General features: G+C 42.7%; 4 protein-coding genes, 2 long non-coding RNA genes and 1 other non-coding gene across 7 annotated transcripts; 5 read left to right on the top strand and 2 right to left on the bottom strand.

The window, feature by feature from the left end:
* The first annotated feature begins 5,335 nt into the window (after positions 1 to 5,335).
* ABCG1 (ATP binding cassette subfamily G member 1) lies at positions 5,336 to 61,420 on the top strand. The gene is made up of 15 exons (XM_005030470.5): positions 5,336 to 5,527; positions 8,352 to 8,595; positions 38,218 to 38,335; positions 39,245 to 39,377; positions 40,693 to 40,743; positions 44,811 to 44,956; positions 45,661 to 45,784; positions 46,792 to 46,906; positions 47,611 to 47,759; positions 47,944 to 48,045; positions 49,955 to 50,123; positions 50,894 to 50,994; positions 51,457 to 51,615; positions 52,987 to 53,105; positions 54,709 to 61,420. Exons 1-15 carry the CDS (start codon positions 5,486 to 5,488, stop codon positions 54,935 to 54,937), a joined length of 2,001 nt encoding a protein of 666 aa, XP_005030527.1. The 5' UTR covers positions 5,336 to 5,485; the 3' UTR covers positions 54,938 to 61,420.
* On the top strand, positions 38,696 to 38,768 carry TRNAF-GAA (transfer RNA phenylalanine (anticodon GAA)). The gene has a single exon. It is a non-coding gene; the product is annotated as a tRNA-Phe (tRNA).
* Positions 61,421 to 66,694: 5,274 nt separating the features above from the next.
* LOC101799083 (trefoil factor 1) lies at positions 66,695 to 70,724 on the bottom strand. The gene is made up of 4 exons (XM_005030468.6): positions 70,567 to 70,724; positions 69,387 to 69,533; positions 67,547 to 67,696; positions 66,695 to 66,900 (listed from the first exon to the last, which is right to left on the bottom strand). Exons 1-4 carry the CDS (start codon positions 70,646 to 70,648, stop codon positions 66,893 to 66,895), a joined length of 387 nt encoding a protein of 128 aa, XP_005030525.1. The 5' UTR covers positions 70,649 to 70,724; the 3' UTR covers positions 66,695 to 66,892.
* On the top strand, positions 67,703 to 79,326 carry LOC119715578 (uncharacterized). The gene is made up of 2 exons (XR_011805094.1): positions 67,703 to 69,276; positions 78,440 to 79,326. It is a non-coding gene; the product is annotated as an uncharacterized lncRNA (long non-coding RNA).
* A 3,012-nt stretch (positions 79,327 to 82,338) lies between these two features.
* Positions 82,339 to 84,617, top strand: LOC110354580 (uncharacterized). The gene is made up of 3 exons (XR_002406695.4): positions 82,339 to 82,544; positions 83,132 to 83,303; positions 84,470 to 84,617. It is a non-coding gene; the product is annotated as an uncharacterized lncRNA (long non-coding RNA).
* Positions 84,618 to 93,405: 8,788 nt separating this feature from the next.
* TMPRSS3 (transmembrane serine protease 3) lies at positions 93,406 to 111,213 on the bottom strand. The gene is made up of 13 exons (XM_021279182.4): positions 111,006 to 111,213; positions 109,794 to 109,935; positions 107,889 to 107,999; positions 106,949 to 107,065; positions 106,283 to 106,406; positions 104,940 to 105,065; positions 103,908 to 103,951; positions 103,014 to 103,179; positions 101,334 to 101,503; positions 99,816 to 99,911; positions 98,576 to 98,718; positions 97,405 to 97,557; positions 93,406 to 95,071 (listed from the first exon to the last, which is right to left on the bottom strand). The coding sequence occupies exons 1-13, from the start codon at positions 111,021 to 111,023 to the stop codon at positions 95,051 to 95,053; spliced, it is 1,431 nt and encodes a 476-aa protein (XP_021134857.4). The 5' UTR covers positions 111,024 to 111,213; the 3' UTR covers positions 93,406 to 95,050.
* A 1,630-nt stretch (positions 111,214 to 112,843) lies between these two features.
* On the top strand, positions 112,844 to 133,410 carry UBASH3A (ubiquitin associated and SH3 domain containing A). Its single transcript, XM_013109266.5, has 14 exons — positions 112,844 to 113,052; positions 115,927 to 115,980; positions 117,652 to 117,838; positions 119,730 to 119,928; positions 121,304 to 121,473; positions 122,342 to 122,550; positions 123,448 to 123,574; positions 125,496 to 125,604; positions 126,967 to 127,089; positions 127,775 to 127,867; positions 129,032 to 129,176; positions 131,376 to 131,482; positions 131,983 to 132,089; positions 132,993 to 133,410. The coding sequence occupies exons 1-14, from the start codon at positions 112,940 to 112,942 to the stop codon at positions 133,128 to 133,130; spliced, it is 1,881 nt and encodes a 626-aa protein (XP_012964720.1). The 5' UTR covers positions 112,844 to 112,939; the 3' UTR covers positions 133,131 to 133,410.
* The last annotated feature ends 9,062 nt before the right edge of the window (positions 133,411 to 142,472 follow it).

Here is a 142,472-nt window from a genome sequence, read left to right as displayed (position 1 = left end):
AGTACTGTCACTTGCTCCTCCCTAGTGCTCAAACCCTGAGGCTACCTATGGTCTGTGCTGCCTGACCCTAAAGGTAGGCAATTCCACCTCTTATCCCATTTCCTTTCTGAGGAGAACTAGCACGTGGGGCAGCACTGTAGGGTTGCAAAGATATGTCTGGGAACTTTTTCCCTAGAGGTATTTAGCCCTTATCTGCTTCCAGCACGATGTGTGGGAGACATTTTGCTATTTCTCCTCTCATGAAAACTACAGGAGTGTACTATGTTGACATCAACTGAAAGCACTGAGTTCATATAAATTATGCTCAGTCTCTGACAAGATAACTATTTGTTTGAGCAGGAAGAATGACGATGTGCTTTCTTGTTCCCTCCTAGCATGTCTTGGGATGAAATAGCTGTGGTAACTGAGGGCTACTTAGATGCAGAGTAATGGATCACCGTCTTCTGCAGGGCTGAGCTAATCCGTTGCTCTCAGTGTTACTTTTTTTCCAGTGTTCACCTCCGTTTGCTTGAAAGAAAAAGCTCAGACAAACAAAAGCAAGTGCTGAATGCCCTACTGATTCCATCAGCACAATAGACTGTAGAAACAGACACAGAAATGAATTTCAACTGGAAATGTTAAGAAATAAGCTGGTGTTCTGCTCTTGAATCTGTTGCCCTTGAATTTCAGAAGAAGGATGTTGGAGTACTCAGATAAAAAAACAGGAATAAAACCTCACGTACAACAAACATGTGAAGTTTCATTTGTTATTCCTGGAAATATTAGGTGAAGACAAAAGAGGACTAAGAACACAGCATCCATCTCTACAGCACTGGCCATGGATATTCCAGGTTAGGTGTCTGGAGCCTTTCCCAGTTGACTGGGAAGCCAAGATGGATCTGGAAGCCAATTAATCCCAAATCAAGGCAAATATTTAAGAAGGAAAGACGGAATTTTCCTTTGGGGATGCCATTTCTCTCCACTGACTGAAAGAGTCTGCATGACTAGCTTAGATACCAATTTTCTAGGCAGCTAAAATTAGAGACAAATCCCACCCATTATACAGAGTATACCTAACATGAAAGGAATGACTGATTATGTTCTTCAATATTAAACAGATCTGAAGGAAGATCTGTTTAAACTGACTGACTGCATTCTTCCCAAATAGCATTATGTGAGTATTTCCAGTATAGATAGGGAAGTATTAATGTCATTTACAAAAAGACATGAGAAAAAAATGAGAGGGTTTATGACGATGTTCCACTAAATAGGAAAGATAAACAACAGAAAGGGAAAAGAAAAAATGTGGTCTAGGTCATGGCTTTACTCTGTTTTTGTAAGATCCTTCTTCCAGCTCACTTCCAAAAAAGTACTGGAACTTTTTAGTTGGATACTTGCTGTAGAGCTCCCAATAATTTCTTAGCGTTACAGGAAAACTTATTATGTCACTGGTGTTTTGCTTGATTTATCATCTGAAAGTAATATATGTGTTGATGTCTTCCAAGTCTTATCACACGGAAACTTAAATAGAAAATTATCTCTTTAGTTCATATAACTCCCTTCCAGTGTGACTTTTTTTTTCCCCCTCTTTTAGACTATATTTTGCATCCCAGGTTCACTGACAGTATAGTGAAGACTCCCAGTTCCTAGCTTCCAGAAATCCAGACCCTCAGCCTTTCTCAGAATTGGACGATAAGCTTTTTCTCAACTTCATCTTCAGGTTGCTCAAACCTACTGATATTCTTTCCACTCGTATTTCACTAGACCTACCAAAATATTTGGGGCAGGGCACAGGACGAGAGGAAGCATAATTCATAAATCATCCAAAACAATGCATATTTTGAAGTGGCAAAGTGACACTCTGTCTGGGATAAACTGTTGTTATTGGGTTTTAATTTGGGTCAATAGTTGTGTTAGCATTTTACATTGGGATATGTTTCTTTGTGCTCTCAGATCCTTTGATTTTTAGGTACATTTAGAAACAGTTCTAAAAGGAAAATCCCAAATGTTTTTTCTCCAACACATATTAAAACAAACAAAAATCTGAAAAAGTTCTCAAAAACTCCCTAAGTCTTTTCCTCAGAGTTCCTTACACTCTGGCCAAACCACTTAAAATCAACAGGTTGCAAATTGTTAAAGTCAAGGAATTTTTTAAAAATGAAAACATGTGAAATATCTTGCCTTTTGCATTTTACACTTTCTTTTTCTCCTCTGCCTATTCCACATTTCTCGGTTGAACTTTTCCTACATGTTGTATCTTAGCAGCTACATCCATGCTGGCCGCTGTGTTCCCCCAGGCTGTACTGCTTCGCCATGTGAACTAGTTCTTGCACAGAGATACCAGAGCTATCTATAATACACTGAAAATACTCCTGTGAATGTGCTGTAGATCTGCCCTCTCCTGCTGCTCATATGCTTCCACTTTGGCCTGCCCTTCCCAGCTCATTTCTTCTTGTGCTGTCCTTTTTCTTTCCTGTGGGTTGCACCAAACCAACGCCTGTAATGCTTACCCTGCTGTAAAGCCTGGAAGCTACTACTGTTTCCTCGTCTATTTTAGGAGTGAGAGTTTTGTCCCTGCCTGCTTGTCCTCACCTTCATCTGTAGCTGCTTTTTTTTTTTTTTTTTTTTTTTTTTTTTTGTCCTGGATTTTTTTACTCTCTCTCTCCCTCTCTCTCAATGTGTGTCTTTTTTCTTCTCAGAGTTGTATGCTTGGTATTTTTTGTCTGCAGGGACCAGGGGATCACCTGTAAAGTTAATGGAAGAGTTAATGAGGGAATGTAGGAATGCAGGAGACTGCTATTTTTAGCAGTCTTATGTAATCTTTTTTTTTTTCCCCGTGTGATATCAAAATAGATACCAAATTTAGTTGGTAAGTAGAATTTAGTTTCTGTGAAACCTGTTTTTACGTCTCAGTGTTTTACAAGTAGCTCTGTTAGATACTGATCCAGCAGCCACTGTGAAAAAATAATTCCCTGCGATGGGATTGTGTACTCGTGCCCAGGCTAAAGCCCTGTGGGCAGTAACAGGAGTGGTGCTTGACTAAAGGCTGCAGGTCTGAGTCCTACGTTGTTTTCATCCTATGCCTCACCTGAGGAGGGTTTGTGTCTCCTTGCTACCTCATATGAAATAATGCGACCTGCCTGTCCATGTTGGGGTGGCCCAGGTGGCAGCATGGCCAGTCCCAAAGCTGGCAAGCTACACGTGCCTTTCTCTGCGGGACCCTTTTGTGAAAGGCACAGTTCAGTCCTTAGTACCATAAGCTGCTTACAGCCTGAGCTAAAACTTTTGTTTGTGCAGCAGATTTCAGCACTGTCAACTGTGCTTTACTGTAACGTTGCGTTACAGCCTTCTTTCTTTTTATCTTGCTTCTTCCCAAGCCTTTAAGAAGTTGAAACAGATGAGAAACAGAGGAGAGCAAGCATTGCGCTGGGTCTGTATCGCATGTGCAGTAAGATGAGGATATTTCATGCACCTTTTCTTCGTCTCCCTCTACTTGGCAGTTAAAACATCTGACGTTTTTAAGCAGTTCGTTTAACCCCATAAGTGCCTTAAATGTAGTATTTCACAGCCCTTTTCAGGTATTGTGGGAGATAATTCAGCTTAAGGGAAAATAGAGGAAATAAAGTTTGAATAAATTTTAGATGCTATGGATATGTGTTCCCAATCAAGTAAAGTAAAACCTTGGACCCTCGCTGGAATAATAGTTCATAATTTCTCTTTATTTCAAAAATTAGTGTTAATTTTATTTCTTCTCAAACACAGTTCAGGTCTCCGGTGAAGACTTCTGGACGGGCCTATCTGTGTTTTGTCTGGTACTCCACAACAGGTAGAGATTTTTTCCCCACTACATGAGTAACAAGTAAATGATTTTCTGCAATATCTGGTGATTGAATCCAAGGTGAAGAGCAGTGAGTCTCAATGCTCTACTCCTCGGCAACAAGATGTAGTGGATGTAAGAGATCACGGCTGTTCAAGGGGAAACCTGGTGTAGTTCATGTTAAGAGACATCTACTGAAGTTTATTAGCACATTCAGGAGTGACAACTATATGTCAGGAAGTCCTTGAGCCCAGAATGTCTGTGGGTTGGCAGAGTATCAAGGAGACATCTGACACACACTAGCCTTGTGCTTGTGCTCTTCTTTGATCATCCATCTCCTGGCCCTGCCGCGCTGGGTGGCCTGTGCTAGGCATCTATCTCCTCACAGCTCAAGAAGGATAAAATACTTTCCAGTCTTTCAGGGGCTTTGTGAGATTATTACCTCGCTATCTGTACAATGCTACGTGAGTGCCAAGCATTATGGCAAGCTCCCTTTAGCAGACTCCTCAGGGGTAATGAATTCATGTATAAAATGTTCTGTAGATGTTTTGAATCTATTTCTCAGATCCCTGGTATGATTTATCTACCCATATATTCCTTCTAATGCTCCCTGAGGAAAGGGAATCCCTTAGCATATGGAAAACAGGCCCAGTGGGCACACTTCAGAGGCCCTGGAGAAGGTTGGTTGATGTTTCAGCATTCAGCTTCTTGGCATGGTGAAGTACCTGGGCAGAGCTTCCTGCCGCTGGGTAGCGAGGCTAATTAAACTGACTTGAAATCTAGCTATGGATCTATACTCATCGCAGGAGTGCCAATGCAACTCTTAACAGCATCCATTGCACTTAATGGGCAAGAGAAGGCTCAGGGACAACCTTATCACACTCTACAAGTACCTTAAAGGAGGCTGTAGCGAGGTGGGGTTGGTCTATTCTCCCACGTGCCTGGTGACAGGACGAGGGGGAATGGGCTAAAGTTGTGCCAGGGGAAGTTTAGGTTGGATATTAGGAAGAACTTCTTTACTGAAAGGCTTGTTAGGCACTGGAATAGGCTGCCTAGGGAAGTGGTTGAGTCACCATCCCTGGAAGTCTTTAAAAGACATTTAGATGTAGAGCTTAGAGGTATGGTTTAGTGGAGGACTTGATAGTGTTAGGTCAGAGGTTGGACAAGGTAATCTTGGAGGTCTCTTCCAACCTAGATGGTTCTGTGATACGTTGTTCTGGCCCCACCGTTGCTGCAAGGTAGGTCTTAGACTTGAGGAGAAAACGATGAGAGAAAACTTGGTGACAACCTTCTGTTTTCTCAGAGCCTGCACCCAAACAGCTTGCTCAGTTTACAAATCACACAGAAGTCCTAGGGCCGAGAGAGGAGATTTTTGTCATCCCCGGTCCCTCCGGGAGCTCACGAGCAAGCCACCTTGCCCACGGCAGGGCCACCCCCTGCCCCGCCACATGGCGGCCGCCCCGCTCCCCCATCCCCTCAGCGCGATGGCGGCGGGCGGGGCCGCGTTCAACGCGGCGGGGCGGCCCCCATCTCGGCGGAGCCGCCCTCCCTCCGTCCTTCCCTCCCTCCCTCCATCCTCTCCGCCGCCGAGCCGGCCGGGGAGGCGACACCCGAGGGCTCGGCACGGTGCTGGCGAAGCGGGAGCCGCCGCCAGCAGCAGCAACAGCAGCAGCAGCAGCAGCGGGGCACATGGCATGCCTGATGGCGGCTTTCTCCCTGGGCACCGCTCTGGTAAGGGCGCCCTGCTCGCCCTTCCTTCGCGGCCGGGACGAGGAGGGAAAGGAGGGGTCCGTGGGGCTCCGTGAGGGCAGGGTGGGCGGCTGGGGGTGCCCGGAGGTGCCCGGTGATGGTTCCCGGTGCCCGGTGGCGGTGCTTGACCGGCAGTAACCTCCCGGCTTGAGCTGCTGCTGGGATTAGGGGGTTGTGGCAGCACGCTCCCTGCCCCGCCGCCGGTGCTTTCTCGAAACGGATTTACCAGGGGGGACCGTAACCTCTATTTCTGGCGTAAAAAAGCTTGGGTGAAAGGCAGGCAGGCTGCGGGAGGAGGAAGGGATGGCGCGGGGAAGTTGCTTGGGGGAAAGGGCGCAGGGCGTGAGGGAGCATCGCGGTGTGGGGTAAACAGCAGCAGGCAGTTCAGCCCCTCACGGCAAGCCGGGGAATGAAACTGTGTGAAATCGGCCGAGGTGTAAGCCCCATAGGTGTGTTTGAGGTGGACACCGGTGCGAAAGACACGGCTGCACGCATACATCAGTGGAGAAGCACACGGCTTGTGCTCGTAGATCCGTGGAATCCCTCAGGCGCTCTCTGGTGCCACTTTATACAGGCTGGCGGCTGTACCAGCCACCAGAACTGCCCACCTGGTGGGGAATTTCAAGCAAAGACCCCACAGGATTTCAGTCACCCAGCTGGCAGGGGACATCCTCACCCCAGTGAGGGGACCCCGGTGAGGCTGGCGTCTGACCCAGGGCTGTGTCACGGTCTGCTGAGGAGAGGCGTTTCAGTCCGACGGGTGACTGAAATGCTTTGCTTATGTCCCAGGAACAAAAGTCTCTGGCCTCCTACTCATGGCTGATTAAGTCATACTGCAAGGAGCTTGTCCAGAGGATGTTTCTTTTTGAAACCATCTAAACTGGAGAAACCCCGACTGTCCCTTGAGTAGCGATGGTGGCCTGCTCATTGCTAGTTTTCGGATATTCCCTCTGGCACGTGAAGCTGCTCGGTAGTTTCTGTGAACCAATGACTTTGAGAGTGTCAAAGTAAGCCTTGAAAACATTCAGGAACATTATCAAATCACCTGATGTTAATTTTTTAAGGGAAGAAGGAGGTCCCCGTTCCTTAACTGTTCAGGTCTAAGGTGTTTCACATTACGCTTGTTATGTTCAAATTACGTGCTATTACAGTCATCTGTTTAAGAAATTGGGAGTAAGTGTTACTGGATACTTGACCTCTGAGCAACTTGAGAGCATGGTTAAAATCTCTTGCTTGAGAAAATATGGCAAGCAGAGCAGATTTTCACATCCAGAGCTACGTGCTTGTGCAGGAAGAACTGGAAGACGCTTGGTAACCAGTGGTTTTGAAGGACTGTATTTTAGGGTTTTTCATCAGAAGTAACTGGCCTGAAAAGCACATACACAGGGAGACCACTCCCCATGACAGAGGATGATTTTGGAGGCAGTGTGACTTAGTTGCACTGGAGAGTGAGTTGGGAGAAACAGTGTCACGACCTACAGCTCCTTATTTGAGAGTGTTCAAGGCTGGTGCCTTGGAAAGAGGTGCAGCAGATCTGCTTTTCAGTGGGTATCTTTTGGAGACATGTAGGTTGTTGGATACGGGTGACAGGATGGAAAGCCTGGCATATGTTACCTACAGAATTTGTTTCTGATGCAGATCTGCATTAAAAATATAAGATTTTATTATAGACAACTGTACAGATGTTAGGCGCTGCTTATGGCATACTCCAAACAACAGATGACAAAGGATGTCCTCCAAACTCTTTAAAATTCTGTTTAGCTGAAGAAGATTCACGGGTGTTTTCATTTAGGCCTTGGACGTATCCTGTCAATACTGATCCAAAGTGCCCGTGCAGGTAAAAGGAATCGAAAAAGTTCCGATTTTGTGTGCGTAAATAAAAAAAAAGGGAAAGGCAGACAGCAAGCTGCTGTCACAGTCAGGAGAGGAGGGGAAAGAGCCTCCATCCAAAAAAAGCCAAGTGGAATTGCACAGGGTACTACACTGGGCAAAACATGGTAGGAGGCATGGCTGTGAGCAGAGAGCATTGACCTTGCAGTGTCAGCAGTGCTGTACTGAGCAGGGTTTAGTATGTTTATGTAGCTGATAAGATTTCCATTAGGGAATAGCAAGGAAGGATTTTGGATGGAAATCGCTGTGCTTTCCTAACAAACCTCTAGGAGAGAAGTTGTACTGCTGCAGGTCTCAGTCTCCAGAACTATTGTTGCCGGAGCAGATAAAGCAGAAAACAGTACATTTCAAAATTTGCAGAAGTGTAACTTGTGCGATTTCACGTTTACGGAAGTATCTTCTGATCTAAAGGCGTAAGAGCTCTTGGACTTTTTGAGAGGCTGTCTTTTGACATGTCTGCGTAAACAATTGTTCAGCTAGCTCCCTTCCCCCTTCAGCTCTGTCCTAATACAAGCCCTGGAATCAGGGCAACTAGAGCCTAATTCTTGGAGGGAATGAGAAACTGAATACACCGTGACTGTACTTAGAAATTGTATTCTTCTGCTGTATTATTCTGGTGCAAGAGCCATTCTGTTCTGAAGTTAGATACTGATGTGCTGTATATACCCACTGAGAGGAAAGTGGTGCGAAAGGAACTGCTTTTTGTGTGTGACAAGCTCTTTTACCTCTCCTATCAAGACACTGGCAGAACAAACAAAAGATTACTTTTCCCTCTTTCACCTTTCAACACATTTCTGTGCTGGATTCTGTGCTTGGAATTTATTTTATATAATAACTTCTCATGCAGAAGGTTTTGAAATGTGTTCCTAAGGGGAAGTCTGTGAACTTTGTCCTTTCTCCAACTTTTTCCCTCTAGAACGCCAGCAGTTCTGCCTGCACGATGGCCGAGCCGAAGTCAGTGTGCGTTTCGGTGGATGAGGTGGTCTCCAATGGCACAGATAACCAAGATGTTCGACTGATGAATGGACACTTAAAAAAGGTGGACAATACTCTGACAGAAGCTCATCGTTTCTCCTACCTGCCACGCAGACCAGCTGTAAACATTGAATTTAAAGAACTCTCATATTCCATCCAAGAAGGGCCATGGTGGAGGAAGAAAGGTGAGGAAAATGTAATGCTTTAACACCTTATAGCTGAAAAGAGTATAAAGAAGCTGCCCCGGGGCTAATTGAAAGGCTAGGTGCAGGATTTGTCCCTGCTCTGGAAGCAGACACCACTTCCTTCTGAGGAACGTGGAGAGTCCCCCAAGCAGACAGCTGGGAACTTCCCAGGAGCCTGACACTTGTGCTCCAAGAAACTGTAGATGCAGTAATTCGTACAACTGTTTATTTTTGCCTCCCAATTCTGAAGTATCTGAAGCACATACAGTGCTCCTGTGCTGCCAAGTATGTGTCCTGTGATCCTGCGTGTTTACAATTTGTTGTTTGAGTGCTGGGGGAGGACAGGTTGAGCATGCAGTAGTTTAAAGATAGGGGTCGGGGAAAAGGGTATGCTTTTTTTAACTTTTACAATACGTTGTTTTGTCAAATGGCTGTTTTTGTTCAGTACCCTTGCAGAACAGCAAGCATCTCCGAATTTCAGAAGGCATTTGAAACCAAGATAGTTATTCTCTTAAAATGCTGTGTTTTAAAGTCAGTGCTGTGGGCTATTGGCATGTCAGCACATCCGTGTCTCTTGGTTTTCTCAGATGGGTGTCTTTAAGTTTACCATTTCTTTTAACTGATGAAATGACTGCCTATTGCTAGGTCTAAATCCTGAGATTTAGTCAAGGACCAGCATGCTTTTTTGCTAGTTACTTTGCTAATACACAACAAACTGTTCACAGCCTGCAACACAGGGCCCACCAAAATGATGTGGATATTGGATGCGTGTCAAGGGAAGTCAAACATTACCACTTTATTTTCACAATACAATCTCACTTATAGCTCTGAAACATTGCTTCTGGTGCTGATTTATTGATGGGAGTTAGGAGGGCATATTCAGCTCTGTTCCTTATATACTCTTGGTCTATTCCAGTTCCGAAAGGTGGGTGTAACATGGCTCTGCCCTTTTTCATCTGCTTTGTATTCATTCTTTTTATACTTTCATTTGCATTGTGTAGCCATGTGTTTTCTGGAGAATTTCTTGTGTGTCTTTGTGTGACTAGTTGTCTCTCTGAAAGAAAAAATAGGTCATGCAGTAAATTCGTGCTAGCAAAAAGAAGGAAGTCCAAAAGAAAATACTGAAATCTTGAGGAGAATTTTGTGTGCTAAATGACATAATTGCTCTTTCTGGAGGAATTCTCTCTTAGTAGTGTAAATTGGTACGGCTGTGTGCTTTAGTTATTTTTAAGATATAAGACCCTGCCAACATGCTGGCTGAGCCATATTTGATACCTGGACTTGCTTTGAATCTATAAATCCGCTGGCTTAAAGGTTCCACTTGAAATTGTTTCGCAAAGTACATTGCTGCTGTCTGGAAATGTTGTCATTATCATAACACCGAGGCTTGAATAGTCTAGAAATGTGTGGTATGAAAAACACTGAGCTGTGGCCGTGCAACTGCTGCCATATCAGGACAGCTTATGCATGCAGTTAATCATTTGTTGAAGGATGTGCAGTCTTGTGGCTTTAATTTTTTTTTAACATCAAAACTATATGTGTACACACCTGCCTTCTTTAAACTATTTAGTAAGATTGCATCTAGCTCTGCTGTCCAGAGGAGAACAACTCAGTTTGGCAATGACTTTTGTACAAAATTATTTTTCGTCTTTCTGGAGTAAGCTCAAATTTTGAAGTTTTGTTTTGTTTTGTTTTGTTTTTTCCCCAAGAAATAGAACTATGCTGAAGTGTCTCATGTTGGACTTGACAATTTGAGTGTTTTAACTGGTCTGTTTCTCACTGGCCAAAAATGATGAAAGGGTTCCAGATCAGAAACCCACTACACTCGGATTTGCAAGAGGAGATGGCCTCGCAGTGGCTTACAACTACACAATGGGCAGCTCTGAAGACACTGCAGCCAAACTCCTGGTGGTAGAGCCAGCTGATACATAACAAGGGTCAGTGGCCACGTGCTGCAGTTTGGGCGGGTTACAGTGGAAAACAGCTTTTTACCAGGAGAGTGGTGCAGCGCTGGGACAGGTCACCCTGGTGGTGTGGTTTCTCCTTGCTGCGGGGTTTAGAAGAGTGGACTTGGCACAACCACAGCTGGCCTGAGTTATTGGTGGTGATCATCTTGCTTTGAGCAGCAGGCTAGATTAGGGCACCTCCAGAGGTCCCTTCCAAGCAATGCTTTTATGATTCAGCCTATAGAAACCTACCAGAAACAAACTCCCCTCCCAGCCATGTTCCCTCTCCAGAGGTTGACCCTGATACATAGGTTTTAGTAGAGAAGGTTTTCCAGTAGAGAAACAAAACTGAATACCAAACTGCCTAAGTAGTCCCAAAGGAAGGTTGGGACCAAAATATTAGATGCCTTGAATCATTTTAGCAGTTGTGTGAATAGAACTGTTTGTGTGTAATTTTGGTTATCTCTGTTTAAAATGAGTAGGCTTGTAGATAAACACACTACATGTAGAACTATTCTGAACACCTCTTACTGGTTTCTCCTCCAATGGGAAACTGGGACTTTGCAATGGGTTTTAATCTGTGTATGTTCAGGCAAAAGGTCATATTTTACCTCTAACCAGAGGTGGCTGATTTAGCTCTATACTTCTTGGGGCTTCCCTGCACTAAAAGTCTTTCTCATTGCTGTGAAGTCAAATGTTTAATTTTATTTTTTTTTTTTTTATGAGTAGCAGCGAACATGCTCCTGAAGGTACAAAGTCCAGTATTGGCAATCCAACTAATTAAGAAAAAAACAAAAACAAACCAACAACACAGTAAATTTGCACGTGCAAGATGGAAAAAAAAAAATGGAAGATGTGTCTCAGTTCATTCTGTTCTTTGGTGCTGTTCATGGCAATAAGGGGTAAGGGATGCTGTTCTGAAAATGTGCCTAATGGTGTTTCTATTCTGAAATGGAGCTGGAAAAATTCTGCTATTCCTTCATCTTTCCCCACAGCCGTAATGAATTAGTTAAAACCTTTTAGTGAGTGTTGGATCACAAAGGGAGAAATATAGTTTCCTTGTGAAGACAATTTGTGCCAGTGTGCTAGAGAGGAATTGAACTAAAAAGCAACAACAGAAAAACGTACTCCCTTCAGTGAGGATGTTATTGTAAAGTAATGTTAAGGTTAGGCTCTAAATTAACAAAAGGAGGAATAATTAGTAATGCTGCCATTGTGTTCTGTACTTTGCTGCATTGTTCAGACAGTGAAACTCATGGTTTGTAACATCATTTACTTTTTATTAGCAGCACAAAGAAGGTAAGCTTGAATTGCTTGTCAACAACAAATAAGCTAAATTAGCCATAGTAGACTTCAAATTAGAATTTTTCATTGATTTGTGTCTCAGCCTTAACACACCTAATTTATCTATTAAATATCATTTAACTTTTAAGTATTAAATCTCTGTAAAAACAAGGAAGGGCGTTTCATTCTCAGAATTATCTGAGAAGTGCTGCTTGCTACCATCAAGCCTGGTCCGCTCTTTTTATCAAATGGAGTTTTTATCAAATTCATAGTGAGGATTTGTATGACTCTGGGTCTGATTCATTCGTGGTGTAATTCCTCTTGAAGTCAGTGGTATTAACAGGAATGAACCTGGCAGATGAGTCCTTGATCAAAGAAACTCTGTCTGACCCGGTCAGGTCAGCAGGACTCCTTATCAATAAGGGAATTTGGAAGAGGTTACAGAAGTGAAATTTTTCAGAAGGTCTCACGTAACTTTGGCATTTCCTTCATAAAGCTTTAAGGGAATTACTCAGCTGGCAGAACAAACTTTTTCTTCAGTTTTGAAGGAAAGAGATTGGTAAAAACGCATTTCAGTGTTTGATTCCAGTCTGTGTTCCAGCATGTGCCAGAAGTCTCGTGCAGGTCAGCAGGACGCAAGATTTTCTTAAGAAACCTCCAGGACTGCAGGAGCAGGTAGACAGCGTGTCAAGGTTAAGATGAACTGGCAAAGCCAGAAAAAAAAAAAAAAAAAAGGAAAATTCAGCACAGAAACAAACTATGCCTTCTCCTTTCTGGAGAAGCTGGATGAGGGAGCCAGCTGACTCAGCCAGGGGAAGAGAGAGAACAGGAGAGTCCTCTGTTAGATCAAGTGTGGGCTCCTTAATTGAGGAAAAGCAACATCCACAGAGCTTCAGAACAAACCTTGGCCAAGATTTCACTGCCTTATCACACAGCCATTTATCTGAGGGTTGAAAAAGAGACTGAAAGTGGCTCTTATCGTGGCTTGCGAACTGTCTGCTAGAGCTGTATCTTCAAATGACATTGAAAATGTCATTTAAAATTCAAACAACAGGAACATGCATTGGGTTTAGCAGTTTATAAAAAATAAAAAAAAGTAATGTGTAGGTTTTAAAGCTAGGACTGCCTGAAAACTATACCAGGGGGTTTTGTAGAAGTCTGTGCCTTAGCTTTTTGCTGTTGTTGTTTTATAAGCACCATAAAGAGATCTGAATAGAGTGACTGATGGAGGAGTGAAATTATGGATGGTCCCAAATACGAGGAAGTCTCAAAAAGTACTTTGGGGTCTTCTGTCTTGATATAACTCTTTCCCTTCATTTAGTTTGGTTCTGTGTACACACACCCCCAAGGACGTTTATCCTTTTGTTTCCAGGTGTCTGCCGTGAGGTAGGATCCCAGGGAAATACCGCTCCTACCTAACGAGTGCATCTGGGATGAAAACACTAATAAATTGCCTTTTAAAACTCCGCCACAATTTGGGGACTGATTTTTTTTTTTTTTTCCTAGCGCTTGTCAGTATTCGTGGTTAATTAGGCAAGAGTGTAGTTGGAGATTTCTCCATTGTTATTTTGAGGGCTGCAGTGACTCACCCGTGCCGCCTGGGGATGGAAGTGGCGGTCGGATTTGATCTGGAGTAACCTCTGGGGGAAGGGGCCCTGCTCTTCTTACCGGGAGGATTAGCGGCCACGCAGAAGTTCAGGCTCAGCAGAAAACGCCCAAATGTTATGTGGGGTTTGCTGTAAGAGCTCAGGCCCCCGGGGAAGGCGAGGGGTCGTAGAGGTCCTGTCTTTTCTTAGGAGATTTTGGGTTCGTAAGGTGAGGATTCAGCGCGTGAAACGTGCAGGCGAGGTCTGACGGCGTAAAGGAGGGGGATGCAGGACTAGGACTGTTCACTTTGGATGGCCCCATAGTGTCTGAGGGGGAAATAGGGAATATTTGGCAGGTTGCTTGGTATTCGTAAAGGGCTGGAAGCATCCATCACCGCCCGAGGCGGTGTCATCAGAGCAGCCCAGAGGTCTGCGTGCTGTGTGAATGCTGATCTCTGAACGAGGTGGAAACATAGCCCCCTGTCGAGCCCTCAACACGGGTTTGAGCAGGCTGGCTTTTGCTGCTCTGTTACGAATTCCTTATTTCTGGTATGTGTGCTGGGACAGCCCCCATTCCCTTTATTTTTATTTTTTAGCTGTCTGTTTTTTACGTTGCTGCATCTTTCCCGTCACTCCTCACCCCGAAGCCCCGAACGGAAAAGGAAAAGGGGGTCGGCGGGAGGTGAGGGGGGGGGTGGGGGGTGGGATTTGCCCTAAATTATTTGCTAATCCTTGCCAGAGGAGTCGGAAAAAGCCTGTCCTCATCCCCAGCAGGTGCACTGCGGTAGAGGGCTGGCTGGCGGTTACTGGCGGTCAGTGCACTGCAGTAACCCGCGGCGGCGATGCTCCGCGCCGGCGAGCCGGCCCTGGTTGTGGTTGGCTGCTCCGCGAGCTGTTGCTAAGAGGAGAGGAGAAATAGATGAGCAGGAAAGAGCCCCCCGGAATTAAATAAATAAAGAGCCCGCCGCCGGAGAGGGAGTTCTCGCTCCTCGCCATCCGCCGACAGATGGGTCGCGTTGTTTCGCACAGGAGCGTGGTCTCAGCCCGGAGAGCAGAGGGTGTGCAAATTCAGAGCCGCCTGCCAGGAGGAGTAAACAAGTTAAGCTGGTTGAAACGAGCTGCAGTACTAGTAAAAGCTCCTCAGCCGAGCGTTTTGTGGCTTCTTTTTCAGTCACTTAAAACGTTAGAGGGACTAATGACAACAAAACGTGACTTCTCACAAGATTTCTAAATTCGTGTTTCAACCTTGGAAAACCCATGCAGCTTCTCTCTTACCTCTTAAGCTGTGTCAAGACAGTAAAAATAACCTAAGAAGTCACTGTCACTGGAACGGTTCACAGTGCTTTATTGAGAGATAAATAACAACTCCTAGCATCCTCTGCATGGGTTGTGTAAAATAGAGGCTGCTAGGGACAAATCCTGCTCAGCCCCTTTGTCTGACTGTCAGTTTCCCAGCCGAGAATGAAATTCCTGTAGCAGTAGTTCTGCTGAAACAGAGAATGGCTTATTTTCCTTCATACGGAGCCCGTTGTTATTACTGTGGGATTATTTTTTTTTTTGTATGCAGAGCTTTTTTTTTTTTTTTTTTTTTTGGAAATGTGTCTGAGATTGACTCAGGGAGCCGTGGTCGCTGAGCTTTTGTGTGAGTGGAACATATTTCTCTTCTTTCCCTTTGCCATATTGTTGGTAAAACAATGCCAACAAGACTGAGAACTCGTGGCTGAGGAAGGAAGGTTCAGAGAGGGACCAGTTAAAACATTTTGGGAATAATATCCCAGGGAAGGGGTGATGGCAGTGGCAATGAGCTGTTGGGAGGCTGAGCTGCCGTCTCCACCGTTTCCATCTCACCGTGAGCATGTGCTGGGGGCTGGCTGTAACGCACCCTGACAGCTCCCCACTGCGACCTTCTGTATGCCGAGTGGAATTTGATGAAGTGCTTTGCTGTCCTCTGCCCATACGCAGTCATCTCATGCTCGAGGTGTTGAGGAGGTAGTGATTGCACGTACCGTCTTCAGAGGTGGTGTGTAGCTGTGCCACGTGGGTAACCAGAGACTCGTAACATCATTGGAAAAGACCTCAAAGATCATCAAGTCCACCACTAAACTACATCCCTAAGCACTACATGTACACGAGGCATTTTCACTTCTGTATTTACATGTCGTTTTAGAAAGTACCCTCTGGAAGCCCATGGGGTCTAAACTTACATGCGTACCAAGGCATAAGTACCAAGTCTTTTGTTCTCAAGGGATTTGAGATCTCAGAGTTCAGCTCTATTCTCTAAGAAACTAATTCCTTCACACTTCCCTGTAGCATTGTTCTTCAGTGTAAACTGGCTGGTTTGGGGAGGGCAGAGCTCAGGGAACATGATACCACTGAAAAATGTAGCAGACCCTGAGTGGGTATGCCCTGCTGCAGTGTAATTCATAGCCATACCTGCAAAACTGATGGCAACTTTTGTCCTCTTTGAGGAAAAGATGTTTGCTCTTACTATGAGAATTAACACCTCAAGACTTGCTCCAAAATATACGCAAGGAGAATCCCAGCAGAATGAGCTAGCACACAGGAATGAAAGCACTGCAGATTGAAGGGTGGGCGTTCGGTCTCAAAGTGTCCTTCAGGCAGAACTTCGTGCAGTAGCCAAAAAGGCCATGCCTTACCCTGCAGACCTCTGTGACTTTCACCCTCCTGAGGTACGTAAGGATGTGTGTCTAACACTTTTTGGCAAAAATAACATGGGAGTTTGGGTCGGTTTGCTGTTGTACAAAGTCAGAGGATGCCCACCTGGCCCAGTGTCCATTCCCTGACAGCAGGCAGAGGTAAATGCTTCGTGCATGGTGTGAGAACAGGCGGGCATGCAGTGTGCCCCACGTCCCTGCAACTTGCAGCTCAGGTTTCCAGAACCAGGTTTGTTTACCAGCCGTTCGTGGGATTTTCTTTTGTAAAATCATTCACTTGCTCTCTGACCCTGTGCACACTTTTAGTGTGTATGCACCTTGCTGTTTGCCTGCTTTTCCAAATCGTTTAGGAGTAAATGCATAGCCTGATACAAATTCCCTGAGACTCAGGGGGAAACTTTCCCCACAGACTGACCACTGTCTCCTATTCTGGTGTCTCCTCTTGCTTCACCTGCTTTCTTGTTTATTTGAGAGCCGTCCATCTACCTTCTTGTCAGGTTCATTTATTTAACAACTTCAGTAAAAGACCTCACTGAAACTTTCCGTGACATCCATGTAGGATGGCAAAATGGCCTTTCTTTCAAGACATTACTTCCAAAGGACATCACGTGCAATTTACGTAACCAAATCTTGGGTCAGAGGCTTCTGCACAAGTTCTCTCTTTTTGTCTGTTAAAAGCATTGGGGCAGTGACAAGCGGGGATGTTAGGGGTTCAGATTGCCTGCCTGCTGTGCCAGCTAGGCTCTGAACCTAGAAGCCAGCAATTTGTTTAACATCACCACTATGGAGAACAGCAAAAACACCAGCCCTGGCTTAGGCTGTACCATGTGGAAAGTTTATCTTTTAGTAACGTTGTCATCTTCTTGATATAAATGCCTGTATTAATTAGGAAACTGAAAGACTAAGGGTCCTCAAATCCCTCCAGATGTAGTCACTTCTTCACCAACTTTCAAAGACGTGAAAGGAAGGTACAGTTTAATCAAATCTGTGTGGAAGAATTACTGCCCCTTTCAAGCAATTCTTTAACTTGTTCGTCCCCAAAACAATAGTTTAAATATGATGGAAAAGGTCACAGCGCATAGATAGTAAGGCAAGGAACTTCAGTTGTTTCCAGTAAGTATTTGAATCTGAGTAGATTTGAATCTAATGTATTTCATTTGTTCCTTAAGTACACTATCAGGAGGCCTGCTGAAATATCCCATCGGTGATGATACAGATATTTGAAAATGACTCCCTTGTGAGTTGTGTTCTTTAGTACAGACGTTTGAGGTTAATTTGGCCTTTGGATACTTCCTCTCCTAGAAAAGAAGATTGGAGAATGAATATTTGATGGAGAACGTAGGGGGTAGTATAAAATACAGAAAGCCTAGTGTTGTGTAAGTGCCTGTTGAACAAGGGCAGAATAATTCCTTCTAGGAAATTGTATGGCTGGAGACTTAAACTGCAATATGTCTTCAGTCATCCTGCAGAAACCTTTTTAACTACGTTTCCTGATTGGGCTCTCTTGCCGCTGTTAGGCTTGTATTCTCATTCCCAGCTCATTTAGACTTTTTTGATTTTGGTGGAAGAAACAGATGCAATCTGAAGACTTAATTCTCTTCAGAGAGGCTAGGGATGAAGTAGTCCAAGTTGTTAACAGAAAGAAGGACGTGGAATTGCATAACAGTCAGACCGAGTTAACCACTTGTTTGTTGGTTCATCATTCATCCCTTATCTGTTCCAAAGAAAAATAAATGGCAGAGACCTTGGCTTTACGAGACAATTTACCATCTGCCTCTCATCCAGTATCTGCAGCCTACATCTTCTGTGTAAGAATCGCGTTTCTTCCTGCTTTGCATGTTTAGAATAATAACAAATGTTGTTTATAATTGCAGTACATCTGCTGCAGCAGAGAGGAGAAAATGGAACGTGCCATGGTCAGGTTCCTGCGTAGATGAGAGTGAGACCTCTGCTCTGCCTCATGCTGATCTTCAGAGAGCTGTCTTTCATGCGGGGCAGGAGAAGAAAGGAATTTCAAATGAAGTGATGCAGCTAGTCAATACAAAAAAAAAAAAAAACACAGAGAAAAAATCAGAAGGTTTTAATACTCTCATTAATCAGCAGGGTGAATTCTGCCCTTTTGCATATGTTTTGTGCTTAGCGAAGTGCTCAAGTGGATGAGGCCGCACCAACAGAGCATGGCTGGTATAATTTCTTTAGTCATGATCCAGTCACTATCTCAAGTGCTTTGGAAATTAAACACTCTAGTAGCACCAGCATTACAAGGCTAGAATGGGTAAATAAGCACACGATTAAAAGGACGGGGATTGAAGGTAAATACTTAACTTTTGGAGGGAGGACAGATTTTTTACCCGGGTCAAAATGCCACTAAGTTCAGCCAGCTTACTGAATCTGACAGTCAAGGCCTGACTGTGTAAAATAACAATCTGAGGCCCATAAAACTGAAACCTGTGGCTGGCCGTGTGGGAGTGAGCTTCCTTCTCCACTAAAACGTGAATGTCATATGATGGAAGGACAAGCAAAAATGCTGAGGAATGCCTCTGAGCACAGCTGCCCATGAAAAGTTGCTCGTTTGGGTCTTGGTTTCGACCCTGAGCCTTGCAGAATCATTTGAAGGAGAATTTTCCGAAAAGAAGGAATTTGACAGGAAATAAATACTAAGCATACAGATGCTGGAGGGGAGACCTTGCTGAAAACCAGTTGGGTCAGATTGGGTTTGCGATCAGAAGTGCAAGGTCTTTGCAAGAAATTTGCAAGAATTTCTAATTTTGATGGCTGTAAAACAAAACAGTTTTAGCTGTAGACAGATTTTGTGGGGCTTTGGGACCCAAAGGGATTCCTCCTGCCCCAGTCCAGTGGCAGCCTCGGCTCTCTGTTTGCAGGTCCAGCTGGTAATTAGGTATTAATTAGCAAGGCAGGTATTCCATCCTGCAGCTGGTTTTGCGCAGGTCCCCACTCCTTTTCCCCCTGCATGGCACAGTAAGTCCTGCTCCTCTCCAGGGAGAGAGTTTCCCCATTGATGCACCCTGGTGGGTTTTCCACAAGGGTCTGTGGTCCTGTCCTTTTCCTTCAAGAGCCTTAAAAGTGGCTGATTCAGGGGCTGTGTTTGCACAGAGTAGGTTGGTGGGGCTGATACCTCTGCTGGTGCTCTCAGCCTGGCTTTTTGGTTTTGGTGTGCCTGACCTTTTATCACATAGCTGAGCAAAGACAATTTTTAGACTTGCTTGGCCGATTTGATTTTGCTAAGCCTTCTATTTAAACATAAATGGCATCTGCTTAGCCAGTAGCTCCTCTAATTCCAGGGAAAGTTTCCTTGTGATTTAAATCGTCATTGAATTAGGACTCACACCTGAACATTTTTACCCTCCCGTGTGAAAGCATCAGGAAAGTTGAGTAACTGCCAGCAGGCAATAGAGGTGCTGCCATTTGCGATTATAATAAATCAGGGTCTGCTGTCTTTAAGGCTGAGTTATAACAATGTGTGTGAGTTGCTGTATTAAAAATAGCCAGAGGACCTTGACAGACATTCGCAAAGAAAGTTGACTATTTGATTTCTTGCCTGGGAGAATGATGATGTAAATCTCAAGGAAAACCATATTGCCTGAAGTAGTCACAAGTCCATGAACCTTGGGATCACTGTAAGAGTAGGTGTTTGTAGACAATGACTGTGTCTTCTCCACTGGTAGTAAGACATCTGGGGACAGTACAAGAAACATGAAACTCCATAACGTGAGTAATACTACTTATCATATTTACTCTTTACCATCTTTATTATTTATTGGACCAATTGATCTTGGAGGTCTTTTCCAACCTTTATGATTCTGTGATCCCAGCCTCCTGAGTCATGTATTCTCTAAATACCTTGTGTATGAGCCATGAAAACAAACAAACAAAAATAAAGTAAGCCTTCCCATAGCGAGCATAGCTGTGGTATTTTAACACTGTGTTTGAGTCTCATTGACAAGTATTAAGTAAGGAAAACAAACTTCATCAAGCCAAGTGGGCTGGGACAAAAAGTGACACATGTTCAGCTCAGACACTCAAGGAGCACTACCTGAGAAGTACATGGCCAAATGAATCTTAAAATCTCAGCAGTGGCATATTGGATAACCTGAAGAATAGATATGGGTAGTCTGCCAAGGGTGTTGTCTTACAGTAGATCATTCTGGACCGAATTCGTCCCTGTTATAAATTAACTGAAATTAATAACGCTTGATGAAGGAAGAGTATGACCTACTATCTGAAAAGCACTTTTTCCACTCGTTAATGTGGTTCAGTGCTAAAACTGCTTTCTAGAAGAGGCAGAAGCTAACACAGTTCATGTCAAATGCCAGTGCTGAAAGTCTAGCAAGCAGGACTTCTGACTACCAGCGTAACAAAGCAAAGCCCATCTATATCCTACTCCCTCCCATCACCCACAGTGTTAACCTGAGAAAACTGGTCCTGTCTCGTGGCCCAGCTCCTGTCCAGATAACCAGCACCACAAATATCTCCATCATCCAATGTGGGCACGTCTCAGAAGATCAGAACAGCCCCCTTTCAGCGTGCAAAGGGTCATGTATGGCTTCTTCCCCAGATTTCTACATGTTCATGTTAGTAATCTGTGAGCATATTGTATGTGCCTTGTCTTTATTTTTATATGTATGATCTGTTAATATGTTCAATATATTGTAGATACACAGGTGATCTAATATATTTACATGGATATGTGTAAACATAAATGTGTATGTGCACATGTATATTTTAGATATCTATATGCACATACACCCATACACTCCGTCAGGTGTATTTATTTGTGTACAAAATCTGGCCGTGTATCACTATAACAGATACTTTGAAGGTAATATTTTTATTGAGGTATATATTCCTCCTCCTTTTCCTGACAAGGTGGAATAATTATAGAAATACAGTAAGAACCTGATGCTTTTTAATGAAAAGCAAGAGAATATTGGTTGCTTAGAAGTGGCTTGAGTCTGTTGCTACTGGATTAACAGCATAATAAGCTAAAATAGCAGGAAAACTGACTGTAAAATGGAAGCTGTTTTATCCACCTGAATGCCACTGGTTTAAAGAATGGTATAAATGAAAGACAGCATTTTGCTGATGCTTTTCAATAGGGGCTTATTGCATTACATAAGTTGAGTAATTTTCTGCTCTCGGTAATTTCTGCCGTAATCAGATTGCTTGTGCTTTGTTTGTTCTTGCTTTCCTTAGAAGTTATAAGGAAGAATGGGTTGGAGCCCTTGTGTTTATCAATGGTAGGTCCAATTCAGACATGTTTGGGAAATTGTTCCTGTTTACAACTGCCAGCATCATTATCTGAATTTCCCTTTTTATTAATTCAAGCATTATTGCAGCTCCCTTTCTTGCTAGGTGTAACAGAGAGTATGCTTGTGTGTCAGATAAATGGGTTCTACTCCTGTCTGTTTGGCTGCTGGTTTGCTGGTGACAGAAAGCTGGAAGAAGCCTGCATTTTGGGGTACAGAAGGAAAATGTTAGGCTTTCATGCAAACTAATGGCAAAGTGCTTTTTTAGTTCGCAAAAGATAGAGCGGTGCAAGGAATGGGAATGGAGTAGAGGTGAGCTACTGGCTGATTTTCTTGGGGGCTGGAAATGTCCCTTGACTGCCCTAGGGAGGGCAAATAACAGCACGAGGGTGAGCACCTGAGATCTGCAAGTGGAGGGCACTTTCCAGAAATATTTCTGTGCACCCAGTGGGTGTCTGTGTTCCCCTGTGGCTACGTTTGCCTTCTGTGGGCACCTCTGATGTAGGAGGGAAGGGAGAACATCAACTGAGGACGTTGTCTGGTTGTGGTCAGCCCTTGTTATTCTCGCTGTCTTTTTTGCTAGCCACACTGGCACTAATACTCCTCAAGATCTGTGTGAATTGCCCAATGCATTTTAAAAGCTTCTCTCTCCTCTTCCCTCTTTTCCAGATCTCCTAATTTCCCATATTTGTGCCAGTGCTGATACTTAAACACATAGGCAGAAGTGACTCCCAGTGCTTCCAGGATGTTTACAATTGTACACAAGGAAAGGAGATTGAAGATGGAGTCAAGATTAACCTCTCCTTTTGTATCGCAGTATCATTATCTAATTAGATCAGAAGCAAAGCCCTGCAGCTTAGTCAGTATTAGAGCGTAGGCACCCATTTCAGGAGGAAGCCTTTGAGAAGAGCAATCTTCAGCCGTCCACCTACACCATTTTCTTTGTGGATTTGCAAGATGGAAAAAGTGACAGATGTAAACCTCCCCAAAGGCAATTGCATCTTCTCCTTGTGCATTGCCTTTAAAGAGACTTCTTCCCCTCGAATCACTGACTCGTGGACGATCCCCACAGGGGACCCTTGTCTTTGTTGTCTGTGGGTTGCTGCTTCAGGGACAGAACAGCTCCATTAGAGCTCAGCGGGTCAGGCCCTGAAAAGATCATCTGCTGGTTTTGAATATCCCCTGCTATGTTGTTGTTGGCACAGGTAGCCTTCAGCAGGGAGTTGGAGCTGTAGCGCAGATAAGCTGTATGGAGAGGGAATGGGAAAGAGCAGGGAGCTCTTCCCAGTTGCCAGAAGAGGTCCTTCACCTCATCAAGGACTCTGTCATCCAGCAGCTGCTGTACCTTACTGCAGAAAAAGGCCAAGATAGTTCAGACATATGGAGAAACTCCAGCTGGGGCTCTAGCCACATGATTTATAGGTACGATTCTTGGGGTTTATATATGGTGGCATTCATGCATGGGGTTTTGGTTCTTCAACAGTTCCAAAATGACTTTCTGGTTTCTTAATACAGCAGTCGTCCCTCTAGAAGAGCATGAGACTGCTCTTCTGCAGTTTCCCTAGGGATTCTTCCGATGTAACAGACAGTAGGATTTTTGTGGATAATGCCAAACCTGTAGGTTTGATTAAGTTTCGAACTTACCACCCTATGTGAAATTAAGCCTAGCATGAGCTTCACTTTCTTGACCTCTAAGGCTCTTCTTAAAGCAGTGCTTTGGAGTCCTGCAGGAAACCATACTGTACAGCAAACCCTTTCTTTGTAAACTGATGATAAATTGGGACAATTTATCTCAAGTGGAAAGTGTGAAAGAGAAGAACAGAGGAAAGGAGACTTTGTCCTACCTACAGGATCTTCATATTCGATGTCGGTTCACTGAGAACATGGGACCATGAATCTGGCCAACGCATGTAGAGGCTATTGTGATGACCATAACAAAGACTGTAAAATACTGAACTCTTGCAAATATTACAAATGGCAAAGTGGAAAGTCAACTGTTAGGGGCAGACAGCAGTGCTTAAAAGGAGTTTGTTGGGTTTCACTCGGGTCTTCACGGGAGGTGGAGTGGTGACTCAGTTTTAACATGCACATAGAGAGATTTAAAAAAAAAAAAACAAAAAAAAACAAGTGCTAGCATTTTCAAACTGTTGTGATCTGATGGCAGAACAATGCTCAGTGCTTGTGCCATTACCCGAATGTCGCAGCCCCTGCCGGCGTGGTGGGATCTCACCTGGTGGCAGAAAGACAAAGAAATCACAGGTGGTGCCTTCACCGCGTTCACACGGCGATCAAAAGCAGTTACCCAGCGCTGTGAAATGAACACCGACAGTATTGGAGGTGTACTTATTTTTCCATTTGCACTCAGGCTACAGCTGTCATGACTCTCCCTTGTGCTGTCACATACACTAAGAAAAATGTGCCCAGAAAAACCCGGATTTGTGCACCTCCAGCTTGGCACTGAGTGTGTTACCTGCGGAAGGAATGCCTCTAGCCAGGTAAACCGCAGCTGCTCCATCCTGGTGTGTAATGGAGCTGTTCATCTCACATGAGGTTTTGAATTATACTTCAGTATATCAGATATTTTTTAAGACAGAAATTACACGAGCAGTTACGCTTAAGAGACAGCAGACAGCATTTTCCCTTAGGCACTTCGCAGTGGCAAGAGACATGCCTGACAGATTCATCTGAGAAAATGTAGGTTTCTACCACATGCAGGTCCGTGTCCGAGTTAGACATCAACCTCAGCACTCTGTAGAGACCAAAGAGATTTCCCTGGCAGTCAGTGGAGCTGAGGTTAGTGCTCATCTCATCCTCAGTGACCCCAATGGGAGACTCTTTCTCCACCCTGGCGAGGAGGAGCAGCTGGAGTGGGATGACCCCGGCCAGCAGCTAAGCCCCACGCAGCCGGTCCCTCACTGCCCCCCAGTGGGATGGGGGAGAGAATCAGAAAAGCAGAACCTGAAAATGTAAGGATGGTGATGAAAGCAGTTTAACAAGTGAAGCAAAGCAAAATAAGAGGTTTATTCGCTACTTCCCATCGGCACGCAGATGTTCAGCCATTTCCAGTAAAGCAGCACCCAGAACAGTTACTTGGGGTGACAAACGCCATAACCCCAAGCATCCCCCCTTCCTCCTCCTCTCCCCGAGCTTTTCTTGCTGAGCACAGTGCCATATGGTGCAGGAGCTGCCTTTGGTCAGCTGGCCTGGCTGGGGCCCAGCTTCTTGTGCATCCCCAGCTTCATGGCTGCGGGGGGCAGAGAGGGAAAAGGAGAAAAAAAAAAAAACAGAAAGCCTTAATACTGTGCAAGCACTGTTCAGCGATAGCCAAAAGACTGGCGTGTTATCAGCACTGGAATGGCTCACGTGCAAGAGTTTATTTACATTTTGGATGTTTGCAACTGGCTAAGATAAATCCCACCCTGAGATTTGGAGTTCCTGATACATCAGTATTTCTTCCAGGGAAGCTTTCCACCTTCTGATCTTTGAATACTGAAATATTGCTGTGTGTCTAGGTTGTTATGAATCCCCACTTTCAATCCCTCAGCCTTGTGCCAGCTACTCAGCTAGCATGAGCCTGTGCTGCTCTGTTGGTTTTAGTGGAGCTTCGTTAAACGTTTGGTAGCAACTGAGTCCGGTGAGAAGATGTGGTTTTTAGGATCAAAGCGTGTGTTTTGAGGTGACATGGATATTTTTCTAACTGTGTTATCGTTAGTTTCATTTAAAGTGTCACTAGGAGTGAGGACAACCATGTAAGCAGGATGGGCTCTTAATACATTTCTTTTTTTCTAATTGTGCAGGTGTTAACAAGTGGCACAGATACATGACTTACAGAAGTATATTAAGTATAGATAGACAGTTATACAAAAATCACACAGTAAGAGAAAAAATAAATCCCAAGAGACAAGTCAATTTTCATTTTCAGGTAATGTATCCAACTGGCATTTTTCTGAAATGATGTTGTCGGTTTAGTTGGTGGTCAGAAAAAACATGGAAGCATGTCTTGACTTTGGAAAAAACAGTTGCATTTTGGAATATGGTTTACAGGGACATCTGCGAGATGGTTGTGAGAAGACCAGCTTATGTGAGCCTCTCTTCCTAGTGATGCACATAGATCTTCAGGTCATTAACATGGGTGTTAGATTTCTTTTGAAGGGGTTACAATTTGTGGATGAACAAATTGCTTTCACTACCAAATTTTTCCTGTCTTAATAGACCAGTTGGATCAGCCTAAGCCTGTCCTTAGCTTATGTCTTGACTTTTCATTAAACAGTCGAAGAACCTCATTGTGAAGAAGGACAAAAAGTGTCAAAAGTAGTTACAAGTGTTACTGGGAAGCAAACTAATACCAAAATAAGTAAATGGACTCTAAATACAGAGGATCTCCTATGAAAATCCAGCAGGAAATTGTCAATAGCTTCTTTTTGTTGGAAAATGGTACTGCATCTGAGTAGAAACACGTTGTTTCTTCACTGTATTTTTTTGTGACTGGATTTTCATGGAGATTTGTCAGGTCCAGGACTTCGTAGTTAGGAAGAAGAAGAGAGAAAATCTAGTCTCTCCAATGACCGGGACACTTGAAAATGTAAGAGATCCAAACTGGAGTTCTTGATCTGACTCAGGGACTTAGACTTGATTCACCCTTGTGTCAGCGTGTCCCACTGGCCGCTGGAATGATGTTACAGACTTGTAAAAAAAAATAACAACCAACTCAAGACTGAATTTTCTGTTTGCCTCAGGATAAGAAAATGGAAACTTGAATGGAAATCACGCTTTTTTTGTAGTGAGTCTTTGCTTTCTGGCTTGCTTTATCAATCATTTTGTAGATGATTTAGAAAAAAACACAGGGTTTCCAAAATGCCAAATGATTTTGGTGCCTCATCTCAGCATGTCCTGAAACTGTGAATTAATTAGCCTTTTTTTTCAAAACTTCAAATAGTTTTAGTTTGTACATTTGAATTGTCTTAGCATGCTAAGGAAAAGTTAATCAGCTTGATATTTATATTGCAGTCTGAGTGCATCTGTCTAGTGAACATTTCTGTTTTGTGTGTGACATGCTAAAAAGTTTTCCTCTTGAAAACTCTCCTCTTTACATGGGCCATCTGACTGGCAAAATATTTAATTGCTTAGGAAATATGATTAGCAGCAAGAGTCAAGCTTTGTCTATGTTACTCCATAAGCTTCAGCTAATCCATAACATAAAATGTAGGTCAACCGGAGCTTTTTCAAACAGATGGAAATTGAGTAGTTCATGGTGGCTCAATGGATGCCTGTCCCCACAAGGCTGCCAACTTCTCCAGTTCCCAGTTGCAGAAAAAGCAGAAATCAGCCTCCTGAAAACCGCTTATTCCAACTTGTTTTCATTCCAGAAGCAGCCATGCCCTATGTAGTTGGGCTCTCTTTGCAACGTATTCAGCTCTGACATGCCACAGAAGATGCTAATGAGTTCAGCGGTGTTTAGAGGATTTTATAGTTAGTTTGCTGACAACAAAAAGTATTTTAATTCGGGCAACTTCATTAGAGTAAATATTCAAGACCAGAGAGAAAAACACAGTTGTTTTAAGTAAAATGCAAGAACTGGGGCTAACCCAGGGTTTATTTCCATACACCCTTCAGGTCTTCCCTTGTTTTAGCATTGAGGTTCATAGTTTAGATCTGACACTTGATGTGTGCTAGAATGAAGTAAATCTGTTACCCTGTGCTTCTGTTTCATGAAAGCATCGAGGAGAAGAAGGGCAGGATCAGCGTGACTGTTACTAAAAAGAAGGATCTCCCCAAATAACTGCTCCAGCCAGCCATGGGGCTGGCCACCAGGAGATATCCCACCACCACAGCAGCTTCCTCAGTCTCAGCGGTTATTCTGCATGTGACTCCTCTTCTTGTTCACTGAGCTTCTCTCCAGTTTTGGAGGCCAATTGTTGATGTTTCTGTCTGTACACTGCTCCTGAGTGTATGTATTGCAATTAAAGTCTTAATACCTGAGTTTAAAGTTTTCTTTAAAAACACCTCTGATATTTAACCTCTGAGTGTGTTTCAAAAGGTACTCGCTATGCAATTTGCAGAAGACATCCCCTCAGATACCAATTTAACCTAGAGTTTGTGATAAAGCTGTTTGCAATGAACAGCTTCTTAGGAAAAACTTATTTTTGCACATCCAAGCTCTTCAGACTAGACATTACCATCAGACCCAGCATGGAGGAAAGAGGTGCTGTGTAACTTCTGCTCTTTCTTCTGTAGCTCTGAAAAGCTCCAGAGCCTAGTTCTGTAGACCTTACACAAATGTAGGTAGGAGGAGAGAGCCAGAGTTTTACTTCTCCCTTATTTCCTTCTTGCTTTGTGCATGCGTGTGGGTGGGGAGAGGCTGGAAAGAAGATGGGAGAGAACAGAAGTGAAGTGCATGGCTATTCTGAACACCAACATTAGAAGACCCAAAGAAGTCCTCTCTGAGGGAGGAAGGTTTTCTGACTCCCACTACAGAGTGACCCAGCTGCATCTGCACTTTGAAACGGTGGCAGATGGGGCAGTTTGGTTGTTAACAGCTGCTGGGCTATTTTAGAATATCTCCTGCTTGAAGATTTTTTTTTGTAAAGGGAGGGGATGTTGGGGAGAGTTCTGGTTTTATCTGTTTGTAAGACTGTGAATAATACTATTTGTACTTTGAGGTATAAAGGTACTGCAATTATGAGGAAATTGCTTTTTGCCTGACTGGCATACGTAAACAGCTTTCATCTCTAAATGTATGCATCAGGCTCGTGACTTCAGTTTGTCATTTGAGAGAATGTGTCAGCCTTTCATTTCAAATTGTGTTGGCTCTTCTTTTGTAAGGAAAGACCTTTCTTGCGCATTTAAGTAACAGAAACAAAAGAAATTAAGAAACGGCAGCAAAAAGCAATTATCAAACAAGGATTGGGCTATGGATATTGCTTTGAAAAGATATTTCCAATAGATTCAGAAGAAAGACAAAGCTGTGCGTCACTCATACATGTTTTTTTTTCCCCCTTTCATATTTCCTAAGGGTTGAAGATAAATTAGGGTAGCAATTTTCTTTGCCGGCAAAGCACAAGCTATGCCCCAGATCTCCAAATGCTTCAACATGTAAATACTGCTTCTGAAGCCATCATGTCTCATTGCAAGTACAGATTTATTTGCATTCACAGTCGAAGGTTACTTTCGTTCATTGACCCATTTAATTGTCATTCCCTATCCTCAGTTGCAGGCATATGGCTTCGTGTGCATGCCTACGAAAGACAAACAGCTTTAACTCTCTCAAACAGAAATGTTCAGCAAGGAGACAGACAAGAACCAAATCTTGGCGTGGACATATCTGATTAAAATGAGTACCCATATATCATCGTAAGCATCCTGTAGAACTCGGTGGCAGGCTGTAACCTTGTTACAGAGCAGGCTGAAGGGAGCTATGCAAAAATGGTTTGCTTCTCTGAGCTCCCTGGGTATCCGGAGACTGCCTGCTGTCTTCCTCACTAAACCTCATTCTGGCCTTTCTTGGACTTCCTTGTGAGCGGACCAAAAAGGTGTTATAATACCCTGGAAGGACTGCTTAGGAAGAGAAGTAAGGAAGATGTCATGTGTCTTATTCTGCTCTTTATAGAAGCAGACGGATTTGATGTTTGGTCTTAGTGAATAAAACGAGTGGCTCGGAGCAGCTGTTCCGCTGGGATTAGTGTCACTCTGTATGAGGTGTTTCTTTAACAAGAAAGATGTCAGATATTCACCTAGGTCTCCTACTGCATTGATAGGTTTCTTAAATACTTCAGCTCTTCCTGGTCATAGCTGTAAGGAGTGTAGACTTAACGGGGGCTGAAACAAAACCCATTCATCACACAGCAAGGTGGGGAGGTCTGATCGATCACTGAAGGAGCAAAGAAGCATGCCCACGATGCTTCTGCTTCCCATTAAGTTCCTCTGCACTGCTGGGGGAATGGGATGTTCCAAGGAAGTCTGTAAACTGTGTCCACCTGCAAGCTCTTCAGTCTCGGGTTATTTGGTGGTAGGGGTTCTGTGTGCAGGAAACTCCTCGTGTTCACAGCGAAACACCGCCCGGCCAGGAGATGTGATACAGCCAGACAAGGTGAGTGAGGCTGTATAGTCTGTGAAACCTTCAGACCCAAAATTAGAGGGTTGCAGAGCTTGCAGCCTAACAGACTGTCATATCTAATTAGTTACTCTGAAGAAAAACAATATTCAGATACTGAAGTCATGTGATGAGCAGCCTGCATAGTACAGAAAGAGCACGGTGCACACAGTCCTTATTTTGAACTTTCAAAAGGGAGAAATCTTTACTTAGTCAGGGATTTTTTTATTTGACTAAACAATGTGGACTGTCAGATCCAATGTCTTGCATAAGCTTAATATCTAGTCCAGGGATCTGAAAGAACAATAAAATTAAATGGTCTCCTCAGATATTATTATTTTTTTTTAATCTGGACTTTGATTTAAGATTCTCCCTCTGCTGAAATTTGGTTTCTCATCTAGATTGCCGTCTTCTCGTCAACACGGTCTCTTTTATTACACAGCATTGCCTAGGGTAACTAGGGATTTCATGTCCTAAATCTTGGTTTGGGGATTCATAATCTCTCAGGCTCCAATCTACCACATGCTTTACTGATTTTGTACAGGAGGAAGTTAGCTGATGCATTTAGCACATAGGAAGTGTCAGGCACTAGCGCTAGCACTTAGAAATCAAATCATAGGCACCCACACAGGCAGAATTCAAAAGCTGCTTTAAAAGTTGGTTCTCAATGTTTAGCTTTTGTTTAAGATCTGACCTCCCAAAGCTGAAATGGAGTTTTCAGGCTTTGAGGTGTTCTGGTTAAGTGTGAACTGAGTGCTACCAAGAAAGTGATGTATTCTTCAGCTTTTATAGCTCAAAGCAAAAATCTCTTAGAGGTTTGAACTGCCTGCGGTTGTCAGAGTGAGAAATAAGTGCTAAATACTAATGATAAAGTAAAAGCACTGTGGCTGTTACATTTGTACTTCCTGAAGATGGGCAGGATGCCCTCCTTGATCTGTTTGTAGGAAGCATCTTGGAGTGCCAAGCCAACTACAAGATTTTAAATGTGCAATTTGTGTGTTTTATTACTGCAATCGTGCAAGCAAATGGAGTACTATGATCAGACTGACATTTAAGAAATACAGAAAAAGGCTTTGTAACCATGTTGTTTGTGACTGATACTGAAATCAGCCAAGGCTTTGTTGACAAAGGATGAGGCTTGTCGCAGCATCTAGAGATGAAGTGTCCAGTGCAAGCTGTGGCCTGAGCTCTCACTGTACACTATAGGTGAGAGAAAGAGGCTCTCTTAACCCTTCCCTGAACACGAATGCAAAATAGGTGGAATTAATTAGAGAGGTGCCTGTCTCTCTTTATTGGCAGTAAGTGAGCCCTGAACAATTAACTTAGGTTAGGTGTCAAGCTTCTAGGTGCACGTAATGAGGTAAAATGAACTCTATGAGATTGGCCGTAAGCGTGGGCTAAGCTCTCCGTCTGAGTTATGAATAATCAGTCCCGTGATCACTAAGTGGGAAATGGGCTGTGGATCAAGAGCGATACCTTTCAGCTACATTAAGAAATGCAGTTTAGTCTACCACAAAGAGATTTGCTACCCAGTGGATTTTCTTCTTGCTTTTTGGTGAAGCACGAAAGACATACTCCTAGGTTGAATGGAATAGATTCCTCCTTTTTGAGTTGGAAAGGACAAAAGCATTTGATCTGATTACTTCAAGCACTTGCTTGGCTTTTCTGCCTTCCCCATCCTGATGCTTAGGTGCCTGCCTTGCTGTTTCACAGGCATTTACATAACGAAGGTCATTCCTCTGAGGCAGGGCACAAGAACGCATTACAATTGTAAATTCCATTAATTGTGGTAAAGCAGAGCTCAGAGCTTAGACAATGGCAAGTCCCATTGTTCTGCGTCCCCGGGATAGGTGTGAGTGGAATATAAATATACGGATGTATGGATTTTGAAGTGCAAAAATGATTCATAAAAAGGGTTATCCACTACTAATATGCAAACGATGGTTGAGCCTATGAACCTGTGGATTTACATCTAGGTTTCAGTTACCTTAAGCATATTTATTGTTTGTAGTGTGACTTTTCCCCCCAGATTTTACTGAGGTACAGTTTGGGCCAATATATAATTAGGAAAGGTCCTGTTATTGTAGCAGTGTATTTTTTCACTCTGATTCTCAGGAAGGCTCCTGCTATCTCATGTGTTTCCTGGAAGTTAAAAGATCCCTGGTTTTCTTCCCACGTATTGGAGCTTGTAATCGACTTTGACTTAAGCCCGTTTGAGCCCAGTGGGGAGCTTGGGAAAGAAATACCTATTAAAATAATCCCTATCGAAAGGTTTTTCAGGTTCAAGTTATTCAAATAATATCAATTGATACAGATGAATTTCTCATCTGAGAACCTAAACCTTGACAAACTCTATCCTTACCAGGATAGCCCATGCAGCTGAGAGCAAGCCCTCCTTAATTTCCTTGGAGTGGTTTCCAGGTGGATGGGCTTGCTCTTCTCGCTGGTTGTGCCAGCTGGGGAAGTGATAAGAAGGTGGGGAGAGGGCAGAAGGACACTGACCCCCTTCTTGAGCAGCAGCATCCTCTGTTGTTGTGAGCTGCTCCTGAATCTCCATGCTCCGAACAGCCCAAGCCCAGAACCTGGCCACTGCCTTGCGATGGCTTCGAGTCAGTCTGTGCATCTCCTGGCCTATTTACAGCCCTCAAGTTTACATACACAAACCGGGTAGCTGGAGGAGGGTAAATCATCAAGAGCTAATTTACATGTACAATTAGGTTATTTATATGCAAAGAAGAGCAACCTGCATCTCTTTTCATGTTCAAGTGTATGCACGCATTCACCTTTAAAATATGGTCATGACACACTAAGCTGAAGATATTCACTGTCACTGACTTCAGTGCTCTGCAGCTGCAGTCTGCTGGTCTTCTGTAAGCACATACTCACTTATGGGGTTTATTTTCACTTAGGGCAGGGTGATGCAGAAGAAATCAAGCACTGGGAGAATGAGTTACAGCGCATGGGATGCAGCGATTCAGCAGAGCTTCCTCTAACAGCTCCATGGGAATCTCTGCGCTGCCACTATTTGCATACCCTTGCCCTGCAGGGATAAAACTGTTAGATGACGTGGATTGGCATAGCCTCTATCAGGAAACATGTGGATGTTTTGCTGTGATGCATGTAAATGTTTTGCCACTATGTATTGGCTTCCTCTCTGGAGTGGGAACAAGGATTGAGAAACACAGGACGTGAATAACAGTTTGCAAAGGATTGGGAGGGAGTTTTTGTTGCTATATCTATACCCAGGTGTATGGAATAGACTTTTTTCTAGTGTAAAAATGATAAAAAATTATGTCTCATAGATGATGCTCTATTATATCTCCAAATGTCTTTAGTATATATCTGACCTTGGACTGTTTCCTCTGTGTGTGTCTCATCTCGTGCTTCTCTGTAGAGTATCTGCCAGTATTCCCCAGCTGTTCAGTTTTCTGCTGCAAATCTAAAGAATTTGCAAATGAAATATTTGCAAGATATCATGAGGATGTTTTCCTGGATGGAATTCGGCAAGCTCCTTCTCTCATACACATCACTGACTTTCCCTTTAACATGAGATACAGGACCTGTTTTGCCTCTTGTGTTGTTCATCAGTAGCTAATCCAGGCAGTGAGTGGTCTTCAGCCATCAGTGTGTGGGTGTGATGGGCCTGAGGGACAGCAGCAATGTTGTGGTTCTGCTAGGAGCATCTTTCCTAATAGGAGGACTCCTTACTGCTGCCTCAAGGGGAAAGATGTGGATGTGGGGTCTTGATACCACTTTCCCTTATTCAGGTTTTGTGTTGGAGAATCCCCTGGGCTTCACCATAGCATTGTTTTTGTGTGTTTTTATTATTAATTAATTAATTAAGAACAAAATGAAAATTAAACCTGAATTTTAGAATAGCAAAAGGCAGTGGTGTTTCTTCAATGCAACAGGGACAGTATAGAGTGACAAGAAACTTTGGAGGTTTCTGCTCACGATTTAACAAATCGTTGTATTGATGGCAGCGTAAATGAACAGATTCGTGTATGTAAATAGCTGTTTTAAAAGTCTGTTGCTTGTTGAAGGTATTGAAATAAGTCAGGATAGTAATACAGGACTTGCCAGAAGTGTCTTCTGTATTTCCAGCTGGATGTTTCTGAGCAGTAGTAATCGCATCTCATCCAAAAAAGCAGCACAAAAAGACATAGAAATACAGTCCTGGTATTCGAATAAAATAGTGCACTTCTTTTTACTTTGCTGCAGGTAGGAAGTATGGACTGAGCAGGCTGTGATGACTTTGGCTGACTTTTAAGTGCCCAGTGCTGCTTATTTTGTAGCTTGGTTTTCAGTGGTTTCTAATTTTGCCACATTTGAGCTCTCTGAGTTGAAATTTCCCACCTTCCTTATTTGCAACAGTAAATTTTCTGTGAAACCTTTGAGTAATTTCAGGCATCAACAGCTATTTCCTGCCTTCAGAAGAGCGTGTTTTGAAAGAGAACCAGTTCAGGCGTATTGCGAAGGACAAATCCTGCTCTAATTGCAGCAAGCAGGGAAATCCTGCTGGGCCCACTGGGAGCTGAGGCGGGCTCTGTGTGCCTATTGATGGCTGCAGAATTAGGCCAAGATGCCTAGAAACTTCGAGGAGTCTGTGACATTTCTCCAAATACCAGATGAGTATATTACTGGTAATGAAATGCAAATGAATGAAGCATTTTAATCAAAAACCTAGAGGTAGTATTTACCTGAGGATATTCACTGTAAGGGTAGGAGTTCTAGTTACATTTTATTTTTTTTTTACTGATTCAGACACATTCTTAAGCATGTGCTCCTATCCTAAGCATGGGGAGGAGGAGGCTTGCTTCTCTTCAAGATTAATCATAATTTTTGGAAAATGATAGCAACTAAATCTCTCCAGAATTCCTCGTAGAATCCACAAGGAAGCAGATTAAACCATCAACATAACGTCTCCACTGTTGAATCCATTAGCAGAAATTTCGGTGAGTTAAGCAGCAAGAGCTCCCCTGGAGGTCACCCTAAATCAGTTCATCGAACAAGGGGCTGCTGTGGGCTTTGTGCTGCAATCACCCAGTGAGGGAAATCCACCTCTTGAATAGGCATCTGTTCAGGCCAGTCATGTGCTCCTGGCTCTGAATCGGCTCCAGTGTCACGGAGCTTGGTGTTTGCTTTCCGTGGGAAATCCCGACACAGAAATAAACCACGGTCCTTTCTCAGGAGAAGCAGTTGGACTCTGGAATTTAATGTTGGGTGAAATTAAGACCAAAATATTGCGCATTACCTGCATTTTCTGTTTCAGGTTTGATTCCTAATTTTTCATATCCTTTTTTTTTAGTGGATTGGATTGAGGAAGTTGCTAAGCAGTTGTTCTGGGTAGTGATGGTTTGTTAATATTCAATTGAAGTAGTTCTTGAAAACTGGTATTCAAATTCTCATGGGCATAGGACCCTAAATATATTTTAAGGGTGAGGTCACGGTAACTCTGGGAGGGGACATTGGAAAATGAGCTGGACCAGGTAAACCGGGACTGAAGGTGGCCAGAAATTGCTAATATATAGCAAAGGGATATAAAACAGTCCCCGTGCTTTAAGAATACAATCTCCTTCAAATGCATAATCTGTTTCTCGTGAAAGACATGTGGCCCAATATAGAAGTTTTAGGTCAACTGATTCAGTTGCAGATTAGCCTCAATATTCTGAAAGAGAAGGCTGTAGTTTCTTATGGCCTTTAATTCTTGACAAAGGATTATACCGGGCACCACACTACTGCTACAATGTGAAATGTTTGGGGGGGGTTGCTAAATTAACCTTTGTAATAGAAAGGCTTCTTATGCGTGTCCGGTCAAAAGAAGAGAAGGCTTTGAGATGAGAGCAATTTAGAATGCCAATGATTGGGATTTTCATCTAAAATTATTTTTTCTTCTTCTTCTTCTTCTTAACTGTTTCACAAAGGAGTTTCAGAGATGTGTCCCATTCTGATTTAAGCATTGCGTGCAAGATATTTAAAATAGAAACCCCCAACAGATGGGCAGAAACAAGTGCAGGTGACGAGGGGGGAAAATAATATAATTAAAGGTAGACTGATTGTCATTTGTGAAGTATTGTTTGGAAAAGTGACTTTCATGGATGTAATTTTAAACCTCACAGTCGTATTGCGAGAGGGAAGTCTTTAATTTTAGGAAAAGGCGCATATGTTGATACATGTTTTTGGATAATGAGTGTGTGTTTTAGGTTACATCTCCCTCACTGTTCATGGCTGTACACATTCTTTACGGTCCCCTATAAATTTGTGCGATATTTGCTGCCCTGCTCTTAGCCCTCATGATGAGCTACTACAGATGTCCTACAAGAATGCTTTCCCGTGGTAATCTGGGTCAGAACAAGGCCATACAAGAGTAGTGGTTGTAACAGAGGATTATGTGAATGTGAGTTTTGAACTGCTTTGTGGGGCAGACTGAAAACAGAGACAGATACCAGTGAATAGTTTACCCTACACACTACACGTGGGATCCAGTGAAGGAAATCCTGTCCCAGTGGAAGTTAGTAACAGTCCAGCTTTTGACCAACGTGAGCAAGAGATTCCCAGCTGCATATCATCTGTGTGTGGTGGGTGTGTGCATAATGCAAACAAGTGCTGGTAACGTCTGATGCTTGGGCCCCTTACAAATTTAATAGGCTTGGGAGGTAGCTGATTCTCACTGGACTTAAGGGATAGTGTGAAGGACTTTATTTCTGTAGATCCCATTTAGTAAATATTGTCATGTTTGAAAGGTCTGAGCTCTTCCTTGTCCTTTTCCCTCAAATCCCAGTTGCCAAGACGTTGGCATGAGGAATGAGGTTATTAGACCTCGTTAGGGTGCCATGGACTTGTTTCTTTAAACAGATGTTCCTTTTGACAGAGTCTTTTGTGCTTTTGTTCTTAGGACTTGCCCCATCAGCAGGCAATGTGAATACACCACTGTTTTCATACCTGGGATATCTCAGTAGCTTCGAAAGCATTGTTTCATTCAGGTCCAGGACAAAATTTTAGACTGAAGAATTAATGTTTTAATTAAGAAAGATGACACTTGAGAAAACCATTGTTTTGATACATTTGGTCATTTGTTTTTTTGTTATTGGCTATGGTTTATTTTTGTGTCCACTGCTTTCCCCCTGGGCTGGGGAATGCTGAGAGGAAAGTATTGGATTTGGATTTTGGGGATCCCATAGCAGCACAGCGTTCATGTTCTTGATGTAAAAGCTTGCTCTCTGGCATTGCAAGTGTGTGACCAGAGAATAAAGAAGAACATTTAAGGAGAATGCTAAGTGGGGATGAAAGGAAAACAAGAAGTGATGGAGTTAGGAAGAGAGAGATCAGAAGAAGACAATCCATCATTCATTGTCCAGGAGCTTGCAGACAAGGTGATTTTTTACAGCCTTTCAATGTTCCAGCTACAACCTGTGCTAATGATAATCACAGCGCTGGGATTGTTTACCTGTGGAATATAAATGCTTCCTGAGTATGCACCAGTGTGGCAAAAAGGATTGCTGAATCCCAGCACTGCGTGTGAATGCGTCTTCCACCCTTCCATTTTTGACATGACTTAATTACAGAAACATTTTCAACATACAGCAAGATTGTTTTTTGACATCTTACTCATCATTTTTTTTATGATTAGTTTAATTAAAAGCGTTGGTCTTTTAAGTGAAGCAAGCAAGCAAATAAATAAAGGGGAAAACAATTCTGAAAAGTTTAAATGCAGGTCAGGGCTCTCTCCACCCTCCTCACCCACTCATTACCCCATTAATCCTCCAGAAATCACTAAAGGAAAAAGACTTTTTCTAAATCATAAGTGGAGAGGACAAATTTGTGAATCATTATTACAGATCGTAATGAAAATCCAATTAACCAGAGATGTTTGGCAAGCAACAAACTCATTATTACTGCACTTGAGTTTTTTTAGATGTCAGCTAACTAAATGGCAACCTGTTGCTTGTTTTGCTTGCCAAAAAATGTAGTAAGCTTTTATCTGTACAGATTCCCTGTTTCAGTAAAATGCCTCTCCGCTGCAGTGAGAAATTGTGCACCAGGGATCTTGACTTCCAGCACAGGAGAGCTGACGTGTTAGGGTGTAGTATGCCTCAAATTGTGCATCGTGCAAGAAAAACTGGATGTAGCTAACTCTGAATCTCCAGTTCTCATGGGAGTCCAGTTTGTGTATGCCTACAGAAATGTGGAGTTTGGGGCTTTTAAATGAAGGTTGGTTGACAAAGGTCACTTTCAGGAATAAAGTGAGATGTTTGAAGTTTGTGTTGTAGTTTTTCCAGAACAGCTTTGCCTGAGAGCATGATTATTGTGGCTTGATCTTCTAAAGCGTTTTGGTGAGAGGACAGAGTTTTGGTGTTGAAGTTGCTGTGGTTGGAGGATGCTCTGCTCCAAGCCTGTGGAGTTACATTAGCTGTGGAGTATTCTGTTTTGTAACGGAGACACAAGCATCCTAAAATACTCTGAGAAGGCAATTAGAAAATGGCAGCAAGGCTTATCCCTGTCTGAAAATTTTCCTATTGTGAATGAAGAGTGTGTGTGCTTATAAATGAATTCCTGTGATCCCATCATACTACTTGTGTAGTGGGAAGAGGCTGCCACTCTCACCCAGAATTTGGCTTTCAGTAGTTATTGCAATGTGCTGATCCTAATATCAGCCTCTCAGTACATACCCACTAATGCCTAATTGCTGTAATTTTTTAGCAGAATTAAACTTATACTGTCCACCAGACATGAGTATGAGAGGATTCAGTGAACTTTTCTTCCTTCTTCTTTCAGGTTATAAGACCCTTTTGAAAGGAATTTCAGGGAAGTTCAGCAGTGGAGAACTTGTTGCCATTATGGGTCCTTCGGGAGCTGGGAAGTCAACACTCATGAACATTCTGGCAGGATACAGGTCAGTAGCATGAAAATCCCAAGTAAGATAAGGATCAGCTAGCCTGGTGGATGCCTTGGAGACATCAGCAGAAGAAATCTTAGCCAGTGTTTGTGGAAAATAAGTATTTCACAGATTTTTAATTAGATTTTTATTGCTTATATTTTTTCTGTTTTTCCAGAAACTTGTGATTTTTCTATTAACAAGGCAGGTTCAAGAATAAGAAGCAATTTAAAGTCTGGAACACCAGAAAGATTTCTCTTTTCTAGCTGTAAAACAAATTTGGCTCTAATGTTTGTGATATTTTAAAATCACATCTTATAAACATTTGAAAAAAAGGCCCTTTTTAATCAACACCTTCATAATACACCTTCAGGCAGGGCTGAAGTAGCTCAGCTGGGAGAGCGTTAGACTGAAGATCTAAAGGTCCCTGGTTCAATCCCGGGCTTCAGCAGTGTTTTGGGATTTTGGACCTGATGATCTTTTGAAGTCCCTTCCTACCCCTTCAATTCTGTGATTCTGTGATAATGTAGATGTCTTCTAGACCAAACTGCAACATGTGAAATGACTGTGGTTTATCAGCCTGAATCTTCTGGTTTATGGCTAACTATGAGGTGCTTCTGTGTTGTCATTAGGGCATAAGGAACAAGATAGACAAACCTAAATAAATTCACTTCAGTAGCTTCATATTTTTTCAGACGTTCATGCAAGATAGCACACATTTTGTATTGGACTGAAATTGTCAACAAAATCACATGAAGCCTCTTAAGAAAGAGAAAATAATTATGAAATAAATTCATTTCTATCCACTGTATCAGTTTTATTCCATACTAGGCAATAATTATCACCTAGGAGTTCCACATAATGAGGACTGTGACAGCTCAAATGAAGGCAAGATTCACCCCTGGTTGTTTTCTTGGTTCATTTCAGAGAGACAGGCATGAAGGGAGAAATTCTCATCAACGGACAGCCTCGTGACCTGCGCTCTTTTCGCAAAGTCTCCTGCTACATCATGCAAGATGACATGCTCCTTCCTCATCTGACTGTCCAAGAAGCTATGATGGTGATCTTTGTTTTCTGGCTGTAATTTATTTGAGCAGGAGAAAATGGAAAATCTCCAATTGTTCATTGCGCACATGTTCTTAGTAATGCCACTAGCTGTTAGGTCTATTTGATCCTACTCAGTGGAAGTGCTTAGACTTTGATGTTGCCTTGAATTCCATTTCAGGCTCATTCTTCTGTGGGTTGTCTGAGCTTCTGTTTTATTGCCTTCAATTTGTGACTGGTGTTATGATTTAGAAGAAGGCTGTACTAAGTAGATCTCCTAGAGAATGAAGCCTGCAATTCAATGCAGAATGAGTCTTTGTAGGAAGCATCCTTTTTCTTGGGTGGTGGTTAAGTATTCTCTTCCCTTTCTCTCCATCTTCCATGCTCTGACTGAAAAGTTGCTGTTTTGACGTTAAGCATGATTTCTGTGCTACTAAACTCTTACGTGACTAGTCTGTAATAAAAACAGTACAGAATTCCTTCCAAAAAAAACCAGTAAGAATAGAATAATCCCAAGATGTACAGGCAACATAAATTCTTTTTGTTGTTTATCATAGCATCAAGAGATTTATTAATTGACCAATCAATCTAGAAGAGCCTGTTGCTTAGTTTGAGAAATAAGGCTAAGGTTACTCATACTGCATGCCATCATCAATCCACAAATTTCACTGTAGTCTTGGCTGTGCCTTATGTGGCTAATTTCCTCCAGAGGCACTTCTTGAGGAAGGCTTTCTCTTTTGTTTATTTGAACATTGTAGTCAGAATCCCATAGGACCACTTTTTTAGAAGTAGGCCCAGACAGTACTTTCTGTCTAATCAATAAAGGCTCTGACAAAAATATTTATTTAACTTAATAATTACTTTTAATTACAACTTAAAATTAATTTGATAATTATTAACAAATAATCACTTTTTTTTTTTCTGTACTCATTTGTTGACTTCCTAGAGAATGGCATTTTTTTTCAGTTATCCTCATGATATGGAGGAAGCACAGATAAACTGTGATTCCAGCATTGCCTAGGAACTTAGTGGCTATGCAAAGACATGGGTCTCCCATCTTCCTTTCAAGTTATTTAACTTGCAGAACGGCCTTTCTTTCTAATATGATTTTTGTCAGATGCTTGAGCGATTGCTTAGGTAAGGTTATACTGTTACCTAAAGCACAGGCATATATGATGCTTGTGATTTGAACATTATAGCTCAACTTAAACCTTCCCTTCAGGGTTGGAAGAGATCATTTAGATGGGGATGTTTTGACTGAGACTTCCACTCTAACTGGTTGTGATGCTTCAGGCCAGTTTAAAATCGAATTCCATTATGTTGCATTCCAGGTATCTGCTCATCTGAAACTTCAAGAGAAAGATGAAGGAAGAAGAGAAATGGTATGTACACTATCCATCAAACTGAGGATTTTGGGGGTTGTCAAAGAGGTCTGTGAAGTGAGCTCTGTAAAGCTGACAATTTTTATCTAACAACGAATTGCATTGGACTTGTAATGATAGAATAAATCATAACCTCAAAGTTGACAGGTATCATTATGAGTGAATGCATAGTACTGACTGTATGAAAGTTGCTTTCAGTGTGCCTGAAGCTGACACTGAGAAGATAATTGCAAAAGATCTAGTGACATGAATTCACGGGTTTTGTAGGATATCTTTTATTGTCCCTTAACACTTAGATTCTCTTACATGCAGGTCAGAGGGCTCAGGCATTCTTGTGTGTGGTGACATAAATCAGACATGTCTGGCAATAGTGATTGTAGGCCAGCTGCAAAGTTCACCTTTCCAAGGTTTAATGAAAAATTCAGTAGTTCTTGCAACTGCTGCAGAAATTTCTGTGCTCATGTCTGAAATCTTTGATCATTTTGGCTGTGCTGGTCAGCGGTGAGATATTGTTCAACTGGGCAGGCTAATGAAATTGCAGTTAAGATACAGGCTAATGTATTTTGAATCTGTTTTAAGTGACCAAGGTTTGGACAAGTAAGAAACCAGGCTAAAACACGCGTGTATCTTTTCAAAAACACTGGGGATGAGTTGCACAATTTATTCTTGCACATTTGCTGTATTGTCTAGCTGTGTCTAACATATGACTTTCCAGAGTGGGAGAGAAGCCAAGGTGGTGGTTTTTGGCTGGTGGAGGTTTAGGAGCCAAGGTGGAGGTTTATAACTTAGCTGGATGTGCACTAAGTGTGCTCCTCTCAGCCACCTGACTGCCATGATTCCTCCCCATCACAGTGCTGTCTTTTTAAAGAAAATACCTTGGAGGTGTGCAGCTAGACAAAAAGGCTTCTGACAGGTTAGCTTGTGCATGAGATGGCTTTCTCAGCTGAATTTGGTTACCTCACTTATACTTCCAAGGGTAGGAAATATAACCTTTCTCCACATTTATTCTGCACTTCAAAAATCTAGGCTTGTGTATACCTAGGGCTACTCCGCGCTCAGGTGTCTGTGCTTGGGTGGAGTTAGCAGGAAATGCTGAAGCATATGGGAGGAACAGTTCAGTGCCACAAGGTGTGTTTCAAAACAATATATAGCTAGAAATTTTACGCCTGCAGCTTAAAATCAAAAATCACGGCACTGATGAACGTAGAGATGATTTGCATTGCTGAGAGATTCGTTAAAATTGAAACTGTAGCTCAGAGGGTGTTTGGAAATGTTTTTGCTGGCTTCAAACTATGTTTCAATCCAGTGTAAGACAACACCAACAAGGAGATGGTAATTATTCTCTTGTAGACTGCCTCCTCAAGGCATAAGCCTCAGTAATTTGAGTTATGCTGAGTGCTAGTGGGGATTATGCAATAACAAGGCCCATGGCTAAAACTGAGACTTAGCTTCCAAGAAAGCTGGCTGCTCCTTCTACCTTCATTGTGGACTTGTATGTTACTCTGTACAGTTTTTTTTCCCCTGTAAAGTTCAAGTTTGGGGTTTTCCATGGCTTTTCAGAGTACTTTATTTTTGCAAAGATAAAGAGGGATCAGTTTTTCATTACAGTGCATTTTGTGCTCCCGAAGTCATACACTGAGGAGACCCTCCTTGGGCAAATTTGGAAATGGTGCAGGTGACTGGAAGAAGCCACCTTACAGGACTCAACTGAAATAGAATCAGAGAATCATAGAACTGTTTGGGTTGGAAGGGACTTTAAAGATCAACACCCTACCATGGGGCAGGGACACCTCGCACTAGACCAGCTTGCTCAAAGTGCCATCCAACCTGGCCTTGAACACCTCCAGGGATGGGGCATCCACAGCTTCTCCTGGCAAAAGATAAAAGTCTGCAGAAGGAAGTAGGAGATGAGCATATCTGATTGAGGCCTGACCTTGACTTGTTGGACTTGCGTATCTCAGAGGAGTACCTTATTCTAGTAAAAGATGCCTCTGGCCATAGCTGGCATTTCTAAGCAGAAGTTTAGTTTATTAAGGAAAGGGTGAAACCACTTCTATCCTGTCTGGAGAAAAGTGTATCCATTGCCTACAACATGAAAATTATGGCAACTTCAAGGGTAGGGCATAACTTCCTTTTGTCCTTACTTATGTCCTAATTGGAACATTATAAATCTCTTCAATCTCAGAGAATATGTGGAAATCGGGAAGAACTGCAGAGAGGGAAGCATACATGAATCAGCATATGTTTGATAGGTTAGGATTGCTTTGATTCTGTCAAGTACTTTTTTCATAATAAGCCAAAGATACTTTTTTAATTGGCTAAAATGTCTATGTTTAGAAACAGCTGTTACTTTTTTTGTACTTTGAAAGTCTTAATTCATTTGCACTTAGTAAGTTGGGCTATGCAAGCTAATTCAGTTGTCATACTGTCAGTGTAACTACAAACAGCTCTTTGAGGAAAAGACTGTGTTGTATGTATTTATACGACAACTGTTAGAAGGGTACTCGTTTTAGTGATACTGGCCTGTACTGGAATAAATCATTCATTTTATTGCTGTAAATTGTAAGGTAAATGTTTATCGTAGATAAATTTTATGAATTTATGCACTTGTGTTATCAGGATTACAGATGCTTGTTTAAAACAGTCAGGGACAAATGAAAAATGTCCAGTGAACTATACTTTATATTTCTAGTTGGTTTATCTTGTGCTGCCCATGTTCTGTTCACCCTGTCTAGAGTTGAAGAGGAGGTAGTTGAGTTCTTCTCTCTGAGACTGAGGGTTGGTGAGTTTTGTTTTTTCCCTTCTTGTGACTAAGAGAGGTAGCTCCCAAAAATCAAATCAGGACAAGTGACTATGATTTTATTCTATCATACTATTAGGAGGAAATTCTTCACTCAGAGGGTGGTGAGTCACTGGCACAGGTTGTCCAGAGAAGCTGTGGATGCCCCATTCCTGGAGGTGCTCAAGGCCAGGCTGGATGGGGCTTTGGGCAACCTGGTCTGGTGGGAGGTGTCCCTGCCCGTGGGAGATGTCCCTGCCCATGGCAGGGGGATTGGAACTAGATGATCTTTAAGGTCCCTTCCAACCCGAGCCATTCTGCGATTCATTCTACGATTCTAAGTGATTGGTCTGACCAGTCTTTACGATGTTAATGGCCCTGTCTGGAAAACTGCCTCCACCCAAACATTACTTCAGAAAATAAAAATACTCCTTCTCCTATGCTTTGATGAAGTGTTACATATCTGTGCTTCCTTTCTGCTCTTTAAGCGGTTATTTTATTAATTGCATGAGCAATACGGCAATGTAGCTTGGATTCAGCCATTTTTATGTTTGTGTTGTACTGATGCCATAGAGCTGTTTTGCTCATACAGGGCTACAAGGTCAGATCTACAATCACTGAAACAGAAAAACTCAATAGCAGCTGGGATTGTTCTTTTCTTCCAAAGACCCTGGGACAAACTGTGCCATTCCTGAAGCTGTGCCTTGAGGAAATCCCAAACATCTGAGAGTATGTGTGACAGCTGAATTGGCTCTGAGGAGAATGAAAGTGCTTATAATCAATGGCCACACTTTAAAGAGTAGACTTTGAAGAACAGATATGAGAAGAGGTCATGACTCTATAGAAACTACTGATTTGTGTTATATATTTCCATTCCCTTGTAAATACAGACTAGAAGTTCTAATGAGAGAAACTTGTTGGTCTTGCTGTATAATGAGTTCACATACTGCAAAGGTTTTTTTTGATATCTATGGTGTATCCAAGAGATACTATAAAAGAACTGATTTCCACTCCATTTTCACAGGAAAGACTTTCTACTGAGATTGGTCATGTAGGAGAGACAAGTAGAATTCTGGTCAAAATGTTAAGTGCTAGGCAGTTAAGCCCCACTGAATCTAACAAATGTTTAAGACCCACCTTTCCTGCGTTATATAGAAATAGGCTTAGGTAGGTATACAGAAATAGTCAAGAGCTAGTTTACATTCACCATGAAAATCAGTGATACATTAAAGAGGCTCTTCTTTTCTGCTAACAAAAGAAATGACACACTTTTTTGTGTTTCCTCTAGGTAAAGGAAATATTGACAGCCCTCGGTTTGCTAACGTGCGCCAATACAAGGACTGGAAGTCTTTCTGGAGGCCAGAGAAAGCGTCTTGCCATTGCTTTGGAGCTGGTGAACAATCCTCCTGTCATGTTTTTTGATGAACCAACCAGGTATTTCAAGGCCAAAAAATAAAGACTGAACAATACTGCTTTATGTGGTAGAACAGTGCTGCAGAAAGGTTATTCACCTCTAAGTCCTTGGAAAAGGCTCGTTTTGTATTGCCTGCAAGTGCTGAGGAAGGCCCAAAGAAATCCTGTGGTTTGGGTACTTAGTGTCTGTGTCACTGCTGTAACCAACAGACCATGGGACTATACATAGTATTTAAGGGAGACATAAACTGAAACAAGAAGGGAAAGAGAGAACTAATTGTTTTCAGATTGTGGCACGTGAATTTTCTCTTTCAAGCAAAGATAGCTTGAATATAAGCATTTTGAAGACTGACTTTTAGTAATCAATATAGCATATTTAGGATCAAATTCAGTGATCAGTTTTGGAGGAGGCTGGGAGAGCTATGGATATGTATCTGTTCATTAAAGTTGGGCACATTTAAATCTGTAGTCCTAAAATGTAGAAATCCCTTAAGGCAGCTTTGAGAATACTCTTATTTTTCATTTTTGGGCATGCTTCCAACTTAATTAAAAGACTGGTGGAGAAATACAAGCATAACGTTGGCATATGATAAAATAAAACTGCTACAGAGAGAATTTATGAAAAGATAATAGTGAGAAACTGAAGTATTGAATACATACATGTATGCTAGTTCTAAGTGGTATCTACGGACCCACGGATAACAAACTTCTTTCCTTTCATTCAGCGGCTTGGATAGTGCATCATGTTTTCAGGTTGTCTCGCTGATGAAGGCTTTAGCTCAGGGTGGCCGGTCCATCATCTGCACGATTCACCAGCCCAGTGCTAAACTGTTTGAGTTGTTTGATCAGGTATTATTCTCAAAATTATTTTCAAACTCTTTCTCTTTATGCATGGTAAATAAATTAATTAAATTAATTGGAGAAAAATATACTTTTTGATTATGGCTTTTCTTCTGCCTGTTTCCATTATTTAAATGCAATGTTTTTAAAGAATCTGGCTGATGTGTTTGTGAAATCATAATTATCACACTTGCAATTTTTATACCTTCACCTACTGCTGTTTCTGGGCACAGGGCTGTTGGTAAAGTAAATGAGAGATAATTTGAGAGCGAGAGGACTTTAGTACAAATGTCTGCAATGTTGCTAGTACATGTTCTCATCCTGGCTACACAGGTGCAAATTCAGAAGAGATTATTCATGTGAAATAATAACTGAAGTCAGTTGGAGATGTTTTCTCCCACCTGACGTAGTGTGGACCATGAATGTTTAGGTTAGATTTAAATTTACGTTAATCTTGTTAGGAGACCTAGATTAGAGCCGTGAGAGCTAAGAGAAAACCTACTATACCATAGGTGAACAAATTTGCAGATTATGAGTCTGGCAAGGGAGCTTATTTAAAGTCAATAGCATGGCTAAAAGTTAGAATAATCAAGCTATTTCCTATTGCTGTGCTGTTCCACCTCTCCTTCCATTCCTACATTCACCAGCTTTGTCTCCCAGCCAAAAATATCCATAATGTATGGAAATTAGATGGCTTGTTTATAGAGTTTCTTGCCTATTTTCAGCATGTGTCTAAGGCTTGAATTAGTCTGTTTCTAAGTTAATGCTCTTTGAGTCCTAGAGGGAATGTTTGCAGAATTCAAATCTCAAGCATTTCATTTTCCATTAGTTGTAATTACGTGCAAAAGTAATACCAAGTGATGACAAATGCTCCCAAGGTGTTTTTCGCACAGGGCCAACAGGCTTTCATTAGGTTCATGGATTGCTGTCATACAGATGGCATGTTCAGATATTATGATACGATTTCATGTTTTCCATGTTTCTTTATCTTTTCTTTTCTTTGCCTTGCGTTTCAGCTCTATGTTTTAAGTCAAGGTCAATGCATTTACCGTGGCAAAGTATTAAATCTAGTCCCATACCTGAGAGATTTGGGGTTGAATTGCCCAACCTACCACAATCCAGCAGATTTTGGTAAGGAAAATCTGAATAATTTGTTCTATTTGTTTTGCATTTGATAAGTACCTTCTTGGTAATGGAACCATGATGTGCTTACACTTTTGTACATACATATACGTCTGTGTACATACATGTACCAAAATTTGAAATAGAATTAATCAGATTTTTTCTAAGCAATTTGAGTGCCATCTAGTGGTAGAATTTGGTGAATATTTTTCTCTTATGGAAGTCCAGGTCCATGAAATAAAAGACAAAACATATTGTTTTGTTTAATAGGAATGAATCTTAGTGGTTTTTCAGAGCGAGTCCAGTATTTATGCTTTTTGAGTTTTGTTTTGTTTTTTTTCATGAACAATAGCACTGTAGTATCATACAGCTGATAAAATTGAGATTCTTTTTCATTGTTCTTTCTTAATTCCAAAGACACAGTAAAGACCATAAAATGTACCTTTGTCACTTTTGACTACCAATACTGCTGTATTCACTGTCTTTCCTCTAAAACGGTTCATTTAACTACCAGAATGAAGAGAACTCACTGAATAGTTTTGGAAAAATATGTTTAAATTATATATATATACATAAAAAATTGCATGCGGATTAGAGCCTGTTTTCAACAAAATTCACGTTTCTGTCAATGCTACAGAATCAAAGGAACCTAACAATGAAGCCTATAACTAATCAGTAGGATAAACCACTAACTTGCCTTTTGATTTGTGTAGTTATGGAAGTTGCATCAGGTGAATATGGAGACCAGAACAGCCGGCTGGTAAGGGCAGTACGGGAGAGGATATGTGACACAGACTACAAGAGAGATGGTGGTGGTGAGAATGAGTTGAATCCCTTCCTCTGGCACCGGCCCTCTGAAGAGGTATTGTGTATATCACGAGTAACGGGTATGGCTTGAGGTTGGAGAGGGAGGAAGAGAATTTAAAATCCTCAGTCAATGGAGGAGGTTTCTGGGCTCATTCAGCTGATGAGAATGGGTTTTTGTGAAAGAAAACTAAGCAAGATACTGCAAAGAAAGAAGTTTATTCTTTCTTGTGTTTCCGCAGGATTCCTCATCCACAGAAGGCTGCCACAGCTTCTCCGCCAGCTGCCTAACCCAGTTCTGTATCCTCTTCAAAAGAACTTTTCTCACCATCATGAGGGATTCAGTAAGACTGCTTTTGTAATATTTTTGTAGCCTAAAGATCTATTCAGTTGATTCTGAGGCAGTATAATACACCTTCAAGGCATATAATACACCTGTCCACAGACCATGCATGAAGATTGACACAGAACTTCAAAGTAAAGAGACTGATCTTTCAGCCTTGCTATTAATTGTACCACCTTAATTGTGAATCACTTTTTTCTTCAGTGGAACTGAGAAGCATCTGGGCTAAAACCCCAAAGCTTAAATCCTCTCTGTACTGGCAAATCCCTCATACAATCATTTTTCCTAGTAAAAAGTGAGCCTGAAGTTGTACTGGTATGTCACAAAATTAGTCTCTTCAGAGAATTCAGGATGGCAGATACACAGTTTCAGTGTAATGTAAAGTTAATGCTTAAAATCTTTCTCTTTCCTGGTGAAACAGAAAATGGATAAATAAAAAATTTGTTTCTCTGAAAGGGAAATATTTCAGTTTTCATACATTTAAAATCAAAATAGAGTAAGTATCATAAAGAAAATCGTCATTCCCAAGGGAAAAAAAAGTATATATTTTTCACCTTTTTCCTAAAAATAAATACCCTCCTTCAGAATCCCTAAACCTGCAGTTTTCATGCAAGTTCATTAAATGTTTTGGGTGGCTAGTCTACATTAACAAAATGCAATGGGCCTTTCTTTTTTCCACTCAGGGAAGTTTTGCTTATTTTTGAAGTTTTTCTTGTTTGTGAATTCAAGAGATGGGAGTGCTTACACTGTCTGAATGTTACTGCTTTGAAAGATCCTCCAGATAGGGTTATTTCTTCATTAACAAGCGTGAATTAAAGAGATGAGCTTCCTCAAATAGACCTTACATGCACGCTTGTCCAAGGGACTCGTGAGTATTCAGTATCGTTGGCCCAGTGCTTTTCTAGTTGCCAAATTCGCACTTTAATAAACCCGAAGAGGGTTTGTTTGCTGCTTTCCTGTGGTTTGGAAGGTTTTCGGTGCTTTACATGATGGGGGAGAAAAGGCAATATACGCATTAATATATGCATTAATGTGACATACCTGTCCTTAAGAAAGGGGAAGGCCAGACAATGAGGTGTTTTGGAACTCCAAAGTAGTTGAGCCACGTGGAGCTCAGCATGAGTGAGTTACCCTTGCAGTAGGGTGAGTTTGGCTTCACCAAGCTCCAGGTGCTGCAGCTACGCTGCTCTTGCCCCTCACCTAGTGAGGTATCCCTTTAGGACACTACCATTTATATGTATCCCAGAGGTGTACAAATCCAAAACGTGGATCATACAAGCCTCTCCTCATCTCCACCAGGGGAAACTGTAGCTTATTTTCAGATGCATAGGTGGAAGAATAACATTGTTTATAAGATTTTTTTTTGTGCTCAGCTGTAAAGACTTGCAGTTGTTCCACAGTTAATCGTCTTTTGTTGGTCCATACTTCTTGTAGGAGTATTGTATTGCAGAGAAGACACAAAAGGCTTATTTATGCCAGATTAAGTTAATTTGGTCTATATATGCCCCAAATAACTCTTCTGCCTCCCTTGACGGTCTCTTCTGCTCAGAGACATTCATGTTTTTGTCAAAAAGAAAGTCTGCTTCCCCTGATGAATGAGGGCCAATGGCTCAATGACATTGTCTGACACTAAGATTTCAGATTGCAGCATTTGCAGTTTGTGCTTTTGTTTACAGGAAGAAAGTTTGTGCAGTAATAGCCTTGGGTCTGATTCACATTGGCAAGTTCATTACCATCAGCTTCCCATAGCTGAGGACCAGTATGCTAGTAGAAAATGAACATTTCTACATATGTTCTTCTGGATATAATTACTGTTTTTCTGCAAGCTGTGCTTCTGATTTTGGTGATATTGCCATTGTTTTTGAACATAGACTTTCTGATCAGAGATACTTCTGTTTCCTTGCTTGTAGGTCCTGACGCACTTGCGTATCACCTCACACATTGGAATTGGCCTGCTCATTGGCTTGCTCTACTTAGGCATTGGCAATGAAGCTAAGAAAGTCCTCAGCAATTCCGGCTTCCTCTTTTTTTCCATGTTGTTTCTTATGTTTGCTGCGCTCATGCCAACTGTCCTTACATGTGAGTACCAGTCATTAACAGTCATGCTGTTAAATTAAAGGATGAGGAGGTTGCAGCAGGTTGAGAGGGAGTTGTATCTGTTACATGTAAGGTCACATTTGACTTGTGCTTCCACTTCTAAAACAGGTATCGGGGTAAATCTTGCACTTAACTAGCTGCTGTGTAGAAGTCAAAAGAGAGACTTCTCTCCACAGTTCTGCCAGTGTTTCTCAACCCTCACCGTCCAATGTTACAATCCTGGACTGGGATTTCCCCTTTTCCTAAGGAGCCAGTGGATCTCTGCTTTGTCAGGATCTTGTGCTTTACTCTTAGAGAAACTCTCTAGGACTTCTAAATCATGACTACTGCATGAAATCAGCACAATCTTGTGGTATCAGAAACAAACTCCTGCAGTATGGACTGCTCCCTACTTCTTAGGGGAGTGCTGTTACTTTGTATTCCCTGTTGGACCAAAATGAATAACCAAGTCCCTCATGCTTTGAAAACATTTTTCCTTCAAAAGCCTCTTTGAGAAAAGTTCAGATCATTTGAGTAACCTCATGCATACTCTAAACAATGAGCAAGTCTCAGGGCTGACATCTTACATTTTGTGACAAATAATTGAAACTATTTCTGGTCTGTCAAAGGCCTTAGAGTTACAGTCTTACTGTGGGACTACAGCAGTTAAGGATTAGGTATGGATTATGTTGTTATTATATTATATTATTAGATATTATGTGCAAGAATATTACACATTGACAACCTAGCTTACAAAACTGTATTCTCTGTAGTTCCTCTTGAGATGGGAGTATTTCTGAGAGAGCATCTGAACTACTGGTACAGCCTGAAAGCCTACTATCTTGCCAAAACGATGGCGGATGTTCCTTTTCAGGTATATGCTCTATTTTTCAATAAAACAAGAATCTTTTAAATTCATGGCAAGTCCACTTGCTGAGATCAGTAATAGTATTTTATCCATTTGAATGGTGGTAAAAACTGTTCATATATATGTGCTGAATCTTCAGTTCCAAATCAGATGCACATGGATAACAGTATGCCCAGACCTGACCCAACATTTTTTGAATAAACACATTACTATCTGTGGTTTTGTGCAGAAGGGGAATCGTAAAGGACTGCAAGTGAATGGGATCTGCTTTCTAATACTGAAGTAGTATGATAAATATCCCAGTCTGTGGCAGATGCATTCATTCTCCTCAGCTGAATGCCATGCCTGTCATGTACCATGCGAAGCCTGAGAGCTCCGAGTTAACTGGAACTCACTACATTTTTATCTTATTGAGAGTGAGCGAATGTTTGGCTTCAATGGACTAACTACAAGTGTATCTCCTTGCAGATCATGTTTCCTGTAGCTTACTGCAGCATCGTCTACTGGATGACTTCGCAGCCATCTGATGCACTCCGATTTGTCCTCTTTGCAGCCTTGGGAACCATGACATCCCTGGTGGCACAGTCACTAGGTCTTCTCATCGGTGCAGCCTCTACATCCCTCCAGGTACTTAATGGTGTTTTGTGACCTCTCAGAAATCCTGCAGTCTCCTAGTACTGACTGTTTACCGTGACTGCTGCTTTGTCAACAAGACATTTATTAAGATATAACAGGCAAAACATTTTCTTGGTCTGGCAGAGCTATTTGATGCTTCTCGCAACCATCAACTTTAAGAGTGTGAACACCCACTGGATGCGAGGCCGTGAAATTCCTTCCCCATATGAATGGGGCTGTGCTTGCTTGAGTGAATTGTCACTTGCTATTTATCCCTGGCTGAGCAGGTCCTAAAAACTGCAGTACTGATGCATTTGCATGCATCTACAAAGTAGAGGTAGGCCATGAAGATCAGCAGCTCAGTATGGGGTCCTTCCATGTACATACAAGAAAGTTGCAGGAGGCAAGGTGGAAAAAGGATTGCCCAGAAACTAAACCTCTGCAGAGGGAGGGCAGGAAGCAGCTGTCGGTTTGACTGCTGCAGTGGAAGCTGGCCACCGTTCTGCTTCCTGGCAGGAAGGCTGGTGAAGTGATAATTCACAGCAGAACTGTTTTGTGGTGCCTGTGGTAATAGATGTTATTGACATTAATAGGCACTGATACTATAATTTTTCTGCAGTAGAAGTCTTGATTCCCTCTCTGTGCCACCCTCTGGAATTAAGCATAGCCCTGTGCTGTGACCCCTGTTTGTCTGCTCTACCCAGAGATACTCGCATGGCCTATTGCCCTAGAGGAGATGTAGAGAAAAGAGGCTGGAGATGGGCCAAGATCTGTCTACCCCACCAAAGCCACCCAACTGGATACAATCCTCTTCATCAAATTTTAGTACCAGTTGACGCTTCTGTGCATGTGGGGTCAATGAGAAGGGAACTGTGTGTGCCTGCAGCGGGGAGTGAGTGAGGAAGAATAATATTTAGGAAGATGGGTCTCACGCACGGGGCATGCAAGGGAATGCCAGTGCCCATCTTGCTCAGTAAATTCTTGGTGGGTCCAAGTGTCTCAAAGATCCCAGCACAGCAGTGTGGTCAACTAGGAGCAAGGTTTAGGAAGAGAAGAGGGACCCCTTTTTCTCCACTAACCATCTAACCTCCTCACTAAGAAACCTTGTCCAAAAAAATAAGTAATTTCTTGCTATTTGGAACTGTGATAATTTGGGGGAGTAGCGTTTTCAGAAGGACTCGAGTGGCATCACTCCCAGCTGTCTAAGAGAGGAGATTTTCACTGACTTACTTGGTTTGGCACAGAACAGAGGATTTCCTAAGGAAAGTGCTTTTAAAAAAAATATTTTCTCAGTTGAGGTCAGATGAAAGAGCAAGGTTTTTTTTGTTTGTTTGTTTTCTCTGTCTCTCTTGGCAATAGACTGTCTATTCCTTCTCTCCCCAGGTGGCCACTTTTGTGGGGCCAGTTACTGCCATCCCAGTGCTTCTGTTCTCTGGGTTTTTTGTCAGCTTTGATACCATCCCAACATACCTCCAGTGGATGTCCTACATTTCCTATGTCAGGTACTGCTAGGGGGGCCATTAACCTCCCATTTTGGAAATGCTGTTTGTTTTATTTTGTTTGCCTGTTTGGTTATTTTGGGTGCCAAGGAAACTATGTTCAGAGGATGTTTCTTTAAAGTATACATGAATATGATGTAAATGAATACCACATTATCTCAACGTCATTTTATTTGTGTATGATGTGAAATAAACTGGAACATTCAGTACAGATCATCAGCCACAAGGCTGTGTAAGTTCCATTAAATTAAATGGAATTACACAGCATTCAAATCTCCTTGGATTTTGGAACAGTGGATTTGTGAAATAATAGGAACAGTATGCCCAAATGAAAAATTGATGCCAGCGCCTCATTTTGGAAGAAAATGTTGTATAAATCACTGCAGTATCCTAGATGGACTTGTTGGATGAAGATTTGATTTCTTTAAATTTTGCAGTAGTACTGCCATGAAAAGCTTGGGGTTTTTTGTTATCTCTAATCTGAACTGTTGGCATTGAAAGCACAGGCACCTTATATGCTATCTGTGTCAGTCACACTCCTTGTCTGAGATAGTAGTCTCAAGATGTGGTGACTGCCATCAGGAAGCCTCTGGAGGCTAGCATGGTGGGCTAGTTTAGTCGAGATCCCTGAATGTTTGTGGTTGAAATTAGATAAGATGAATTCCTGTGGTGATGGTGGATGGGTTTTTTTTGGAATGAAATTAAATGATTAGGAAGTGCATGTTGCCCAAGGAGCTAAAATGGCTTCTTGTAAACAGTTCTTGGACTATCATTTTGTATATTGCTCATGTACTTGCAGGACCACTTTAGTATGAGGAAATAGGTTCCTAGGTGGTTCCTCCTTTGCCCACCCTCCTTTTCCCCACCCTGCCTGAGCTGCACTATTACTAAGAAAACCCAAGCTAAAATATCTTCTTGTTTGACAAGTGAGGTCTTATACAGAGACCAAACAATGATTGAGAGACTACAGCCCCCCCAAATTAGTAGCTAGAATTCAAGCTGAGGCCTTTAGCCATTGTCTAGCCTGTGTGGGGTCTCCTGGAGCTGGAGGGAGCTATCATAGGTGTGGGAACCGTGATACTGTATCTGCTAGCAAAGTCAGATCCTAAGCACACCCAGTCCTAGGGGAGACGTGGGAACTGTGCAATATTAATTAGTGAAACTACAGTGAACAGAAGGTAAGAGAAGAGACATTCTAGATAGATGCCGGTTTTAATATATTCTGACTTCAAACCGTAATTGTATCCCCCTTGCTTAGCTTTAAAAATGGAATTAATAATGTCACTTTTAAAAGCGGAGTTTGTGAGTGTGAGCTGAAATTAGTCTGCTTTGTATTTTAACGTTTTACTTTTGAGAAATTGCACTATACGCTAACTGGAAGCAGTTCAAGGCAAAACTTCTGTCGTTGTTCAATCTCAAGTAAAATGCCAGCGGCATGTCATCTGCTTGATTGTAATAGGGATAGAATTTACCTTGAGGCATGTCAGAACGATACTGAACCCCTCAGTGTTTCCAGCCAAGCTCTCAGAGAGAGTGTATTGCTGATGGACTACTTCTAAACCAATCATCAACATTTCGCTTTATAACCCATCCTTCTTCTTTCCAGATATGGCTTCGAAGGAGTAATTCTCTCCATCTATGGACTGGATCGAGAAGACCTGCATTGTGACAAAGACGACACTTGCCATTTTCAAAAATCAGAGGCCATTCTGAGAGAACTGGATGTCGAAAATGCCAAACTTTACCTGGACTTCATCGTTCTTGGAATTTTCTTCATCTCTCTGCGCCTAATTGCCTATTTTGTTCTCAGATACAAAATCCGAGCAGAGAGGTAAAGGAAAAATGGCTAAAATGATAGAGTAGGAAGATCTTTAGACATGCAATAGAGGGCTCTTGACATTGTCTCACTGTGGCAGGCCCGTCTCCAGTGCCCAGCTAGATGCTGTTATGACCTAGCCCATAGAGAACCACATTGGGATAGAGGACATATAGTGTTAAGCCAATCAGTCCAGCTGGGTTGGGTCATGTTTTTATTACACTTTCTAGCTTTAACTAGGAAGAAGAAATAGAAGGGAATTTTACAACACAGAATATCGATACTGAGACAGTGTAACTGTAATAAAAAAAAAAAAATGGTTGTAGGAAATTTCCTTATGAAAACCAATCATGCGACATGGTAATACTAGTCCTGGTAGCCAGAATTGTATAATGTCATTATAAGTGACAAGGTAATGAGATGCAAAATGGGGAATGCAAAGAAAATAGGATTCTCTCATCTTTTTAAATTCAGAGTTTCATCTTTGCAGTTTTATATGTATTATTTTGCAGTTATTTTCCACAGAACTACCCCTTCTGGCCAAAAGTCTGTAAATGTAATAATTAATAAGGAAAAGATACCTTTTTAACATTGACACTTTTTAAAAACAAAAAAAAAAATCTATAATTATTCAAGTCATTATTTTTGTTTGTGTCTAAATTTAGAATTTTGGTGCTTTACTTGTCGAGCTGGTCTCATATCTGAAAATCTTAATGTTAGGAGGAAAAGGCAGATTCGGAGTCTGCACTGAACCTGTGGTCTGTATGTGGAAGCAACAATAGATAGCACAGACATATTCAAGCTACTGCTGAATGATTGAAAATATATTATTTGCAGTGTCTTTTAAATCCTAAATGTTTGTTGTATTGAAAATACTGACTCTGCTCATTATCCGTTTGATCTACCTCTCGTGAATGAAAAGATCAAAGCACTCCAATGCTCTTTTTTTCTTAAATTATGAAAGCAGAATCTATCCCTAAAGCCTGAGCAAGGTCTATCCACAGCTCAAAGCTTGGGGCATGGTGTTAAACCACTAGTGACTGCCTCCTGCGGCAGCATTTAAAATACCTGTAACCCACTACCTGTAGGAGTCTCCTCAAAATATGCAAAGGGCCTTGTAATATTGCAGGGTTAATTATACCAAGCAGTTCTGTTCTCATCCCGATGTCTACATGTGTGACATGGGAATTAACACCGGTGAAACCATTGCAAGAGGCATGCATTTGTTCTGCATATCTCACCTTTGTAAACTTGGCAGGGGAAATTTTGACTCCAAGTCAATGTGAATTTTGTCACTGATTTTCCCGGGTTTGGATTGGCAACCCAGAATGACAGCATGGGACCAATGCCCATGTTGGACATCCTGGTAAACACCTGTGTGAATTCCACTACCTTCTGCAGTTACTGTGCGTTTTACCTTAGTGTCACAGACATCCAAACCAGAAGTACGCGTTCTATAAATGCATTATTCCTATCGGGACACTGAGGTCTTGTAGATCGGAAGCAGCTCGGTGACAGCAAACCACTCAGGAGCTCAGCAACTCGTGACAGACTAGTTGAAGAGAGAGACCTTGTGCATCTGCTGGCCACCAACAGTCACAGCTCACAGTCTGGCTTTGAGGACTCCATGACCACATCTAAATTAGCAAACTAAATAGTTCCAGGGCCTGGTCTCTGTTCTTTAGGCTAGATTTCACAGTCTGCCTTTGTCTGTCCTGTTAATCCTCAGACAGCTGGGGCTACCAGGAACAAGCCCTGCACTGTACTAACTTTTAAACAGTGCCCAAACACTGTCTGGAAAAGCTCAGGTTGTGCTGAGCCACAGCTCCACTACTTAGCAGTGAAGGCAATTGTTTTCCTGGCCCATGCCCAGGCTCTATTTTATTTGCTGGTACAGACACAGACCGTGCGTATCTATTAAGCTCAGAATGCTTGAATTAAGCCAGTCTTCTAGGCTGAAGTCAGGTCACTTGTATTAGGAAGGTCAGCTGAACTTTCCCTGGAAATAGGTCGATCTGCGAAAATAAGGTCAATCTTTACTGTAAAAACAAACAAACAAAAAAAAAAGGACAAGAAAAACCCTCCTTGTCCAACCTCTCTGCATGTTTTTGTTGCTTTCCCCCCCCCCCCCCCCCCCCCAAAAAATATCCCTGAAGCCTGTAGAGCTTTTATACAGTTCTGCAGCTTTTCCAGGTATATTCACAATCAGGCATGGGCCTCCATGGCTGTCAGATAGGAGAAATTAAGAACTTTGACTATTCTAGGTAATAATCATAACTGTGAACAGTTTTTAAACAAGTCACAAATCCCTTGTTCCCCTGAAATCCCTTGGCACAATGTGCCTTGATTATTTTAAGACTCTCAGAATATTTGTGAGTATTTCAGGTGGTTGCTGTTTGCAAACAGATACAGGACTATGTTTGCCAGATTATTCTTTTGTTGCACACTGCTGGTCCAGCTGTGAGCTAGCTGAGTATTAAAGTGTGCAACATCCACTGCATGAAATAAATTCAGGGTTTGATTTGCTTTTATCAACACCATTTACCAAATAGCACACTGAGGATCTCTTGAAACTTACCAAGTGAAATCACTTTGCTGATAAAACTGGTACTTCACCACTCTCGGCTTAGACAAGGGTATTGCTGTCTCCTCCCAGCTAGACCAATTTAGCAGTAGGAGCTCTTTGGATCCTGTCTTGTTATCTGTGCCTGCTCCTGTGTTTGTAGGCTTATTTTACCTCTTTAGTCTGCAACATTCCTGTACTGTAAGTTTGTATTGCGTTACAGTAGCCAAAAGTCTGGTTCTCCATGGGTGTTCCTAAGAAAATGCATGCTTTGGACTATTTTTGGTCACTCCTTTCTAATTAGATGTGCTTCTTCCCAGCCATCTGCTGGCAGAATTTAGCTGAAAGTTACTATTCTAAGGAACACTTTCAGACTGTAGTATCCCAATAAGGAAATAAATGAATTCTCTTGAAGCCAGCACTAAACATAAATGAGATAATCATTTTTTCCCTCCTTAGTGGTAAAATTAACTGGTATCTCTTGCTGATACTGTGGGACAGAAGTATTTGAAGTCCATCCCAGTTATATTTTCGTATGCTGCAGTCTTTTAACAGAGGCTCAGCCTGGCCTTTCTCCCTTTATATGGAAATAAGTTCTAGCAGGCTAGCATTGAACACGTCCCCATGTTAGTGGACTGAGCTTGCATGTGCTGTGGTGTAAGCAAGCCCATTACCAAGCTCTGGAGGCTTCGTGCTGAGACATAATGAGGCCAGCAGGGTTGTAAAGACTTCAAAACCTCATTTTATATAGCCATATGTAAGTAGCCATAAACTGGTTGAAATCGATGCCATTATCACCATTCAAACCAGGCACAATCTGGCTAAAAATTGCACAAGAGGCACAAAAGTTTTCTGAAGTTCTCTTGAAGACTGACTGTGTGATTTCTGTTGTGATTAGTAGAAGACTTGGGCATTCCCTTGGCTTCCTTGTTTCATTTGGACTTATTTGTTCCTGTTGCTTTGGTTATTACATGCACCAATCAACACTTTATGTGCTTCAGAATTGTTATTTTGGGGGCAGATACTTGCATATAATGTGAAAAACCCTTAAAGTTTTTAGGAGGAATTACTTTTATTTACAATTAAATAAAAGATTTGGAAAGTAGTCTGCACTCATAAGAAATTGAGAAAAATTCATCTTTATGGATCAAAAGGAGTAACAAAAATGTCTTTTAAAAATCTGAATTCTTAATATTTGGAGCCCCAAGTATTTATTTTATCATTACAGGAGAGGAATATATATGCACATTAAAGAAAGAGAGATGGTATAGGTGTAATATAATGAACGCTTGTGTCCAGACACCAGATGCGTCAGATATCTGGGATTTTGATCTACTCTTTTGAACCAGAAATTTCTTTTGAGGGGCAGAAGAGAAGGAAAATCAAGCAGAGATATGAGTGTATATTTTCCTGTGTATTTACTGTTGTTTTGCATAATTGCCTTTGTGTAATTTTGGTAAGGAGAAAGATCTATTTTTTTTTTTTCTTTCTGCACCAGAAATGCTAATCCAGGACTGCTTTGCATACTAAAAATGCCAGTGTTTATTTGTACTTTCCAAAATAAGCAGGAAGAGTTCTTTTTTCAGCATTAACTTTTAACTGAAATACAGTTTTGTTCTTTTGCCTGCTGCTCTGTGATGATTAACTTCAGGAACAATAAAAAAAGGGCAGAGGGAGGGACTTAATGTGCAGTGATTATGATCCTAAACAGAGATCCTCAGAAAATGGGTGCGAGAAGGGTGCAGATGGCATGCGTGCCTCTTCCACATTGCCTCTGCTCACTGAGCTGTAGGTCAGCCCCACTTGGTGGCTCAGTGGGAAGACAGTGACGTGGACCTGTTAAAGGTTGGACTAGGTGATCTTAGAGGTCTTTTCCAACCTAAACGATTCTGTGATTTGAAGAGCAAGGATATTAGAAAACGTCATGGTCATTAAGATATCAGTTATTCTTCTTCCTTTGAGAAATGATCTGAAAATGATCTTTTTGTGTGTGTCCATTTTCCTACCAGAACACCCCGAAAGGGTGCACTTGCTCAGGAATTACTTCCCTTTTGTTCTGTATGGAAAACATTAACAAGGTAGGATAATCACGAAGGCATTTTGAAAAGCTGTTGGGAACTAATCCTAGTATCATGTCCTTTGTAACAGTTTGTGACAGGCCGATCATTGCTGAGCCCATGGCACAGGTCCTACTAATTCTACCCCACCACACTAGAGAGTGCATATATTAATTGCGAGGTCTCACTGAAGTTAATCATGGGCTTTGCTATTCCTGGACTGGGGCAGTAGCATTTTCAGGGATCAACTCCTGCTGTCCTGTTCCTGAATACTTGTTCTCATAATACAGAGATAGTTCACTTGGATCCCACCGAATGTTTTTTATAACCCGGATGCGTATTACAAGTCCAGAAGCTACAGGTTGAGCCTGCAAACATCATGTTTGCTTTCAGTTGTGTGTATGTTAGCACACTTCTCTTTCTGTACACATTTCATACAGATTTTGCAAAAGAGTAATGCTACCTTAGAGCATGAAATCTAGCTTCAATGTTTTCATTATTTTGAAATCTTTTAACGAACCGTAGCTTTACGCAGATGTCGGTTGTAGAAGCTTCTTTTAAGAGTGTTAGGTTTCTATTGAGACTAATTGCAGGAACTGTAAAACAAAGGATGACCAGTCAAAATATTTATCCTTTTGCAAAAGAAATTCCCACAACTTAGCCTGCCAGCCTGCATTCTGTACGTTATTTATGCTTTCAAGGTACATCACGATTTTATCGATCCATTTGCTTTCTTGGGGTTTCTGTACAGCTCTGGCCATGCAAAACAATTGCTCATGTCCTTCTAGCTAGTTACTTGTTGTTGTCTACATGGGTGGTTAAAATGAGCTTCTTGGGACCAGTGCAAAAGGGGTTTGAGGTGAAGCGCTGACTTTTTAGACTTCTTTGAGCTACTGAATACCTCACGGTCTGGATCTGAGGATGTGCTTCTCTCCACTCTTTCAAGAAGAACAAAATCTAAAATGTCTTTTTAAGCAGATTAAAAGATTACATGGAAATCTTTACTTTTAAGGTTGACTTTTTTTTTTTTTAACTTCAGTGACATCTGTGATGTCTTTCTTCTTACCCCATTTTAACTTATTTCTGTAACCCATTTAGCATAATTGTTGCACAAACTTCTTCCTCTTCCTTTAAAAAGCAGCTTTCCCACCACACAAAGTTGTTGAACAATTCTTAAAAATATCGAACAAATGCTCCTAAGTTACAGGATAAATACATGAAATTTAAGGAAAAAGATTATGTGATATATCTGAAAAGAAAACAAGTTCTGCAGTGTAGCCAAACCTTTATGTATGTCAGTAAGCCTTGTGAAATACTTTCTCTGAGTCAGTTGACCTTATTGTGAGATACTACCCTTGAATCTGTAATTGAATTATTTAACATTTGTTCTTTTGTTTTTAAAGCAAGAGTCAATGCAAGTATCATTCTAAATCAGCGTGCTGAAGTGTGCATATTCTGTATATCGAATGTCATTGTTGTCTCTTTTTTCTGTAATGCATTTGCATTACTATGAATCAATTTTATTACGCTTCTCTAGAGACTTTTGCTGCCTGCACGCTGTGATATATTTGCACTGTTGTAGATATATATATACATATATGTAATTATATTATATAAACCATGTCTTTTTCAGGTTGCTTGTTACCTTTGTAGTTAACGCTTACTGGTACAGTGGACCTGAGTAAAAATGTGGGATGTGGGGCATTCTGATGATATACGACAATAATAGAGAAATCTTTGTATATTTCTGTATACTTAATACCCGTAAGAGATTTGTATGTGCATTATTTTCCAAACTAGGGCTTTGTTTTCTGAGAATAGAGACATTTATGATAATGTAACAAAAGAAAAATCAAATAAAGTGTTATTATTTTCAGACAGATGCCTTTGTCCCTGTTCTCTCTCCAAGGGAACTGGCAGCTGCAGTGGTACAGATACATTTTCACTGACTGCCCCTGGCAGTCAGCAAGGACAGCAAATTGCCTGTTTTAGATGTGGTTTCAGGTAACTCCAGTACAGGTAGGTTACAGATACAACTCGTAGAAATTCTTCATAACGTAAGTGCAGTCACATTGGCTCAGGGCAAGGATCTGTACTGCCCAGTGCTTGACAGTGGACCACAGCACCACACAGGGAACAGTAAGAACAGGGTAAGCATCAAGAGGTGCTTGCCTGACAGTTCAAGGACTAACTGAGCCACTGCAGTTTTCTTTGTATTTTCTTACCTTTGATGGATTTTTCTTTCATGGACTTGTCTAATTGCTGCTTGAATCTCCTGTTCTTGACCATGCTAGCTGCAAGTTTCAGCAGAGTTTTCCCATACTCTTACATTACAGAAAGGAGTGAATGATCATTCCATGTCTACCTTCTGCTCAGTACTCTGGAAGTTATAGATTTCCTCCTCCCTTGTTCCCAGAGAAGGGAAACCATGCTTTATTCTGCCAGTCCCACCTGTCCATTTCCCATTTTACCAAGCACCATGTTCCCTTGTTCAGCCACAACATCCCTGCTGTGTTCTCCTGCAGCCTCCTGTACATTTCTGTCACGTACATCATGAAAGGTCTCTTCAACTCATTTTGGCAGGGTGGCTTTCCATGCTACTAATTTGTCCACGTGCCACCCCTCTTGGCTGCCACAGCAACAAAATTAGCTGTGTATCTCACCACAGTGCAAGGCTAACAGCCATAACTTTCACAAGTGAGCTAAGTGTCCAGCCCTAGACAACATGAGCAGTGATTCTTAAAGGATAAACTCCCCATAGGATGCAATAGGACTACATTTTCAAAACTAAGAGCAAGACAATTTTGTAATGATAATAGAGGTCATACTTCATGTTTTATAGACCTGCAAAAAATGGTGGACTGAAGACACCGTGGTCCCCAAAAGTAGATGCCTCCCCATGCCAACTCTCCATAAATCAGACAAGGAAGAGGAGGAACAGGACTCTTTTGTAGCCCGAGCAGCAACTTCAATCACTTTTATTGTCTTATATTACAGTTAATGCTATGAAATAAGCCAGCCATAAACTTCTCATTATCAACTGTACAAAAATTAATATACCTCACATGCAATTACCATCCACTCTGTTCTCTAAATGGCGTCATAAAATAAAGAGCATTTGAAAACAAAGAACACTTGATGTTGCCTTTTCCCGTAGCTATCAATTTAAAAACTGTGTTATAATGCAGGATGGGAAATACTGGAAAGACAGGGAAGTTGCTACAATAAGAATGATCCTTTCTTTCAGCGTGGAAGGATGCGAGGAGGTGTGTAGTGCCCAGGTGAGCGATGAGCAGCTGTCATGCTGCCAGTTACCAGCACTGGGGTTTATCTTAGGAAAGCCATAATAAGGGGCTTGGCTGGGAATTCCCACCTCTGTGGCAGAAAAGCTGCCAAGGGCAGCATGAACACTAGTTGTATTTTTTTAATTACTAATTTCATAGCCTCATTTGTTTTCCCTTTTTTCTTCCTTTTTTATTTTATCTTATTTTATTTTATTTTATTTTATTTTATTTTATTTTATTTTATTATTGTGCCTTGATTTTTTTCAAGATCTGTGAATTTTTTATGCTGTCAACTTCGTGCAATAGCATTACTAGATACCTGACATTGCAGTTTTGTGCCAGTCCTTCGTCTCTTCCTCAAATGGAAAATATTAACAGAACATGAAGTTGAAACGTTATCAAATTGTGACTTTGTAACAGAACTGCTCAGTTTCTCCCCTAGCACGTAGTCATTGCCTTGTCCCACCACCTTACTGGGTCCAGCTTGTCTTCTCCACCTAGCAGGTAGAATGAAGCTCCACCTGTTCCTGGCAACTCCTTGCTCGTTCCTCCATATCCTTACAGTCAGATGTTAAAAACATTTCATAGCTTTATCAAAAGACTTACAGGTGGTTTTTGGCTCTCTCCTGTAGTACAATCGGAAAGTAGCTCCAAAATTGTTGCAGAAGTAACAAGTTAATCAAAGCTCAGGATTTTGCTGCTGCTGTTTGATGAAAGCTGTATGTTGTCGTGGCAATGCCCCCCTTGGGCGTGGTGTAATGCCAAGTCTGAGGAAGGGGAGGTAGCCAGAGAAATCCCACTTCATGGCAGGAAGGATCACGGGGCCTTTGGAGAGCTTGGTCAGGTTTAACTTCTCAGATTCATCTTCCATGAAGCTTCCTCAAAGCACAATAGACCCAAATGATCCAAATGATGGTAGCTGCTTCAAACCATCATCACTCCACTCCGATCTTTAGTCAGACCTGTGTAACTTACACAGGTCTTTTAAAGCCTGGTATTTCCCTGGTATTCACCCTGGGTATTTCCCAGAGTTACTGCAAGAAGAAAGTTCAGCAGTGAGGTGTTTGGCTCAGCAGCAATTACATGGTTTGATGCAAAGATTCTAGTTTCATTTCAATTTTTGTGATATTTCAGCATTAAATCCTTCAAAAACTCCATTTTTCGGCATTTTATCGGCACTGGCAGCTTTCATATGCTCTAGAAGGTTTGGATGGGGAAGAAATAGGCTGTGGTGCAATAAGGAACTCTTCTGCCCAAAGAGGATTATTTTTCTGGCAGAGAGCTGCTTGGGAGGGCAGCCCTTTTTGGACTCAGCCTGCCAGTGAGGGCGGCCTCCTAGAGACTGAGTCTGGGTCTTGATACCATCGTTCTTGCTTGGTCTAACACGGTATCAGATGTAGTTCTTGGGTCTTAACTTCTGCTTTCCAAGCTGTTTGAGGGCATCATGGTCAAGTTTTCAGGCTCTCCTCTGCAACCAGGAGTCTTGAAATTCACTTGAAAACACGGGCCAAGTGTCCCTTATATTTACTGAACCCCAGGGATGAAACTTTTGGAAAGTAGCTCATCGAGAGGCAGAACTGTGTGATTTGTCTGCTCTCAACAGGAACCTTTCAGTTTCTGTATTCGTTTTCACTTTGGCTTAGCACCTTACCTTAAATCTTCCTTTTGAATGGGAGCTTTGCCAGGGGAGGTGTGAGATACCAGCTCAGACAGGCAGCATACCCTTTCCAGAGATACTTGGGGATGGGATCTGCAGTAAGTGGGCATGTTACAATATACATCTTCAGAGGTGTTTTCAGACTGCTACAGGTTTCTTCTTTGTTGCTAGCACCCATCTGCACTCTGAGCTCCTTTTCTGCTCCAGTTTTTCCCATTAATTCTGCATGTCAGCCAAATTCAGCTCTCCAGCATTGCTTCAAAACGTATGACTTCTGAGACCTTTACCTTTGTTACAATTGCTTTAAAAAACAGTCAAATATCCTCAGTCACTGAAGACCCATGCAGGGAATTAATCTATATTGCCAAATAGTTTCTTTCCGGCCTTATTGGAAGCTGGGGCATGGGCTGCAATCAGCAGTCTTGATTACAGCCAGCTTAGGACCACCAGGCATGCGTGGTTTTAAACATCACTCATTATCTGCGTAGCAGCCTCACCAGCACAACCGCTTTGTGTCACAGCATTGATTCCTATTACGGTAGCACCTTTGTTGATGAAAATCCTGTAGCTGACCTACTTTCTTTTTCCCCCAGAAAAATATTAAGCACTTTGCTTACTTGTTCATCGCTGTGCAGCGATGTGGGTGTGCAAGCAAAGACACGAAGGGTGAGTCTGCATTTGTGCTCCTCGTGTTTGCTCGTTAAAACTGATTCACGTTTGTGACAAGAGCTCTGTGCTGTGTTAAAAAAGCAGCCTTGTTGTACGCTTATCCTGCCCCTCTCCCTGAACAACGTTATTGGGGGCTGGAGGACGCAGGGCTGGATGAACCTCTGAAATGACCCAGTGTGGCCACCCATCACTCTCAGGGTGTTATGGGTGCACTCGGCTTTCTTTTTGTTTGGAAGTTTAATTGGGGTAGGGTAACCAGCCTGAAACACTAACAACAGCTTTGTTCAAGTTTCGACTTGAGTCTCTTTTCTCAAAGTAAGTCAGGGCTCCATTAAAAAAAAATAATAATAATAAAATAAAATAAAATAAATAAAGAAAGGACAGGAAAGGACAGGCTTTACACAACCCAATCATTTGAAGCTGTTTTCCATTGTGCCAGCTAGTGAAGCCTGTAAATCTATTGACGCAGACTGAATGGACGAGCTGTGCGCATCTGCTCATGTCCATGTGCTGGCCAACGTGGGCTCTGAAACGCAATCGATGGCCAGCAGCTAGGGCCCCTCGGCTGGGCTTGTTTTTTGGGGGCCTCAGCCACTTCAGTATTTTAATGATCACACTGTGCTTAACCCTCCCAAATTCACCTGGGCTACACCTCCAAATCTCCCTTAGCAAAGACCTTCAAAGACTTTCAGAGGACTTGTCAGTTTATTTGCTTCTATTACAACCATATTTATATCCTGTTTTAATTGAGAGATAATGGACTTTCACGAATGACTGATTTTTGCCCACTTGGATAACTTCATCACCATAAAAGAAGGCTCTAAGGAGGCTGGTGTATTCATCATTTTCTCTCCTTGCAGCACATCCCTGCAAAACTGCTCAACTGCTCTTTCCTGCAAAGCCCCTGAGCACGGCATGCTACTGCAGCAGCCTCATGTTACCCATTCTGTTCCCAAGGGAGCTCTTAGGGACTCTTTATCTCAGCCAGAGCAGAGAAGCATTTAAGCTGCAGTGCCAAGCATTACAGGTGTGCAGAGGAAAGCAGTCACACTCGCCTGGAGGCCCAGTGCTCCTCCTGTGTCCGGCAACACACCACAGCATATAGTTCAGGTGTAGGTTAAGGCCAGGGGCCCTGTTTCTTGCTTTGTTTTTAATGCTGCTGAGCTGAATCAGACTTTTCCTGCACTCAAACCATGGGACCCACTTGTGAGGACATGGGCTGGTTGTACAGGTGCTGGTTTGGCTGCTGGGGAGAGCAAAGGGACCCTTCCCTATGTCCTGAGGGGAAAACACAGCAATCCCACTGCTGTCACTGTAAAAAGGGAAACGCTGGGTATTTTCAGTGTTCAAAACAGAAAGGTCCATGCGTAGCCACCCATCAGCTAGCACCTGCAAGCAGCTATTCTGTGAAGTGTAAGCTCCGCACCCTGCCTCTTACAGAAATGTCAGCGACCATGCTGTCATCTGCAGTTTGCTAGGATGTCTGATTTCCCAGGAGACAAAGAAATACACGGCGTTAAAATAAAGACAGCAGAGGACTCGTGGATTGTGTCTTGGTTCCTTTATTACATTGAAAAACTGTGTGGTACTACCCTACTGATAGAATAAAAGCCGTGGAAAACTTTTCTTCAGAAAGGAGAAAAAAGTGACATAAAAACCGTTGTTGTTACAGATGATGAAGTTTGCTCTGGGACGTCTGGCTGTAATTTCCCAGCTGAGTAGGCTCTTGATGGAAGTTTCTGCTTTAACAAGCTGGGGAGAAAAAGGAGGAGAAACAGATTAAGGGATTTGTTTCTTCCACAAATTTGAAAAGATGCGAGGAAGTGTTTGCCTAGATGAAGGACATTAAAAAGGTTGTGTGCGTCCAGATGTTAGATTTTAGTAATTACTCTCCCACCCATCCTTACATGTGTTCCCTAGCTATGATTCAATAAAACTGAATTATTGGGAATTGTTCCAGATGCAAAATAGACCATGGGGTGTGTTGGGAACAGCCGGGGGTATTTGTTACCTACACTAGGTGTGCTGCAAGACCAGTTACAGAAATGGAAGGAAGGGATCTGAAATTTCTGTAAGGTGCTTTCCACATTTCTAAGTGAAGCCTTGTGCCTCCTGTGATAACGTAGATGTGGGTTTGGTAGCTACACCTTTTCCCTGGTGTTAGCTGAGGACTTGTGCTCACACCAGAGCCCTGTTGCCTACAAGTCCCTGGCTCTGGTGGGCCATGGACACCACTGCTCTGTGCAAGAAGCTGGTCTTCTTTGGGTTTAACCACCTCTTCCCACTCATGCCCTGGGCACTCTGAACCCCCACTGGGAAGGAGAGGAGAGCTTGTCCTGCTTTGGAGCTGCAGGGCATCCGTGGGGACACACGGGCAATGTCTCGTGCGAGATGTTACCTTCCTCGACCGTGCGGTGGTAGAAGCACCAGGGGACACCAGCGGGGTGTGCGCGGAAGCAGCACTTCCTACTTGTGCACTCCTTGGCTGTGATGCCAGGGTAGCCGCAGTTCACTCGGATCCGAGGGTCGGCAGGACAGACTTTCTTAACTGCAGAAAGCAAAAAGGAAGGAAGGAAGAAGGCTGCGTTACTTCATGCTCCACGTACCTGGGGGCAGGATTCACAAATGGAAGGCAAGTGTGGCCCGTGAGTGAGCACAACAACCACAGTGACCTTCTCCACACTGATTTCAGGTGGCAATACCACCCAAGCCCTTGCCATACCTGCTAGGCAAAACTAAATGCCAACAGATGAGGAATTGCTGTCACACCAGAGGGTCTAGAGAGACCAAAATTCACCCCTAAAAGTGCCTGGCAGGCAGCATCTAAACCTGTCTTCCATGGTGGTACCACGGACACTGGCCTCAGCTCCGGAGGTGTCCCTGTCTTTATTTGTGCCCAATCTTTAGATGACTGTAGCCCACCTTTGCATGGCAGCTTCAGTTGTGGAAGGGAGGAAAGTCATCTAGGAGAAATCGCAGCTCATCGAGAAAATTAAAATTAAAATCAAAAGTACAGAGGGAACCTTTGTGGGGATGCAGCCAACAGATAGGAACTGCAGCTGTGGGGAATCTATGTTAAGAGTCCCCTTCCACAGCATTAAAACCTTGTTTTTAGTGGTTTCACCACACAGCCTGAATAATTAAGTTTTCCTCTCCTGGAAGAGTTCTGCTCTGAAAATCAACTCTGTGAAAACGACACTTCAAGATGCAGCCATTTCTTTTTCAAGATTTTCATGAAATGCAAACAGCGTTCAAAGGCAAAATCACTTTTTGTCCTCCAACAATTCGAAGCCTTGTTGACTGATCTTGATTTGTATTAACTTACTTTATTTGCTAACATTGCCACATTGCCTTTGTACTCCCGCTTCCCCTCATTTCATGTTCCAAGGGCTGATTGTGCAACTGCTGAGGTTCTCCTAAGAAGGGGTTGGCACTATGAGTATAGCTCATGCTCAACAGTTACATAAAATATGCACCTGGTCCTTGAAGGACTTGGGTGAGCAGCTCCAACCCTCTCTGAGAACACAAGGGCAAAAAATTGAAGCATTTGTTTGGAGTTTGGATTTTCCAGGGGGTCTTCAGAAGGAAGAATCTAATAGGAAAAAAAAAAAAAAAAAGATCCGCCCTGGGATATGTTGGAGATTTCATTGGATGAAGACTGCGAGCGAAAACAGGAGAGGAAAAAAAGAACCACCCAGTGGAATTATACTGGGAAACACACAGAAAAGGAAGGGAGTGGAAAGTATCAAAAAAATCTAGGGAGAAAAAAAAAAATAAAAATAAAAGAGGAAAAACCTACAAGTTACAGGGTGCCTATGGTGTTAAACAACCACAGATGGACTCATCTGCTGAGGACTCTTCATGACTCTTCATGATCTCTTCAACATGCAGTGCTAAAGTCTTTGTCAGCCATGCAGAAAACCCATTTAAGTAAGTGCAGAAGATCCCATGTTCCACTGATCAACAAGACCACAACTGGCAGTGAAATGTTTTTAAATAATCAGGACTATTTGAGAACTAGAAGCCTGAAGGAAAAAGAAATATCTTGTGCAGAGAGGACGAGTTACAAGCCTGATGGACAAGCAGGATTTGACTTTGTACTTTCTTACCAGAGGTCTTCTAACAGAGGTTTGTGCCCGCTTCATTGGCCTAAGAGCAAAGCAGAGCTACTCCCTGGCTGTCCACATTTCTGTATAAGCAAACACTAGGTAGATCGGTGTTCCTGGTGGAGATATTACCTTTCTTTGGTTTAGCGGTGAAGCACCAGGGGACTCCAGGGACTGAGGCGTTGAAGCAGCACCCAGCTTTCCTGCAGTCCGCTGCTGAGATTCCTGGGTGACCACAGTTCTTCCGCTCCTTGGGGGCTATTTTACACTGGCATTTTGCTGTTGAGGACAGAAATCCTAAGTTACTGGCTGTCAGTTTGCACATTTGTTAGTGGAGGTGCATTTATGAGGAAGTTACTGAAAGCAGTGTACTTTCCTAGACTCTGTCCATCTTGCAAGTGTACACTTTCTGTCACTTGCTAAGACCAGACGTTGTCTGTTTTAAGATCTGCTTATGGTAAAAGATGGCAGGGGAAATGCTGGCCCCATTATGGTTGGGGTGAAACTCCCTTACAGTAAGGTCTGTACTTCACCCAGTAAGTATCTTGTGGTCTCACCTGCAGTCAACCCAGCCCGGCACAGCAGGAGGCTGTGGACTTCAAACAGACCACATCAAACGGTACAAAACACAGGTTTGGATGTTATGCTAGTAAACATTTGTTTGTTTGCCTATGTCATGTGAAGAAAGAATGAGTAAAGGGTCCCGTGGACATAAGACAGGTGTAAAAATGCAAAATCTTTGCTTTACCTTCAGTTAACTATAAAATCATAGGGTAATGTGAGAATAGTCACAGCTATACTTTTAATATTTTAAGGCTACTACGTGGTCATCCGCAACCAAGAAATTCTCAGCATGTCCCTAGGTGCCTGCCGTTGAGCTACTTGCTTTCTACTTCTTCAGTTGTCCAAATGCCTTCTATTGTGGAGGCAGATAGACTTCTTTGAGACTGCATTCACATAGAAAAGTAGCATAAAACAGATGTCAGAAGAATACTTAGGCAGAGCTAGCTCCTGTTCCAGTCCCAATCTTGTTCTAGCGAGCTCCTGAGCATTTCTGTCCCTCTACCTTTGTGGCAGGTTCCCGGTTATGCCACCAGCATGAGAGTTCACCTGTGGTCTTTTTTTTGCTGTTGTTGCTGCCATAGCTTTCTCTGAAAGACTTTTTAAAAAGACTCCAGCTTTGGGAACAGTGTCAGAACAAGACATTCACTGTCTGATACACGAACTGGAGACATGCCCATGCTGCCAGTACAATAGCAGGTTCAAGCCCACATACATACCTGCAAAAGCAACAGCAGATAAATGTACTTACTTGGTGGTGTCTTCCCTTCTGTCGTGGCGATGAGGGCTACAACAAGGATGACAGAGAGCACGCAGATCCCTTTCAGATCCATTGCTCCTGGGAGCCCTCAGGCCTCTGGCTGTTCTGGCAGGGCAAGTTGCTGGAAGAAAGGTGCTGCCTTCCCTTGAGCAGCTCGTTTTATACGGTCCTCATGTTTGCCTGGAGAGATCTGATAACATTGTTCCCTGTGAAGCTTCACCCAGATGTTGGCTTTTTTTGTTGCTGTTTAATTAGGAAATGTTGCCATGCATATTTTGATATCCCTGAGATAAATTTCTAGGCTCCCATGATCTATTGATCACATAGCCATTACGTACCCATAGATCACGTATCTATTACGTGATCCCATAATCTATTAATAGGACATTACTGCATCTCTCTGGCAGCCCGAGCTGATTTCATTGCTATTAGAGTATTTCAAAGCTCTGAGCAGCTTTAAATGGTTGCCACCACTAAAAAATAAATACACATATTTTCCTTCCAAGTGTGTCCTCTCTGACACAGATTTTCCCTGGCCTTAATTTTGAGTTACGCTTACTTTGAAACCAAGTAAGGCAGGATAGCTGAAGGTGTGACACCTTCGAGGTATGGCAGACTTGGGAGAGAAAAGGAGAGTTTATATGGGATCTCAGTCTGACCCACTGGGGTTTGTAGTTGCTCAGGGGCTGGATGTGAGCAGCCCACATAATATTTTGGAGTAGTTGTCCTGTACGAGGATGTTTACCTCATGGAAATCTTGCTTCTTTAAAGAACAACTTTTCTTCTGAATATTTTTTTTTCTCTTTACCAGTCCCAACCAGGTGAACCTAGCTACAACATAAATATACTATCAGTTTCAAGGGTTTGTGACTTAGCCACCAGGGAATTCTTCCTGCACATCATTTGATAAGGATTTAATGCATTTTTTTGATCTTTGGTAGAATTATGTCTTCGTGCCCTTGATTATTATAGATGAGTTTGTTTTCTGCCTCTTTCCTCAACACAGTTCAAAGCAAGAAATTTAAAGTTCTGTGGTTGTGTTTTGAAGGCAATTTATTTGTTGAGAAGCATTCTGAACCCTACAGGAGGGATTTGGGTCTACCAGGAAAAAATAACGGAGCTCATTTTCCTGCTGTTTAACTTATTTGATACTTCATTTACATCCATCCCTATTGAATATGGCTTTTTCTCACCGAAAGCCATGGTTCAGAAATCAGACACTGTGTATGCTTCATCACACAAGGTACCAAGCTGCAGGCAGCAGACAACCATGCGCCAGCCCTCACGCCTCTCACCTCTATCCCCAGGAGGGAGCATCAGACCTAAAATTCACCTATTTTTCTCCATGGACACAACGCTGACCGCACTCCCAAAGGTCAGTGGTGATGCCTGGCCTGAGGGAAGTCAGGAGGGACTTTTCCACCGTCCTTCCCCAGCAGGTACCAGGAGGGATGGGCTGCAACATTGCCTTTCCACGGCAGCGGTGTGGTGTTCGTGCCGCTGCAGCAGCTCACGGGAGATTATCAGCCCACGGCATGAGTCAGGCAAGCCGCCGATAACACCTGTCCCTCCTGCCTCTTACGGGACATTAGTTAAGTCCTTATCTGCAAGCTGTCACCTCCTGGGCCCGATCCCACCGCGCACACAAAGGCAAATCTTCCACCAAGTTCTCGCTGCGGAAAGGCTGTATGATTGGCATCTTAAAACAAACACCCTGGAAGAAATAAGCTTCACGCTTTCTGCCAGCGGATTACTTTAAGATCTTTGATATGTTTATATAGCAAAGCGTTGGACATTATCTGGGGTTTCTCTGCAAATGTTTCCTTCCCTGAGACTGGCATCTACCCAGACCTTTCGGTAGCTCTGTGCTGAGCTCCCGAAGGGGGCTAGAAGAGCTCCTCAACCCATCAACCAACAGTACTAATTAGGTTTTCATCCTAAAGGGAGTTTGGGATCCTAAAGGGAATTTCCTTCTGTGGTTAGAACGAGTGCTCCATCAAATATCTCTCATCGCTCAACAACACTGTACATTAGCCCACAAAATAAATCCCAAGTTTTTCACATTTGTTGAAATGAATAACCATAAAAGATAAAAAGTCAGAGGCGGAGCAACAAGGAAACTCCAGTTCGTGGATTTCTGGGGGGTCGTCTTCGGCGGTATTGCTCCTTCAAGCTGTGCAAGGGATGCTCAGCAGAGGAGAGGACCCAGGAGCAGTGCTGGTCTCACACCACCACCTAGGCAAAGCACGCTTCATGCTTTTCACTGCAACTCTGTTTTTTAGGAGTGTTTTTGGAAACCGTAGGAATGAGCAATATTCTCCTTCCTTATCATGAGGCTTGCTGTTTGCCTTGCTTCACAACAGCTGCTGGTGCCCTTGGCTTCTCTCACAGAGCTTCTTTTCTAGCTCAAGTAGGAAATCCCTGTGGTTTTGAAGCTAAAAGGTCAATGCTTTGAGTGGGTGTGGGAGGGAACTAACCAGGCTTTGTGTAGATGTAGGTCTGCTGTAAAACATGCCCGAGAATTTTGTTTCCCACAAAGCAAGCAGGAGGCTGTTGTGCAGACCTTGTGCAGCAGCTTGGAGGTGGGCAGCGCGTGGGTGCTGCTCGCCTGTGCTGGGCACAGGCTGGGGCTGGGTTTTCCCTTTCTCTTTCAGGGAGAGACCTGTTTTGGAAGCAGTCAGCCACGCCAGGCTTCACAGGGGAGCTGAGAAAAGCTACTGCTGGGAAAACAAACTAGCCAAACCTAACTGCGGAGGTGCGGGTGAGACTTTGGAAAAATCGAAACACATATTTACACACACAAGCCCCTGGAGTCCAGCTGAAGACTTTGCTGCTCTCCAGTTGCACAACTGCTGTACAACTTATTTTTCGAGCCATGCCACAGAGAAACCTGCATCTGTTGCTTAAAAATGTCAGACATCAGAGCAGGGCTGGGTGTTTTTCCCTAAGGAAAGCAGAGTGAGGCACCAAGTCAGGAGCAAACGGAAACAGAGAGGAGCTGCGTGACCCTCACATACACCCAAATTTGGGTGAACATTCCTGCAGGAGGAGAACACGACTACACTCTGCTTTGTGTCTGCTAAGCTCACCCTCAGTGGGACCAAAGCCTGAATTGCACGGGTCTGGAGAAAGAACTACAGAAGGAGGAAGAAGCCTTGAGCTGTAAAGGGAAGAGGAAAAATAATATTAATAAAAAAATAAAATAAAATAAAAGGAAGCAGTAAGGATAAGGGATACAACAGGGTCTCTGACGGGCCTCTGTGCTGTTTTGATGCATACACTGGGAGCAGTGAGAAAACCCTGGCATTTCTGGAGTAAACGAGGGAGAGGGCCGTCAGCTTCCCACATATTTTAGCAAGATGAATGAGCACACAAAAGCCCTCAGTCCAGGTTGTTATTTGCCTATCTACCAAATAACACTGCGGGTTCAGAAAATAAATAGAGAAAACCTTACATCTTAACCCTGGGAACGAATGGTTCAAAGTAAGCATTGAGAGCCATTCAGTCATATCGCTTAGATAAATATACCTCCATGAGATATATTAACATAGGTGTCCAAACCAACTTTAACTTGGTATGTAGAAAACTTTTCAGGGGAATTGTTGAGAAGAATACATAGTTTTACAAATGAGAGGCAGTGCTGGAGAAGGGCTTTTGTCACATTTTTGTGGTCAGCATCCATACACAGTGTAAACAGAAAAAAATAATTATGTGAACTTAATGAAATATGTAACTCAGAGTTTAGTCAGATCTAAAAGTCTGAATTTCAACATCCAATACACTGCAAATAGATTTGTTTGCAACTGCAAAGCTCAATGCCAAATGAGAAATATAGATTTGAGCATATTATTTTTCCTAATGCTTTGAATTTTCACACATTTCTTGTATTCACTTTTTGGAGGGAGCATCAAAACATCAGCAAACACTTACTGCTCCTGAGATGAGGTGAGGACCAGCCTGTGGAGAAAAGGACAGAGTGGCTGCAACCAGCAATGGGGAAAGACACGTTTCTTCATTTCTTTTCTAGAGCCTGTCACTGCCATGACCCAGAGAGGGGAAGAAACTTCTGAAATGGGCCTGAGAAATCTGGAAGATCTGGCTCAAGATGTAGCTATTGATAGGACTCTTTATGGTAATGATCATGATGTATTGCATTTTAACATGCCCCAAAGAATAAGAAGGCCCAAATCTTGATCGATTACCTTCTAATAATGGAAATATATAAGCCAGGGAAATTTATTAAAAGGAACTTAAAGGGTGAGTAAGATGGATGAAATGCTCACAAACAGCGGGGTGCTGTTTAGAGTCACAATATGAGAAGTACTTATCACCAAAAATATATATATGAAAAGGATATCCTCATGCCTACATGTAGGCCCAGAATAGTTAAGTGGTGGAACAAAGGGAGCTACTGGAAGAAAAAAGGCTGTTTGTTTCAAAGCCAGATAAAGAAAACAGAAGAAGACTGACTACAGGGAAGTAAAATCAGAAAGAGGTAAACAAATAACTTCTTCTAAGATAGGAGAAAAAGGTCAGTTATCACAAGGGGGAGAAGAGGCTTCTTGTTGTTCAACGCACTCAGAAATGATGTGGAAATGTTGGTGAATAATGTGGTGATGAATATGCAGATGATTCAGAATTATTTTTCATATTTTTTCAGAAGTGCAGGTAACTAAAGAGTTGCAGAAATTTCTTACAAGACCGAGTGACTGAGTGATAAATGTCAAATGAAAGGCAGAGTGGGTAAGTGTAAAGTAAAGTGCGTGGAGGAAAAATAACCTAATTATATGTAAACACAAAGATGGGCTGTAAATTAGCTTTTGTCACTCAGAAAGGGATCTTTGCATCACTTTGGATACACCAGTTGAATATTCAAAGCATCAAGCAGGCAAATTAAATTTTAGATGTTGTTAGGAAAGGGACTGAGGACAAAGAGTTTTGACACCACTGCCATCCCCACTGTGCCCACACCTGCATTCCCTTGTGAAGTACTGGTTGCCCCCAAGTTAAAAAGGAGAAAGTGTAATTAGAAGAGATGCTAAGAGAAGCCCCCTGGCTCATGGAAGCAATGAGCTATGAAAAGAAATTTTGAAGAATGTAAGGATCTTAGAAACTATGCTGTCACAGGCCAGGAGGGGAAGCTTTCTCCTGGCTAAAGAAGAAGGTAACAAGCAAGGGGTGGGAGTCAGTGGATGGTTTCCACTGCAGAGAAAAATCAGGAGTCTCCTGCAGAGCTATGCTGAGATCTTTGCAGTGTAACAAACTTGTAAATCATCTGGAAAAGGAGACAAGAGTGTAAAATTTGTTGACAACACAGTGCTTCCATGGTGGTAAAGATATGAACTGGTTGTGCAGATGGATTTTGCGGAACTGAATAAGATGGCAGGTGAAGATTTCCCAATGCATGCCAGGGAAAGGAGCGACCCTACCTTTTCAAGCAAAATGATGAGCCCTGAGCTGGTTATTATCACCTGGGTATGAGTGAGTGCAGTGCATGATATTAGCATTTGGAGTACGAGAGAGTTTTATGAAAACACCAGCTTACTGCTTAGCAACCATGAGAAAATCAAATGACAGGTGAACAGTTATTAGTGAAGGGATAGCACAGAGCATGGTGAAAACTGATATTCCATCTTATAAACCCTCTTATAACCAATCCTGTAAAGCAGTACATCTGCTTTCTCCTTGCCCTATCCTCCATCTCCAGCCTGTAAAAGGTCCTGTGATGGGGATGAAGGGAAAGCTGGCACTGTGGGACAGTATTCGCACCAGGGATGACCATGTACACTGGGTATCTCCAGGCTACAAGGTGTATAAAAGTCACAAGAAGCAGAAGAAAATACCATTAGCTCATTGTCTCACCTAATATAAAAGTTTAACCACCTGAGTGACACATTCAAAGCAAGCGAAGGAAGATGGTGTTTCACTGAGCGTGTGGGTATGATGTAGTTCAGCTGTGGAGCTCCCTCCTGCAGGATGTTGTGGATACTAAAACTTCACGTGGGTCTGGAAAGCAATTGGATGAACTCATCGAAGAAAATTGGATTTGGAGCAACAGGTCTACCTCAGAAAATGACTAAACTGCAAATCACTGGAGTTTGGAAGAGTAATCTGGGAAAGTGTCACTGCCCATTTGACTTGCTCTTTGACTCTTTCCATGGCACCTACTCTGGCTGCTTTTAAGGACAGAATGCTGGCTGCCTGGACTTCAGCTAATATTACTCGTCACTTCTCAGAATACTGAAACCAGAAAGGCAGTCAATGAAATGATGAGGCAGCAGGTGTACATGAGAAGAACACGGTGTATGACTACACTGGAATTCATTGCTCCAGAAGCAGAAGGTTAGAGGTATGAAAGGGCTAGAAGAGTACCCAGAGGAGAGGGCCATTGGCATTTTCTGTTTATGGTGGTCGAGGTATAAACTCTCTTTCAGAAGACTAAATCTCTGGCTATTGGTATGGGAGAACCTACCAGGAGAAGGATTGCTCCGTACTCCGTCTTAAAGCTTTTCTGTAAGCAACTGTGACTGGCCGTGCCTGGCACAAGTCTGGGGCTAGAAAATGATTTAGCCTGGCTTAGTCTGGCCAATCGCATGATTTTATCATTACTTCTTCTGATTTTTGGTATTTTTCAGGATCATCTTTTTGAACTCTCCTGGACTGATGAGTTTAATCATCTGGTGAAAGTTTAGAGCTCAAAATCAAGAGCATCTAGTTTGGTTTTAATTCTGAATCTGTTAAAAATGTCCCAGTTTGGAGAACGGAAAATGCCGTGATGGGTGGCGTTTCACAGATGCTTCTGAAACTCACCCAAACCCAAAGCAAACCCACCCCCGCATATCGGTTGTGATTACTGGAAGAAAGGCCCAAAACTAGCACCACTCATGAAGGGGGTGGTGGTGTTTTTTCTGGCTTGGTTTCCTCCCATAGTTACTGGTGGGAGGGAGGGATGCTAGCAGGTGCAGAGAAATACATCGCGGCCAGTGAGGGGTATGAACCGGCCAGCACCTCTCACGGGGAACGGGGAGGCACCAAGGCTGGTTGGTGGCTCCGAACCCCAATGTGCTGAGGGCAATTGCATGGTGCAGCTGATAAATATGGGCTAAACTGCATAATTTTAGCATAATTCATGCATCAATATCATGGCAGCTGGTAACATAAATATATCATCTATAAAGATGGTGAAGGGTCTGGAGGGCACGATGTATGAGGAGAAGCTGAGGCCCCTTGGTTTGCTCAGCCCCGAGCAGAGCAGGCTGAGGGGAGGCCTCATGGCGGCCTGCAGCTCCCTCAGAAGGGGAGCGGAGGGGCAGGCGCTGAGCTCTGCTCTCTGGGGACAGCGACAGGACCCCGCTGTGGTGGCAGAGAGACTAGTTGTTGCTTTTAGCAATTTTCAGTTATTGTTGTTTTAATTGATAACAGTGAATGGGCAAAGCGTTTCTTCCATACCAATTACATGTTGTTAAGAATAGAGGGAGAAATATTAAGCTCTAATGCTAGCAAGAGAATATGAGGATAGATGGGAGAACTACTTCAGGAGAAAACTCTCTCTATATATAGTAAAATTCTTCAAAAGTGTTAGCAAAATAATGAAAGAAATAAGTATTATTTTTTAAATTCAAATGAAAGAAGAAAGCTAGCTATAAAAATTCTTTTAAACTTTCCTTCTAAGTGCTTTAAAGAGAGTGAGCATATGAAGTAAACTGTGAAGATTTGGAAAAGTCAGAAAAGAAAAAAAAAAGGAAAGGAAAAAAAAAAAGATTTTCCTCCCCTCAAAGCTAGATAAATAAATAAATAAATGCAAACCCACCAAACTTAATAAGCACTTTTTTCTTTACTGTATTTTTATAATATGTCGCTGCAGGTTCCCATCTGCTCTCTCATTAGAGAAGCCATGAAGGTCTTCCTCTCAGGTCTAGAGGAGCATCTTAGCTCCTCTCCAGCAGTGATGAAGAACACCATGGCAGATGAAGTGACACCTGAATGAATCCTCGGAGTCCCAAATACCCAGTGGCTGGGAGTCTGCTGGACATAAATGCTTGTCTTTTTGTTGTGACCATGGAGGTTGGCATACAGGGCTCCATTGTGAGCCATTTCCTTTTACACATGGTGCAGGCTCCAGCTCTCAGCAGCATGAGGTTTGTGTTGGGTAGCCCATTGGCTTGGAAAGATGGATGATAGGTCGGGTCTGCTTGGATACCACTGTCCTAGGACATGACAAGGCTATGACATGAGCCCTCGTGATGCAAACAGTTCTCATTCTCTGTGCGTAAGACTGAAGATGACAAGCGGTGATGGAGAAGAAGGGTCTTTGGATCTTTGGTTACTGTATCTACACTAGTATGGGGCTTCAACATCATATGAGAAGGCAGTGAACACCTGAGAGAGAGTATACTTCATCATTAATTGCAAAATGTGTGATGTTAGTTTGGTCCCTCTGCTGATGGATTCAATGACTAAGCTTCTGTTGATTTCTGTGCTCAGGAGTGCAGCTCCTGAAGTCTTATGAAAATGAGCACCAAGTCAGATCATGTAAGAAACCTGTTTAGAATTGGACCATGCATTATGAAGCTGGAAAGATTGTTTTTTATTTGAGTGAGATACCGTATCCAGCTGTCTACAAAATTTTTTCTTTATGATCAGAGCGATCTCATTTTTCTCAACACCTGTACATTTGTTACTGCTTGAAATCCTCCTAGAGTTTCCTCCATCCTCAAGTCATGTCCTAACTGAAATAAATTGTAGCTACTATCACTGTAGTCAGCGTAGTATTTTGCAAGTATGTTGACTATAACCCTCCATATCTGGATTGGGGAACCATTAGGAACACTTCTGGGTATTGAAACAGTAGAAATTCAGGAAGGGACACTTACTACAGCACAGGCCTCAGTGCCCAGGTAAGGTGACCAGCATCAGAATCATCCTGTTACAGAAATGGAAGAAGGGTCCCTCAAAGGGCAAGTCAGAGCTCTAACTGATGTGTCCCTTGCTGAACTCCAGAAGAGTTGCTTCCCACATACGGTCTACAGAAAGAGTTTGGGGAAACGCAGCCAGGCCAAGCTGTGTGGTGTTTTATTTTCCTCAAAATCTGAGTGGTGTGTATCAAAGAATTCACATGATGGCTTTTAATTCAGTCCTGGTGCTGCCAGTTTTACTGTAGGAGAGAAAAAGTGGGCTATGGGAGTCAACACATGGAGGTACAGACAGTCCCTGAATTGTCCTCCGGTGCAGAAGCAGCAGTGCTCAGCCTCAGTGAAGGCAATGCACCTTCACCCTTTCATACTTCTTGCAGAGGTGGCTTCAGCTTGATCTTTTCCTCTTTCATATAAGGCCCTATCTCAGTTCTGGCAGGGCAAAATGAGAGCTAAAGTAAGAATAAAAAAAAAAAAAAAAAAAAGGAATAAAAGAAAGAAAACACAACTTCAACTTCAATGGTGAGAACATATAGCCCCTTTTGTTGCAAATATGAAAGCAATCAAATCTGGATGATAACAGATATTGTTCACATTTTCTGTATATGTCATGCAGACAATACTGTAACCCAGGAGGACTCTCATGCTGGATCACTGGTTTAAATCTCTCATGTGTAGTACAATCAAGCAAATTGTCAAACACACTTCTGGCCACAGCAACAAAACAGCATTTGATTCATGCCCATAAATACAAGGATGAAAATATTGATATTTCAGTAAATCAAGCAGCTTCCATCTCTATCATACTTTGCTTTTCAGAAGCGAGACCTGAATTCTCAATGTCTCTCTGCTAATGGAATTTTTCTAAAACCTAATTAAAAAGTCTCTATTCAATGGGCTGTGGAGAATTTATAGCAGTGAAGCTGTCTGTGTCAGACAAATATGCTATTGATAGTCCTGTGGGAAGTAATGATGAAGGGACTACAAATAAGAATAGAGAGAGAAAAAGGAAATACGCAGTACACTGGGCTCATTTTCACACAGCTGGACGCTGGTGTGAGGGAAGGGCAAGGAAGGGAGAGGGCTGGGATGTGCTGGTGTCAGCACAAATGAATGCTGCTCTGGGAGAGCTTTCAGTGGAAGAATCAGAGATGTCCCGTGGGCTTTTACCCCTTCTCAAGGTAGGGGATTCATCTGCTGTTGTGAAATGGCCTCAGCTTTTACACAGAATCATAGAACCATAAAATGTGGCTTACGTGGATATTGCCTGCAAAACAGACCAAAATAGCCACCACTATGTGAGCTCTGGGATCACCAGCCAGTGCTTAGAAATCATTCTCCCAGGGTGAGAAGTGTTGTGTGCATGTGCATGTTGCTACTTTCAACCTGCCCCAACAAACAGTGCCAGAGTGTCTGTCCAACACTCAAAAGCGCAGCAAACCATCCCACCAGGCATCACTGCCCAGTAACGCCACAGATCCCTCCTGAAGGGTGAAGAGAAATGGCACCAGACCATCCTGGACACTGCCACCACTGGTGACAGTCAGCCAGCCACCCAACAGGGAGCCCTTCCTTTACAGCACGCACAGCAGGCCAGCCGGGCTCTAGCACCACGTGTCCCTAGAGCCCTGCTGTGTTGCACCCTGAGCTGGCTGTGCTCCCAGCCCCACAGCCCCTGCACCCCAGCACTTTGCAGCCAAGGGTGTTGCAATGGCAAAAATGCAATTGCATTGTTGCCGGGAAGGTCGCTGAGATTTAATTGTGTATAAACTGAATGACGAGTTTAGAGTTGCTGGAACCCACTGTTGCCTTGTGCATTTTATAGATGCTGTTTCTACATTATAGCCTCTAGCTGGCTGGATTTTGTTTGGTGAGGTTTGTAACCTCTTTAGTCATCTCCTCAATAACAAAAGAGAGCTTTAGAAATGTGGGAAACATGAGGCCCCTATACGAAAGGGCCTGATTTCTGAGCAACAAGTCAGCTGCCCTTACATTCCTGCCAAATGTCCTTCTCATTAGGCAACAGAATCAGCCACATTCACGTAATGCAGATTTAACTGCTTGCGTTAATGAGGCCACCTGCAAGAGGAGAAACAGAGGGGGAGCTACATGAGTCAGAGGGAGGCCTCAGAAGCTGGAAGCCCCGGCCAGGTGCCCGAACCTGAAAGTTTTTGGGTTGGGGTTTTTCCCCCTCAGCCTCTGCAGAGTCCAGCCTGGACTGGAGGTTAATTCCTGGCTCAGTCCCTCTACTCTGCTGTAACACTCTTCTTTAGTGAAATTACACCAGTAGTGAGAAAAAGTTCTGCCAATATTTTAACTCAAATCATTTCTTGCCACCTCTATAACCCTTGATGATTGCATTGGGATCTATTCAGAATAACCGTAATTTAGTAAATGCTATGTTTGCCATTCCTAAGTGTAGCATTATACAAACTTAGATTAGATAATTCCCTGCCCAGTTATGGGTGCCAACAGGCTGGTCAGAAATTTTCAGAGGTGTTGGTTGTTTGTTTTTTTTCTTTTCTTTGTTTCTTTTTCACATGCTGTAACTAAACTTGGCCATTTTAACTGTATAAGTAACAAACTGATTGCTACTTTCAGGACAAATTTGGTAAATTCTTAGGTATTACATTAGTCTGAGAGATCTTCTACTGCCGGCCTTTGGGAAAAGCAGACCTGGCAATGGTGTGAAGCAGAGACCCCGATAAGACCCTCAGCAAAAGTGCTCCTGAAAAATAACTTCCAAAGAGATTTCACATGGGAGATGCCACCAGGAGGTGGCTGAGGGGTGTTGCAGAGGTCAGCCTTAGAACTGAGGCTTGTTCCTTTCCTGAGCTCTCTTCTGAAAGAGACACAGCAGGAGTGGGGAAGGTGAGCCTCAGCAGCTTTAAACAAGCTCTGTGGCACACCTGTGAGACTTCACCTTCAGCAGGTACCAGCACAGGTGCTGCAAGAGGTGGTGTCCCAGCATCACCAAGAGGGAATGCAGGAGCTGTGGATGTTTTTGTCCTCAACACATGGGATTGCCCTGGTACTTTCCTCCTTTGATAAAAGCAGGTAAGGCAGTTGCCTGAAAAACGCTGGCTAACCAAGTTAGTTGGCTACACAACAGTGCTGCTCTTACACTTTTTGATTGCATTTTATGAGTTTCCCTATATCTGCTTAACTTTCTTTTGCACGTATTCTACTGGATTACACAGACGTAAGTCACCTGTAATTTTCCCCTTTACAGATGGGTGCTTATGTGACTTTCTGAAAACATCCCATGCTGTCTTGTGTGGTGATGAGCCATCTCTATCAAATTGCTTAACAATGTCAAGCATTTCAGTTGACCTTTGTAGTTACCTCTTACTTTTATTTGTTAGCATGTGAACATGCTATTAGATATAATAGAATGATTGCTTTGTTTTCTTCATGAAGAATGTCATTGGGGAAAAAAAAATTTAGACAAATTTTATCATCAGTTGAAATGGTGGCTGGAAACTTGAGGCCAGAGATGGAAATAGTAAAATGAATAGATTGAAAAATATTTGATAGTTCTTCCTTAGAAAGACATTTTAACCAGCTTAAGTGAAATTTTTGCCTTCACCAGCCAGAAGAATGAAGTATTTTCTTTCCTTTGTTTTCTTTCTTTTTCTTCTTAGTTGGTTAAATCAAAGCGGCTCTGGGCATATAGATCTCCATGAAGCAGAAGAGTTTTAGATCCTCTGCTTTGCTACATAAACAGTGAGGCTGTTCCTGTCTTGAACTCACTGTCCCTTGACGCAGCCAGTGACTGGAAGGAGGAGAAAGTTTTTTTGAAATAATTTTCTATTCGTATCCATTTGCTTCTTTAGACAATTAAAAATATAAAGTCTGCAAGGAGTACTTGCTTTAATGGTTTTGAGTTCCCAGTTGCACTACAAGCTACCTTCTGATCCAGGCTTAGTGTGGCACAGAGATGGCTTCAGAGGGCCTGTTGTGACTACGCTTTGCCACCAGAGAACAGCCCAGCATAATACTTATGCTGACATTGTTGGCTTGCTCCAACATGGGCTGGTGGCTTTTAATCTGATGCACCCTGAATGACTGCCCAGGCAGAGTCATGCATGGCCCTGGCAGTCCCACCAAAAGTCCCCAGTTTGTACATGCCCTTTTTGTGCCCTGATCCCTGCAGTCCTCGCTGCACATAGGGAAGAAGAGGGGCCAGGGTGTCCTAGACCTCTCATGTCCATGGTGGGCCGGTGCTTGCTCTGATGAGGCAAGGCCACACAAGCAGGGTCAGCTTATGATGGCAGCCTTCCCCCAAGGCCATGCCCAGCCACCCAGCCCAGGTTGCTCACAGGGCACAAACAGCAAGCCCCCTGTGCAACGAAGCTGGAGAAACTGCTTTTGAAATCCTCTTCCACAAGCTCTAGGGTAGGGTTAATCATCCAGAGTGGCAGCATAGGAGCAAGCCCCCCTGAAATGTAGGAGATGGGGACAGAGGGGTCTGTGGTGTTGTCCTGCCTCAGACCCGGGGTGCTGCTGCCGCCCCAAAGCCACCCCTGCCCTGCCAGCCCTCTGGTGTATCTAAAACAGTGCTGGCTTCCTGCTTTTTGTTCTTCTGCAATAGGGGACAGGAAATATAAAGGGAATAATTACTGGAGGTAAACATCTTCATTTTTTTTCCTCTGTAAATTGACTGCCTGTGAACCTTGGGTGTGCTGAGATCTTCCAAAGCGCTGCACCCCGCTTTGTGAGTGAGCCTTGCGCTCCCTCTTCTGGCATGTGGACTGGGTGCTGCAGAGGGAGGAGGAAGAGTAGGGATGGTGGTGGTGGTGGCTGTCCTCTGCTCGCAGGTGCTAGCAGCTGGGGCCCTGTTTGCCCTCAGCTGCTCTCGGCCCCACTGGCACCAGCCCAGCTCTCCCCAACCATCCTCACGCACCCTTTAATGGTGCACATCTTTAAAGACACATCTGCCTCCTTTAATGAAGAGAAATCCCTTGACCCTTCTGTGCCAGGACCCTCCTGTTTGGACCTCAGGAGGTGCAGACCCCAATGGGAGAGTGTCCTTTAATCAGAAACCCTGCACTGTAGGCTGCACTGGGGAAATGACCCTGACAGTGCTTGCTTGTGGCTTTGGGCACACCATAGCCATGCTGCAGCCTTCCAGTGGATGACAAGAGAAATAAAATAGTTGTTTCTATGCATTTGTGGTTCTACGGTTTCTAGTTCATTCACGTACCTAATGGATTCAAGATATAATTGTTTCCCTTTGGCTTGGTGCAATACGCAGATACACCTGAGTTCCTCTAGCACTTTTTCTCGCTCCTCAGCAATCTTGTGTGAGCTCAGAGTTCACCATTGGCGCACGGGGATGGATTTGTCTGCTTGGTGAGTTGTGCTGGTGCCACATACACTCACCTGGGACATCCCAGATACCTGCACAGAGGTGGTAGGACCTATGGGAGACCTCTGCCCTGCTGGATGGGAAGTTCTGGATGCTGCTCTTGGGTTGTGTGGAACGTCTCACAGTGTAAGATTCAGCCCAAACCAATGCTACTGGCACTTTCACACACAGGTGCACAGTGCAACTGTGTATGATAGGTACCTATAATATATCCAGAGATACTCACAGCTGTTTAGGTCCTTACTTACAGTTGTCCACAGGTGCTAGTGGTCCAAATGTTTATTATGTCCAGAGGGGTCTAAGACATGATGCAGTTGCCTGCATCAAGAACACAAGTTCCCTGCAAGTCCTTCAGGTCCTAGAGCAACTGAAACATGCAAAAGTAGTTCTTGAACTAAAAGGTATATATATGAAATAGAAGCTCGACCTTCAGAAATATAAAAAAAACTATTTTTCAGGGATCATTTTAGCAAATAGTTTATTTTGCTCAAAGCTTAAAATCAGTGATGGCTGAATTGAAACTTGTAACAGAGCCTTTCCTCTTGCACATCATCACAACATTGCTTTATTTGTTCTGATGATGATTTAGTCTCTGGGAATTCAAGAGGCTTGCTGATCATTTCCAATTGTTTAGGTCATTAAAAGGAGTAGGGGTAAGCCCTTAAACACCCAATATTTTATTTTATTTATTTATTTTCTTGTTCAAGTTGACTAAATAACTTGCTTGGGGGATGCTTCTTTGCCTCCACAGAGCCAACCCAGGGTGGTTTGCACACCCACCCAGCTGGGGACGGGAGACATAGCAGCTCAGCCAAGCCCAACAGACTGATAGCAGCATGGAGGGAAAACTGCATTTCTGAAAGTTGCTGCACCGATCGTGGCAGTAGGAGAAGGGGATGCTGGAGTGAAGCTAGACAGGCTTTGTGTCACTGCTATTAGTCAGGGTGTCTAAGTAGAGACAAGCTTCTGCAGGAAATCTATTTTAAAGACAGTGCTTTGAATGGAGTCACAGGAAAAAAAGAAAAGTTGAAAAGTAAGATTGCAGAGAGCTCATCCTCTGCTGCGACATCCTGCTGTCCTGATAAATGGAGCTCAAAGTGACCATTTTGTTCATTTTCCCTCTCCTATTGCTCATGTAAACAGACCTCTGACATGAACTCTGAACGTGCTCACATGAAAATATGCAGAAAAGTTGATTTTGCATGGTGGGGGAACTGGATAAAATAAAGGAAGACAAGGAAGTATTTGTAAGATGTTCCCATGTGGCTTCTTCCATGCCACAACCCAGGGAGAAGAGGTGCTGGGGTGGCACCACATCTCCAGCTGTCTTCTTGGCAGGTCCTGGATGCTGCATGTAGGCAAAGCAATGCATGTACAAAAAAATGTACATACACAAAAGATGTGTGACGCCTCAAAATCCATGGCCTTACTCTTGGGCACACATCACATTAGTTAGAGTCTATTTAAAGCAAATTATAAGGTAAAAAATATATATGTGTGTATACATGTCACAAGCATATGCATACACATACAAATATATGTTGTATAATATAGACATATAAACATAACCATAAATTCATATTTTTTCCTATCTGCCTGGTGCAGCCACTCCAGGGTCACAAACCTGCCCGTCTCATACCAGATGTACCTGTGAACTCAGGGGCATGTTGCCTTACACTATAAATAGGCCCAGCACGGGTCTATTTAATCCGTTAAGCAAAGGGCTGCTTAGTGATGAAGGCTGTGGTCTTGGCCTGCCTTCAGAAGTGCAGTACACTAATCTTCACTGTTTAAAGAGCTTTAAACAGTGGTGTCACCGAAACCGGGGGCCATGTGATGGGAAAGGTCTGTGTGGAAGGCAAGGGGGAGCTCACGCAAAAAGCCTCAGCTCCAGTGTGCCAGTGAAGATGGGCTTGCAGGGTGGGGAAACCTTCCTTCAGCCCATTCAGGCAAAAGTAGGGCTCTTTGCCTTTGAGTGCAGAATCCAGGCAGATTGTCGTGTCCTGCCTGGGTGCCAAACCCCTATCAGGAATCCTTTCTTTCTCGTTTTGCATCGTCCTGTCCATGCACATTGGACTGCAGTACCTGGGAGTCTCTCAGAGTGACCCTGCTCCTCTGCCAGGTGAGCTGCAGACACCTGCACAAAGAACATTTCTGAGCTATGCACAACAGGGATTATACAGGATGATGCCGTAGAAACTCATTTAAATAAATCTTTCTTATATTATTAGCACTAGATTAACTAAACATCTCAAAAATCCCCTTTACTTCTGAATATTGGCTTATTTTTGGAGTTCATTTAACTTGGAGAACGAAAATCGGCTAGCTCTTTTGTAATGGGAATATCTAAGGATGTTCCCATTGCCACTTCGTTTCTCCTGGTGTCACATACATAGCGGAGAGGCACCCGTGCATGACTGAAAGCAGCAAATAGCTTCACCCCCCACACCCCACTTGTGCCTGCAGAACGGTGCTGCTTCCGTTGAGCTGCTGACTAGTTAAATTAAATCTGCTTACTGCTAACCCAAGAAAGAAAAAACTGTGGTCATTTCTGATCAGGTTCAAAGAAACGCATGTTTTGAGCTATTCATTCCTAAAACCAGCTCACCCAGTGGGGAACGCGAAAGTTGACTTTACCAAAAAACGCCTCTTCACTGCCATTCCCTGATACATAAGCAGTCGCTGTGTGTGTGCTGGGGCACGTTTGCCTCAGAGACAGCATCACGTTCCTTTGTCATCCAGACTGTGTCCCAGAAGACCACCCAGACCTGGGATGAGTCCGCTTGCATTGCTCTTCTTTGTCTTTAACCTTCAGGCAGAGTGTGTGCCTGCAGGCAAAAGCACGGCCAGGGTTTTATTTTCCATTAGTTATGTTCGTCTAAATTCTCTGATTTACGTTTGCCTAGGGAGGAGCTTTTTGGTTGTTTTATTTCTTTAATCACCCTCGATGAACATGTTTTTGGCACACCTGGTGTCCCATGAACAGGCAGGTAAAGGCTGGAGAAGATACCCAGAGTAGTGGGGGGTCTGTGTGGCTGACAAGTTTGACCATCAGACATTCACCCTGGCTCTCGCCTGGCTCTCCTTTATCACAGGGTGTGTCCTGCCCATTGCTGAATAAGCAGTTTCCAATCTGGTGAATCTCCAAATCAGTGCATTTATGTGTGTGTACGGCAATAGTTTTATTGACTTCTTAAATCACGCAGGTAATGGGGAGCCTTCAGATAATGCAATGATAAACACTCCAGAAGCAAAATGCTGCAGTGCTGCGCAATTTCAGGGTGGGAGGGGAAGAACTGGGGTCTCTTATTTAGCAAGGGACATGTGCACAGAACCAATTTGCAAATGGATATACACAGGGGTGTGTTATTCCCCCCTTTCTTTTAACGATGTGGGGTAGATAATGTGCAGCCAGGTAAATGTCAGGGGAGAAGTCGTGCAGCCTCTCTGCTCCCTGGGGATGCCCCATCCCACATCTCACTGCCCTCCTGATAACACACACGGGCTGTGTTACCACAAGTGGGTCTGCACGTCTCTCCTTCACGCTGCTCAGACATCGTCTCTGCAGTCCTGCAGCAGGAAAGAGATCAAGGAGAGAGGAGGCAGGGGCTGGGCATGCTGAAGCCGGTGTTGTGGGCTGGGGGCTCTGCTCTGCCCCCTTGTAGGCTCTGACCTTCTCCTGGGAAGTCCTCGGCTCTGTCCCTGTGCTGCACATTTCCAAGTGTGTTGGTGGGATTTATGTCATTCTGGTGAGTGGCAAATCCCCTGTGACATGCAGGTCTCTGTAAGAGAGGCTGAAGGACGAGGTTGGCCATCGGGGCTGTGGTGGCCCCAGGAAGGACGTGAGCTTGGTGTCATGGCCAGCTCTGGGGCCGCACATGGCCCCACTCCATACGGCAGGGGACTGGGATCTGCGGGGGGGTGGAGAAAGCGAAAGGCTTATGAGGTGAGAGGGAGGTCCTGAGAGGTAGAGAGGATCTAGGGGCATTGAGGTGGAGGTGCTATAAAAAGCAGGGATTACGGTGGTGGGGGTGGAGGTGGGGACTCAGCACCACTGAGGGGCAGGGATGGAAATCCTGGCTCCAGCCTCTCAGTGGAGAAGCAGGAGGATGAAGTGAAGAAAACAGATTATAAATAGGCCACCTGCTTTCCCTCCATGCAGCCTGTGTGGAAAAAAAAAATAACAAACTTAATTGATTTTAGTTTTTCGACAGGAAAGCAAGGTATGGAAAGTATTGCTGACCATAAAGGTCTGTCAGTATAGCACAGCCCAGCAGTTTACAACTGAGGCTTGACAAGCAGGAAGTTTCAAAAGGGATGCAAGTTGTACATATTAACTGGTAAGGGTAATTATGCAGGGTTTGGGTTCATAACTGGACCCTTGAGGAGGAGCTACCTTACACTGCAGTGTGTTGTATGACATGGGCACTATGGCTGGCGTGCATTGGCCTTCTGGGGTGGGTGAGCTGAGGTGGTAAGCAGAAAAGGCAAGCATAGATTTGCTTTTGGTGTCTTATTACTATTATAAGGCCATATTTAGCTTTATATGGTTTCCACAGGCAGAATTAAGTAATTGTGCCAAAATATTCAGTCTGTGAGGGTGAAGAAAATGCCCACGGTGAGGTAAAGTAAGATGTTTTCTGGAGAAGTTTAGCTTCCATTTTTCCACCAGCTTCAAGGGTTTCTTAAAATCAAGCTATCTCACAGCACGTGGCTGTAAGTGCCCAGCACTGGGTGCCTGCACTGAAATACATTTTGTGGCAGTTGTGTTTTGGCCTGAGGCCTGTAAGCTGTGATCCTGCCCCAGCCTGATGCTAGTAAAAGGGAAAGTTGCTAAAATTGTAAATAAACCTTTTTTTTTTTTTCTGCTGTTGGTGAGTGACACAAAACATTTTGTAGGGAAAGGGGACATTTTCGTTGTTATTGTTCAATTACAGCTTCAGACTCAGCTGGGAATAGTCTAGCCAGGTAGTTTTAGATGTGGATGATAAGCTGCTCTACAGATCTCTCTGGATTAACAGCAGCTCCACAGTGACACCTTACAGCTATTTTGCTGTAGTCCTTCAATATTTAAAATATATCCTGTATGCCAAAGCAAGAGAAAGCCTAGGTCTCCTGGGTGTCCCAGCATGGCCACACAGCTTCACACGACCAGAGGAGACCTGAGCAAGGTGGGACATGCTGCCCACCCTGCTGATGTCTGGGGGTCCCCTCCTCTGCCAAGGCAGTGGCATCTCCCCCATCACCTCTCCTCAACTGGGACCATCTTCTCATTAACCACTTCTGGTGGTCGAGGCACCAGCCAGTTTGGTATTTATTTGTCTTTTTTTATTATTTTCTAAATGGAGGCCACAGGCAAAATTTTGATGTATACTGCCATCTGCTGTGGGCTTAAAATCGTCCTGAGCATATTGCATCGGCTGCTGATGGCGGCGATGCTGCTGAGGATGTGGGTGCTCAAAGAAGTGACAGCATGACGCAGTGTGACATAGTTGTATAAAAAGGAGCTAGAGCCCCCATCCACTCGACCCTCTATGCAAAACGTGTGCTTTCAGGGTAAAGGGCTGATCACAGTGTACTCAGCTTACAAAGCTTGCAAAGCCCTGTGAACAACAGCAATGCCACCACACAGCAGTGGTAGAGATGCCATGATCTGCCTGTGACCTGTATATTGCCAGAGACATTGATGGATGATGCAGTGCCAAGGCTGGGTGGCCAAACTTCCAGTGGTGTTGGTAGCTAAAGGAGCTGACAGCAGGGCCAGCAGTGCCCAAGTCCCACCCTGCATGCAAGACCAAGGCCAAGCCTCAGGGCGCTGAAGCCATCTCATGGCTTCAAGTGATGCAGCTCCTTGCCAAGGCCCTTACTGCTCTGGTGCCCTAAGAGGACAGCTTGTTCTGGGGGAACACCTGAGGTAAAAGTGGCAGTGAGAGGTGGTCTGCAAAGATGGGTGGAAACTGGTTATTTGCAGAATAACCGTATCTATTTTAAAATAGGCCATATTTTATTGGGGGACCCTATCTATTTTAAAATGTACAGCTCAGAAAAGAAGGCCTCATCCCCACAATTGCCCTGGGCAGCCACTTCAACGTCATCCAGCAGGACCCACTCAAGCACATCCTTTCTCAGGAGATCCACAGCCTGCCCCAGCATCCCACCAACCTCTCCTGCACCAGCTTCAGCAGGGAACAGTCCTCAAACAGTAGGTGTGCAGGGTAGGATCCCACTTGCTGCAGCTAATTTCCATTCATTTAGGCCTCTGCTAAGGAATTAAAGCAGGTTTTGTCATTAATTGTTTTCCATATGTCCGCTGTGCTTCATATATTCATATTGCTCAGACTGGCAACTACCAAAGTGCTCTTTAGAAAAATGAATGAGGTTCAGAGTCAATTTTCTTTTAACCAGCAAAAATTGACATGACTGTTTTCTGCAATACCCAGAGCTATGTTTTTACTTCTCCCATGCCAAATTTTGAAGCAAAGCATTCAAAATCCTGCCTGGGTAACCAATGTCAATGCTGGGAACACAACCTTGCTGCCTTGCACTGGGACAGGAGCTGCACCAGTAAGAAAGCAAGTGGCAAAAGCAAGAAAATAAACTCAGAAGCCTCCACTCCTGTAAAATAAGTAAAAACAGAGATTAAAGGCAATGATCAAGTGTGCTCTTTCATCTGAGATAAGAAACACTTCCTTCTACCTTCCCTAAAGTTAAACAGCTGAAGTAAGCTCGTTTCTTACTGTGCTTTATGTAATCACAGCTTTTTGCACCCTACAGGTGTGATACTGCTCCTCACGGGGCTGTTTGTTGAAGAAAAGAAACTCCAGCTGTATCTTGAAATGCACTACATTCACAGAGATACTGGAGAACGTATCCTTCACCTTTCAGTGATCGACCTAAGCCTGTCACCACAACAGCAGGTTTTACAGTGCAGCACCTAGATGGTGGATGCTAAAGACCACCAAAAATTGGATGATTCAGATTTGTTCTTTTTTGTAAGTGTAGTGTGCAATTTGTGTATTTGCATTTACAGCCTTATAAGAATCTCCACAATGAGAAAGCCCCTACAAGCCCAGCTCTGCTGCATACGTCCTTCTCTGTGCAATGCTTGCTTCCTGGTGGAGGATGTGCTAGCATGTGAAAGCATGTAAAGTCTCAGAACGCTCTTTTGCTTACTCATATATTTGTTCTTAATTAATCTCTATATTTTTACCCTAATTGCCTTTTTACTTAGGCATCTCAAGTAAAAAATAAAAAATTAAAAAAGAAAAAAATTCCAAACTGGCCAAGAGATTTTATTTGTATGATGTTATCAGAGCATCTGTGGGGAAAAAAAAAAAAAAAAAAAAAAAAAGTGTATATAGAATAAAAATCCAATCTTATCAGCTTTATCTCAATTTCCAGACAATTCTCATGATGACAAGAACAGGTGATAGACAGAAAAATACTATTTTTCATGTGCTGAAAATTTCTTGGAAGTTATACACTGGATGAATTTTCTGAGAGTCTAATGCTTGTTGCTGATGGAAGTTTGCTCCACAGGTGATGCAACAGGCAGGTTGTATTTCTAAGGGATACTATGACTGTAATGTAATCCTTTCCCAGTGCATCTATTTTAACCAGTGATGGGAGCTCACAAGCTAGAAGCTGTTTCATCATCCTCTTTAATAATGTAGCAGATACATGTATACAGTCCTCTAGTATAAAGATCTTAAATATTTCCGAGGTGTTCACCATGAACCTCCTAATCAGAGTGAGTTAAATGAGAGCTGCCTTCTCCCCTACCTAATTTGGCAGGCCTCTGTGCATACACATGCAGAGTAGCTAATTATTTTCATTGAAGAGGAAGAAGAAAATCCAAGGAAAAGGACAGGCATGGTCACCTGCCCTCATACCACCTCTTTGAAGTTCCTTTACCGTCTACCAGTTCATTCCAGCTGTAACACTGACTACCTGTAGAGACTCCTTGATACTACCTCTATTTGAACCAAAGAGAGATAGCAATGGCCATCTCTGCACAAAACCCTTCCCACAGCAAATGTCCTAAGACCCCACATGTCTTCACATGGGTTAGTGCAAAGAAAATGCCAGTATTGTAGTTAAATTCATTTTTAAACCTCCAGCATGCTTATTAAAAGCATAAACAGGGGGAGGAAAATCCAGCTTTATAGAGTGAGACCCACGTTCTGCCTCTGCCTAAGATGCCACAGCAAGGGGAAAAACAAATCAGAAGAGAGATTTGCAGCTCTGAGAGCCTAGGCTAGGTCTGCCCATCAGTAATGGTCATTGACTTAGGGGATAACGTGGCTTCTTGTCTAGAAGACTCCAGCTTTCTGTGTTTTACATTGGACTTCTCTTAAATATAAAGGAGGCTTACAATGCATGCTTACTGTGCAGTCTTTTTATGGAAACAGAAGGAGTTCAAAAGGAATTTTCAGGGACGTTTTCAGAAACATTAAATTACTACACTGTGATCTGAGAGCAGTCCCCTCATCTCCAACTGCTGATAATACCAAAACATGAGCTATACTGGGGCTGTGAATGCGTTATGTCTATAAACAGTGAGCATTAAAACCCTTCCAAAAAAAAAGCTGTTAGCTACACAAGGGTTCAACATACTTCATTTTAATACTGTCACAGTTCTGTCAAGTTGAAATTTCCCATTTTGTTCCAACTTTCGTATCAGTTTTACAATGATGCTTCCCTCTTCTTTCCAATATGCTGTTTCTGGAAGTGTTATTCACATTGCACTGCAGTTCCTTTTGCCATGGTGAAAGGTATCAGTGCAGTGACCCGTGAGACTGAAGTGAGCATCCACAGAACAACAGAGAGGTTGCCCATTCGTGATGGTTTGTCGTTCTCTCTTAATTTTCACCCCACGCTTTGCAGTCAGCATGCAGTTCTGATTTCACCAGTGCTTTCTTGCAGCGGTGATGGATGACATTTGTGATACAGATACGGAGTTAAAGGCAAATAGAACTGCCTCTAAAACCACATTTCAAGCATATCATCAGCATTTGATCAGATGATAAGATCAGTTTTGGCCGGTATTTAAAAGCTCTGACAACATTATCTGTTATTCAGCCTATCCAGCCCCTAGCACTCAATTCTACATTTATAACTTGCATCCCAGTTTTTTTTACAAAGAGCAAGTGCAAAATGATCAGACATTTTTCAAACTAACAAGAGGCTGTTGCATTAAAATGGCTTGTAAAGCAGGAAACCACAGCAGCACTTCAGATATTTTGTCCCCAAATTAAATACTTGCGTTGCTGCCATCAGTTCACCGGCACCACTGATGTCACTAGGGGGTACAAAGGGTGTGGGATCTCACTAGCTATGTCTGCAGAAAAAGGGAGAGAAAACAGGGAAGGCAACTAAGTATGAGTGCCTTAGTGAGCCGTACTCCATGATGTAAGCTTGGGAGCATTCAGTGGATATTGTACTGTGTGGTACACCATAAATAGAGCAATGACTTTGGCTTTACAGCCTGTCAAAAAGCAGGAAAGAAGTTTCACTTCTTTTTAGGACTGTTCAGTAATCTCAGATTTTTTCAGTACAGTTACCATCTATATATTGCTCATTTCCAAGCCATTTCCAGCAAGAGCATGCAATTTTTATGGATTTTGCTCACGTGATAAAATGCTAGAATCCAATGATTTTCTTTTTTCTAACAAAAGTTGAGTGTACTTGCTACGTGTGGGCCAAAATTTCCAGCTGCTCACTTCCTGTGTGCTTTATGTCTATAAAAAATCCCTGTGCAACACAGTATGGACCTTATACATGAATACTTTCAGGAAAAAAAAAAATCTTTTTGTAGTCTGGTTCTTGGAAGGGAAGTACCAAAATAGTAACAAGCAACCTGAAGTTCCTGTAGTCTTATACCCATGGTGCTTGCAAAATTTAATTGCAGCATTCTGGGTTATCAGTCTTAGCACTTCTTCTGTGTGAAATTAGGAGGTGACCGTAAATACTTGTGTCCATCGTGCAGAATGAAACTGCCTCTTCCATTGAAAAGAAGATGAATGTGCAACAGTTTTCATTACGTACAGTTACCAGTACCAAAAAGAAATGGTAAGAAGTAGTCCATGAAGGTACAAAGCTCAGAACAGACATCCAGAAGAGTGCAGTAGGTCCTTCTGTGGGGCTGCATCTTGACATGGGTGTTCAGAAGCCCGGCGAGTCGCCACTCCCTTCAGGTCTGCAGCTCTTCTCTCTAGAAAACAAAACAAATTATGCAGCTATTCAAGCATACATGTTGCTGCCTGTTGAACCCTGGAAAGGAATGACATTTTTTACTGTACTACAGTCACCAAAGGCACCAGGGGGCTACTGAAGCCAGTTCTGCCTTAGGACTGGCAATGCTTGTTCTTCACAAAAATACACCAGCTCCTCAAAATAGACGTGGTCTAATTCCCATCATACAGCATTGTGAACCTGAGCGAACGCCATCAGCTTCTGTCACCACTTGGGTTCACTGACTGTCAGCATCACATGGGCTGAGACAGGAATAGACGATTCGTAAATAAATATGGCTATGGGGGAAGGAGGAGTATATTAGTAACTGTGCTAGACACTGCATGTGGGATAAGTGCATACAGGAAGCTAAGAAAGCTTTGAAGGGGTTTATTTTGTTTCCTCTTAGTTGTTCCATTGCTCGCTCTTCCTTTCTTCCTTTCTTCCTTTCTTTCTCTCTCTCTCTCTCTTTCTCTCTTTCTTCTCTTTCTCTTTTTCTCTTTTTTTCCTTTTTTCACATCTGGGCTGGGAACCTTTCACAGTATATCTCAGACAGTAATGTATGTAGGTCACTGGTACTCCCATTAGCACTATAAACTTTTTTGCTTCCTTCCCTAGTAGTTGATCTACTCAGAATGGAGGCAGGAGAAATTCTGCTCATAATATTGGAGAAACATCTTGTTAAATAACACCAACTAATTTTCACCACCTAGAGGAAAGCGATAAAAAACTTCCCTTTGCACTTAAGGGAAAAAGCCATTAGCAAAATATTATCATGCTCCTGAAAATCTGTGAGACAGAAATGCTTTACTCAGTTTTTAAGCCAGGGAACAGAAGATCAGAAAACACAAATACCTCCTCTTTGATCATGCTCTGCATTAGATGACTGGCCCTGAAAAGTGAGTAATTATAAAGCCAATCTCCAGAAAGAAACCATTTAAGGGCAAGCTGATGACCAAATTCCTTATCTTGCAGTTTTGCATCCCTTAGATCAAAATGGATCACTTTCTCTTTGCGGAGTCTTAACTACAAGAGCTAATTTAGAGTGAAGAAAGGAGAAGAACTTCTGAAGAGATCAAATGAATCCCAATCCACAGTGAGCAATACCAGTTAACAGCAGATCAGGACTGCCATTCCCTTGGTCCTGTTTTCAAAGGTATATTACCTTTACTTTCTTTTGGTTTCTTTCATTGTATTAAAAAGTGTCTGTGCTTCTGTGGTACAACTGAAAGTCCTTTTCAGGGGGGATAAATAAATGTTTAATCTGAAGGATGTCTTTGTGAAAAATTGTAACGTTAACCTCTAGCTAAACAAAGATTCAGCTGTATTTTTTTTCCCTTGACTACTTCATTAGATGTGACATTTTCATACAAAATTCTTGCACTTCTCTTGCATGTGCAAAATATCAGCCATTTCTAGAACCTATGGTTTGATGTGGGGGAACACAGTGCCAAAGATACGGGGAGGAACAGGGGTGGGAGTGACATGAGAAATAAAAAAATATATAAAGAGTACCAGAGCTCTTAAAGCTTTGGGCATATTATCTTGTCTTCTCTAGCTTTGTTGTGTGGCAGATGTGCATGTCATAGTGTAAACCTTTGTGTGTAATATAGGCTGTGAAAACGGCGTGTGTCATACAGTATATAGACAGAGGACTCAACTGAAACTGTGCTTGTAATCTCACGGTGGGAATTTCCTTGTCTGTGAGTGCTTGACATTAGCACTTCAGTTTGAGGAGGAAGTCTAACCTATTTCACATACGAGATGAGGGCAGGAGTGATTCCAGCATGTGGCAGCATGGCAGCACAGCTGGGGCTGAGGGCTGTGCTGCTGCTGCTGCTGGCATAGCCCCAGTGCTGTTCATTCATTCATTCATTCATTCATTCATTCACTCCTTCATTCCAGCAAATTGGGTGCTGGAATAGCAGTGCTGGATCCTCTGCCTGTGAGGACCAGGGTGGAGGAGGATGGGATCACTTTAATTGGTGATTAGGGTGGTTTTGTCTTGATGGTAGAATAAAATTTAAGAGCCTGTGCATAGGTGCATACCTGTAAGCTGTGAATCACCTGGGGCAGGTGAAGATGGCTGTAATGTCCCCCCACTTCCTTCCCTCTGCTCTCCTCTCCTTCCAGCCAACACCCTTCCCCACTCTCCAGTTTATTTCTCCCCCCTCAGCTTCCACAGGACAAATTTGCTCTCAGATCACACATGGCCCTACAGCACCGGTCAGCTATGACCAATAGGAGCTGAACCCTGCATGGCACACATGGAGCAAAGCTACAGCTAGAGATGGAGACAGGGCAAAACCACACCTCCATCTGCTCGTGTATCCAGTCGAGGAAGGAGGTGGTTCGGCTGTAGACGCCTGGCTTGTTCTCTTCTGCACAGCCCACTCCAAAGCTGGTGGTCCCCACCAACTTCCAGATGCTCATATCTTCGCACGCTAAAGGGCCTCCACTATCTCCCTGGAGGACAAAGAATTAAAACAAATGTCAGTGCCCCAGAAAAGGATGGGAATATCTGTTTGGCAGGGTGAGGGGAGAGGCATAGTCCAGTAACTCAAAGTTTCCTGTTTCCATTCTGCTCTGGGTCCTAGGATAAGCATATGTTACAGCAGAAATTGGCGACCTTTTAGGGGCACTGTTAGATCCTATTTTTCTTTCCCCAGCTAGGATACAGTACAACAGAAACAACATCCAAGCCACCACAACAACAGAAATTAAAAAGGGAATTCAGAAAGAGCCAAAGGGTAGGACCATACACTGAGCATGCTGCCTTTGGGCAGGTCTGCGGGCAACAGCAATGTTCTGGTATTGGGTACCTTGCTGGGGAAGTTGTGCAAGCAGGTGTTTCAATGACAACCAGTGCACCTCATGCCTTGGTTTCATCTCATTCCTCATGTAATTGTGACTAGGTAACTCTGGGAACATGACGTGCCCCACAGACCTTCCCCTTCATCCACAATTAGCTTGGTGATCCTGCATTACTGTGAGTAGGCATGAGTTATTGACAAGCCTCTGAGTTACTCAAACCCTTTCTTCTTCCCCCTGCCTCTACTTTTTCTAAAGTTGCACACTTTGCTTCTCTTCTGATAAATGTTTTGGCTGCTTTTCACCACAGGGTTTCTGAACCTTGCAGTTCTCCGGAGCTGTTCCCAGTGCAATTCTGTGCAGCGCTGAGGCCATAGCCAGGGCAAAGAAAGGATGGTACCACACTGTAGCACATACAAGGAATTAAAAAATATCTTAAGTAAATTTGGCTTCAGAAGTAGCCGATATGGTCCACAGAAGAAATATAAGAAGGGAATTGTAGCATATGAATGTGTGCACAGTCAGTGCTATATATTCATGGTGAATGGAGTAATAGGCACAAGAACAAATGTTTGCCCAAGAAAAGCCTGGGAGTGCCTTCTGATAGCTTATCACCCATGTTTTTCCATCGTTGCTGTTAATGAGCACACTTGCAGTTTGGAAACTTTCATACCTGGCAGGTATCTACCCCTCCCTTTAGGAAACCGGCACAAAGCATTGACGGAGTTATGATCCCACCGTAGACATCCCTGTGATTGCAAATTGCGTTAGAAATCAAGGGAACACCTGCATAATTCATTGTGTCGGATGTATCACCTGTTCAAAAACAGAACAAAACCAAAAGCAAACAAGCGAGAGCTCTATCTTTGAAAGTAATCTCTAATTATACACAGAAGGTGTTTTAGTATGTGAAGAACTGGCAGGCAAGGATGAAAGAAATGCAGTTAAAATGACAACATACAAGTAAGGCAACCAGATGTCTCATCACTTACAAATTCCAGTAACTAACGACTGCATAGAGCTGGAAATTATCACAGTATGTAATAAAAAACTGCAAGCCATATGCTTCTGCCTCAAACTAAATAAGCAATGACAATAGTGATCTTAAAAGCTAGATGGGCACTCTCTTCTATTACCAGTGCATAAATTCGACATCTGCAAATATCTGGTTTATTTTGTAATATTCACGAGAGTCTGAATGACTTCTTCCAATTTAGAACTTTTTTTATGCTGTAAACCTTGCTTTCTGTTTTCTCCCACCTTTTGCTATTATCTGTAGGTCAGGTAATATTGTTTTGTTCTCTGAACAACGGGAACATTTTAAATGAGACAAATGAAGAATGAATAGAAAATAATGACCTGAGCATTCAAGCACTTTCAACTGAAAGTGGTTCAATATTTATTATTGACTAACATGACCCGTGAGTCATGCTAAAAATAAAAAAAAAAAATCCCTTTTTGTTGTAACATGATTCACAAATCCAATTTCTTTATCATCCAACCTGCCTGAAAATACATACATGCTTTCACTGGAAAAAAAATGAATGTTTGATTCTTGCCTTCATGCTCCGCTTTCAATGCTTGAAGTTATAAACAACACAGCTGGTTTGATTGAGGTCTCAGTACAACACTCCGGATGGTGCTGCTGTCTATTTGTGGTTTTCATCCTTTTCATAGAGCATGCCCATCCATTCCTTGCGATAAGGGTTTGTACAGCACTTTTACCTCATCTGCCCCCACGTAAAAGAATGAATTCCCATTCTAGGATGACCATAAAATTTAGGAACGTCATCTTCCCCCCCCCCCCAATATTCCACAAAATTGAATGTTGAACAAGGCTCCAGCCAAATCCTCTATTTACTGTATGTGAGATGTTTTAATGTACTGAAATTAACAGCAGACATTTAAAATACCTCCTTCAACAGTTGCTCCCCATCCTGACACCCAACACATTTTCCCTTCTGGGAACTGTTCACCAAAATTAGGCAGACAAATTGGCTCTATGTGACCTATTTAAAAATAGAGAGAGAGAAGACAGAACAGCTTTTAAAATTTAGTAAAAGTTACATGACTGAGTAAAACTTTCAGGGTTTGTCTTGCCACGAACTTGCTATGAAAACCATCCAGTCCCCACATAAAATAGCTTGGCAGTCCTGTAAGTTTTCTGCCTTGTGGCCAAAGTTTGAAACAATACCTACGCCAGGCCTCATTTGTTTCAAGTAGGAAGTAATAAAGAAGGTGTTGGGATGTCAGTAAAATGATGAATGAGCAAACAAGAAATACACTTTGTAATCAGTTGACAGGCACAACGGAGCCCCCATGGCATGCTGCTATGGCAGCAAAAGGTCCCTCGTGTGGTGGTACGGCACCAAAGGGAGGGAAGATATGACATTATAGTGGGTAATTCCTAGCAGTTCAGTTCTCCAGATTGCAATGGTCCCAGCTTCAAGCATCAAGCCCCCACGGTGGAGCCTCCCTGGCTGCCCCTAGCCCCCAGCTCAGGTGCAGAGACTTTGCTGTTCTTGGCAGCCTCACAAACTTGACCCTGAGCAAAATTAAACAGCAGTAGCTGAGATGTGAAATAGAATAAATCCAAGCTGAATTTTCATTTAAACTGGATGTTAGAAAGATTTCAAGAGTATTGATTAAGGAATGGACAATCTAGATGTGTCAGAGAGAGCCAGCCTCCCCTTGGTCTTGGTAGGTGATCATTTACATTCACACAATATTATTATTTATAATTTCCATTCACATGCTGTGTCAGCTATAGGTGGCACTCTGCTGAGTTGTTTTAATTTAAATACATAATTATGTATGAATTGTTTTGACTTCTCTTTGAAATTTAAGTTTGATTTTCTGCTCTGGGTACTGCTGGACCTCCGTGTGCTCACAGGAATAGGGACAGCAAAGACATAAAAATCTCCGTGACGTCCAAAAAAAATGAGGTGGGGCATTTGTTTTAGATAGGCAAAATAATTTAGAAAGACTAAAGTTAATGTTTGCCCATTATTAAATGCCTTCAGCAAGCCAATACCAGAATGGATTGGAAATTTTCTGCAGCACTTGTGATCACATTCTCCTTCTCTGTGCCTGGAAATGGAGCACAGAGGAGTTCCTGATGCTGGGATCAGAGAGGGCTTTCTGCTGCCACGTGAGGCCAGCACCTGCTGGGGCAGATGAGACTTGTCCCATGGCTGGTGACATGGGACCACTGGGGACATGGCCATGTCGTTTCAACAGGGATCCCTGCCTTGCCATCACAGCAGCACTCTCAGTACCTCTTTGCTGCTCTTCTCTCATTGCATTAAGAGGATGCACCCAGCTGGCCTGGGTCAGACCTAAGGAATTTCCTTTTCTCTGCTAGGAAAGACCCTGCCCACTCTTAGCTAGAGAGGTGAGAAAGTCAAGTGGAAGCTCGCAGAAAGAGTTACCGTTGAGAACAAGCGGTGCTGCCAGTTTCATCAGTGCTATATCATTTCCCATTGTCTTGGGTTTATAATTTCGATGGTAGATAATTTTTTCCACTGAATATGGGTGAACCTGGGTGTCCTGCTGAGTCACAAAACCAACTTGCACGCTCCATGAGCTCGGCAAGTACAGGCTGAAACAAAGAGGTAAGAGAGGGTGAGAAACCTTCAAGAAAACTCTCATTTTTTCTGCGTGTCTCCTGAGATTACAAACCACATCAATCTCTGCAGGCAAATAACTACAGTCCACTGCACTGGCTTACTGATCTACTAATATTGGCTACGTTTTGCATCTAATTTCAAAAACACAGAAAAGGTGGCTAATATTAGCATCACACTGGCTTACTGACATGTTGTCTGTGCAACTTCTTACAAATACATGAGAGCTTTGCATTGGTATACCTTGAAGAAAACCGTCTGTCTTTCTATGTCACCCCACAGCTGCTGATGGTACGGCCTGGGATGCCTCTGCTCACCCATTAGGCAAACTGAATTGGCACTCATGGCAAGGTATTTTCAAGGCAGAGCCTTTCCTTCTCAAAGGTGCCTCTGTCCCCAGCTCACGAGCAGCCCCATCGTTCAGCTGCCAGCACATGAGTAGCTCCTCTCCTCTTGGCTTCACCCCACCACGCTATCTGTAGGTGGGTGGTGATGCCAGGAAAAGTCCCCAGGAACATGGCTGTGTTGCCAGCTCTCATCTCCATCAGCCTTTGACCACATCACAACCAACTGGATTGTGGGGGACAAAGCTGGGGACAAAAGCCTTAAAATGCTTAACACCTAAGTAATTATTTTCATGGCAGCACAGGGCTCTAAACAGAATCTAGGAGTGGGATTTGTCTGTCCTGTATCCGCCCTCCACTGGATATAAAAGCACCCCAGAGGACTTGCTTGGAAGAGGGCATCCATGCTAAGGGCACTTAGAACTGGTCAGATGAATCCCATTTTAGTTGCCTAAATGGCTTTGGTGACAGTGCTCTGGGGCTTGTAAGAACTAGAAGAGCTCACCTGCATCACAGGCAGCAAGCAAGACTGCAAAACCAGACAATAGCCCTCATGATAAGTAAGAGAGGACCATGTGTATTACTACACAACAAAGGGTCTAAACAATTGTTTAGCATCTATTTACAGCTCAAAGACTATCTGAAAGTAGTCTTTCAAAGAATATGTGGTAAGGGGTATTAAGCACACTATAGCTCTTAACTACAGCTGTTTGATCCTGTCAAACTGAAAAGAGTCTCGTGATTTAGTTTGGATCTTCTGAGTACCAGAGCAGGCAAGTACAAGTTTCTCCTGAGCTATTAATTCACATGCAGCGTAGAAGAGTTGCTGATCTAGATTCCTAAAATATGATTTTTATACGTTTTTTAAGTAGTTTTCCGAGGCAGCTGGGAGTGTCCAGAATATTTGAAAACTGGGCCCTTTTATTTGGATCACTTTTTGGTGAGACTCTTTTTCATAAAGATTTGCACTGGTGCAAGAAAAAAGAGAGAGAGCTTAAATCTTGTGGATAACCCAATCTCTCCTGCAGTTTGTTGGTTTTTTTTTATGAAGATAAAGCACAGTGCGTGAGCCCTTTTCTGTAGTGACCCCAGTGATGTACTGCAAATAGGGTCAGTGGGACACCATGATTCAGGGACTTACTCGTAGACGCAGTGGGCGGCTGTGACGATCCAGCGAGGGGTGATGACGGACCCTCCGCAGAGGTGGTGCCCATGAAACTGCAGGCTGACCTGCCAGGGCCACTGACGGGGGGAGGATGCGTTTCCTCCCACAATTCGTGGCCCGTAGCTGGCCCGTGTCCCACATGCTGCCAGAAAGCAAAGGTTATGGTTTACGGGGTAAACACAGACACATATTTTTTTGTCACCTTGAGCCTTCCTCCTGCCAGTTCTCCCAAGACCAGGTGGTCTTTGCAGCAGGACCATCCTCAGGCCCATCTCCATCCCCATCCCCTACCCTACGGCCCACGTCTTGGTCTGGGGCTGCCCCAGAGGTCTCATCTCCACCCTCCTGTTCCTGCAGCACTGTGCCTGGCAGCTGATATGGGACTATGGAGTTCACATCTTCTCTCCTGCAGACATAGTGCTCGGCTGAGCCATGAAGCCCACTGCTCTGCCCACGAAATGTATAGGTGCCCAGGAACCCACATAAGCAGGCTGAAGCCTCTCATCTCCCTTGGTGATTTTTTTGCTGCTGTTTTTTTGACTTTTCGTATTGCAATTTGGGGCGGGGGGGGGTTGGAAAAGAGTTGGAATTGTGGTATCAGCCCACTGACCAAACTCACAATCCTTAAATGTCTGCTTCCTAGTCTGATTCTCACCAAAATGCTCCTACTGCCTAATACTCCAAATCTGCCCTGCCAGCTTATTCAGCTTCCTGAAATTCTTTGAAACGTTACGTAAGAAATTCAATATTTTCTTGGGTGTGAAAAACTGATGGTGTTCGCCTTTGTATACAATTCTTCCCACCTCTTGCCCTGCAGTAGATGAAGAAGGACAGATTTATTTTCTTATTTTCACTTTTGCTGATACTTACCCAAACATTTTAAGACGATTACATTGCCAGAAGTACATTCCTCTCTAAGATGAAGACACAGTGCAGTATTAGTTTCAGTTTAAGAATACCATTTTTTCCTATACAGTTCTGTGCACTTAAATATACGTAACCCATATATTAAGAGAGACACAAGGTCATATACTCATCCAATCTACATGTACTTAAGACATTTAGCTGGAATAAGGTAGGAGATAGACACTATTGGGTGTCTGCAGATCATATTTTGTCCTGCTGAAGAGTGGTTCACCCTTCTGTGAGGGGAGGCTCATCAGAATGTGATCTGTAGTCTCCTTGGATCCATAGTTTGCTTCTCAGAGAAAACTAGCTAAGAAAAGCAAGCAGCTGTCAAGATAAAGAAATGCACCATAAAGGGTTCATATGCCCACTGGGAAATATCTAGGAATCCGTAAACTGAAAGAAACTGCTCTACAGTAGAGAAAGATAAGTGCCTGGTGTCTATCCATTTGCTGTAAAGGAATGATGGGACAAATAGGCTTTCCAAATAGAGCATTATAAAGCCTGTGTTTGAATGTAATGGGCCTTGGATTGGATTTTTAATTAATATTCCAACTAAACTGCTACTGAACCGTGGTCTATGATGCCTGACATCACAAATCATAGCACCATAGTATCAGAGAATATCCTGAGTTGGAAGGGACCCAACAAGGATCATTGAGTCCAACTCCTGGCTCCACCCAGAACCACCCAAAAATCAGCCCCTATGTCTGAAAGCATTGTCCAAATATTTCTTGAACTCCATCAGGCTCAGTGCCATGACCACTGTCCTGGGGAGCCTGTCCCAGTGCCTGACCACCCTCTGGGTGCAGAACCTTTCCCCAACACCCAGCCTGAACTGCCTCTGTCACAGTTTAATTTATGAAGTACTGCATAACAGAAAAAATAGGCAACAATCTCAAACTATTAGTAGTTCTCTTTCTATTAATTACTCTCTTCCTGTCATTACAGAAACAGCCTGGTTTTCTGCCATTCAACCAAGAAGATGTAGTGTACCTCAGGTTTGTTGCGTTGTGCAGGGACGTCACTTGATCAGCTGATAACCAGTGGCTGAGGGATACAAAATGTCTTTGAAACTGTTTTTCGACTGCAGTCACCGGCAGGTAACCTGAACTCACATAACTGCAAATAAACCATAAACACAGCTCCGTCAGACAGACTTTCAGTAATCCTTCTGAATAATTCAACACTTCTTCTAGTGAAAATCCAGCTCAGCAACCACAGTGACCGGATTCTGACACTTGGTAAAGCAATCCTACCCTCTCCAAGAAGCCCTTTCTGTAACGTGTGTGTACTATTGACGTAATCAGGTGCGGAAGTCACACATAACGAGAGGCATTGAACTGATAGAGAGGGTAAATTTTAATTCTAATATTGTGGTAAAGTTCTTGTTGTAACTGCTTGGCACATTTCCTGAAACACTGCATATTGTCTCCTTTTCCTAGAGTTATATTTTGCAGGAGGAAGGATGACTTTTTCTTGTCTGTTGCACTGAGCAATTGAGATGTACCTTATCACAAAGGCAAAAAGAACATAGAATCATAGAATCATAGAATATCCTGAGTTGGAAGGGACCCTTAAGGATCATCAAGTCCAACTCTTGACACCGCACAGGTCTACCCAAAAGTTCATATTCAAAGAAGCTTTATATTGCAAATATAATATGCAGAAATCAATGTGACACCACCACAACGCAACTCACAGCTCCAAACTCTTTCTCAGTTGTGTGAAAATTTTTGAAAGAAATGGTGCTTTTTTCCAGGAATCAGGTCAGACCATTAAAAACTATTCAGTGATTCTGTGATAAGTGCCTCATCAGGTTCTTCCCTAGCGCAAGGTGGACCTAGCTTGGGCCTCAGTAACAGAAGTGGAAAGCATTTCCTAGCAGATTTAATGACAACAATTCTAAATGCAATTTTTCTGCTGAGGAAGTGAAAGAAATGGAAAATGCTCATACATCGTTCAGTGCTTTTCCAACAGGTTGTAGTTAATAGAGAGACGGGTAGGATTCAGGTACCTGCAGCCCGTAGAGCAGATTTAACCAAATCATTGTAGTTAGCTGTCATCCAGGATTTATAGGAGTAAATGAGGAGTAAATGTCATTTTTGATGCACAAATATTCAGGACTATTTCCATATCAACCCAAACCTCCTCAAACATAACCAACTAACCCAACCTCCTCAACTACGTTGTTGAATACTCAACTATTCACAAAGGCGGATTGTTAAGTCACTTTTTCTTTTATAGCCCAGACCAACGCAAGGTTTCATTAGAAAGACTGCAAACCTCAGAGTTTGTTCAGAATGTCACGTAAAGTTTCTTCTGTTTTACATTCATACCTTGAGAAACCCAGGTGTTTGCAGGTAGTATTTCCATACTCTGCTTTCCAGTCATCCGAGCAGACGGTTCGCCAGGATCCAGAGGTGAACACCTGTAGCACTGCTCTCTTGCCACTCAGCCTGACTTTGAGATGCAGAGGAAGAAAACCTTGAGTGAGCTGCAGAGGATTACCACTGGGTACACAACATGTACACAGCCGTGCAACGCACCACTGTGGCATCCACATTTCTTGGTTTATGCAGTTTTTACTACTTGTTCTTTTTATCACTTGGATCCTTCGATGGAATTTTCCTATGTTTTCTTTTTTTAAAACAACAGCCCCTAGGCTCCCATGGAGGTTTCTGCACCCTTCCCACTGCTGCAATGGGGCTGGCACATCTGAGCTGATGGGCAGGTAGGGGCTGGGGAGAGCTGGGGAGATGCTCAATATGGCAGTAGCAGTGTTCAGCAACCATCCATCACATTTATCCTAGGAGCAGTCTGATTTCTCATAAGCTGTCAATCAATACCCCAAAGAGATCATTCCCCTTAAGTCCTGATCTAGATAATCCATCAGTCTCTATCTTCCTCTGTCTCACTGAAATTCTTTACAACACATATCTCTAAATAATATGCCAAACGCTTCAGGAGGAGGTAGGAGGGATTTATAACCAAATCTGAATTACCACATCCGTACTCATCCTCTCCTTCTTTACAGTTGAAGACACCATTGCACCTGGCTGACTTCTGGATACACTTAAAAGATGACCGGCAGCGAAACTTCCCAATGCAGTTGTATTGGACTAGCAAGAATGAAAGAAAACAAGGTGATGAAAACGCACTTGGATATTAATTTAGCACTTCTGGCTTTCATTATCTGTCCATATTTCTGTCTTGCTGAGGAAAAGGCAGCTCCTGTTCTCTAGGAACTTCTGAAATACAACCTGAACATTGACAGTGCTGCTAAACTCATCCATTAGTGATGAAATGCTGGATGAATAGGCCTTGCTGTCTATGCTGGCTCCTTCACAGCTGCCTTAACCCAGTTTACATTCCACTCCAGGGTATGTTTCTGTGTGCCTTGGCTCCTCACAAGCAAAGCAAGAAGACCCTCGCTCATCCCAGCTGCAAATGTGAAGGCACCGCTCTGCCGCCTACATATTTGGCACCAGCCCGTGGGCAGGTCACACTTTCCAGCCACAACTGAGCTCATCCTGTTCTCTTTCCTTCATTGAGGTTGTTTGTTGTAGGGGAAAGTTTGGTAATTCTTTGAAACCAAACTTAAAGAAAGTGATTTACAGGACGAAACTATGCACATTACATTAAATTGGTTTCTCAATTCTTAGGTCACCACCCAAGACAAATCAGTGAAATTTGACTGAAGAAAGATTTCTAAGGGCTACGGTTTCCCTTATGTCCTAAATATTACACCAACCCTCTCATGAATGGTAGATCTATTTTACTCATACATGTAAATAAAATTTAAAGCCATCAAAACAACAAGATTTTTTACTTCAGTAAGCATGCCACGGTTGCAGTTTAATTCAATTCTAAGTAGAAGGCTCATGAAAAATTAAGAATTTGAATGGTTAATCGAGAACTTAATGAATAACTAATTGTACTCACCACCCAGGCCAATGGCAACTGCTAGGATTACTAGAAGGGATGTAACACAGACATATGGAAGGTATTTTGGGGAGATTAAAACATGGCACATCGAAGGTGGTTCGATATCTCCTAGAAACCAAACAGAGACAACAGATTCTGTGACGTTAAAACAGCTTGAGTTTGCAGTGAAGATTTACCTAACATTCAACTAGATAAAGCTGTAACTGCCCCATTGCCCTTTGTGATTTGAATCACACCCGTACAGAGCTTGATTGCTCTGTCCTCAATGCCACCAAGAGCGTGAGCTCTCAGTTTTGGTTATCGTGAGTTACATCACACTGAGAGCCTTAAAAGTATGCAAACACCTCTCTTGAAAACATGAAACCCTGAAGAAAAATGAAATTCTGACCTGCTTTGTTTGTGTAATCAAACCTGTGCGCACGGTACTGATATACTTGCTGAAGAATTCAGAACACTCAAATGGGCTAATAAACTCTTTAAGTGGAAATAGCAAAGGATGAACTGGTTTGATGAGGATGAAAGGATGAACTCTCCTTGTTATGACCTTTCCTGTGTGTGACATCTGATTCTTGCCTGTACCAAGTCGTGGTCCTGGTGCTCCCTCCAGCCACAGCCCCTTTCAGATGCTGCTCTGACCACTCCGTACTACCTCATGCACCAGCTTTGTTCCTCCAGAGTCCTAAAGATTCAAACATGAGCAGGCATACTGGAAAGAAGACAGGACTAGCTAATAAATAGTATTCAAGACAGGAAGGAAGAAAGTTGCTTTTGGACTTTGAAGCAAGGTTAATTGAAAATGGTAGGAAAAAAATAGTTGCAAAAATAGGACCTCCAAATTATAAGATAGCTTGAAAAATGTGGGAAAAGGTGATCTGGCCAAGGTTTTTCTATAATGAAAAGGAGAGAACTAAGTAATGGCTCAAGGCTGAGATTGAGTTTTCAGGAAAAAATATGCATCTAAAGTTAAAATAGACTCCAACAGTAATTGCCGAATACATCTCATGAGCAGGTCCTGCTCGCTGTTCACCTCCATAATTGACCTCAACTTAGCAGCATTGTGAATCAGGAAGAGAACAGATTCCAATGAAAATAATGAAAGGTTCACTTGTGTGTAATGTATTCTGATATTCAAAGTGCAAACTATGGGAAAATAGCACACACAGCTCTCTCATCTGTACACACAAGTACACAAAAGAGCTGGCAGAACCTTTTCTTCAATTTTAATTCATGCAGCTCTTCACCCACTTATTCTTCAAGCTTTGAGTCTGAGATAAGCAGAAACTTAAAATCAGTCAAGGATGACGAGTGTCTCCCAGTGGTTATAGAATCGCAAGTAAATCCCAGCCTACCCAGCCCCTCCCAGCAGCAGCTGAGTAGCTGTTTTTGACAATGGAGTTGGTGTCTAGTATGACAAAAATTTTAGACAATTGTATTAGCTATGTACTGTAAAATTAAATTGCTTCATCTTCACCCTTGATGCTCATCCTGCCTCTGTTAAGGTTACTGGGTATTTTTGCTGTGAAACCTATGGGAAGTAGCAAACACTGGTGTTATTCCTCCAAGGCCAATACATTGTATATTCGGGTTTTGTAATGGTCTTGATTTCCAAGTTGAGAAAATTTCAAATAATCCACTGAAAATCATGTCAGAAAAGTGTGGGCAAATATTTGCTATGTGGCTGAAGCGTTTGAATAATCTGGCTGCAAAAAACACTTGTGCATGCAAGCAGACACAAGATGTCATCACCTGCTAATACGGTGGCAAATCTCACAGCTGGGGGTGTGAGGTTGTGTTTCTTCCTCTAAGTAATTGCTTTCTCTGAATGAGTGTGCAAGCGTAGTTTTGCAAGGCTACATTAGCTGTTCAGATTACAAAGGTCACAAAGCTATGCCGTGTCCTTACCAGATCCATCTGCACTGGGGTCAACTCTCACTTGTATGCTGAAAAATCTTTTGAAGGAAAAGTGAATTTCTGGTACTGGAGGTTCATCTTCTGCAACAGAGATGATTTCAAGACTTCCAGTAGTGGGATTTGTCTCTTGTGCCTGGATCAACAGGAGAAAAAAAGAAAAAAAAGACAATTTTTAAGCAATTTTTTTCTATCACCCTAAAAAATTTGATGGCCTCCTCATTATAAGAAGGAACATTTAGTTTTTTTCATGCTTTCTTTGTTAATTTTTTAATGTAATGCAAATACAAAGTGAATCCAGGGAGACACTTTCAAGAATGCTGTTTTTGCCCAAAATAAATCACTTCATAAAATTTTATGTACTTCATGAGAGAAGCTCTTATAATTAATTAACCAGCAAACCACTGAATTTAAATTATTTTCAAGTTCATCTAAGCACTGTAGCTAATTTAAATAACTTATACTGGAGGTGTTTTCCCTTAAATTTCAATCTATTCCCTGTGAGGTGCTCCTTAATCATAATCAGGAACAAGAGAAAGATGGAAAAGCACATGACACCTGTACAGCACCTGGCAGCAACCTCATGCATGGGCCCATTGAATTTTACCCGAGAAAACATTTGATCACCTACTACACACTGGAAAATGATTAAAATGGGCTGCACAAGTACTTAGGGTAAATAGCTTTGAAATTCTGATTTCTGGCTCTAGTTCTGAGCACTATCAGTGAGAAAATGCTTTTGAAATCACAGTGGTGTGAAATAGGTCCAGGCTTGTTAAAGACAGTGGAGTTGGTAAGCTGTAAAAGCACTACAGGTGCTTTCAAGGTCAGTCCTAGAAAATGTTTACAGTGACATATTTTAGTCAAAGCATATGCATTTGGTTGGTGACACAAATCTTTAATCACCTGAAATGTCTTTTCACCTTTCAGCAAACCGCTGCAATAAGGTTTCTACGCTTTCATTTGATACATTTCAATGTACATTTCAAGGGACATAAATTAAGTTTTACATGTAAACCATTAGCTTTAAGGCAGAGAAAAGGACAGCTTGCTGTGCATGATTTTTAAATATTTAAAAACCTTGTCACTGTTGCATAAGTTGTTCATCTGGAAGTAGAGCAACATTGAGAAGTACACTACATGAGAGCAAAACACAGATGTGTCACTTATTTAGAGGACATCACGCCCTCCCAAAGCTTCACTCACCTCTTCCTGAGAAGCCATAGTTTAAAGCAAAACTGTTTTCTCTCTTCATTATCAAAAGAAGCCGAAAGGAAGTCCCACGCTTGCTAAGCCAGTCTCCTCTGGAAAGGTTTCCCCCAGGCTGCCCATTCAGTCACTGATCAGATGCAGCATTGTAGAGGCAGCCTGTGAAACCCAACCTGGGGATGGGTATCAGGTAGCCCTGGATGGCACGGCTATGGAAAGGGGGTGATAAAAATTCAGCATGTGTTTTAATCAGTGAAAGAGCGTAAGGTAATATTGCAGTATTTGCGAACCTTGCTGTAACCTCCCAAGCAAAGAAACACCACAGAAGTTAAACCACACCGGCTTGGGCTTGATCATCTTTTATCAGAAATCGTGCAGCTGAGGAGTCTGCCCGCAGCCCTGAGTGGCAGGAGGCAGAAGCATCAGGTGCTTCTTCTCATCCACAAACAAGGTCCTTGGGCAGATGCTGCTCCTCTTTCACTTCTTTTACCTTTTTTTTTTTTTTTTTTTTTTTTTTTTTGGTGCACTCATGGCAAAGAGCACATTTTAAGAGGGGTTAATTAAATATTGTACAATGTTTTGGAAGTACTTTGCTAGCTGTAACTCATTCCTAAAAACGGTGTGCCTGTACTGATACTGTTATATCAACCTGTAGTCCAAGATTTAGAAAATGAAAATGTATGTTCAGATTCACAAAATACCCAAGAGAAGTCCAAATATGCCTTGGGGTATTTTACTAAATAAAGAGAGGTGACTGAGGGGAGGGTGGAGGGAAGATGGGGGAGGAGACATGAAGCAAAAGGCCACAGTAGTATACAGGAAACAGGACTCCTGAGAGGCCAGGGAAGAAATGAAGGTTTTCCATGAAAACATCCAGCTCCTGGAACTTGTTTGCAGTGAGGGAAGCCAGTCAATCCCTTTGCTGTGCATGATGGAAGCTGGCACTCCCAAAGGACAGGGCACTGCATCACCTTCCTATTAACCATTCGCCCCCAGGCCGTGGCATCAAAAGCCTCTCTGCATCTCTTAAGCCAGTTTCACTGTAGCCGTGTAAGAAAGTAAATTAGGATGTATAGAGATGGCTGTGTGAGGGCTTGTTCTGTGAGCCCAGCAGCTGTGGTGACTCCTTCATCCCCATCCGCCCCGGGAAGAGGCTGTACCCTCAGCAGGGACAACCCAAGCCAGGGAAAGCTGCCTCTGGCCATTTCACCTGCTCTGACCACACTGTGAGCCCCAAGGATCCACCAGCACCACTCCGTGAGGGCTCCTGTGGTGGCATCGGCACCACCAGGAAGGACAGGCTTCCCCCTGCTGCATCTCAGGACCAGACCCTGCATCTAGGTGGGACACTGGGTTTGGCTTTGCACAGTTGGCCAGCTTGTGGCCTTTGGCTGAGAACACAAGGGGATCCATGTACAGGAGATGCTGGTGAACATGAATGTTGAGCCCAAGAGGAATGAGTTCAGCCTACAAACTAACTTACATGCCACCGGACATCCCCTCTCACCTCCCTCCCTCTGCGGTAGAAGCTCAGGTGGGTTTCTTGGCTTCAGGAAGATAAATTAAATTGAAGAGCTGAGCGATCCTGTGTCAAAACCTTCAGCCAGTCCAACCTGTCTGTGGTGTTTGTCCCTGGACTGCTAGTCATGTTCTGCTAGGGCAGACGGGACCAGCCTGCAGATCCTTTCTGCTCTTTTAGCTACCCTAAAACAAAAACTCATAGGTGCACATGCTACGAAAACAGGATGTCAGCTTTTGTCAGAAAAGATCACAAGAGGTTTGAGGTTTTTATCTTTTTTTTTTTTTTTTTTAGCTGTCTCTTTCTCTTTCTCTCTCTCTCTCTCTCATTTTCTTGCTCCTTCCCTCTCTTGCTCCCTCCTCCCCCCTCCCAATATCTGTCAGCACCGAGCACAGTCAGAGGGAGAGCGGAGATGGCGGTGGCCGAGACGCAGCTGTATGCAAAGGTGGCCAACAAGCACAGGAGCAAAAGCCCCTCTGTACTCCTCGAGTCTCTGCTGGCCAAAGGATTCCCAGCTCACATCGCGTGAGTATTGCTTTCGGCTGCCTTTGTGCAGTACAAGGTGTTTATCTTAACAACTTGAAAGCAGACAGCTTTCCATCAAGAGAGCCTGTCACTTCTCGGGGGTGATGTCTCCACATGGGGATCAGGCTTGTCTGGCTTTGAATGCCTTGTAGAGCAGCATGTGTTTTTCCTATTGCTAAAACAGCCTTCTCTGGATCCATTTTTAAAAATACTGCGCATATCAGAAGACACACACCCTTCCGCATCTTGAGGTTGAGAGGCTTTGCAGTGAATTAAGTCGATATCTGTAGTTCACTCCTGGGGTATATCCTTTCATTTTTTCCACATATCATTGTCATTACAAGGGAGCTACATGTGGATGTAACTTCTACCCAAAGTTTGCTTCAGGCCTGGCAAAAATCTCTTGCTGAGTTGTGTCACTGGAGACTGTTTTAAAAGAGTAAGCTCTTATGGCAAGATGCCACGTAAGTGTCACTTTTTCTTTCTGTCGTCAATCAGGATCTCTTTCCAAATGCATGTCCTATCTGGAAAATGTCAGGCACTATCCTTGGCAGCTCTATAGAGGGGAGATAAACTGGCGGCAGCACTTACAACCAGGTTAATGAAAAAGAAAGATATTGGTCAGTCCTCCTCCAGGCATGGCACTGGTCAGACAGGGATGTTTCATGAGGGATTTGCAAAGTTCTGAAGGGCAAGTCTGGACACCATGGTTGCAGCCAGTTGTTGTATCTCAGACTTATCAATGCCAGCTGTTCAGAAAATGAATCCTTTCATTTGAATGTTAAAGGAACCCTCATACGAGTATTTGAAAAAGAAGACCAATATCTATGCAGCCTCCATTTTGGCTCTTAATTGAAAATTAAAGAAGTGGAACTGGCTCTACATGTAAGTGCTGTGTTGAATTTCTAGTCGATCATCTTTAGACACAATGGCACAGCTTATAAGGAAGCTGTGGGTTCTTTATTCCTGGGGTTCCTAAAATCCCAGTGGAATTTTAGCTGTGGAGCTGAAAATCTGGCTCATGATTTCTGTAGCAGATACAGTAAGTTCGGTCACCCCAAAGTAATAGCTAGTTTTCACTTTTTTTTTTCTTTCTTTTTTTTTTTTTTATTCTTCAAATAAAAAAAAAAATCAAATCCTCTTCAAAAGACTTTCTGCTATTACTGACATGGCTTTGTGCTTTCAAGAATCACGAAACTGTGGACAAAGTGCAATGCAAGTCGACATAAATTGACAAAATGTTCAAAAGCACTTTGTTTCTTTTTTAATTTGTCTTTACTGACTTTAAGACATTCAAAATTTGGATGGCATTTTATAAAAGCTTTTAGCTGTCTCTTTAGTTCCTGGATTCAACCATAAATGAAAGTAGTTAAAATTTGTTCTTTTGTGATGTCCTGGCCCGAGAAAAATAGGGTTTGTTGGAAATATTATGAAATCTTTCATAATGTAGCCGCATGCAAAAGAAACATTTTCAGAAAGAACAAAAAAAAAAATACTTGAAGATCAAGCCTAGCTTCAGATCAGAAAAATTGACATCTTAGACAGAACTGAACCATGTCAGCAGTTTTCTGCTTTAAGGAAGAGCCAGCTTATTGTCCCTGTAAAGATACCATTTTTAATATAGATTTTCAAGGATTTATTCCTACTGTTTATCTGAAAGACTTTGGAATATACAGAACTTATCTTAAGCATTATCTTTCAATTGTTCACCTTGAAAGCACAGGATGTTTAGTTACAACATAATGTTCTGCTTATAGTGAAGGCTGAATAAACCCTGCTGCAAAGTACTTACAACCAACTCATGTGATGGGATACAAGGCAGGAATAGGCACAGAGGGGAGTACGAGGGAGCAAGGTGTTGCTGAGCATCATGGCAGGCTGTGGTCTCAGGTCACCATTTGTCTTATTACTTTTATAATTGTGCAGGCCTTATGGTAAAGAAAAGCTGAAGTCAAGCTCTGTTTGCAAAGCCAAGCTCTTTCAAAAGTGCTTGTTTCTGAATGGAAGGAGCAGCACGGCATGAAGTGATAAAACACTTGCACTGAGGTGTAGCAAGTGGGTGACAAAGGCTGGCATCACCAGCAGAGCAGGAAAGGCTATGTGTGGAGCACAACAAAAACACCAAACGTTTGTGTTTGATGTGATGGAGAAAGGGGAGTCAGAAGAGTAGCAGAAGTGCACTTAAACACTGGGGACCCTTTGTCTTCCAGAAACTTACCACTAGGCACAAAAATGTGTTCATATGAAGAACATAGCTGTCATTTTGAAAGATCTAAGGAGAAAAGGAAATCAAATTTGATCCCAGAGAATGACAGTTGCATAAGTGAGAGAAAACTGAGACATTGTCCCTTATCTTAGATTGAGCTGTTGGCTCAGATCTCGCTCTCTTCTGGACTACATAAGTCCTCGCTCTAGATTTTCAAACCCCAATGTAAGTATGTTTTGCTTTAGTTGTATGTGTGGACCTGAGCCTGACATCTGAATCTGGGCTTATCATTAACAAAAAGATTATCCCATGAGCAGAGCAAACACTGCTCTTACAGTATGTGGAGGGGTGGCTTACCCAACACTAGGGAAATCCACGTAGTGAGTAGGACTACTGAGGAAACATCTCCAGAATACATCCTGTGGGCATTGTGTGGACAGGTTACCATTCTTCAAGGCATTAAAAACTTGCAGTGGAACAGACTGTCTGGAGGGCTTCAAGAACATTAACATTTGCCAGGAGTAACCTAGTCATTACAGGTCCTGTCTGTGCTGGAAAATAGACCCAGTGACCACTGCATGTCCATTCTTCTTTATTTTCTGGAAGCCATAGGAAACAAAGCTTAATGTATTTTGTTATTCTGATGAATCTGTTTTGTTTTCTTCTAGACAAAAAGCCTTGGCTGCTACTGGTCAAAAGACAATAGAAGAAGCTGCAAAATGGTAAGTGCCAGTGATTTCTAAGGTGTGCTTTCACATTAAAGCTGACTAAAAACACTTGTTCACATGCTGATTCTGTCACTCAATTTAAAGTTAGCCTCTGTTAAAAACCCTGCGTATGAGGTGGGCGTTTTTTGTTTGTTTTTTCATTTTAATTCATGCAAAGAAAGAAATAATTTTATTTGTGCTTCTTCTGGGAAGCAAGTTTTTTTGCAGAAAGCCTGAGGTAGATCAGGAGCTGGGTAGCACAGGGCAGTCTTGGGCACAAGCAGCTATTTTTCCCTCAGTGATGTTTCATGGGACCTGCTGCTCTGGACAGACACTTGTCCTCAGTTTAACCTCCTGCTTAATTTTGGACTTGGCTGCCAAGTTCTGCTCATTGCAAAGGGACCACAGGCTCTTTGGCTGGGGGCATGCATTGGGGCATGCCCAGGAAGGCACTCAGTGATGCACCAGGGTAAATATCCATCCTGGCACAGCACTCACCCCTTGTGGGATCTCCTGGTGTGCACCCTAGGGCAACAGGTACGGGGTCATAGGGTAAGACCTGTCCTCTCCATCCCTAAGGAAAGGAGGAAGGAAACAAGGAAAATACCTGTAAAAGAGTGGCTGCAGTTACAAAGCCATGTAGTGCCAACGTGGGGTTAAATGGCAATGACTGAAGGCAAACAGACCATATTCTTCCCTTGAGAAAGTGTAATTACAAAATAAGCTGAAAGGCTGATGGCCAGAGGGAGGTGTCGTTAGAGCCAAAATCACTTGTTAGCCTTGACAACCCCCCTTCAAGTTTTTTTATTTGTCTGTACCAAGACTCCCAGCGAGTGGTCACTCTGTTATCAGAATGTTGATAATTCACTTTTTTGTTTTAATCCATTCTCAAATACAAGCTAATCTTTCCTGGGTTTTGTCTTCCTTTTTGGGGGGAGGTGTTTTTTGTTTGTTTGTTTGTTTTTAGGTTGTTTGGTTGGTTTGATTGCTTTGTTTTTGAAAGCTAGATAAAACATTTGAGAGTAATATGTTCTTCCCAAAGTTTTGTCAAGGATGCCACCAGGCTTTCTGAAAATCACCCCCAGTCCCAAAGCTGTGAAGCTAAACATAGAGCATGTGCAGAACAAGGTGGGGTATATCATCACCTGGGATACAAACCTCTGATCTTTGCCTATGCATTTTCTGATTTGTCTTGTTTGCTGTTATTAGGACTGAACCAATATGACAGATCTTTTTGAGTATTTTTTTAATCTTTGAATATTTTTCATTGTGTCATCTTTCTACCCACTGCCTCTTTTCCCTCTTCCAGTCCTCTGTTTCCAATTGTGAAAAAGGGGGAGAAATAATCCTAAAGACCTAAATATATATATATTTTCTTCTTTTTGCTTTCACACACTAAAAGAATTGAAGGCACTTAATAAAAACAGGGTACACACACACACACACACAAAAAAAAAAAAAAAAAAAAAAAAAAAAAGCTGAAAAAAAACAGTAAAGGCCTTTTCAGCTCCATTGGTTAGTATACGAGAGGAATGTTATAAGAAGCTTTCATTTTAGCTTTTCATTTGTCAGAAAGTACCAACTTTGTATTTCCTTTTTCTAGTTTCTACTATGGACATCTTCAACCAAGGAAGGAAAAGTAAGCAGTGCATATGCTTACACTGTGTGACATGCTTTTAATTTCAGGTTGCACTCTCACTGCAATGATCCCTCTCTGGATGACCCAATCCCTCAGGAGTACGCTCTTTACTTGTGTCCCACCGGCTGCTTCTATAACCGCCTGCAGGAGTTTTGGAAGGAGAGCAAACGCCAGTGCGGGAAGAACAGAGCACATGAGATTTTCCCTCACATCACTCTCTGCGACTTCTTCACGGTAAGGCATGAAAAATGTGCATCTCCTTCTTGGAGATCTTCAAAAGCCTGGGCTTGGCCCTGGGCAGCCTGCTCTGGCTGGCCCTGCTTGGGCAGGGCTTGGAGCAGGGGGGCCTCCAGAGCTCCCTGCCAGCCTCAATCTATGCTGTGCTCCTGTGATCCCACGATCTGTGATGTTAAACCTTCCTGCCTAGGGTAGCTGTGTTCAGACAACTGTGCAGCAGGGACAGTGTTATCACTGGATGTAGACAACTTTGATATTAGGCAATCTCAGGAAAACTCCTGCCTCCCCAGTGAGCCCCAGCCAGTAGGCCATAGCTTGTGAAATAGCTGTTGAAGCTTGTGAAAAAGAGAGAAGCAGAATGAACAGGGTCAGAAGGAGCAAGGGGAGCTGGAGTATAGTCTGGCAGTGCAATTAAATCATTTTCTCAATAATTTTACATGGAAACTAGGCTCCTGACCTGGACTTCTGGTTGGTTATTTTCTGCTTCTGGATGCTCCTGTCCTCCTGCATGGTCTTCTGAATGCTGAGTAACCCTTCAGCAAACATCTCAGCAAGGCTGCTTCACCTCTGGGAGTGAATGTGCCAGTATCAGCAATGACCAGCAAGGAGTCGCTGGTCTGGACAAACTCTGGAGCTACCTGGAATCCAGTTTTTGCATGTTGTTGATGCTGAACATGAACATCAGCTGCATCCGAGATGCACTGAAAAAGAGATGAGATAGAGCAGCTGCACAAAATCAGCATGTTAATTATATTTTCATACTAAACCAGGCTGCTAAGCACAGACAGTAAAAACAAAAGTATTTTGTTGAAAAATATTAAATTGCATAGTATTCTGAGGCCATTAATCACAATTATGCACAACAAAATCCATTAATTGATAACGAATGCCATGCTTATGAAAGCTGTCCAGTTTAAAGGCCTGGCCCTGGAAGATATGATTGAAATGTATCCCTCACCTCGTGTACCTCAGCCTTGTTTCAGGTAGCATATTTCTAGGGATAAATGCACCCTCCAGTGCTATTCTCTGTTCCTCAGCTGTCAGCAAGAGCTGGCCTGGCTGCTTCACATGTAGAAAGCGAGACCCATTGACCTGGCTCCCACCTCCTCCTCCCAGCCCTGCCCCTCCTGTTTCCCAATGCCCCATGTCTCTTGCATCGCATGGACTTGTCAGCCTCGGAGGAGCACAGCACTTGCCCTGGGTGCAGGCTCCCACCCACCCCTTTCCCCCATAACCCAGCCTGCAGGTGCCCCCTCAGTGCACCCCTCCTCACCTCACCCGAGCCTCACCTCTATCCACTTCTTAAATTGCTTGATTGCCACTTTTTGTGGAAGTGTGGCTTTGTACAATCCTTTAATTTGCTGTGATTAGAGCATTAAAGATCATAATTACAAAGATTCCCTATTAACTTTCCCGTGTATGTTGCTCAGCATCTGAGATATTAAAGTTTTAACCAGAGTGATTCCAGCTAAGGACTGTAGGATACAAAGTGCAGTAATAGTAGTAATACAAATTCCAGTAGTAATACAAATTCCTGTAGTAATACAAATTCCTTCTTAGAATTGAAAAGGGAAATCATGTTTCTTGCCTCATTTCAGATTGGTTAGTGCACATGTCAGCTGGTAAAATCTTTTGGCCCTTTTCTACCCTGGCTAGATATAAGTAAAGGTAAAAGATCATCTCCTATTATAGCACCAGGTTACTGTGCTGCCCAAGCTGCCTGATATTAACGATTTTAATACCAGGAATTTCAGGCAAGTTTGTAAGTGTGTTGTCTTTCTCAGGAAATAATGCCTATCCTGTTTTCTGGTGTTACTGTACGAGACAGTCTACCAGAGCAGCTGTTGGTCTGGTGGGTGAAGGATGTTCCTCTTCTGTTTTCTTTCAGTGCGAAGACCAGAAAGTGGAGTTACTGTACGACATCTTAAGGCAAATCGTCAACAACTTTTCACAAAAATTTCCACAAACTATTTCCCTATCACTACATTCATCCACCAGCTACCTTGGTTTCTTTATCAGCGACAGCCACGCAAATATCCTCAAAGAGATTGCTGTGGCCTTCTCTTCAGAGGCTTCAGCCCTGGCAGGTAGGATCAACATCGGAGGGAAAATGGGTGGCTCGTCACACAAATGCTTAGACATGACACTGAAACCAACTCCTGTGTCTCCGCAGCAGCCTAGCAGATGTTTTACTGCAAGTTTCCTCCTACAGATTCAAAAATAACTTGGCATGGGGAGATTGTTGTAGACTCTGAAGATACAATGCTTTGCACTAGAAGGTTTCGTTTTAGCTGAACTCAATGAGCAAGAAAAAAGAAAAATACTAAAAGCTTTTATAAATTTCTTCTTCTTTAAGAAATCTAGTCAAAGGTTTTACATGGTTTTGTTTTGGTTTACCTTTATTTTCTTGATCTACACGCTGAAGTGTTTGGCTGTGTAACTGGAGAGGCCATTGATCGGGATGTCCAAGACAAGCAGGGATTTAATCCTCCCTATCTCCAGACCTCCAATACCCACCTTTTCTTCACCACCGACCAGTGTCATGATTGCGAGGGGACAGAAGAAAAAGAGAAAAAATGTGTCTGGAGGAAACAAGCCAAATCCTAATTATGCTTACTTCTCCATCTCACATGCAGCCTTGGGAAGACAGCAGACCATCTTGGGGATGTTCAGCTCTCTGTGGTCAGGCTGAGAAGGAAGGCAGAAATGAAAAAGCAAAGAAATGCAGCCTGGCAGGCCTGGGTTTTCCCTAGTGCTCGCATACGTCCTTCTCCTCCTGAAACTGAGTCACCCATCTCCTTTCAGTGGTTATGTGCCAGCTGGGGATCTCCCGCACCCCCGTTTTTTTTCATCCGAAGCACAGCAAGGGCAAACAAGTATTTTACACTCATATCACCAGTGGGTGAAGTGCCTTGTACGCTAGCAGTTGTCAAGGTAACAAATTAAATAAGGAAATAGAAAAATATATTTAAAATCAGGCCTGCAGCACTAACTAAAGAAGGGAGACCTAAAGAAAAGAGGTAAAGCCCTAGGAGCAGGCACATACTTCCAGACACTGGTGCAATGAGCACTGTAGATATTTTCCAAACAACACCGAGAAACTGCATCTTCAGTGGAGACTGAAGGGTTGCTGCCCCAGAATAACTAGGTCTGAGAGAAGAGAGTTTGATATATCTTAGACTGGGAAAGGAAATCAAACATTTATTGTTTTGTTTTGCTTTTCTTTTTTTCTCACAGCTGAAGCTAAGGGGCAAATCCAGTCCAGATTTCTGATTTATTTTGGTATTATTAAAGCCATGACATGCAACAAAGCAATGATTCAGTAAAACAATGGTCCACTCTACTACTAATCACTAAGATATTTCTTGTATCATGCAAAGCATGTAGGATAAAACAAGAGGAAGAGCTTTAAATGACCTTCACTTCTATGTTGTGATGTGAAGCTGATTGCTTTATTCCTAGATTGCCATGTGAAGCCCTGCCTAAAGCAGCTCCACCTTACCTTGGCTCACAAGTTCTGTCCTCACCACCAGAAGACTTTGGAGCAACTAGCCAAATGCATTAACCCAGGGGAGACCTGCCAGTGGGTAGCAGCTCTCTATTCAAGAGACATGCGTTTTGTGCATTACCAGGTACTGTCATCAGATTCATTTAATTTTCTGAGTCTGTGATTAGAATATTTCCTACACTTATTTTGCTTTTTTTTTCTTTTTTCCATGAAGAAGTCAGTACATGCACAGTACAGTCCTTCAAAATGCATGGTTGTTTCAAGTACCTCTTTGGGCTCAAAAACTGTGCTCTTGAGTCTGTAGGAGATAAGTTTATGGTTACCTGCTTAACCTGCGTGTCAAAAAGATCTAATTCCAAACTCCATCAGAAGAACTCATCTTACAATTAGCTAGGAGAAAACAAAATACTGGAAGTGATGACCTTTGAACATTTGCTAGGACTTGTCAGATCACAGCTCTGCAGTAAAATTTTATTCGGCAGAATTAATTTTCTTGGTTGTTGAACCATGATGCACCAGTGAGCAGGGCACAGTTGTCCTTGGTGATCTTCAGCTTAACAGACTCCCAGTTAAAAATAGTCAATATTTTTCTGGTTTTCATTTCCAAATTTAAACTACGGAATGATAAACCGTTGGTATTTTTCAATCAGATCAGTGTTTCGTTTTATTTCAAGTCTCATATTGGGTTTTGGTCACACTCAGGAGAGCTGCAAATAATCCCCAAAATAGATGATAAAGATTTTGTTATGTTTGCTTTCAAATAAATTTGTACTAGTTACAGGAAAAGCAATTTTATGAATACCAAGTGCCTATTTTCACATGCACTTCGTATGCATCGTTATGTATCTGCTGAATTGCCATGAAAGAGCAAGCTGCAACACAGGAAATGGTGGTGGTGGCAGTGTCCAGTGCAGGGTTGAGCACATGTCCCCCATTTGCTGCCACCCCTGCAACAGCCAGCACCAGCCTGACCAAGCTCTGCCCTTCCCCAGACACTGAGGGCCCTCTTCCAGTACAAGCCCCAGAACATCGACGAGCTCATGATGAACGCCGGGGACTTCATCTACGTTGATCCAACACAGCAGTCTGATGTCAGCGAAGGCTGGGTCATTGGGACCTCGCACCGGACTGGCTGCAGGGGTTTTCTTCCCGAAAACTACACAGAGAGAGCCAATGAGTCAGACACGTGGGTTAAGCACAGGTTGGTCACAATCCTCTCCACAGGCGCTGGGGCTTCGTGGGTGCTTCTTGCTTTATGCAACTGGTTCTCCTCCTTGCTGCCAGCTGTGGGCTGCCAGGAGAGAGCTGGAGGTGGGGTGGGATGTGGAGGGCAGAGGGGGTCCTCAGGGTCTGGTTGGGAAGATGAGATTTCTGAGTGGAAAGGGAGAGGACATGCACCCATGGAAACCCAGAGTCCATCTGCTCAAAGGATGGCCTCTCTCTGCTCTCGAATAACCTGAACATCCTGACGATTTTTAAAAGTCCACATTCTTTAGAGTAGACTGGGCCTTCAGCATGGCTTCCAGCTTTCTTTTCTTTTTTTTTTTTTTTCTTTTTTCTTTTTTTCTTTCACATCTTTTCAAGAGGTTGCAAAGCTAACTTGAAATGAAACCACGCGAATGTTACTCTACCACCACGCGCCCACCCTTGCCTTGTCAATTCAACCTGTATCAGCAGGCATCTGCCTGGCTTCCTGCACTTTGCTCTGCAGCTGACAGCGTGGCTGATGCTACTTGTAGATTAGAGACAGCTTTTCGGAGCAGGAGGTGTAGGTGCGGTCCTTGCTGAGCTCTCAGAGGCAGAGAGGAGGCGAACAGGTAGTGTTTCCTGCTTGAAGCTCACGCTTAGAAGGGTTACACCCAATACATGCCATCACTTCATATTATTTTAGCCTCATTTCTACCAGACAGACCATAACTCAAGAGCAAAGTGGTAAACTAGAATGCATGTCTGCGAAAAATATTGAGTGGAATATGCATTGTGGCTGTCACACCTGTGGACAAAATTGTGACTTAAAAATCCCTTCTTTTTTTTTTGTGTGTACACCCATATGTTTGTTTGTGTGTATTTGCGTGTGTTGCTTTTGCTTTTTTTGCAGAGAATATGCTTTCATACCAGGTTCAAAATTTGTGACCCAATCAGCAAATGAACCTAATGTAAAGCTGAATGGAGAAGTCCATAATCCTGTTACATCAAGGAGTGTAACCAATATTCTTTCACTTCAGGTAGTTGTTTTTTTTTTTTTATTTCTTATCTTTCCCACATAGTTGTGCAGATATGCTACTAAGTAAAACCATTTATAAAATTTAATAGTTTCTTCCTGGTTCTCCTTAATATTTTCATATCATGTTGTAATATATATATATATATAACATTGCATATTTAAAATTAAATATGAAATTAAATATGCATACACTCACACTGCACATTATAATGTCTCATATACATTTTGTAGTATATACAATGTGGTATTACCCTTGCCTTCTTTCATAAAACTCTGTTGCTGTCATAATAGCCCAGCACACAAATTCTCTGTGCACAGATGCACAGCACAGGCTGTGCAGAGGTATGGTGACAAGACTGACAAGTAAGGTGCAGGCAAATCTTCCCCTATCTTTCAAATGGTTTCATAGCAGAGTAGCTAGAGCAGTATCAGGGTCGTTGTTCATTGTTACTTTTATGCCCAAATTCTACATATGACACGTTGGGGGGTTATGTACTCATGGATCTTAGCACATGTAAATGTTTCATCTTCTTTAATGTTTTAGGTACATAGCTAATGCAAATAACTGCACAGACCTGTAGAAACAACGGCTACTTGGACAGGTTAGCACCACTGGGATTACATTTTTGTCGAGTTTCAAAGCCAATTTATCAATTTTTCCTAGGTTTCCCAAAGAGCTCCTAGTAGGAAGAGTAAAATAGAGAGGAACTCTGGCTTTTCCCTACAGCATGTTTGCTCCTATACTGCCTTATTAGCTCTGACTGTCAAGGTGGTCAAAACTGTATTTTACATCTCAGATCTTTCCTGACATGCTGCAGAGACCCCTTTGGTCTTGCTGGTCCTGCAGAGAGTCTTCTCCCCATGCTGGGGGATAAGCCCGGGTTCCTTTGTATTAATGTCAGAGAAACTTGAGAGCACCCTGAGGGAACTTCCATCCTGGGGCCCCACAGGACAACTGTGCATACAGCTGTAAGACAGACACTTCTGCAAGAGTCACATCCTCTCACCAGCTCTCGAGTGCTCTTGGCCCCCTTATCTATCTCAGATCTGTGGCAGAGGCACAGCTTGGCCTGAGGAACACTTTTTGCAGATGTGCACGTCTTCAGTCTAGGAGCTTCCCCAGCCTCTGAGCTCCCCCCAAACAGAAAAGCAAGACCACAAAACCTTAGTTTTAAACTCTGACCTCATGGCGGTTGATTAGTGCTGTATGGCAGAAATGCAGTAGTGTTTAGTAAAATACATATATCTCGTACCACTTCATAAGAATTCCCTTCAATGCTAATGAAGATACACATCGCTAACCTCAGCGTTGCAGCAGTAATGCTGCGAGGGGTTGCTGTTGAAAAGGATTTTAAGCCTTTGAGCAGTTCCTCTTTATCTTTTCATCTCTATCTATGTTCATTGTAAACTAACCCCAAAACATTTAGAATGTAATTGTAGTTCCATGCGGACTGAGGAAAAACGTGGCCTTACAGGAGATCTGGGTTCACTGCTAACTTGACCACACACCATCAGAAAAGTGTGAAACTAGTATTTTCAGTAGGAAAAGAAACACTTAAACCACTTAGCTAATTTCTCTCTTTTGTTTATACCAACTACACAATATAAACTAGAATTATAACCCCTTACCACACTGGAATTAAAAGATTTAGCAGCACTACCTTTCACTAGTGTAAACAGAATTAAAACCTAACATGAAGATCAGGGATATTCTTCATTTGCCTTCAACAGAGAGCCAGTCAGGGTTACTATTTTCATAAAAAATATGTTTTATCAATTTCTTTCTTTCCCTTTCCTGTGCTTGTTTTAAACATCTTGGGACAGCACTGCTGTTCCTTGCTCTGTTGTGCAGCATCCAGGAACCCAAACTTTTCATGCAGGTTATATATTTAATGTTGTAATGGAAAACAATTTTTATACAGCTTTCTCAGAATGCTACTCTGCGAAGAGGTGTGTTGGTGATGCGCCACGGGGAAAGAGTTGATCAGGTCTTTGGGAAATCTTGGCTTCAACAGTGCTTAACTGCAGATGGTGAGTAAGATAATGGGAGGATCTTAGCAAATCTGAACCAAATTTACATAGCAATGGGTAAAAAAAATTCTGTCTCCTAGGTGTAGATGTAAATGCTGACACAAAAGAGTGACTAACATTATACAGTCAGGCACAACACAGCTTTGACCTGCAAGTAACCAGTACTTCATAATGTCCTACTGCCTTTCAAGTTTATGTTGGATAAACACCACAGGCCAAAAAAAAAAATAATAGTGGTACTATTCATATGTCTCAGTGGGAGATGCACAGAACATGAAACCTCTACCACTAGTTACTCAACTGACCCAGGTGGTGTTTATCAGGTCCCTTCACATTTCTGTGCTTGACTCAGTGTCAATGATCTGTTGATACAGCACATCCCTAGCCAGACTTGCAGAGGAAAAGCAAGAGCAAACCATGGTGGAAACGACACATCAACACGGAACTAAATGAAACGTTGAATTTCCTGGCTCTCTGTCTGTCTCTGTCAAAAAAATATTTGTGGTGGAGACAGCAAAACTAGAGTAGGGAAGTGTGTATTGGGAGGAAGAAGGGGAACAAGAAGGAGGGGGTGTTCAAAAGGAAGCTTTGTGTTGACAGTCTCCTTCGTTATGCTGGAGATCTCTTATATGTGTGAAATTCATACTAGATAATGAGGCCGGTACCTTCCAGCTTCATAATCAATTCATTAGTTTCATTTTTCTTCAATGGAAATGTTTTTGGCAATGGCAAAAGAATATTGATAGGGGCTTTTTATTTCATTTGAGTCCCACAAGGCCAAATTCTCATGACTTTTTGTCCTCTTTTTTCTCTACCCCCTTCTTTATCTCCTTCAGAGCTTGCATAAGAGGTGCTCTTTTGTTAGTACAGGTGATTTCCCAAGTCAGTGTTGTGACCTTAAAACATGTTCTCTTGAAGGTAATGGTAGTCACTGCGGGTTTTCATAAGTGAGGCACTATGTCCATACTGCTGAACTGATCCATTATTCAGGCCCTGACCCATGATCTCCCCACGCCACTTAGCTATTAGCTCTCTCCTCGGCATGGTCTTGGTTGATGGCAGCTCCCCCTCACCCCCAGTTTCTCGGCAAGTTTTGGAGAGAGCACAGACCAGGACCTATCCTCAGTGTTCAGTGTGGGTGTTGGAGGCAGAGGGAAAGGAGATTAGCTCTTCATGCAGGTGCCCTGCTGCATCATTTGCCCTTGTGGCCAGAGAAGGGCCCCTGGCCTGTTCTATTTGCCAGCAGAGGTGTAACTCTGGGCTGAGAATTCAAAAGAAATGGAGCCATTACAACGAAATGCAGACTGTATGTATGACTGCTGCCTCCCTCATACCACAGCAAAATGTTCCACCTCGTTTCAGGAAAATACTACAGAGCAGACCTCAACTTTCCTCCCACCCTACCAAAACGGAAAGACAGCATGAAGCATTTTGAGCAAGATCCTCCTTTATCTTGCTGTGGTATTTTCCAGTCAAGACTTATAGGTAAGGTGGATAATATCTTAAAGTAAATGTAAGGTTTTGGGAAGCAGGCTTTTATCATCTGCCAAAGCTCACATTGGCTCTGTCGCAGAAATACTTCCTAGCAGCACTCTTTTTGGTAACATCTTCAGTTTTGCTGTCTTCTTGATGGGCGACCACTGCAGGATCTTGTTGAATAGTAAAATAGAGAACAAGGCTGGTTGCTCATCTTGGAGATTCAGACTGCTAGTTACTGGCAAATAAATTCAAAAGAAAGAAACTGCAGTACTAGCTGTGTCCTGCTTCAAGTCTGCAAGGGACTAACGCCTTACTCAGTTGTCACTAAGTGAAGGGGCTGGCTGGAGGACGCAGCTTCATGGTCAGCAGATTGTGGCCACCTCATCACAGATAACTGCCTGATGGGTGATATGGGTTAGTCTGACTCGATTCACTCACCAAAGTTGTTTCTGCTCCCTGAGCTTGCATGCCTGACTTTGACATAGAAATCTGGTGCAAGTGCTTATCTCTGATGGTTCAGACATAAGGAGACCGCCAAATACCTAACTGCTACTTGCGTGTTTGGAGTGCATCTGCTGTAATTTCCCTTCCAATGCTTGGTCCCAGCAGTTTTTTGGCAGAAAACATTTTGCAGCAGTTTCTCATCTATGACGATTTGTAAAAGAGCACCTCACATTGCTGTTCCCACCAGGGGAAGCTCTGCTGGACCAGGAGGTGGCAGTCAGCTATGTCTACTCGTCACCTGCCCTCCGCTGTGTGCAGACAGCCCATCTTGTGCTTCAAGGTAAGGCAGAAAAACTGATCACGTGCGTTCACCACTGTAAGAAAGTCTTTGTCAAACTTCTTTGAAGTCTCTGAGATGAGCAACTAAGAAGATGTACAACTCTGTGTTTATTTATTGTCGTATTTAATCAGGGAAGACAAGGTGTTTTTGTCTGGCTGGTAATATAGGCAGCAGTAAATCTGCTGCTGGGTGTATGATCTGAAGAGCTCTATCCTATTAACTCTAACCCTCTCTCTTTAAACTGATGTCACTTGAAATGGAGGCATTTCACAACAGGTTGAAGTCAGCACTAGGAGCCACAAATCAAATTACTACTGGCAGCTCTTTCAGGAAACTTCCTGAGCCAAAACAGAAATGTTCCCAGTGCTCTGAAGGATACCTGTTTGAATCAGGGAACATGGCATTCTCCTCAAAAAGTTTGCCTTTTCGAGCCAAATTATTTTACTTATTTAGGGACATGGTTTAGTGTAGGCTTGGCAGTGCTAGGTTAATGGTTGGACTTGATCATCTTAGAGGTCTTTTCCAACCTAAATGATTCTATGATTCTATGATACTTCATATTTTACAACCTCTGTCCTTCCTCCTCTCCCATCCCCTCTGCTTCTCTTCTTTTCCCTTTTCCTCACCTCTCCCCTCCAATAGGTCTGTTAAAGGTTCACAGGTTATCATCTATACGTCAGTATTAGTAAGAGTGTGCATTTCTTCTGAGAACTCATGCCACTTAGTAGCCTCTCTTGAGAATGATGAATAAAGGAATGCATCTTTTTACATGAGAATTCAATTTTTGACACTGTAGGATGATTTATTGCTGCAAAGAGGGTCACTGAGCAAAATGCTATATAAAAAAGGTTTTAAAAATCCTTTATAAAGTTTATTCAGATTGCAGCATTTTTGAGATCTTTTCTTCTGTTCTCTTCTGTACCTTGGAGATCCTTACAATAGAGCTCCAGGAATAACAACAGTGTAAGAATTTTTGGTGCCTTAGCATCTGTCAGACAAGAATATGTTGACTTCACTTGAACAACACGATCTCTTTTGTTCAACAATAAGTAATTCATTTTAGTAATGAAAATATTACAGCAAACAAGGCAGAATGTGCTGCCCAAATGTAACACTTTGTGTGTACCTTTCTCTTTTTAAGGAACACTTCCTTTTTTTTTTCAGGGCTTAAATTAGACCAAAAAGTCAAAATCAGAGTGGAACCAGGACTATTTGAATGGACCAAGTGGGAAGCAAACAAAGCAATTCCCAACTTCATGACTCTAACAGAACTGACAGAGGCCTCCTACAAAATAGATACAAGTTACAGGTAATTGCTCAGTGTCTAGCTGATAAACCTGGTTCTTTTTCTCCTGAGGTACCTCCTCATCTCTTCATATATTGTAAACCGTTATGAATGTTGCAAAAAATGGGTCATGCTGATCAATTTCAAGCCTGCGTGATCTGTTCTCAAAGAAAGATATGCTGTTTGGGGTCTTGTGGCAAGAGTCAACTTCGCTGTTCCAATGTGGAGTCACACAGGCAGGTAGCACGTGCAAACATATAGCGAGCAGGCTCACAGGCACACATCTGATGCTTGTGTATGGGATCAGCCCTGCTCTGATGTCGCCTTTAATTCTGCCATGGGGTTGAGAGAGGTGACTCCAACACAAGCCAGCTGTCCACCCGGTTTTGGGGGCAGGCAGGATAACAGCACTTCACTACAAGGAGTGTTCATGCCCCATTCTGTTGGGGAAGGGGGTGTTATGTTTTGACTTGCTCAAAGAGAAACACTGCTCAGAAAGGATTTCTGGGGGGGCCCCCACAGCTCGGGGAGGGGGGTGATGCCACCTCTGAGTGCTCACAAACCACAGTGGAGCAGGAAATGATCAGCCTCCAGTTCAGCCCAGCTCCTCGCCCTGCTCTCACTCAGGCTGCTCCGTACGTGCAGCACACAGCCCGCTCCAGGAAATTGCTCAGCTAATAAAATTTTGTGTCTGGGGTTTCTCACAAGTATAAGAAAGGAAACTTCTAGGCTCTTAATGTATGTCTTGCAATTAAGCGAGAATCTTCATTTGAAATTGCATAATGGAATAAAATTCTTCATTTTCTTGGGTCATTGTACATGCTGGTGTGTTTTACCACCAACAGACTGTTTTCCCTGTTTATTTCAATACAGAATAATTTGCCTCAAACTTCCACAGAGGAAAGGGTGCAACTGTAGAGCAGTAGAAAGTGCAGAGGAAAGCTCTGAAGCAGCGCTAACTGCAGCTTTCAGCCCCCTTGCAGCTCACTCGGGTCCAGGCAAAAACAGAGCAGATGAGCTGTAAAATTGCACACATTATTCTGCTTTCTTCCTGTCACGTGCAGGGTGCAAAATCCTTGGGTTTCGGGGGGTGGCTTTACCATACTCACCCACTGCAAGGGACAGCAATCAGTTGGGTCCAGTCCCAGGCTGTTCCCTGTCAGTGGACTTAACCTGGCCAGAATTAATATTAGTTATGATTAACAATATAGTAGGAGCCTGCCACCTGGTTTTACCACTTATTTTCTAGTTCTGCAGTTCGTGCTGACGGAATGTACTGAGGACTCACCTGTAAAAGTACACTACGATACCAAGCCCTACGACAATGTGTTAATCTAATCTCACTCCTGCCTGTTCACTGAATAAAGAGACTATCAAATTGGTGGGGCGGTTGTTTGTAGAAAGAAATTAACACCCTGGGAGGCCAGCAGGGCCTCTCACCACCAGGACTTTGGCCTTCCCAGCTGCCTACCCTTGGCACCAATGGACACAAAGCATCAGGGCACCACAAACTATTCCCCTACCTCCCAAGGACAGACACAGCTGGGGTCATGGAAGCTGCTGAGAAGCCTTGTTATGTGTCTGGGCAGGATACATGGTGTTTATCAGGTTTCTAACATGGTGTTTTGCTTAGACATGGTGCATTTTGGTTTACATCCTTGGAAACATACTGGTTTTTTAAATCTAGCAGTGAGAGCCTTTCCTATGCATTTGTCCAGCTGATATTGGCATGCCTTTTCCATTGCTGAATTTGATTTGATTTGATTTGCTTACTAAGGAGGTTAATACTGAGGGACTATCTCTTGAAAGCATTCATGTCATCAGCATCTTGGTTTGAACCCGGTCAGGATGGCTGGAGCTGGAACACTCCATGTGCCTGCAGCCACACAAGAACAGTGGTCATTACCAACAGAACTGCTCACAGCACAAGCTTTTCTTAGGAATTAAATTTTTAACAGCATTCACTGTAAACTACAGGTTTAATTAAAGCACAGTTTTCCCTGCATCTGGTGCTTTATGCACTACAAAGTGTAGTCATAAGATTTAATGTAAGTTATTGTGGGGGAAGCTAATGCAAGCTGAGATATCAGCATGCCAGCTAAGTCAGTGGATTATCCAAGATTCTTTTAACAAAGTCTTTCTTCTCTGGTATACTCATTCAATAGTGCTAACAGTGCCCAAGTATTCATCTAGAGTAACATACATTTGTGATTTTATTGTCAGAAGCAACATACCACTCTCTTCTCTGGTACCATCAGAAAGTTATGAAGACTATGTAAGCAGAAGTTCTGCAGCTATAAAACAGATCGTCACTGCTTGCCCCAACAAAGGTAAAGGTTTCAGATCTTTGTATATTCTATTAGACACTTTCAATACCAGGAACAGGCAGAGATTTGCCAACAGAAACACATTTATCATGGGTAGTTTGTATTGCACAGAGTTCAAGGCAGACTTGTAGTTCTTGGCCTCATCTATACTAAATCAAAATATATTCAATTTATGGGATAGGGAAAAAAAAAGGCAAAATTAAACAGAAGACTGCTAAATTGCAAGAGTTTGTACTTTGCATGGTCATTCTACATCAGGTTGCAGCTCAGCATAAGATAACCTATTTTTTCTGGAGAGCTGTTAAGAAATGTGTTTTCTCACTAGCTGGCAGGTCTACAACAAGTTTGACTTTTTCTGAGCAGCACAATTCACCCTGCCACATTGTCAAAGATGTCTGCAAAGCCAAACAGCCCCTAAACAACCTTATAGCATCAGCATGGCAACCTGACAGTGCTTGCTGCAACCCCCTTACTGCTTCTCTTTGCTTACTGTGGTGTACCAGGTGTCATCCTCATCGTGGGCCATGGCTCCTCCTTGGCATCTTTCACCCGGCCTCTCATAGGGCTCCCTGCCAAGGACAGCAGCGACTTTGCCCAGGTGGTCCGAAAGGTAAGAAGCCTTTTCATTCAGCTTGAAGCTTTCTCTTTGTGTTGCTGTGCTTTTAATACGGAGATTTCTTAAGCAGCGAGGCATGTGTATAACTGCATGCCAATACCAGTAACACTAGCTTGCTCAGTACAAAGGGAATCTCATGGAGTTTTAGCATAGCACTGATGGATAAGAGAAGCACTTTGTCCTGTTGAACAGCATGTACCTAGAGGCTAACTCTTCGGAGGAGATTTTCATCCAACTCCCATGGGAAGTCAGTGCCAGGTAACACCTCCACATGAGAGGCACATGTGGAAACTTCTCCCTCTGGCACAAGTCTCCTTGATATGGAAGCAAAGCTAAGAGTCTTTCTTCTCCCTGTGGTGTTGTGAGTGTGAACTGCAGCTATATTCAGTGACTCACTCTAAGCAGTATGTTTTTTGGGTCACTGCAAGTTCACAGCTTAAGTGCTCAGCTACAGAATGAAGTGGAGGAGGGTTTTCTGCTAGCTTCACAAGTGAGGCCTGCACTTGAGACTTTGTCGCAGAGGTTTTTTGTTTGTTTTATTTGTGCATTAGCACCAGTGGCAGATTTTTTCACCCCCATTTTCTTTACCATCTGCCTTGGTAATACCAACAGGAGAATTCAGTTGTTAGATATATTTTTACCACCCGCTGTCAAAGCATAAGGAGTAAACACATCTTGATCTTCAAATCCAAGCATGAGTGCAGGGTGATGACACAGGCTCAGCTATTGCACCACAGGCCTCCAATCTGTTTTCAGTGTGCTTCAGAAGCAGCAAAATGTCCCATTCTCTGTTCCCAGAATGGTCTCAGGATCTGCTCTTCTGTTCTGCTACGATGACTCCTTCGTGCCAAAGCAATGGCCATGCCGGTAACTCCTGCTTGTGTCCTTCCTTCCTAGATCCCTTCACTGGGCATGTGTTTCTGTGAAGAGCTCAAAGAGGGGAACAAATGGCAGATGGTTAACCCTCCAGTGAAGACATTAACTCATGGAGCAAATGCAGCATTCAACTGGAGAAATGGTATCGTGGAAGACTAGAAAGCCAGCTCTGTCGTAGCAGCTGTCAAAAATGAGGTGGAGACAGCTTCTGGTTCAGCACAGTCCGTCAGTTCATCCAGAAAAGTTACAATGGGTGGAAATTGCCCTCTCTAAGTAGTCAAAGCACAGAAAACATTTCCGAGTTTGGTGCCGAAATTTTGCTTTTGCTTCTGTGACTGAGAAAAGGAACCACAGAACTGGCATACAAGAGAGCAGTGATTCTTCTGGTGGTGATGAAATTACTTTTTAGCCTTTTTTGAAGGTACCATGTGCAACATTTGACACATACAGAACTACCTGGTTATAAAATCTATTGGTAAAGGCACTAAAGTAGACATTGTTGCATTTTCTGAGACCAAAACACAGCCAGTCAGAATTGCTTTTGTTATTTGGATATTTTCAGACAAGCAGAGAAATTGGGACCAAATAAAAGCCATCACCTACCCGAAGAGATCATCTCTACCTAAAGCCACTTGGTTTCCTGTTGACTCCTCCAGTTCTGCAAGAGCACAGAAGGAGGAGACATACCATAGTGACAATTTATTTACCTCTGCTACAAAGGAGGTTCATTTTCTTCCACAACAGCTCCCCTACTCAGTGATTCCACAGTGATCCATACTGCAAAAGGGACTACAAGATTTCCTGTGGAGAAAACTGAACTGATTGCTTTATCGTTGCTGGGGCAAAGAAGGATGCCCTGCATCACTGTACTGGTGACAAAACCTTGACGTGAGCAACTCTAATTTCTGAACGCTTCCTGAGATGGCACTTGCAGGACAAGAGCTTTGCTTTGTGCTGTTCTGTGCCAAATTATATAAATGGTGACACAGCTGCCAAACCGGTCGTCTGACAGGTCTCTGTAGCTCTTCTCTTGGATGTTAGTTTGCTTAAGGTAGTGTAGCCCCAAAAATTTATGCACAAACAGGAACACGTCTTGCCACAGAGTCAGGTTTCCTTTCTAAATGATCGTTTTGGGTAACTACCTCTGGGAAAGCACAAATGTTTCTTTCAAAGGGAGGAGAAAAATGGAGGTTTCACTTTCTCTCTTAGCGTGACCCAAAAAAAACAGCCTCATTATCATTCTTTTTCTCCCTGCACCTTCTTGACACCTCTTTGCCTGTGTGCCTTTAGCCTGAGAGCATGCAGCAAAGCCCACCCAGCATGTAGGCTGTGGGGTGTCTAACAAGCACCTTTATCTCCTGTCTCAGTCCTGCACCTGAAATGTTCTGTTTTCACTTCCCAGATCTGGCAAGGAAGCTTGGACTCCTGCTTTTCTAACAGCAGGGGGTATGACAGGGGAGTGGGGGTGGCATGGAGCAAGGACCTGGCCCTGGGCATGTTGCTCCCTGGAGCTTCCAGCTCTATTTCAACTGAGGCATCTGCTCCCACCTTGCAGTGCTCCCTTGGGGCCTTCCTCTCTGTAACTAATTGCTGCTTTTGGTGTGACTTGCTCTGATTTCACCAAATGGTTGCAAGTCATAGGACAAATGCCACTGGAGGAGGTGCAAGACCAGAGCTACTGCCACAGACTGAAGCCCCAACATGAGGGATGGGTCCTGGAACTCTGACTGGGGCACATGTGGCACCAGGTGTGTGAGGGCATTAGTGTAGGTTTCTGGGTCAAGCTTTTGCTAGAAATACAGCCTCTGGGTGGGGACTTGGCTCTGTTTGAACAGATGGGAGCGGCTGCACGTTTTATAGTTCATGCTACTGTCATCCCTCACCTCTGACAAGTTCCCTTTTGTCCGCAAAGAGATAACTGAAGGACTGTATCCTGTATCTCAGGCTTAAACCTGTTTGCTTTTGGCCTTTCCAGCTGCTCTAACCCAGGGACAATCCCTCCTCCCTGCGGAAGAAGAAATGCAAGTAGATCACAGGCAGTGTCTTTCTTCTCCCGTGGGACAAGTGCCTGTGCATTGTGTAAGGGGAGAGGCCTTGCACTTGGTGGCCTGGCCACCATTGCTGGTCAGAGCCAAATAAGAGCCCGGGTGAGGATAGGGACAGGCAGGACTGACAGCGGAGCTCTCAGTTCACATGGCAAGGGAGAAGCCTTGCTGCTGAAATGACACCTGGTGAGAGCAGGGCATGATGGCATGCTGCCCACCCAGGGACAGAGCCAGGAACAGCAGATCAGAGAGGTGGGTGAGAGCTGCACCCTGCTTGGACACGATGTGCCTGCTTGCTGGGTACACAATGGCATGAGGAACTTTCCCTTTCTTCTTAGAAATAAGCTTTTTTTTTATTATTTTTGTGTAATACCTCAGACATTAATCCTCAACTGAACTGCAGATGACATTCTCGTTAAGAATCTGTGTCTTCCTTCAAAATGATAAAATAAAACACAGAACACCTCTCCCTTCATCCAAGAGCATCAGATGCATTTCCAGTGTGGTTCTGTTGTGATCAGTGACCTGCAAAACCAGTGTCTTCTCGTTGCTTTGAACAGCTTTCCCACTCTGCAGCCACTGTGTACAGCATCACAAGCAAGCACATCACTTTGTGTTTTTACTCCTACCCACCTGCAGAAATATTGTTCCTGAAAGCTAGTTTATCATCGCACTCTAGTCTTCTTGATATTAAGCTCCTATCCAAAATAAGCATGTGAAGGCTGCTTGACAGGACCTTTCTTACAGGTGGGGATAAAGAGGAAGGATTCAACCACCTTACCCAGTCCTGGTATGCAATCAAAAGGCCCCCAGAGCACCACCACTACCCTTTGCAAACTAAACAGACTTGCTAAGAAGATTGCTAAGACACTTAAACCAAAATCCCACAATGTTTTTGTTATTTTTTTTTCCCACTAGACATGCACTCCAATGAATTTTCAATTCCAATGAATTCAATTCCAATGAATTCAACTCCAGTGAATGCAATGAATTAAACCTCAGTGTATGTGGGAAAGAGGGTTTGGGTACTTAAATATTTCCCTTGCGGTGGTTTCCAATGCACACACTGCAGTGCTGAGCAGGTGAGGAGAAATACTTTGTCAAAAAATACTCTTTAACTTGTGAAAACTTCTCAGTTTCTACCATCCAAATTAGCTGAACAGAAATAGCAAGCAATTAAAATTGTATCTCAGTAGGATCAGAGCTGAAATTATACCTTTAACATATGAGGATTCTTAGTTGCAAAAACTTAGCAGGGAGAGAGAATTCCTGATGGGATGTGTACATAATATGAATTAAATTGCTGAACACAGGTAAAATGAAGAAAATGTCCTTGGAAGCTTGGAAGTTATTTTTGAAGTAAGCAAAAGAAATGGGAAATTCCTTTTTTTTTTTTTTTTTTTTTTTTTTTTGACATGTATGCAGCTTCAAAATTAGGTATTATTTTACTCCAGTGTAATTTTCTTTAGTTGGTTCTATTTCATTACGAAGTTATGTACTTTAATAGATACTCTTAGTACTACTTAGAGAATTTGAACGTTTCACTTATGTCTTAAAAACTGAAAATGTAAATTCTTTTGATAAAGACCTGTAGTGAAGTTAATCTATGGTGACACCTTGTGGGAAAACAAAACCTCAAACTTACTTGCCTAATAGCATCTTCAGGTGTGATTGAAGGATGTGGGGGACATATTTTCCGATTTTTAACACTCAGTTTGTCACTCCTCCCATACTCCTTGATAGGACAATAACACAGAAATTTGTCATCTAGCAAGTTTGTGGCTACTTTTAAGCAGAACAACATGAAGAGACACTTGAGTCCAGTTCTTCTGAAAAGCCAGAGAAAAAACAAATCTGTAACTGTTTTGCTCCTGATTTTTCCAAAGCCTTGTGCCAGCATTAACAATAGTACAAGGCAAATGTGTGAATCTGCTGGCTCAGAACAGAGGTAATTGCTTGATGGGGTCTTAATCTATAGCGCTTTCTTTAATGGATGATTAAAAATTAAAATGTTCACGCTTCTTTGAATTTGAGAACAGCATGAAATATTTGAACAAGCAGAAGATTGTACTGTGGTGCATAGGAAGGAGTTAGTGAATCATTGCATTTTACAGTCCAGCTTTTTGGGGAAATCTGATACTTCTTATGAAGGATATAGAGAGCACTCCAGCCTTTTGGTTTTTACACCATGTTTAGGACCATTCAGCAATTTTCCTGTCTATAATCACAATGCCGAAACAATTTCTCTGTGAAGCTTGAGAAACTTTGTGATTAGTCTTGGATTCACAGCTTTTGCTGTTTCCCCCACTTCTTGCACCTTACCCTCCCAGTGGGTCTTGCAGCCTCCTCTGCCTAATCCCAGGCTCCCACAGAGTCTATTTGGAAAGCGAATTCCCAGCAACCTGCTACGTTTAAAAGTGGCTTCGGCTTCTTGTGGCAGCAAAAATTTTCCATTCCCTTGTTCTCATCCATTTCTGCAATTAGGACACTACAAACTAGTAACCCATCTGTAAGGCCATGTCTGCTGAAACAGATGTTCTCATATCTGCTTGTGATGCTGCCAATCTGTTTTCAATATTCTGACCCTTTACTTAAGCCTCTGTTTTGACCGAAGGGGGATCAACCATCAATATCATTGTCTGCATTCAACAGAGGTTGGCTGGTCTGCTTTTAAACATTGACTCTCAAATCTGTGTCCCCAGCTAAGCAGGAGCAGAACAGTGCAGATGACAAATTGAAAAGACTCTTAAAAGCTATGAATAGATCATAACACCCTGGTGCTTAGCAATCTCTCGTAACATGAAGTCAGTAGTGCTGTGTACCTGTGCAGACATGGCCTCTGCCTACTCCTTCAGAGAAAAACTGTGCAAAACCTCCAGATGGCATCTTCCCGAGCTTCCTTTGCTTTCCTTTTGTTGGGGAAACTTGGGACACAGAATCTCCTACCTCTAAGGACACAGAGAATAAAAACAAGAGCATGATGCTGAAAACATCCAGCCCAACCCTCCTGAAGGTGCCTCCTTAATGGAACTATACTTGTGTAATTAGATGTTTGGAAAATACAGGCTTAAATCTGTAGCACTTTGGTGTTCAAATACCACTGGAGGGGAAAAGCAAATAGAGATGCTACCAACATACGTATGTTTTCTAATTCACAGCAGGGATTTCTGCTGCAAATCTGTTTATGCAAATTCACTAATTTGGTTTTGACAGAACACATTTAAAATACAAGGACCTTATTTCTGTCTTTCAAAGCTCATTTGAACCTAAATTTGTTTGATGCTAAGATGTCATTTCCCAGCTGTTCTGTCAGGTTTCTCTTGCCACTGGTGGGCTTGAAAGCTGAATAAAGAATATGCAGGATGGAAACTACATGCAATATAAATGATTATCAAGTACTAACTTGTTCATAATAAGCTTGCCCAAGCATCAGTCTTTACAAAAAATAGGAAGCTGGATGTATTTAAGAAATGGGGTTTTACAGTCCCACGGAACTTGTGCCAGAAGTTGTCAATTTACTCTAAGCTGTGGTGTTCAGCTGAACATCATTTGGTACACTACGTTACTTGAGGATGGTGCAGAAACTGTTCAGCATATGAGAGTAGCTGTTATTTTAGAAACCTCTGAAGAGTCATTTGTGGAAACACCTCTGCCAGTGAAAATCTCTGTGATTGTGTGGGCTGGCAAATGAATTGCAAGCAATTGCTCTCCTTCATGAATGGAGCCACACTGTGTATGCCGGATGGGAGAATAAGGAATGGGCCTGCAAATCTCTTTTACAGCTTTGCTTCCCGGTTTATATACACAATAAAATTTTAGACTCTGCAGTCATCTGTGCTGAAATGCAAAACACCTCCTTCCTTGCTGTAGTTTCAGTCTTCACTTGCTCTCATGGCTCAGCAGTGATTCATGCAGAGATCTTTATATCCATGCCACACATGGAGAGGCATTGTCAGCTTAGAACAACGCTGATATTTTTGACCTTAGTTAATAATGGTGTTAATTAGCTCAGGCACAGCAGTGTGCTAACGTGGCTACAACTTTGTGACCCTTAGCTGTTACCTGCAAAGCACTGGGCTGCGCTTAGTGAATACAAGAGCACCTTGGTGAATATAAGAGCAATGTGTGCACTGCATTCCTTTACAGAGACTAGCCATGTCCTTCTCCATCTCTTAGGGTAACATGTTACAGATAAACTCCTTGCTGAGCCTACTCTCTGAACAAGGCAGGTTTCCAAACACCCTTTCAAGAGTACGGGGCCTTTTGGGATGTATACGTAGGGAAGTTGTTGCAGCCTTTCAATACTTAAAAGGGGGCTTATAAGAAAGATCCCTAACGTTTGATTTCTGACATGATTTCTCATTTGGTAAAAGTCTCCAGGCTGAACATGTTTGGAAAGTACACAGCCAATTAATAAATAAATAAATAAATAAACAAAAATATTTGCCTTCAAAATGGAAGGGAAAAAAAAAGACCTCCTAGAAAAGAGGAAAGATGTGCACTTGGGTTCCACTGCATGTGAAGGCTTTTTAAGAGAGAAAAGAGCTATATAGTGCAAGGTTTTCCTCCTGCAGCCTCACAAACATAAAGAAAGAAAGGATTCATAAAATTAGGCAACAAGGATGTTTCCTACAACTTGCATGCATAGCGCTCTGGAAAATGGCTTAAATTCCCTGAGGATGATGTGGATGAAAGAAGAAAAATGCAACAGCTCAAACAGGTCCTTTTCCCCTTATCATTTGTAAATGTAAAATAGACATCTCTCTGTGCTGTTTTAAAATATTTGCACTTTTGGGTGGAAGTAGGTATGCATGGATTTAGCAAGAACTTGAGAACCCCAGGTGTCTCCTTTAGTTGCAATGAACTATCTTGACCACCCTTTGCTCACTGAGGAAAGAGTCCCATCTCTACGGAAGATGTAGCTTTGAAAGGCAAATACAAAAGGGTTTTCTGATGTTTTTTTCTAAGATATGTGGAGCACAGATATTCTAAGCACCATTTTTTTCATAAACAGCTTTGGATTTGTGAGAGCATTACTGACTTTTAACCTAAAACTCTCATTGGCTAACTTGCCATTGATTTAAAGGCAAAATTTGGGCATCTAAACCAACATTAGAGGCATGGGTTAAAATGGCCTAATTTTTTTAAAGAACCCTTGTGCCACCTTTGGAGAAAGTTGTTCAGACACTGCAATGGTAATCTAAGGACCAAAAGCTGAAGGGAAAACTTCAAAACCTTAAGTTCAATGTCATATCCTTGCATTCAGCCTTTTTTTTTTTTAATTCAGGAAGAGGTTTCAAATAGGACTATTCTGATGCTATTTAAAATAGTCTTCATTACTGAAAAGTGAAGAGACAGATGGGTGAGAGGGGCTTGCACACCTCAGTGCAACACCTTTTGGTGGGGGTTCCTCTCTTTCCAAGATAGTGATGAAGAAACTGCTATTCACTGATTTACAAATTATCCTTGGGGTGTCCCTGTAAGTTAAAGCGAAATGAATTGTCTCCTCCTGAAAAAGCACCAGTGGTTTCCAAAAGGAGTAAACCACTGGAGCACTTCCTAACACAGAGAGGCTTCCAGATGTTCTTAGCTGTCCTCGACTGTATTCTATAAAGGATGCACTTTTTGCTGTTACGCCACTGGAGGTCACTCATGTACTAACAAACAGTACACTACTGGCTGCTGTAGAGAAAAAGGTAATTTCATAAATCAAACAAGAATCAACTCATCTTGAAGATTACCTTAAAATGAAAGTGAATTAGGAGAAATTAAAGGAATGGAAGAAATATACGTTGTGATGATATTTCCCAAATTTACAGTAGAATATAGTGAGTAAACAGCTAGTAAACTAATAATTTGTAGGTTTTTATTAAAAATATATATAATTTTTTTTTTAATCCAAGTTTGCTTTGATCATGCTACTGGACTAATGGAAATACAGCATTTCTCTTTGCCAAAGCATGTCTTTTTGCTACTGAAGCCACACAGGTGTGACTAGGAAAGAAAAAAAAGAAAAAAAAAAAAAAAAGGAAAAAAAAATAGGTATGTGAGATAAGAGGGAAAAGATTGCTTGGGAAATTTCTCACTATGACATTTCTGATTGGAGAAAAAATGTGGGAAGTAATAAACTACTTTTTTCATATAATTCATCTCCTTATCACTACTCTCTGTATAATCCATTTTTATCACTAACTTAAACTTCTGGGCATATCTTTGCTGAAGCTGTGAGGTGCAGAGAAAATGTTTTCCCTTTCTCCCCTGAACCTAAATTTTAGAATAGATTTCATGAATAAAAATGATTTTTTTTTAATTTTTTTAATGTAAGCCCTGTAAGCCCAGTAACACTGGTTCGACATCTCTTACTGCAACCAGGCCAAAACTAGTTATCTCACTTCCAAAGCAAAATGCTGCAGGCTGGCAGCTCTCTATGTCAGGCTCCAGGCCCATCAGCATTCATACCGATATTCTCACAAGTATGAGGAAGTCCATTAAAGTCATAAAGATGCATCTGGTAACAATTAAGGCATTGTTTGCACATTATCAGGAAAACAATGTTTCAGAGCAGCTTCTTTCACCTGCAGAAGAAGAAAAATATATCTATGGCATTTAGTGCTTGTACAGTATTTTGTGCAGCTCTGCCTTGCTCTGGCCTTTTGACTTTCTATATATATAATGACATTTGATTCTGGCAGCTTCCAGAAGGCTTCTTCAGCTGATACCTCCTGCTAGCTGCCTTCTGATTGACAGGTTCTTGATTTAAAAAGAGCAGCATGTTCATAGCTCTCTGCCTGCCCATAAGGGATTGCTGGGTGTCTGTCTTTTTCTTGCTGTGTGGGGATGCCTGTTCAGCTGGGAGATGGGAATGCAGCAAACAAAACTGCTGGGGGAAGGCAGAAACTTTCCTGCAAACAGTGTGGGGCTGTGCAACATCAGTGTTGATGAGCTTCTGGGCCTGATCTCCAGCACCAGTGGGGAAAGTACCACTGGTGTCAGTCTAGACCTGGCTTGGGCAGCAGGATGTTGTGTCCAGGTCTTGAGTTGGTGTCTCTTGATGAGGCTGTGGGTAATTAGTTACTCCCCTGTGGGAGGAAGCAAGAGTCAGCCTTGTGTTCTGGCAGCAATCAATGACAGCAACACATGAGATTTTACAGAAAGCACTATCGTCAGCAGAATAAAGGAAGGGACTGTTTGGCACTCATTAGACTCTGTCTGGAATACGGCATCCAGTTTTAGATCCTGACAGTACCAGAAGACTTCAGCAAGTCCAGCTGGAGGTCATTGAGATGGTCAGGGGATGGAACAGTTAACAAAATGACCTGCAAGGAGAGGCTGAGGGAACAGAGCTTGGTTAGCCAGAAGAGGATCCTTTAGGGGGACATACCAGCAGCCTTCCCATATATATGTATGTATGTAAGGTTATATATAGCCAAGGGTTGTCTTCTTTTTTAATTGAGGT

Source organism: Anas platyrhynchos, chromosome 1 (assembly GCF_047663525.1).
Source record: "Anas platyrhynchos isolate ZD024472 breed Pekin duck chromosome 1, IASCAAS_PekinDuck_T2T, whole genome shotgun sequence".
Classification (NCBI taxonomy): Eukaryota; Metazoa; Chordata; class Aves; order Anseriformes; family Anatidae; genus Anas; species Anas platyrhynchos.
Note: the sequence above shows the minus strand (reverse complement) of the source record. Positions and strands in the feature narration are given on the sequence as shown.

What these genes read in the sequence shown, in the direction of transcription:
- ABCG1 (XM_005030470.5), top strand. Translation starts at nt 5,486, where the DNA reads ATGGCATGCCTGATGGCGGCTTTCTCCCTGGGCACCGCTCTG. An exon ending in GGCACCGGCCCTCTGAAGAG is followed by an intron (nt 47,760 to 47,943) that starts GTATTGTGTATA and finishes GTGTTTCCGCAG; the next exon opens with GATTCCTCATCCACAGAAGG. An exon ending in TGGCGGATGTTCCTTTTCAG is followed by an intron (nt 50,995 to 51,456) that starts GTATATGCTCTA and finishes ATCTCCTTGCAG; the next exon opens with ATCATGTTTCCTGTAGCTTA.
- LOC101799083 (XM_005030468.6), bottom strand. Translation starts at nt 70,648, where the DNA reads ATGGATCTGAAAGGGATCTGCGTGCTCTCTGTCATCCTTGTTGTAGCC. An exon ending in AGAAGGGAAGACACCACCAA is followed by an intron (nt 69,534 to 70,566) that starts GTAAGTACATTT and finishes TGTCCTCAACAG; the next exon opens with CAAAATGCCAGTGTAAAATA. An exon ending in CACCGCTAAACCAAAGAAAG is followed by an intron (nt 67,697 to 69,386) that starts GTAATATCTCCA and finishes TGCTTTCTGCAG; the next exon opens with TTAAGAAAGTCTGTCCTGCC.
- TMPRSS3 (XM_021279182.4), bottom strand. An exon ending in AAACACCTGGGTTTCTCAAG is followed by an intron (nt 105,066 to 106,282) that starts GTATGAATGTAA and finishes GTTTATTTGCAG; the next exon opens with TTATGTGAGTTCAGGTTACC. An exon ending in GGGAGCAACTGTTGAAGGAG is followed by an intron (nt 98,719 to 99,815) that starts GTATTTTAAATG and finishes GTTTTTGAACAG; the next exon opens with GTGATACATCCGACACAATG.
- UBASH3A (XM_013109266.5), top strand. Translation starts at nt 112,940, where the DNA reads ATGGCGGTGGCCGAGACGCAGCTGTATGCAAAGGTGGCCAACAAGCAC. An exon ending in ACAGTGCTTAACTGCAGATG is followed by an intron (nt 125,605 to 126,966) that starts GTGAGTAAGATA and finishes ACCTCGTTTCAG; the next exon opens with GAAAATACTACAGAGCAGAC. An exon ending in AGCCCATCTTGTGCTTCAAG is followed by an intron (nt 127,868 to 129,031) that starts GTAAGGCAGAAA and finishes TTTTTTTTTCAG; the next exon opens with GGCTTAAATTAGACCAAAAA.